The sequence below is a fragment of the Lygodium microphyllum genome, chromosome 15 (assembly GCF_053477565.2).
Source record: "Lygodium microphyllum isolate KBCC chromosome 15, Lygodium_microphyllum_v1.1.10, whole genome shotgun sequence".
NCBI lineage: Eukaryota > Viridiplantae > Streptophyta > Polypodiopsida > Schizaeales > Lygodiaceae > Lygodium > Lygodium microphyllum.
Genome location: NC_141149.1, coordinates 108,693,273 through 108,825,843, shown reverse-complemented (window position 1 = coordinate 108,825,843; position 132,571 = coordinate 108,693,273). Strand labels below are relative to the sequence as shown.

Sequence of the window (132,571 nt, the reverse complement as noted above, 5' to 3'; positions counted from 1 at the left end):
AACCTTGGCAAAGGGGAAAGTGGAGAAAAGAGAGAGTTTGGGATAACAAAGTATGGTTTAGGGCAACAAAGGAGTGAGTTTGTGGTTCATATGAGTTGTGGGAAACAAGGCAAAACAAGATATTGGGATTGCACAGTGCTATCCTAAATTTTCAGCATCCATCTTTACTCTTTGGGATCAAGTCTTGTTGCATATGCTTCGTTTTACAATTGGTAGAAGCTTGAAGAATTTGAAGAACCCTCTTTAGGGTGCTTTTGGGGCTACATAAAGGAGTTATTTTGGTATTGTAATACATAGGACAAAATAGGGTTGAAGTGTTGTAAGCAAATAATTCATGTTTGTGTCTTGATACAGTTACTTTTTTCCCAAAAGGCTTGCTTGTGCAAAGACAATTTTAGGACAGATTTGTACTCTTGAATACCTACCACTAGAGGTGAAACTCGATAGTGAAAAGAAAGGTTTTCATTAGGGAATTCAAAAGTTTTTGGGCTAAATAGTATCTAGATGGGTGTATGCATCATCTAGGCTATTTACAGTGGTCCAAAAACACTGTTTTTAACAAAGTACTTGGTATTACTAGTATAAGAGTCTGAGCTATTGTCTCAAGAAGAGTTTTGTCTAAGCCATCAACTTGGATGCAAAGTTTCTTGGCTTGATCGAGTTTGCTCACTTGTACATATAAGATTTTATTAATAGTTATAATGTATTGCATGAAATTCTTGTTAAGAGAACTTGCTAGAGTTTTCTTTAATTTGATTCACATAATTTCTTAACTCTCTTTCTCTCTTTACTCTCTGCATCCCTTTTTTCTTAAAACCTTGTGGTTAGGCCTTCAACCCTACATGCTCTGACAACGACAAAATCACATCCTTAATTGAGTTACATTGAGAAGAAAAACACTCGGTACAATGGAAAAAGAGTTTTGCTAGTCATTTGATGTGAGTTGATGCCATCATACACAATATTAGTAAAAAGAATGTAATGAGAAATAGATCTTCTGGCCAACAAGATGATGGATCCCCCCTCCCCCCACCCATTTTCTCTCTCTAGCCTTCTAGCCAATGTGATGGAAGATGCTTATCAAGGAGGCTTGAGGATCCCTAGTATAGCTAGTGATGTCTTTGCTTTCTAAACCTTGAAAAAGCTTGTAACATAAGCATAATATGTGACTATAATGGATTTTAAATTAATAATGATCTTAATCTTAGAATAGACGCATCCTTAATAAATATATGTCATTCATTAGCATAAAATATATATGATATATTAAGATAAATACATATATGTTGCACCAGTCATTCACATGCAATGATCAACTTACATCAATGCAAGATTATTGTCGACAAGGGTTACATTTCTTGGAAAGAGTGGGTGGAAAAAATAGAAAAGAAAACCTCCCTAGCCAAGCTTAGTAGTAGTAGGTAGCTTCTCATTTGGGGTCTTCAAAATAGATATATCCTTACAATGTTAGAGACTTGACTTCATTTGGGGTCTTCAAAATAGATATATCCTTACATTGTCAGAGACTCGACTTCATTGGGTAAAAGCAAACATTGTGAAGAGGAGATAGTTTTCATATATAAACATCTTGCACTCCTTGTTTTTCTCCTTAAAGTAGTTTCTTGATGGATTGCATGAGCTTTAGTAGTAGGGGGATTGGGCAAGTCACCATGCAGGCTCCCACAAGGAGTAGGGTAATAGCAACTCAAGATGGTTGCTATAGCCATATCTTGATATAAATGCCACATGTACAAGTAGAACTTCTACAATATGGAAGATTGCCATTATTATTGATAGGGAAAGTAGCAAGGCACAACACCTTTGCCTCTTTGAGTAGTAATGAGAGGAGTAGGCTAGAGAGGTGAAAGGGTGGTTGCATGGCTAAAGGTGGAGGATGCTAGAGGATAGTGGGGCAAAGTCACAATTTGCCTACAGGCAATGTTTGTTGGATGACAATGGTATCCCTAAGGAGAGATTGCAATGTTTGCGAGGAGAGGGGTGGAAGTGGACCATTATAGTTAGACATCTTCCTCAAAGTACCGCAACATAAGGAAAGATGGAAATGTTTTAAAGGGAAAGGGATGCAAATGTATCATTGTAGTTAGAAATCTCCCTTGAAGTACTCTTCTCGTGCTGTAGACATCACTATCACCATTGAAAACCCTTTTTCCATTGTGTATCTTGATCATCTAGATTGGGATTTGAATGGGTTAAAAGTTCATTCTTCTTCTCATTTTCACATCTTGCTTTCTTTGCTTCCTCCATTCTCACACCCCCAACCTCTGTCTCTTCTCCATCTTGCCGTGCTCAAGCTTGCATGGCATGCACCAAGCAAGCATGTTGCCATTTCGAAGGCCTCACGCTAAGGCCCGCCGTTTCTTGGAGCACAAGGTGGAGCCTCCTCTAGTGTAGCAGCAGGTGCTCCTCATAGAGCACAACGACCCCCACTACATAATAAGAGGAGATGGAAATCGGGCACTGTCACCCTTCGGGAGATATGGAGAATACAACGCACATATGAGCTTCTCATCCTAAAAAGATCTTTTCATAAGGTTGTTCGGGAAGTCATACAAGACTTGGACCTGAAAGGGATGGGAAGATTTTGGGTGCGAGTGCGGGATGGCCCACCAGCAGGAAGGTAGACTGCTGCAGCTATGGAGGCCTTGCAAACGGCTACAGAGGGGTTTCTCATCGACTTGTTCGATGATACACAACTAGCGGCCATCCATGCAAAGCGCGTCATAATCACAGATAAAGACATAAACTTTATCGTTTGGCTTTGACATGGCAAGGGGACTCCTCCATAGGTTTAGGGTTTAGGGTTGCAAGGTTTTGTAATGAGTGTTATAGCACCATAGCATATTAAAAGGCCAAAAAATTTTATATACTCTATCACATTGGAAAAAATAAAAAATATAAATATAAATATAAATATAAATAAATAAATAAATAAATAAATATATACATGCATAATATCTCATGCGATGTGTACTGAATTCAAATAATTAAGTAAAGTTGTTTTGTTTTGTTTCTTGAAACACACAACTCTTAATTTTTATTTAACGTACGCACGCATCAAAAGTAGTAATGCGTACGAATACGAGTTACATTATTTCTTATGCACAATTGCAAGTGCAGTACTACGCGTTGACATAATTAAATTGGATTATGTTAACGTATGCGAATGCGTCATTCACGTATCACACATTATTGCCACACTTATACGAATCACACATTTATTCAATAAATATTTATTTATAGGGACAAAGTAAAATATCTTATATTCATTAAGAAAAATACATGCGATGGTTGATAGTGATGGCATATACAAAAAGTCGATAACCAACAAGAACTCTCATTCGTTCCTTGGCTTTTTCATCGGTGGAGAGGAGGGGCCAGCTTTCGATGAAAATAGAAGTTTATTCTTTACTTCAAAAATGACATGCTCTCCCTTCAGCTCTTTCTCTAGGAGAAGCGGATCTGACACTTCAGAAAGGTCACCTAATGTAGCAAGCACACACATTTCTCCACCACGCGTTTGATCAAACAAGTAAAGAAGCTTTGACCACTTGATTAGGACCACCTTCTCTAAGCTAGACATCACATATATCGCTAGAAAAGGTCTAAACTTGGTCAAAGCTCGAATTTTCACGATTGTTTCTTGCCCTCGTGGTGAGCACTTCTTATGAAAGACCACCAAGTCTGCAATAAGGTTGCCAATGTACTTCAGAGCTGAATCCTTCCATCGATTTGCATGCCGAGCTCCTCCTTGCCTTGATGCAAACTCGTCTATATACAATATATCTTGAATGACAAAGTCAAATCAAATAATATATTTAGCAACTAACCTAGAGTTATTAGAAAGTGACGAAACTTGACGGTATGGTGCATCAGGTCCCCAGGAGTCCACTGATGGCCCCAGATGCCAGACTTTGGATAGGGCAGTTGCAGGCATCATTTTTGGCAAAGATTTTGCCAGTGGACTCCGATGCATCCTACCATCAAGTTTCATTGCATACAAATATATGGTAGTTAGAAATCTCACATTTTCCAGATCATCTTGTATCTTCATTTCCTTGTGTGTTAGCAAGGCACCTCTTTGGACAGAGGGATCTACAAACTCCTTGGTCCAAATAGATCATGCTGTAGTGCTTCAAATTCAGCATTTGGCACAAGGTTATCTTCTTCAACCGAGGTAATATGCTCCTGTGCTGCTATGATGGCACTCATTGTATCTAAGCTTGTGCCATCATATCTTCCAATCTCTGCCATTGTAGGATGCACATCCATGTAATCATAATCGATCAGGTTTTCCATCGAATCCTTGACTAGGATGGAAACCAACTCTTCTTCCTTCATTTCCAACTATTCCAACACATCTGATAGAAGCAAGTATTGTACACCATCTACTTCAATGGGCATCAAGGAGGCAAGGCTGGTTTTATTGGCTTGTAGCTATTCTGAAGAAGATGGCACCATGAGAGCCAACCCTTGCTCTGCCACCATCCGATGTTCCTCTTCAGCATTTATGAGCTCTTCAATTGGTTCTTCTCCCGTATATGTGATAGCAACAACCTGTGGAGTTGTATCTTTATCGCTCTCCTCCTCTAGGGGTGTATTCAATGCAAGGAGGTAAATTGCCAATGTGCAATCACACTCCATGAGATCCAAAGGTGCTGTACCTGGTGCACTGCCCATGGGAACAGTGCATACTCTGTGCAAAGGATCCATGTGGGCCAGACACCTATTCACCACTTTTTGGTAATTCTTCCGTCCCTGAAATACCATGAGCTGTTCCAGAGGCACCCAAGTCATGTCGAATCCCTCGATGGAGTATGTTCAGGTAGTAGAAACGATGCTCACAAAGTCTTCCAAAACCTGAAGGGGGGGATCGAGTGATTAGAGCATGCTTTTAAGGTTGAAGTTCTTAGAGAAAATCTGAAATATCTCTTCACCCTAGCTGGCAAAGATAGTCTCATGGATCCACTCATCAAAGTGTGTGCGAGCATCCATCGTAGCAGGTAGTAGGGATGTGGTGGATATAAAAAGATAAAGAGAGAAAGTGTGAAATGAAATAATGAAACAAGATCTAAACTAGTTCTACCTTAAAAATCTTAAGTTTTAAACCATGAAGCGCTGTTCGTATACGATATTTAGTTAAGGCTTTACTTACGTCTTTGTAAAGTTTACATGCATATGTAAAAGTGTTAATGTGGAAAGTGTATAGCAAGTGTATGATTTTGCATAAGTACCACAATTTTTAAATATTGCAAGTTTGCAAGAGACTATTTTCTATTGGCAAAAAAAATTCGAAAATTTAGAAGTGTTGGATATTACAACTTGTGGTGTTGGGATCTTTAGGAAGATTCTACAATTTCTAAAAATATGTGGAGCTACACACTTTCCACTGGTAACAATATCCTCAGCTTGGCTTCGAATTTTCCTACCATCTAGTTTAAAATAGAAGCCAACAGGTGGATTTTGCATTAACATTGTAATTTCCTGGCGCATTATACTCAAGGGCAATCATCCTCCATTTGCAACACTTGGGGCTCGCGGCCCTCACAAATGACAGTAACATCCATAGCTGCACTTTCACGCATGTCTTTATCAAGGCACAACCATTTACCCTTGAGTATCCTCCATCTACGATACTTGAACACTAGGCATAAAGTTTGTCGTGTGACAAAGTACATGTAATTGGAAAGGAAAGTTAGTCGATCCATCCCAAAGTAAGATAATAGTCAACTAAGAGAGAAAATTTTTACTTGAAAGCCATGTCCCTTGTTGTTGTGACTTGACACTCCACTGTGTCAGGATTGTGAGTCATTTTTTATGTCCACCAAGTTTTGGCTAGAATCCTTGTTACATAATCCTTCGATGCACTTTTTATGATGTACATGCTTTTGGTATGTCTCAAACCCTTACATTCCTTGAACATATGTGCAAAAGTTGCAATTGGTATGAACCGCCTTAGATGTACATTCTTTGAGCCGGTGCTTGGATTCATAGAGTTCAATACGTATGCTGAAATTTTTGTGCTATAAATGTGCAAAATGTCACTACTACACAATGGCCATTCTATGCTATTGAGATTCGATATGTGGATAGACTCAAGGGTTCCATATTCTCTACCCCCCTTAGGCAATATCTACTTGGAGTCATAGAAAAAAACAAGGTCCTCTGCGAGTTGCTTAGGACCATACGCCCCTCAAAGAGCAATCTACCAATTTCGAGGTCGTAACACTTAAAAGAATATGTGAAACTCTCAACATTTTGCAACTCATAACAGTCCGAAGGGTATACTTCTATAAATACGAGACAAGTAGTTATATAGATATCATGAAATTTCTCATTCTCAATGAGTTACAAATACTTACTCTTTGTAATGTTTCATTGAAAGGGCACAACAGGCGCAATATATATTTGTTTTTGCATGAATACATGTTGTACAAACACCTCTGTTACAAGGTGAGAATCAACATTCCCTTGTCTGAGAGCTAAAATTTTACCCTTCCAATGCTTTGATACGTCTGCAATTGTAGATGCTTTCACCTTGAAAGCTCCCTTCATACTTGGATGCATATGTACCCAAGATGAGCAATGATATGTATCCATGATCCAATTCCCTTCTTCATCTTTTTTGTTACATACTTCTATCGAGGGAATACTTGTTCTTCTCTCAGGCATTATAACCTAGGCATTAAATGTAAAGAAGTATATATTAACCCCTAAATAATAAGCATTTTAAGTCTATCTAATAATCACCAGTATGCCATACAAATCAACATGGCATTAAGAGATGTTTACACTTTTGTAAATAGACACAAACATCGATATTGAAATGCATATGGATATGTACATTGACACAAAGTATAGATTCAATTTCTGTCAAGAATCGCGTGGTGGGGAGACTTGCTTGAGCTGTTGCGCCAAACACACACTGTATACACAAGAGGAAGCTCACTTAAGAACCCAAGAAGAGAGATGGAGGCCAAAACGTTTTCTTGCTGGTTTTTTCTTATTCTTCCACACACTATACAATGCATACAAAGTATAGATAAGATACAACATAAAGGAAAGTGGCCTACTAAGTCAAACAGTGCATAACTGACTACACTAATTGACTGTCGCTATGTCTTTGCCAGCTGTAGGTAGGTGTAAGAAACTAAATATAATAAGTGATAAGTCAGTGGCCATGTGAGTATCATAATGACCACCAACGTGCTAAGTGTAGACATGCGGACCCATCTAGCTAGGCGGTCCATCATCAATGTCCGCACGTGTTGAGCTTGCCATCTCAACACTTCCCCTCAAGCTCAACTCTATCTCTGCAACTCTAAGTAAGCTTCGAAACTTCCGAAGCTTCTCTGCACCCAATGCATTTGTGAAAATGTCAGCTATTTGATCCTGTGTGCTGACATATATCAAGTCAATCTCTCCTGGAAGTACCTTCTCTCTCACAAAGTGGTAGTGCACCTCAATGTATTTTATCCTAGCATGGAACATTGGATTCCTAGCTAACTGTATGCTGCTCATGTTGTCACAATGAATGACAATTGGACCATCTCCCTGCACATCCAAATCACCTAATAACTTTTGCAACCATACCACCTCACATGCTGCCATAGCACCACCTCTGTACTCAGCCTCTGTACTCGATAAACCAACTGTAGGCTGCTTTTTGCTTCTCCATGTAACTGCTGCACTACCAAGGGAAAACATGAATCCGCTTGTAGATCTTCTGTCTGACATGCTACCAGCCCAATCTGCATCTGTGTATCCAAAGACCTATATGTCCTTACCTGCCTCATAAAAAAGTCCATAATGTAAAGTGGACTTCACATATCTCAATATACGTCTAACTGCATCCAAACGAGGCTTTCTAGGCATCTGCATAAACTGACTAACAAGGCCAACAACATAGCCCAAGTCTGGCCTTGTGATAGTCATGTAAATCAAACTCCTTACTATCCTCCTGAATATAGTAGGATCTTCTATCTCATCCCCAACATCAGCACTCAACTTCACATTTTGCTCCAATGGTACTGAAAGAGGCTTACATGTTGTCATACCATACTTGGATAACATATCCAAGCCATACTGCCTTTGGGACAGCCATATACCATCATCACATTTGATCACCTCAATACCAAGAAAGTATCTTAGCTCACCCAAATCTTTCATTTCAAACTTCTTCTTCAAGAAGTCCTTAACTTTAGCAATCCCATTGTCATTGTCATCTGTAATAATCAAGTTATCCACATAGATGACTATGATAACCAAACCTGCATCTCCCTTTCTCACATAAAGTGAGTGATCAGCATTAGAAATACAAAATCCAATATTGAAAAGATACTCTCCAATCTTGTCAGACCATGCTCTAGGTGCTTGCTTGAGCCCGTAGAGCGCCTTCTTTAACTTGCACACATATGTAGGATGCTCTAAATCCTCATAACCTGTTGGTTGCTCCATATACACTTCTTCTTGCAATTCACCATGCAAGAAGGCATTCTTAACATCCATTTGCTGCAAACTCCAACCTTTGGCTGCTGCCAAGGCAATCACACACCTAACAGTTGCCATCCTAGCAACTGGACTGAATGTCTCTTCATAATCTATGCAATGTGTTTGAGCATAGCCTTTTGCAACCAGTCTAGCCTTATACCTTATGAGTATGACTCCTAAATCCAATATGTACATTGATAAAGTCTTACAACAATCTATATTTAGTCTTTATTTTTATTTTTTCTTTATCTTCTCCTACATTTGGTGATTATTTAGAATAATGTTTCATTGTTACATTGCAATCTAAAATCAAGATGAATCATGATGTGTGGGATTTCAATCCCATGATGGAAACATGCTAGCATGCTTCTGGGACTACTGGGCCCAACACATGTGTATCTTCTCTCTCCATGTCTTTATACCATGAAATATTAATTAGTGTTTTGGAGTTGAGGGGTTTAATAGGAATTAGGATGAGGGTTTACAAGCAAAATGTATGAGGGGGAAGGATTAGGGATTGGGAAAAAGATGGCATACACATGTATATACACATGCATTATAATATATACATTAGAAACCTAGGTTTCCCAAGGGAACAGAGCATCAAGTTTTGGAGGTAGGGGAGTTTATAATTCCTAAGTCAAAGGTTAGATAGTTTCTACATCAAAAAAATGCATATAAAACATATATTCATATACCACTACTAATATTTACAATCTCTTGTGTATCATCATTATGGAATCACTAGTATAGGATGTTGGATTTATAGATTTTTGGGTGAGAGGGTTAGATTTTGAGGATAAGATATAAAGATTAGGGTTGGGGAAGGATTTTAGGGTGGAGGATTGAGAATTGGGCTTAATGACTTTGGATGGAGGACAAAAGCCATTGTTTGCTTGGTGACTTATCTGGTCTTGTAAGGGGGAATCTATCCCTTGAGAAATTGTTGCCCAAAGGTCTCCAATCATACAAAAGCAAGGACCCTTAATCTTAGCTTTTTCTTGCACCCAACAATAGAGTTTCAAAATGCCTTTGGGAGGGGGATATGATGTTTGGGTGGCTTGGGATGACACATTAGTTTAGGGTTTTGGATAAGATAGGTTCTTAGGATAGTGTAGCTAGATTAAGATTAGGGAAAGATTTTAGGGTGATATGGTTAGGTTATAGGATAGGGTAGGTAGATTAAGGCTACAACAAGATTTTAGGGTTGGGGAAAGATTGGAGAAGAATGTGTGAAGGTGAAGGTCGCTCATCTATGTGTCAACCACTCATTTACTAGAATGGAGGGTTCATAGTTTTTAAATTAAAGGTAGATAATTTCTACATTATCAAATGCATGGAAATCATATATTTGCATTCTCCTAGCATTCTTAAACTTGGAAGGATTTATGTTAATTATTTTACTAGCATTCTTAAATTCTAATTATCTCAATAATATGATGATAGAGCAATGTATTCTTTAGTCTTACCTAGGTCAAATTTCAATCTTGCTAGCAGAGGAAATGGATCATAATGTCAAGAAACATGTGGGGAGAGTGATAGTGGCTAAAAGTTGCGACCACATCAAGATAGGTGAGTGCCAAACTATATTTTATCACTTATAATATTAATTATCTTAGTCTCCATGGTCAAAGAATTGGAAAGAGGTAGCATAGCCTTACCCATGTTTTTGTAGTTTGTATTATTGCATAGCGTTTAGTAGCATGGGTTTAGACTACGTGCCATCTTCTCATATTGACAATAAAAGTAATGCCTATGTTAGATCTCATGGAATATCTTAAAGAATGGTTATGCATAAAACCATTTGCTTCGAAAACCAATTATTTAAGCACTATAGAACCCACTTTTGGCACTTCATGTTATAACTTTAGAGTAATACAATGAGACATTGCAAGAATCTATTGCCCTATGGTAGATTGTACGAGAGAATTCTAAACCATAAACCACCATAGCTTACATTCTAAATGCTAAACCTTAGATTGTAAACCCTATACCCTAGGCCCTAAACCCTATAGTTTAAACCCCAAACCCCAAACCCTAAAACCTATAGTTTAAGCATTGATATTTCACATGGGCCACAACCACATCCTTGGACGATATCATCTACACCTTGCCAAGATCTATGCAACTATTCTTGAGAGCTTTATAACATTCATATAATTTCTTTATTTCATCCATACTAGCTAGATATGGAGACATGAAACTCTAATAGCTTCAATATCAATTGATACAATGTAAGTAGGTTTGAGACACACAACTTGATGAGAGACTACAAGAGCGTGAGCATAATTACTAGACAAAGGTGTTGCATGCAGTGTAAGTTGGAGCGGAAGTGGAAGCATGAGTAGAAGCAACAAGGAAGTAAGAGCTATGGAGATTCAAGCAAGAAGAGAGAGACTAGTGTTTGGGATTTCCAATAGTCATAATGTGTGACTTTCCTTCCCTTATCTTGTTATCATAGTAAGAATAAATAATAAAGTGACAGTGATGGATCATTGCTAGCTGTAGTGTACATGTATGCTAGTGGCAAGTATAAGTAAATGTAGGTGGCTAGGCATAGGAGGCCTTTAACCCCAAACAACCTCCCACCTAGAGGAAAATGTGCTCAACTATGGAGAAAACAAGGAAAAAGTGACAAAGTACAAATTGCACATTGAAGTACAACAAGATGAGGAATAGATGTCATCTCATCTTATGCCCATCATCTTCCTAAGGAAGTCATAATGTTCCATTGGGAGACCTTTTGTGAGCAGATCTACAAGATTCTCATCATTCAAGATCTTGCCAAGCTCTATCTACTTGTCCTCTCAATGTGCTTGGTCTGCTCATGAAAAACCAAATTATGTGCCAACTAAATGCCACTCATAGATTCCAAATGCAATGTAGGAGTCATAGTCACATACCAAGGTTTGCATAGCCTCTAACCATAGGGCATCCTTGTAAGCCTTAGTGGCTTCAATATACTTATCCTCAATAGTAGACAAGGCCATGCATTTCTATGCCCTCGACATATAAGAAATAGCACCTCCAACAAAGGTCAAGATATAGCCAGAGGTAGGCTTCCTACTATCTACATGTCTTGTATAATCAAAGTTCGTGTAGCCCAAGACTCCAATATCTTGGCCAACCTAACAAATATAGATATATGTAGTGCTTTAAGGTATCTCATGATACCCTTCATTGCATCCCAATGTCACTTGCCAAGTGTTACCATATAAAGAGTCACAACTCCCACTACAAATTCTATGTTAGGCTAGCATGTCATACATTAAGCTACCTATCATGGATGAATATGGGAGTTTAGCCATCTTGGCCTTCTCATCATCTAATTGAGGAATATCTACCTGACTAACCTTCACATGAAAGGGTAATGGGTAACCAATAGACTTAACATCCTATATATGGAACCACTCAAGGACCTTATGAATGTACTCCTTCTGTGACAAGTAGAGGAGTCCCTTAGAGTGATTGTGTATAATCTACATACCTAATAATGAGAGGCATACCCCATGTCCTTCATCTCAAAGATATTCTTGAGCTGAGTCTTCAAAGCATGGAGCTCATCATGAGCACTCCCAGATAGCATATTATCAACATATAACGCCAAAATGATAAGGCTACCATCATCTATCTTTTTCATGTAAAGACACACATCCATATCCCTTCAAGAGTAACCCTACGAATATATAAAGGCATCAAAATTATGATACCATTCCCTAGGTGCATGCTTAAGTCCATAAAGACTCTTCCTCAACTTGCACACTAGGTGTTCTTTGCTCTTTTTCTCAAATCCCTTAGGTTGCTACATATAAATATCCTTATGTAAGTCCCCATGAAAAAAATCCATTTTCACATCCATTTGGTATAAGTCTAGATCCATTTACACAACCAAGGAAAATATACAACAAGCATAGGGTAGTCATTTTGACCATAAGAGAGAAGATCTCATCAAAATCAACTCTATTTTCTTGCTTAAAACCCTTAGCAACCAATCGAGCTTATATGATGGCTTAGGGCAACTGAGGGTACTCTTCAACTTATACACCTACTTGTATGGCGATACATGCTTTCCATCAGGTAAGGAAACTAAGTCCCATGTATGGTTCTTCTATAACAGTAAATCAAAGTTAGACTGCATAACCCTCTCCCAAGTATGAGATCACCTCTGCATGTAGCCTCCTCATAGATAAGTAGCTCAACAAAGTCTATCACCATGATATAATCCATGGAGGGCTCATAGTGATCATGATATAATCCATGGAGGGCTCATAGTGATCAGGAGGACATGAGGCTCTAGTGGAGCATCTCAAAACTGGTTGTGGATCATGCATGATGGCATGTCCTCACTGTCCAACATCATGATCCTACACAACAAGGGATCTTAGGCCACGACATCATCATCAACTACAGTAGGATATCCTGCTACGGCTAGCTATCTATAATAGGAGGTTCCTATTGAAAGATCACCTTGCATACCCCAATCACATGCTCTAGTCTCATATGCATCTTTTATTCATGGAAAATAACATCATGGCTTCGAATAACCTTTCAAGCATGCGGATCCCAAATTGCATTTAAAACCATCCTTAAGAGAGGATTAGCAGTCAACAATATGAAATGTATCCCATGATTCTGGTACTATGACAAGAAATAACAACGACTTTATGTTATCCTCAAATTTGATGTCCTATGAGATAAGTTGGCTGAAAATAGAGTGGAACTCATTCAAATGAGTAGACATAGGGGTACCGTTCCTCATGCGAAGGTCGAGAAGCTTCTTCAACCAATACAATTGAGAGAGAGGACTCTCTTATCATAAAGATCATATATCTTCTTCCATAAATCATATGCACCACCAACAATAGAGATAACATTGAAATACATCTGTTTAGACAAAGAGAGTATGATAGTTGTCTTACATAACTCATCAAGTTCATCCTAATAACCTCTATCCCAAATTTTTACTTTTATGCCCTTGATTTTCAATGGCCTAATCTGATTCTTCTGCACCAAGAAGACCTGCATATTGCATCTTTCAATATTGGAAGTTATTACAATTCAGCTTTTCAATGTTGATTGATGCATTGGAAGTACCTGCCATTATGTCTGCAAATGAGTACGAAGTACAAGAGTATGGGATGCTGTAATTATAACAAAAGAACCTCAAACTAAGCCAAAAAGGGGAGGGAAAGAGGTGGGGAAAAAAATAATATATAATTGTCCACAAATAGTAGGTAATAGAGTGCTCAAAGAAACCACTTGTAAACAATATTTAGCATTGCTTTCCATAAAGTTGTAGCATATAATTGTCCACCAACTTCCATTGCTAGGAATATCTAGGTAGCAATAGGGATATATAAAATGCAACTAGTAGTGTAGTCAGTATCTACACAAACAATGTGGGGGCTAGGGCTTTCCATGCCCAAGCAACCTTCTTGAAGTCTTGGAACAAGACTTGATAGCCATGGAGCAAGCTGAACAAGCTGAGACTCAATAAGTGCCTCGAATGAATGAACAGATGGCTGCCATGAGAGCTTGAAGTGAAGCTCTTCTTCCCAAGGTGAAGCAAGTGATGATGAAGCTCCTTGAATGCCCACTCTAATACCAGTTGAAAGGTGCAGCGGAAGTGGAAGCATGAGCGAAAGTGAGGGAGTAAGAGCTAAGGAGATTCACGTAAGAAGAGAGAGACTGGTGTGTGGGAACGACAATCACAATGTGTGACTTGCCTTCCCTTATTCTATTGTCATAGTAAGAAAAAAGAATAAAGTGATAGTGACGGGTGGCCACCACACTTGTAGTGCTGCATAGGTATGTGGGTGATAAGTACAAGTAAATGTAGGAAGCTAGGCATAAACGGCCTTTAACCCTCAACATATAGATATCTCATACGATTGAGTAGAGCACTACCTATGATTGTCTACCCATGTTGCACATGATCCCTCTTGCCATCACATAGACCTTAGTGTGGCCCTCTATCCCACTCCTTTAGACATATCTACAAGATGAGCACTAGAGGGTAGTATAGTGGAAACCCTTTGTGATCTCGCATGTACTTTGTGTCAAACCAATTTTGATATACAGTAGGGTGGTTTGGCATGCCATGTGGTCACATCTTCCATTTGTATCACTTCTCTAGACACATGGCTAAGCACAACATTTTCCCATTATGCAAATCTAATATCCGTGTTGCCAATGTGAGGGCTTGGGAATGGATGATATTTACTCAAATTTTTGAGAACATATTGGTCCATTCTACCTTATTATATTAGCTAAGCATGTATAGATTAGAGAGACCTTGGAGACACTTTAGAATGAGGGCTATGAGGATATGGATCTTGTTGGCATTGTGCCATGCACATGGTGCTAGGCAAATTGGGTGGCATATGATGAGACACATCCAAATGTGGTTTTGATGTGTGGAGTGTGAGGCACATGTTAATAGATCCTTGAGATAGAGGGTGGATGATTAGATTAGAAATTTGGAATAGGATGAGCAACTACAGTGGGTGGAGGAGATCACTCGAGAGGCCTTTGAGGTGGCATAGAGGGTGGATGAGTAGATTAGAGGTTTGGAATAGAATGAATAACTATATCGTGGGTGGAGCAGATCACATAGGAGACCTTTTAGGCATGAGCCTTATTAGATGCATGTTTGTGGGACCTCTAAGATCATATGTGGAGGTGCAAAGAGAGGTCTAGATGCATGAAACCTTATAGTATGCCTAAGCCCCTAATGGAGGTGATGGAGCAGAATCCTCTTCACAGTGCATAGTAGGAAAATGTGTCATTTAGCCACCACGATAGAGATTAAAGAGAGGCGCGCATAGAGAGGTGCCTAGTGATGATGATGATGATCGAGACTATTACACCCCCCCACACACCCACACCCACACCCTTCACACACTATATTGTTGTACACTTGGATCTTATTTTCTAAATATATATGATCTATGCATTCAAGTATGTTTAAAACATTTATTATGATGAATCGATAATATGTGAGATAAATCACATGGAAATAATAATATTTGTATTCAAGCACAGATAGTGATCCCAAAAATTCTTCAACTCTCTCTCTCTCTCCCTCCCTCTCTCTCTCTCTCTCTCATGTTTTGTGATAAAAAAAGTCTCATACTCTACTCCATTTGATGTTGATGAATTACTTAACAAAAATATCATAAGAAATTTGTAGAACTATTATTTAATTTGGATATGATGATACATAGGATTGATGTGTTCAAGCATGCTTAAAAATACCAAGTATGATTCATCGATAGTAGTAACATGAAATAAACCATATGGAAACATACATTATGTGATTAAAAAAGTCCCATATTGTGATCTATTCAATGCTAATGGATTATTTAAAAGAAATTGAATCATGCATTGTAGCCTTCATAACAGTGCCCATGTTTGATATACATGATCCTTTGTTTGAATATAAATATCATCAAAAGTTAAATACCAAAGTAATGAAGGCCAATGATCAATGATGGACTGCACAAAGTGTGTATCATGGTGGCCTTCATCACTAATGTAGAAGTGGTAGTCTTGTATGATGACATGCTCCTCAAGTGTGTTTTGTAGTCTATCAAGCTTAGCATGTGCATGTCAATAGGTAATGTGTACTATTGTAACAACTTAAGTTGCTATTAATAAAATAAACAGCATATGATGTGCAAAGAGAAACATTCAATAAAAATGCTTCAATAGAATTAGGTTACTTACTCAAAGGAGTAGTGCAAATGTGTAGTTCTTTGAGAAGTCCACAATGGACACCACCACTCTAAAAGGAAAACTCTCAAGTAATGATTGAAATTGACAATCTTGCCACTTGGCTGTATCACAATGTGCTCTATGTAGGATGTCAACCCTCTTTAAAAGCCAAATGTGAAAGCAATTTGAGGAGTGTCTTTGGTAGCAAGTTTTAGTCTTCTACTCACACCTCTAGAAGCACTTGGCACCATGCAATACTCATAGCTTTGCTATTATACAATCTCCATATTTGAGTTGTCCTCCGTGGACCAAGGTGCTTTTCACAATGACCCATAATGTTTGCCAGTCCCCAAAATACAACTAAATGCATGGTATTGGTCATTGGAAGACCAAGGGCACAAGACTGTGTGAATAAAGTAAGATGGTCTTGATTAGTAGGACACCATCATGGCTCGAGAGCTTACACAATACATTTTATGAGCTTAAATTGCATATGGTACCTACAACACCATGTACCTTGGCCTCTACAGTTCGAGACAAACCAAAGCTTACATTTTTCAAAGGATTTTTTCTAGTTCCTTCTTGAATTTAGGAGATGCTTTGCAGTGCACTCCATTAAGGCCTTAGTTTCACTAGTCGGTCTCATATTAGTCTCATATTTATCCTAGGTGCATGCCCACTAAATGCTTACAACGTACCAGTTTCATTGGTATTCAAGATCTCTCTCCTACTCATCCCATGTCCTAATGTGTGACACTCAATATTCAAGATATGTGTAGTGACATAGATATCCCCTGCCATTTCTAGCCTATTAATGGAAGTCACAAGTGCTTGATGCATAGTAAGATGGTCACATGTACCTCTATGCTTCATTTACATATATGATGCCCTTAAATTCTTAATCAAAGAAAAGATTTCAGGTTGCTTGGAACCTTAAGAGATTTTCTAGCTTTTACTAGTGAATCATGATCAATCAACAAGGAAAGGAGACTTGCCTTGTAAGAAGTCAACAAGTCATCAAAGTGTCTCTTGATTATTGTATTACAATATCAATGTAATGTGGACTTTCCAATGGTCCTCTCTCCTATGTAGTCACATTGCATGTTGGGCATGATCTCTGAAGTAGGTTTTGCTAAGGGCATTGATACCACTCTAAGATATTGAGAAAGTGGGGATGATTGATGCTCCACATGGGCACAAATGAGTGAGCCATGCGGAGACCAAAACGGTGATGAAAATGGAAGTTGATCATCATGTAGTGTGGTTGTAGTAGGGATCAAACATCCTCTAGTGTGGTTGTAGAAGGCTCATCCAAAGGTGCATGTCATACTTTCACATTAGCAATGGTAGTAGCACATTGCCAAGCCCTCCACTCCCATTTATACGGTCATATTATTATTATTATTTCCTTTAGTAAGTAAATGATTGGGGGGACCTCCTTTTTCTATCACTCTTTTATTGGCATTGGTTTTGAGAGTTCATGGTTGTGTGCTAAAATTGTGAAGTTTAGTGAGTGTGTAAAGAATGGAGACACTTTATTGCTCAATGATAGAATAGGATGCCATGAGACCATTAATGTATTAAAATGCAAGTTGATCCTATCCAAACTCCAAGATGGTGTGGACACCATTCTTTAAGAGTCAATCTGTTCTAATCACTTCTAATCTAGATAGAAAGATAAAATAACAAGATTAAGTTGCTATATCTTTGGTGGATCCTCATCACAAATGATCTACTCTTCTTTTTAAATTACAAAAAAAATGAGAATGTGATATATCCTCCTATGTTCATATAAGGTTTGACCTTAGGATATTGAAGCATGATTGATGGATTTTCATCCACCAATATTCAATCTCCTCAGTTGGATGGCTACCCTATACATATGCATGCATATATATTAAATATGATACATACATACCTTGCTTCTTTGCATGCTATCATGGATGCATGCAAGATTTCATGGTTATGATTCATGAATGCATGCATGGCCACTAGGCATACATGATGCATGCACGATGTGATGACCCACCATGCATGGCATGCCTATGTGGCTTGATGACATGTCACCCTCTTATGCCACATCATTACCATGCCACCATTGTAACAAGACTTTTTGAGGACATGGCAAAATCATGACAAGTGATGACATGGCAAGGGTCAAAAGGATGCCATCTAATTGGTGACTTAGATGGTGGGGTGGCATGGTTAGTTGGTAAAGTGACATGGCATGTGATGGTGTGGCATGGATGAAAAATCATATTTTCGATATCAAAATCGATCCAATTTTTTTTCTATAAGTAGAGCATAACAAAGAATATTTCCTCACCTTTGAGTTTCATGTAATTTGATATTCAACTATTTCTTTATATTTAAGTATAATTATAGTTTACCCTCTCTAACATTAGAAGAATAATTTTGGAGGATATATATCTCAAAATCTAATAGTCAAAAATTGGATCAAGTTTGTGTCCCACAAGGAACCAAACTTTACCTATTGGACCATATAATTTGCAAAGTAAACTATGTGCATTATAGAGTTATTGGCTGTATATTCAAATGGGTCATTCATGCTTTAAAAAATTCCCCAAAAAATTATTTTTAATTAGTAAAAATATTTTTAAAAATTATAATAAATCAATTCAAGTACTTTGGAATGTCAACACATGTACAAAGTTTGAGGCCCATTGGTCATACTATCATTGGGGAAACAATAGCTACAATGTGTGCCTATGATTTGGTCTAGTTTTGAGACACGATAGCAAATACATTTGTCTACCATGACCTTTAAAGAGAAGTTGTGAAAAAATTTGATTAGAACATATAGTAATGTGACACACATTGCAAATGTTTTTTGAAAGACACAATCTCCAAATTCTTTGTGGATCTAGGTGATATTGGCTATTTTATGTTAAAAAAGTTGTTAGAAAAAAAAATGTTCAAATTGGAGACCCTTATCTTGCTACCACCCATTGCTTCAATTGGCATTATTACACTTGCATAAATGCAAAATGTGGCATGCATGGATATAGGTTGCAAATAAATTTGTTTAGGATGTTGGAATCAATGTAGTGACCAAGATGTATATTTTTGTTCATGTAGGGGGTGGGTCACCATACACAACATGTTATGTTACAAGAATGTTATTGCTAGGATTGCTAAGTAACATCTTGGCTATACAAGTCCTCTTATAACAAGTAGTTAGATCATCACAATACAATTAAGACTCATGATAGTGGGGAAAATTGCACTTTCCAACATGCTAGGATGCATTTTTAGTGCTTGAGTGGGCTAGACTTAAGAAGGGAATACAAAGGTTGTTTGTTAACTACTTTGCATGGTAAGGAGGAAAGAGATTGTAAAGAAGTAAAGTTCTTGGAAGGTCGTGATGTCATAAAGTAAATAACACTAAAGTGTAAGAGGGAATGGAGCCAAGGAAGCCTAAAAAGAGAAAGCTAGAGATAAATAATGAGAACTAAAGTGGAGAATAAAAAATTTCGAAACTCATTTTGTAATATCTTTAAGTCTTGCAAAATAATTGAAGAAATTCTTGGTAAAATTTGAGCACCAAATTTTATTCCTTACAAAGTTGCTAAAATAGTGTGAGATCTTCTCCCTTTGCTTGCTTGAACATTCTCTCCTCTTTCTTTCTCTCCCTTATTTGTAGGAGTATAGTGTTGTGGATCAAGTGGGAATGGATAGAGAGGATACTTTGGGGTTTGTTGCACCAATTGCAACAGCCCATTGGAGCTCTCCCCATCAATATTCACTACAACGATAAAGATGGAAGCATAAGTAATATCCTGCAACTATTCTTCAGCTTGCTTAGAGCATTGTCATTTTTGTTGGATAAGAGTAACACATGTAATGAGTGAGTGAGAGAATCAAATGGTGAAGTAGCATAGATGAGAAGTAAGTTGAACATGTTAAAGCCCTTGAAATAGTACAAGCCTTGTCTTAGTTGAGTTGCCTCAATATTTTGACTCCATTCTAGAACCCAATGGTACTAGATATGCTTTGATGGTGTACCCATCATCATCACCATATTGGTACAATAGGGTGGGCCAAGAAAGTGAGTCTTGGGTGATTTCCATGTCCAATATGGTGGGCATAATACTCTCAAATTCATCATGCTTAGTTTAGGATAATACAAAATTTGATGAAAAGTACTAAAATTTTGAATGAATCCCTATAAAAGAGAAAACCAAATTTGGATACATTCATTTTTTGGTGAATCTTGTAATTGGTAGATCATAAAAATCTTACTTATAGCATGGAAAAAAAATCATTCCATCTACAAAACACGTAAAAATTAGTTGGGTAAAGGACCCTAATTTTCACCTTGATATTGGGGTAAAAATTGTAACAAACCAACATCAAGGTTAAAATTTACAACACTTGGTGTCTCTCAAAACCAGACCTTCACATCAACCATATGTAGGATGAGTCATTGTAAAAGGGCCATAACTAGCACCTCTAGCCTAGAATGAGGGAGCCTTAACGTGGTTTTTGGTGAAGTAATTAGAGTGCATGACCTTCACAAGGAATGGACCAGAGATAAGTAAAGCACTTCAACCTAGAGTAAGAGGTGTACTAACTAAGAGCTAGGACTTTCATGAAAGATAGCAACATTGAAACAACAAAACTAAGAGTTGTTTAAGCTAGTAGTGAGGATGAGGCCTAGGCTTATGCATAAGCCAAATATTGAGTGTATCCATTGTGGTGGAAATCACTTGCTTTTTGGATTCTTAGAGCCTTAATAATGCAAGAATGTGCACTTATTGTAGTAGATATGAATGTGAGATGCTTGCAACTCGTTGTGTTTTCTATAGGACTACATTAACCCAAATGTTATGTAGCTAATTACCTTATCAATATAGATGCAATTTATGGAAGAGGAATTGCATTGGTGCTAGTTGCACCACTAGAGAAATCTAGTTCCAATTCCTCTAGAGTAGAAGTAAATCCATTTGCTATATCCGTACATCTAGGACCCTTAGTTACTCTATCATGCTAATGCATTATGAGGAAAATCAAACAAAGAAGATTTGTACATGAATTGCACCATTAGAGAAATATGCATCCAATTCTTCTAAAGTAGAAATAAATCCGTATGGTTTATCAGTACATCTAGGACCCTTAGTTACTCTATCATGTTAATGCATTATGAGGAAAACCAAACAAAGAAGATTTGTACATGAATTCCTACATGACTTAATGCAATCATTATGGATTATAAGCTTATCTCAATGATGGTGCTATGTAGAGTAAGGGGAAGAGGATTAAGACAACCTAGAAAAGAGATTGCATGGTAGGCATTGCCCCAACACCAACAAACAAGATCCTTCTACTAGGAAGGAAATCATGCATCTTTTTTGTTTGTAGAGCTAACTTTAGGGGAGATAAAGTTAAAAAAGACTACATTTGACCACTATAGGCCCTTCCAACAAGTGCCCCCTAGAATACAAGCATTGTCAATCATATACCTCAATACAATGCCCCAAGGTAATCAATGTCCATTTCTTGGGCCAAGTCAAAGACATCCTAAGAGCCTTTTGTTGAATTCCTAAACCACCTTGGGAATAGGGAAATGTAACAGTGAGCCAATAAATTCTTGCTCAATCGCATCACCCATTAAATGTCTAAAATGAAAGCCTTACACAACTTGTTTCTTTGTTCCCAATAAGGACTCCTTGAGAAGGTGAAGGCACTAGCTGTAGACACAATAGTGGAAGATAGAATTTTTGACAAGCACCATCTTCCTATCAAGGAAGAGGGGAAGGCACTAGCTATAGAAACAAAAGTGGAAGAGAGAATTTCTTTGACAACCACCATCTTTGTAGCGAGGAAGAGGGGAAGAGAGCTAAACTTCTCTTATTTCTTCCCAAGTTTGTCCAAGAGCCATTCAAACATAGTGACTACCAAGGGAAAGAGGGCATCCAAGCTACTTTAATACTTCACCAACATCAAATAGCTTAAAAACTTGTCACATTTAACCATGGTAAGTTCCTTGCACAATAGTTAAAACATAACAACTCTCTCTTAGTTTCAGTTGTCTTAGAACTAGATCCAATACCTAGTGGTGGACTAGAAGACTAGAAATGGACTCCTTGTCCTCACCTCCCCTAGTGAATCTAGACCTCTATGGAGGAAAGTAGCATAGTGCAATGTATGTGTATCATCATGGTGATAACTCCACTTGAACCCACATGTCTATGGTCTTGCCATAAACATGTGGCCTATGAGATCTCATAGATCAAGGGTCCCTAGTCTATGGCCTTCCCTTCAATGATGACTTGACCATTTTTCTAATTCACCTTCTGATGCTCTTGTCCCTACAAGGACATAGGTAGAACATATCAAAGTCATTTTAGAGATTACAAAGAAAATGCAATAGTCTAATCTTCAATACTTTAAAAAAATATCAGTGGCACCTTATAAAGTAAAGTTATTGGGCTTTGGGATTTCATAGCAAGGAATCTAAATTGGTCCAAATAAATTATTATTTATCTAAGATTTTCCAAAATTAAACAACTTGAAGCATTTAAAAAAATTTCATAGATTGGGAATACTCAAATAAAGTTCTTAAGCACCAAATGAGCTTTGAGAAGTTAAAAGGATTTGGTTAGAATCTCCTTGGAGTATAAGTGTTTAGATTTCAAAAAACTATTTGTCTCATAATGGATGCATCTGACATTGGCATTGGGTTTGTATAATTACACCCGCATAGCAAGGAGCGGTAGCTCACTTGGTTTGTAAGTTGATGTTGAAGTCTCTCCAAATTTGACGTGAAATACTCCACCCTTAAAAAATTTGTTGAATACAGTGTATGCAATGCAAAAGTTATATCATTTTATGCATTATACTAGTCACAAGCACATCTACTTCAATTGATTGGTTTGATGGGTGTGTGCTTTGCAAGACTACCAATTTAGCTTGGCATACTTCTCTAAGAAATAAATGAGATTGCAAAAAGTTATTATTCATAGGATTTGGGGTCCATTTGAGAGATTCAAAATCACCAAATACATAATATGATTTAATTATTTATGAATATTGTATAGCCTTTCTTCAATAATGTGACCTAGAGGTTCAAGAGCTAGAATTTTTTTTTATAGAACATTATGTTATACCTTTGCATTGAGGAAGAACCAAAGCTATTTGTGATCAAACCTTTGATAATTTGTTATATATGATACTTTCATGAGCATCCATTGTCTGATCATTTGGGCTTCAATTAGTGGCTTGGGGTATATTAGGTCCTTTTTTGAAGTCTCTATTAGGGAATAAGAGTATCATTTTATTTATGTTGTACTTAACATGATGGTGTGAGGCCCAGGCAGTTACCAATGTCATTACATGTAAAGTAGCACAATTATAGATATATGTCATGGTTAGACATGAGAGGCTATTTTATTGGATCAAGTATCAAAATTTAACTCTAAAATGATGGAAATCTTCAATTGCTCTTTGGGAGGAAACTTCACTAGACCATCCCCAAAGGAATGGATTGATAGAGGCTAAAAAGGGTAATTAAGCATATGTAACTATGTATATCATGTACATGGATGCAATAGGATGAGATTGAGATTCTTACTTACCTATGCTAAATGTACCCATGTTGGACATGGACACATTATGAAAATATTGGGATTCTTACCATGTTTTTCATACATATAGGTGTTACTTGTAATTCTTAAAGTAGGCAAGTTTCTTCAAGCTATTGATCTTGATTTCAATATAATGTACCATGCTTGACAAACAAACTGTAGATGCAATGTCACAATATTACACATATAACACCAATAATCAATGCTTAAACAAGGTGTACTCTGCAAATTAAAGATATCCCAATCAATACAAAAATCATTATAAGGATGGCTAGAAATTGATTAAGGACAAAGGTAAATAGAAGACATGTATTATCCACACTACAAATAGAACAAAAGCCAAAAATTGGCTATACTCCTGCCACATGTATGCACATATACAAATAAAGAATGGAGAACATCATTTGAGAAAGTATTAAGACCCTTCAAAATTGAGAAATAAAGAGACACAATATGAGAAAGGAAAACGAAAAGGTACTAAAATGCATTAAATGTAAATAAACAAGAATAAAAACTATCACCTCACATCTAAGGTCTTTCAATGCTTTAATAGTAAGACTTATATATAACAATCCAATAAAAAAGCCACAAATTATTGTAAATAATTGATTTAAAAAACTTTGAAATGAAAAGGAGTTGAATTAGACAATTATACAAGTGAAGACTTTCTTAGATCATTCAATTGTAAAGGCTTAGATCTAAGAGAAATCATTACCATTCTACTTAATATTCAATTAAAGATTTGAAAATTTAAACAAAAACCCACAAAGGAACAAAAAATGACAAAAAATATTCATATTCACCTTACAACCAACCAAATGTTGCACTATGCACATTTTATATTAACTTTATTATTGTTCATGCCTTTGGCTCATTTACAAGCATGGTGTGCCTATGTCTTGTCTTTTTTGTAGGAAACATACACAAAAGCATTAATGCACAAATGGATTGTGCCTTACACATGTAAAATGACAAGATGTCTTCATCGGGGGAGTTGTGTGATAGGAGTGCTACACAAATGTTATACAACAATAAAAATAGTATAAAGAGAGAGAGAGAGAGAGAGAGAGAGAGAGAGAGAGAGAGAGAGAGAGAGAGAGAGAGAGAGAGAGAGAGAGAGAGAGAGAGAGAGAGAGAGAGAGAGAGAGCATTCATAGTTTGGGTAAAAGGAAGGTGCTCTACCTACTTTTGAGTAGCAATTGCAATTTTGCACATCAATAGGAAGATATCAACATTTATATGTCATCTATATTTCGAAGTGTCATTGTCTTTGGTTGTTCTATATCACTTTGGATATAAAGTTTCATATTTTGATTTTGGGACTAATGCATGATATTTTTCACTTGTAGCACAAAGATTGTGAGCTTGATGATTCCAAGCATACACTTCCTTGACTAGTTTTTGGGGTATAATGAAATGGATTAAGATGAGGTTGTTGGAACAACCCTCAAGTCCATTTTGAAACATGGTGAATATATAGATTATGTTTTGATGCATGTGTCGACCATGCCAACATCACAAATGCCTCAAGTGTTGTCTTATGCTCAAGTCACAAGTCAGTCTAATGTTTCCAAGGAACAAGATTGGGAGCATGTATTGGAATTTGCCAACACCCCACTTGGGAAATATATGGAGCATAATATAATACCATGCAGGGTTTTCATGAAGAGGATGTTTTGAATATCCATGTGGACACCAAGAAGGTGTCAAAATCCTTTGCCTCTTTTCATGAAAAGTGTACCTTGTTTTTCACTATTCATATTTGTTTTTTCTTATGGATGAAGTAATGGTTGCATACTATCTTTGAGGGTCATTGTGGTTTCTACGAGGTACTATTGAAGATAATTGAACAACATAAATTGCTCCTAAGAAAACTCCCATTTTTCTTTGACCACTGCTTGGTTCATGTGGTGCCATGGAGATTTATGGGTGCTTTCTAAAAGTTGCTTAGGATGGATGTTGAAGGATGCCCAACAATGTATTGGCCACTTTTGGTAAATGCGATGGCTTCCATTGGGAAGGTTTTGGTTCCCCCTAGTGTGCTTATAGCAAATAGGAATTGACTTTACATGCTTTAGGATACTATCAACATGTATCCCGGTTGGTTGTGGATTAATCCCATGGATATGCATCCTTTAAGGTTGAAAGAGGCATGTTTGCTAGTCACTCTTATGTGCAATTGGGACATGTATAGTAGAATGCTATCCAAATAAGCATAGACACCTTGGTTTGATGAATAATATTAGGGTGCATGATGGTGGTGTTCTTGAATGTGCACCTAGAACTACTCCACTTGTAGAGCATGACAAGCATAAGAGAAAACAACTGGTTCAATGCTTGCTGTCGATTTTGAATGGAAAGAAGTAGATAACAAAAGGGGAAAAAAGAGACGTACACCTTACTTGTAGCCAAGTAGATAATAATGAAGTACTTTGCACTTATGTGAGGAAGGAGGGAAACACACTTGGGAGCCTATGATAAAAGAGAAGGGGTTCTTAGATACTATGCCCAGTAATAATTTGTGGCCTTGAGTGGTTAGGTCATGTGATCCACCAGCTTGTCTTGCCTTTGACAAAGGAAGGAAAGTGATTATGGCTTAAGACTGTAAATTCTTACATTAGGTTTCTGAGAATATAAATCAACCATCTACTTGAAAGAGAGTGTCACATTGTTGGCTAAGTTTTTGGATGAAAAGTTGCTAGCTACATTGGAAATAATGGCAAAGAAAAGGTAGTCACAATCTTATATCTAAATTTGTCTCTTTGTTTTTCTTATGAAAATCACCTCTTTGTAGATCCTCATAGTCTTAGAAGGCATTGTTGAAGATAGCTAAATAACACAAATTATTCCTAAGAAAACTTCCATTGTTCTTTGACTATTACTTGATTCAACTAGTGCTTTGTAGATCTCTAAGTGATTTCAAAAAGTTGCTTGAACAAGAATGTCCTATTTGGATGGAGGTTGAAGAATGCCCACAATGTTATTGGCCACTTTTGTCAAATGGTATTGTTTCCCTTGGGAAGGTTTTGATTTTCCCCCTTGTGTGTAGGCATTGAATTTGCATGCTTTGGGATGCATCACACATGTATTCCATGGGTATGCATCCTTTTAGGTTGAACTAGGGTATGTTTGCTAGTCACTATTTCTCTTTTGTGTAGTTGAGACACTTTATGGCAGAGTACCCTTCTCAAAAGGATGTACATCTTGTTTTGATTAATATTATTGGGATGCACCCATAGCTACTTTGCTTATAGAGCATGACAGGGATAAGGGAAAACCAACTAGTTCAGCACTCATTCGCTCTATCGATTCTAAATAGCAAGAGGTACATAACAGAAATAGCAAAAACTCAATGACGGTACATCTTGCTAGTAGCTAGGTAGATCATAATGACATGCTTCATGCTCATGTGAGGAGGAAGAACTAACCCATTGAGGAGTCTATGATAAAAGACAAGGGGTCATCAAATACTATGACCGATAATAATTTGCAGCCTTAAGTGGTTAGATAGCATGTTCTACTTGCTCTCTTTCCTTAGAGAAGGGAGGAAACGTGATTATGCATTGATAACACAAATTCTCACATTACAATGCTAAGAGTATGAATTGGGATCCACTTCAAACAGAGATGACCATAGGCAAAATGCATTCATATTGTTGGTTGATTTTTAGATGAAGAGTTGCTAGCTATGTTCAAAAAAAAGGCAACAAGAGGGCAATATAGTCTTATATCTAAATTTCTCTCTATTCATTATTAAATCAACACTTGCAATAATTGGGGCATTTACTCTAGAAACAAACATGACATGTGGAGACTATTGCATGCAAATGCTCGGGATGTCTTATGTGCAATGGAACAAAAAAGTCATAAAGAAAGAAGAATATTATGCTGTCATGACTTTGAATTATTCTATGTTGAACTATCCAAGTGTGTTGATGATTGTTGCACATGAGAAATTGTGAAAAGTCTTAGTCAAATAGGATGCCTTTGGTAGATTTCTTGTAATTGAGATTGCACCACCCATCAAGGAAATAGTTGGCTAATCTTCAAGAGGGGAAGGTGATGGCACCTTAGTGAGGAATTTGAAAAGAATTTTGCATTATCCCCATTTCCTTAACTTCTTGATAAAGAGAATTCAAAGGTGGTACAATAACATCTACATACATACTTTGCAAAGAATTCATTCATTAGGCTATCCCAACCAAGGCTTTTGTCCCTGGATATATGAATAGAACTACATCCACCTCAGCCTCACTCTAATATATGCTTTGAGAATGTAACTATCTGGGGCAGAACTTTACATCATTAAATGCAAAATGAGAAGTCACAAACCCTCTCAAAGTTGTGCAACTAGGTGCCACACAAATGCATAAGTAATCTCTACATATATACACAATTTTGTATGGATATGTAGTCATCTAATCCAAGGAGTCTTGCAGCCACACAACATTTTCCCTAGCATTAGAAGCATGAAGGTTGTGGTAAAACTTATACATTTGACTATTATTGTCATGCAAACTCTTGGTAAAAGTTGCAATCTTAATCTTGGGTTCACCAAAGGATGGAATATTTTACATAAAATTCTCAATGTATAGATGGCGATTATGCACAAGTGTGTGATATTGTTCAATTGGACTTGGAGAAAAGCCTTTGATTATTTTGATTGGTCTTTTATGGCCAAACTCATGCAAGAGATGAGTTTTAGACCCAATATCTCAATTTTTTTCTACACTCACTTAGGGCTCATTTGTACAGATGATGCTCAATGGAGGTATTAGGGAGCAATTCTCATTTTCTAGATTTGATAGATAAGGGTGTCCTTTGAGGTTATTGTTCTTTATTGTTGCAAACCCATCCTATTTTGACAATGTTATCCCGTTCAGCAAAAAATGGTGAGGTGGTGGGCTTATCTTTGCCTTCACAACAACAATCGGTCAAACCGACCTTGGCAAATGACAAATTTGTGTTGTTGAATGTCAACAAGGAAAATATTCACAAAGCCATAGATATATGGGAATTATTTACTTCATCTTCATGGCACAAATTAGTATGCACAAATCCTCTCTCCTAAGTTCCATACTAACATTGGGTTGGTATTGAAAGATAGTAATGCAACATAGCATGATGGGACACTTGTCAAAGATTTCCTTTCAAGAAGTCATGCAATCCATTTGCTTCATGTTGTAAAAAAGACCCTAAAGATTATGGCAATACTTTGAATTTTTTGGATCACACATGTATGAATGAATAGGGAGCAGATACAACTTCATACATGGAGATATACATGGCAACACTCCAATGGACTTATTTCCATGCCATATGTGTTGGGCAAATAGCCTTTCCTTTACCATTGCTAGATTTTTTCTTAAAAACTATTTTGCATGGCAACACTAGACTTCAAGCCTCATGGTGGCATGTGCTTAATGTTGATCAACCCATACAATTGAAGTCCTCATTGTCGACTCACCTTGTGTGTTCTTGTCCTCCCCAACAAGTTCTCAACATCCCCCAAATTTCCAAAAAATTGATGATTGCCAATTCCTTTTAGGTAAAAATTTGGCTACTTAATTGTTTCTTGGGATGCAAAACAAGAAGCTTGCCTCCAATTGAATATGATGGCTAGACTTAGCCTAGTCTCAACTGCTAATATTTTGAGCCCCTCTAGCAGTACTTTGTGGTCGTTCCATTTCGTGCAAAGGAACTTTCATGTGCCTACAAGATATTGTGATATTTCAACAATAGCTTCAAATTCTTTGCTTGTTTAACAATCCTTTTCTCTTCAGTAAACTTGAAACACCCCTAGCAAGACTGAAAATTAATAATAAACTAATGTTAAGAGTGCACATCTACAGATTAGATAGATCATTTGCTTATCAAGGATAAGAACAATTCTTAAAGGTATCTTTGTAAGTGTAGGGCTTGGTGTAAATCTACAATGATGGTGAGATGGCTTAGTACAACCCCTCTAAAATACAAACTCTTCATTTGGAGGATATAGGTGGATGCTCTCATTCACTATGGCCCTCTTGAGATGCACCATTTCAAATGGGTCTTTCTTTCCTTGTACAACTAAGGAGGCATGTTGTCATAGGTTTCCAACTTAGGTACGGTCTCTCATCTTAAGTTTGACATTCAAGCATTCATTTTTTATTCCCATTTTGGCATTCATCTTAAGGAGGCCCGTTGTCATAGGTTTCCAACTTAAGTCGCTGGATGCGTACCATCTCTCATCTTGTGTTTGACATTCAAGCATTCATTTTTTATTCCCATTTTGGCATGCAAGTCACGTGCCATGTCTCCTTCAATGGCAATCGAGCACCATCAAATATGTAGATCTTACTAGGGATAGTCTAGCTCCTTATCATGCTGCCATCTCTTTATTTACATTGTGTGATGGTAGTGTGACTCTATATAATATATTCTTTATAATTAGTCCTCTCTCTCTCTCTCTCACGGAATTTTTCAATACATAAAATGTTCAATCTTGCCAACTTGTTTTACCAGATTCTCTTAACTGCTTTGTTGTTTTGTATGCACCATAGCATGCAATGTTTCTCAAGTATGTGATCAATTGCTGCAATACGCATTTGCTTCTAGAATACATGCTCCAAATGAGGAAATAGCATTTTGCCTACATGAGGGAGTCAAAAGTCTTTATTGCAACGAGATAACAACTTGTACACAAATTACCTAAGACAAACTCACAGCCAACATCAATGTGAAGCACTAAGGGGCAGTCTTACATTGCAAGCATATAAATCGGGCATTTAAGATTTGTGGTGATGGCGAATTGGCTCATCAAAACGAGCATATGATTATTGTGAAATGCTGAAAAGGCGTACACAAATTGTATTTTATTGTACTAGACAATCTCACCTTTACTCTAATGCTTTTCTAAGGGCATGAATGTTCAGAACACCCAAAAGGTCTAATTTACAAACAGGATTAAGCAGATGCATTGTGGCCACAGCTGAAAAAGATCATGCATCTAGTTCTCACAGCTGTTACAGAAGATCGCAGATGCTGAGGTTTGAACATAATTGAGCTTGTGAATACAAGGGACAATCAATCCTGCAAGGGATCAGGTTCTGGTAGCTTGATCTCCTCCGGATCCAATGACAATGCGAAGTCTGGCAGCTCCAATATCCTCTCTGGAGAACTATCCACACACACCCCCACACACATTCAGCATATGCAGCTGCACTGGAGTAGGATCTCTCTCTCTCTCTCTCTCTCTCTCTCTCTCTCTCTCTCTCTCTCTCTCTCTCTCTCTCTCTCTCTACGTGTGCATGCATGCTCGAGACTTAAGATTCCAACTTACTTTTCTTGACTATAGCTCTGTCTGCAGATTCTTGCCTTGCTTGCATAATCTTGTGGTATCTTCTCAGACAACTGTTTCATCGCACCCCATGGTGGCCTCGGTCTTCAAAAACAAAATTTCAACAAAAAGTCAGAAAAAAGAACGGAAACATCTCTCAAGAACCCATGTGTAAGAGAGAACAGTCCTACTAGTATAAACAGCAACCTTGTAAGTGGAGTTTCCGAGCAGAAAGTAGCACAAAGTTTCTGGCTCTCCTTCAAGCAAGCCTCTGCTCTTTGTAGACAGGCTACAGCTTTAGCATGCGTGTCTGCCTCACTCCCTTCATCCAGAACCAGCCCATGAAAGTAATATGCAGCAGCCTGTACATAGGGGGCAAGTTGCATCACTTCAGGTTAGTGGGCCAGTTTTCACAAAGAATCCAGTTTTCACAAAGAATGACAAACAATGCACCAGAGGACTCTCTCTCTCTCTCTCTCTCTCTCTCTCTCTCTCCCCCCCCGAGAGCTAACTAATACTAGTATATGAGTTACTTGAGTTAATGGAGATAATCAAGGGAGTCCATCACTTGTGAGATCAGCCACATTCTTCAGCAGAATTAATCAAATAAAAGCATAAACCCAAGAAACCTCAATATGATTCCATGGTTTTGAGCCCATCACAAAAGCACAGTTTACAGTTTAGTACAGTACACACTCGAAGCAGTGTTCATGAGCTGAAATTCAGTGTCTAAGTGATTAGCAAAGTTTAGACAAAACCAACACAAACATCAAGGATAACTACTAAAATCTCCACAATTCAGCACAAAATAGTAACCAGAAACAAAAAGGGCTGATGAAACCAATGTTCATAGCGACCACTTTCAATTTCAGAATGCTCAGGACACCCACATATTGGGGACACAGCCTACAGAACAAGCAATGGGAGCCCTTAGAAGCTTTTCTCTAAACACGGACTCTGAAAGGACTCTTATAGAGGTGAATTATCAAATCTTATGAAATTGTGATTGATCTGAAGCAAAACAAAACTGTTTTGTTGTGGTTCCTGCACTTACTTGCATGTGTGTCAAGTGTTTACTGCATAGTGGCAAATTTACTAAATCCATATCAGTCACATTTACCATAATGGGGGCAATTAAATCTCCATTTTACAACATGACAGAATATAGCTGAATTTTAGTGTCAATTGCAAACTTATAAACACATTCATTTGGCTTGCGTAATGATGTACAAATAAGATGCATTAACGTGGTACTTAAAATCAATCACATAATTGCACCCAACAATTGGTCTCCTTGTGTGATTAAATTGGTTCACGTCTTCAACTTTTTCCTGAGCTCCATGTTTAAACAACAGACCAACGTGCCTGAAAATTTCAACTGTCACAAAATGTGGGAGGTGGTTGGGGAAATCATCAGGAACAAGGAGAAATACTTGTGAAAGAGCACCCAAGAACTTTCAGAACTTCTGCCAAGTGGTAATAGCCATACAGTTGGAGAGGTGCTTGCCAAGGAAGGTGTGAGCAACCTTAGCTATTACAGGTTGCTTCATCCTCAAAATGCCCAATGAGAGTGAAATAACTGGTCACAAGGCTGCTAGCTCCTGAGGATGGCATCCACATGCTCCAATGCAGTCATCTATGGTGAGGAGGTAACAAGCAGAGCTCATACATGTAAAACCTCTGAGATGGGAGAGGAAACATCCCCACAAAAGGGCTCAGTCAGGAACTTTGAGTTGTGGGTACTTCTGCAAATGTGTTCGACCCATATACACTAGAAGGTTAAGGTGTAGAAAAGGGTACCAGTCAACTACCCACCTTATCCGAAGAAGAAAAGGAAGAAAATTATATTAACGCTTGCACAAGGCCACAATGCTCTGAGAGACCTAAACAAGTACAACAAAACATGAGTAACAAATAAATCAAACTATAAAAGTATTATGACTAGAGAAGTAAAAGTAGAAAGAAAGCTTGAGTGTAGTATCCCAACCTCTCTCTCATGGGTGTTGCAGCAAGTGATCCAGTGAGCATCTCCTATGGTAGGTGATGATGGTTCTGATCTCTCAATGAAAGAGGGGATTCTGGGTGTGGCCTTGGTGGGTGTGGTTGTCTCACCAAACACAATGCTATTGCTCTATCCAAGGAAACTCCCCCAGACGATGGCCCGCAACATGATGGGTTTGTAGCAGTCTGCCTAGGTGGATCTAGGTGTGATGTTATCTCCTTAAGAGTCTCTCCTTGTGTTACCTGGCTCAAGTAAAAAGAGACCCAAAGACCTCTAATCCTCTAACTCATCCGTGATACAATGTAGAGGTGTCCAAAGCCTTTGCAAAGAAGGTAATGGTATCTCCCAAGGATCTCATAATCTACTGCAATATCATATATTATGCTCCTCTGGCTCAGCCTTGTCACTCATGCCAGCATAACTAGCATATGCAGTCCTCCCCGGGCTATCAAATATCCCATCATATATGTATATCTCTGCTTTCCACTGGTGTGAGTGATGTTTATCTATCTGAGCTTAGGGAAAGATGCAGGAAATGACTTTGGTTATGTGTCATCTTTGTGCCTAGAGGCTATGGGAGTCTGATCCATGACCTTTTTGCATCCAACTTCACAATCTCCATTGTGATCACTCTATTCACCTCGGAGTGGTTGAGACCAATGTTGGGGCAATGACACGTGTAGTCAAAGGGCTGGAAAGCATCAATCCACCAAGCACACAACTGGGCTTACCAATATTGGGTGTCTCACTCAGCTTGACTGGCTTACTACGGGAGTGGCATCATCTCAGCTGTGACTATTACACATGGCACAGATGGCTTACTTTGGATCATAGGTGCTACCATCATGATCAGCAGTCTTTCCATAGGCTGATAAAAAGTCTCTCTTTGTTCCATTATGTCCCACAAGTGGCTCCCTCCTTGTGTATTAAATGCTAGGACCCAAAATGGAAGCACTATATGAGAATGTTATTGTAACGAATGTATTGAAAAGCCATAACTTGGTGCATGGTTCCTGAAACTACGTGTGTACACTCTCTCAAGTGTCCCCACAGCAGCAAATCCATGTGCTAACCTAGCATTACTTGCCTCCTCCATGGAAAAATTTTGAACCTCAAAGGTGACTTTGAGGTATATATGCTCTAAAGGTTCTGAGTTCTAACAATCTCTGACAACTCTCTTATAAACATGAACGAGTGGTTGGATCAAGTCACCCATGCCTTTGTTGTATTGACCAACATTATCTTGGTTTTCCTGAAATTCACTGTAAGCTCCCTATCTGCACGAAAGGATTGTAAAGCATTTAATCGCATTGTAAACCCCAAAGGAATCATAGTTGAGCACACTATCACTTGAATACAATAGAATGGTTATTATGACCCTGGCAAGCCTGCTTAATCTGTCTATGCAATCTGAAACCTCATCAATATACAGCCCAAATAGTGTCAGTGAGAGGGGGCATCCATGCATCACACCAATGGTGCTGGTCACCATGTTTGATAGACCATGTAGAGCACCTACTCTCTTTCTTATTGTTATACACAGCAGCTTATAACCCTCATTGCATGTCATTTGGAACTCCAATTTCATTCAAACTCCTCATAAGCCTAACCCATGGTTCTATGTCAAAGGCCTCTCAGAAGTCTACAAAACAACAATATATTCTTGTCCCACATGTTCAGCCCTCCTCAATAAGAGCCTTGAGGGTTAGTATGTGATCCAATGGGGTGTATCCTCTCTTGAATCTTGCCTGTGCCACACTCTATTTCCAAGCATTTTCACTCATCCCTTCAGCTCATCTTGGCCAAGGAGTGATCAATCATGATGGTTCACTTGTTGATATGCATAGGGTCTCCGCCATTTTTTTTTTTTTTGGGGGGCATTGAGCGAAAACAACCATTACATACTGAATTAGACTCTTGAACAGCCCCAAAAATGCTTACTTTATGCAAAACCCTAAAGCGGTTTGAGAGAGTTACAATGGGGAGAGGTTCAAGGTCTCCAACCTTTCTATAAATAGGCACCATCCAGCACCTATTTCCAGCCTTCTCCATGTAGTCTACACCCTCCATCTGCTGTGAACAGACAGGCTGACCTGTCGGTCTGCTACATTTGCTGCAGCCAGCTGCCACCCTGCTGCCCACAATCATCTAAAGGCTACATTTGCTGTAGACCAGGCCGTTGCCTACCTTTTGCCTATCCTAGCATCAATGTTTGCTGCATTTGCTGCTTGCCAACATCTTAAGAGGTTGGCTTGCTGCATTTCGAGATCCATTAGGAGTAAAACACACTCTCCAGTTCATTACCTTTGCCTCGGTCCTTGAGGCACAAGAGTTTGGTGACAATTTTCATTCCCTACACGGTTTGTTTGCTCCATGAGCATCGTATTATATTCATTAGGTCATTCATTCAAGTCTCCATTGTGTTCATTGTCTTTGAGTTACTCTAACCCTGATTGTGTTCTATTGAGTTTATGCTTTGTTGTACGCTTTTATTTATGTTTCTGTGTTAGGGTATTTCTTTACATGGTATCACAGCAAGGTACATCAGCCTTTGATCTAAAAGCCCTTCGCAACAAGTAGGAACAATAGGAGGCAAGATGACTTTGAACACATCTTCACCACATCATGATACACTTGGGCCTAGCACATTGAGACATGAGACAGAGTGGGCCTCACAGCTCGCTCCTCCAATTTCTGATATGGCCGGAGAGACTTCCAAAAGACTACCATGGAGTCCATGGACCATACGAGATCTCATGAGCTAAATACGATCTCATTCTCATCTATCGAGCTCACTAATAGATTGAAGGTAATCTTAAGTTTTCCCCTTTAGATTTGGTGCACCAGTCTCTACCACAGGGGCTCCTAAGTCCTTGGACAATTAGGTTGCATTGTTTCTTAACAAATTTCCAAGGAAATACTTTCATTTTCTGCAACAAGTGATCTCACAACCCACTATGCCCACAATCATTGAATTTGAGTATCAACTATTGCATCACGCTTGGCTATTCGATCAATTTCATAGTATGATCTCTACAAAGGAGACTCTAGTTGCTTCTTCTTAGAAGGGGTAGCAAGGGAAGAGTAAAAAAAATCAAAACTCCAATCAAAATCAAATTCCCAATTATCTCTGAAACCCATGTGGCAAAATTTACTGAAGAAAATCAGTATTATCAACATTGTTAGAAGATTGGCCACTTTGACGACGAGTGTTGATCAAAGGCAAGAAGCACAACACCAAAAGCTAAGACTTGGATCTCTACCCCTCAATCAAACAACCCCCAACAGGGGAGACAAGGTGGTGGCAACCCTCAGCGGGGGCAACGATGAGGCCAAACCCACGTTGCCACCAATCAGCCATCGCAATCAGCAGTGCCAGAGGGCTCGTCTGACTGGTCTGCCGAGGCCCACATTGTCTTCATAGAGACATTTGAGGATACGAGTCTTGTGTATATTTATGAGTTGCCTCTTGACGAGATGAATGCAAAGACTCACTCATCACAGCCGAGTACTTGAGCTACTCCTTGGATTATGGACAATGGATCTAATCATCATATGAACCCCCTCAAGAACATTTTCATTTCCTAAGCCCTTGCAACTAGGAGATTTTCGGAGTTGGGAACAACTCCTCGGTCAAGATTGAGGCTCATGGTCGCATTAGTTTCGCCACGGACCAAGGCCCAAATCGTGCTACGTTGGATGATGTATACTATGTCCCCCAATTCGGGGTGAACTTGTTATCCATTCAGCACCTTTGCTGGTTGGGATGAGCAATCTTCTTCACAGCGACCATAGTCGAGATCCTTGACTCTCACGCTAGTTTAGTGATTGCTCGCAGTAAGGCACAACCTAATGGCCTGTACCACATGACACGGTTTCTTTCCAAGCCGGTGGCCAAGGGCTCTAAGTTTCACTACTTCCAAGCTTTAGCAACTACACAGAAACCTACGAGCATTGAGCTTATTTAGCGTTTTGCTTAGGACATCTCGAATATGACCCTCTTTATGTGAGTTTTCACATCGACAAATGATTGATGGCCTTCTATGCCTGAAGCTATTGCAGGATATCTAAAAAGCTTGTCGACTTGGGAAAGCAGCACCATACCCCATTTCCTTAGCAATCTTTACATAGAATTGAGATGCCTCTTAGATTGATTCGTGTTGGTATTTGTGGGCCGATATCCACCGCCACCTTAAACAGCACACTATATTTCTTTTTAATTGTGGATGATCATTCTAGATACATATGGGTGTACTTTCTCAAGCATAAGTCCATTGCCTAGACATATTTCTTTGCTTGGGTTTAGTTGGTGTATAAGCAGACCGGTCATCATGTAAGATGCATGAGGAGTGATAGTGGAGGTGAGTTCATCTTCCACGAGTACTTTAAGTTTCTACAAGAGCATGGCATTTCACACCAACTTACCTCTACTAACTCTCCTTCACAGCATGGAGTCGTAGAGCATCACTTTTAACAGTCTCGATCCAAAGGTGCTAAGGGAGCTCTATTGCAAACAACAGAAAATGTGCCATGTTCATGATGGTCCGCTACAAAGAAAGGGCATCTCATCCTTAGCTTACTCGTCCCCAGCCGCTACAAAGTCATAAATATGGATGTGTATCTTCGTCCATTAGTCGATGAGCTTAAGATTTTGTGGGAGGAGGGGGTCACCATGCAAGATATGAGCAGGTGCGATGGTCGGCGGTCAGCCAGCTTCCTGTGCAGCCAATCGTCTAGCAAAGTGCCCTCCACAAGTGGAGTCATGACACCCTTCCAAGATAAATGGAACCTCATTAGGCATAACACATCAGTGATAAACATCATCGATCCCTTACCAATATCGTGTTCCTACAACCAAGGTAAATTATTGTATGTCTTTTTACTTGTGGTGTATCTATTCTTATGGCATGACTTATGATTCTAGTTTATGTTTACAAGGGTACATTGACTTAAATTGGACAGGAGATCCTAACACCCAATGTTCCCATGGCACCTATCTCTTTACCTTGGGCATGGCACCCATCTTTTAGACCAACTGTAAGTAGGAGATGGTGGTGGCTTCCACAGCCAAGGCTAAGCATAGAGCTTTCTTTGATGGTACCACAGAGGCTATCTGCTTGAGCAGCTTATTAGCGGTACTTTAGTTTCCATGTATTGCACCTAGTATCCTCTACTGCAACAACTAGAGTGTGATTACACTAGCCGGTAACCCCATCATTAACCCTTGGACGCGGCATATTGGAGTTCATTTCCACTTCACCAGAGAGCAAGTTGAGCTAGATACCATCCACCTAGAGTTTCTACCTTCATCAGATAAGCTTATAAAGTCAAGGCTATTGTAGAATGGTCAAAATTGACTAGTGTTCATAAAATTTGAAGTTTCTTAATATTATACTCATATTACGAGAGATTCATTAAATGGTTTGCAGTGGTTGTTGAACCATTGCATGATTTAACCAAGAAAGCAGTGACATTCTAATGGACCATACTAGAGAAGAAAGCTTTTGAAGCTCCAAATTTTTAATATATCTAATTTTTCGAGACTTTTCTTTGTGGAATGTGATTCTTTAGGAGATTACATTGGTGCAGTCTTAAACCACGAAGGAAATGTAGTTGCTTATACAAGTAGAAGGTTGCAAAATGCAAAAAAAAACACTATTATCTATGAAAAGGAGTTTAATCGCTATCATTTAAGCTTTAAAAGATTAGAGACACTATCTTTTAGGTGGAGAATTTCTCTGCAAGATGAACCATGATAGTCTAAGACATTTTCTTAATCAACCAAAGATTTTTGAGAAGTAGATTCGATGGGCCAATTATTTAGCTTAGTTTAACTTCCAAATACTACGTATTCCTTGAAAGCAAAACAAGGTAGTTGATACTCTGTCAAGAAAACCTCAAATTCATGTAGTATCCATGATTTATCGTAAGATTTCACTAGTAAAGGGACATATATGCTTTTGATAAAGAAATCATCTAAGAGAGTTTACAACTTGGTAAAAGGATCAACTCTCATATTATCAAAGATGGATTTTTTTAAATGAAAAATAAGCTATGAGTTACTAAAGATTTTAGGCCTAAAATAATGGAAGAATGTCATGCGGCTCCTTACATGGCTCATCATGATATTTTGGCCAACGAAGGCACTTGAAACATAATTCTTTTGGCGAAGTCTTCGACGAGCCATTGAACAATTTGTCAAAGAATGATTTGTGTGCCAAAAGATTAAGTTTGATCGCCAAAAGCCTGCAGAGCTTTTGCAACCATTACCAATTCTGAGCCAACCTTCGAAAAACATTGCTATGGATTTTATTTTTGGCTTGCCAAAATCAACAAACGGCAATGATCACATGTAGACTATTATTTATAGGTTTAGCAAACAAGCTCATTTCATCCCAATCAAGAAGGCTATCAAGTCTCCACATATGGCTAAAATACTAACTCAACAAATCTTTAAGTATCATGGGTTACCACAATCCATCGTGGGTAATAGAGATCCATAAATCACTAGTCTCTTTAGATAAGCTCTTTTTGAAAATTTGGATATAAAGTTTATTTTTTCTTCTTATTATCATCCTCAAATACATGATCAAAGTGAGAGAACCAATCTCATAAAATTGGATATACTAAAGTGCTATTACCATAAGTATTTATCTTTAATAGAATGTGCCTATAACAATACAATTCATAATTCTACAAATAAAGCACAATTTGAGATCATATATTTAATAATCACTCTTACTATCTATTCTCAAAACATAGGAGGAGATATTTCATGCTGTTCATGCGTAATTTAAATATAGCTTTTGACCAAGTTAAATGAGCTATCCAACATATAAGCATAGGAGGCACATGATTTCACAAAAATGAGATTCGGTATGGCTGAAATTTGATAAAGCTCGTCTAAGAAAATCTAAGAAGTCTTCATCCCAAGTCACTAAGCTCGCAATAAAAAATTATGTGTCATTTCTTTCAAGTACTAAAAATATTAATGATATTTGTTACAGGTTACAACTTCCAAAACATTGAAGAATTCACGCCGCTTTTTATATCCATCTTTTGAAGCCTTATGAAAGTTCTTCACCATCAGAACCTATAATAGAGAATCTATACAAAATAGATAAACATGAAGATATACTTCAACCAAAGCAAATAGTCTTTCATATGATCGAGAAACGAGAAAAACATTTCTAGAAAATTTCTTCTAAAATTTAAAAATTACTCTCATTCAGATTCTAAATGGATATCAAAAAAGTATTTTAAAGATTATCCAAAAATACTTGCAACTTATAAAGAAGTTGTAGAATCAAAATACTTCAAGCAACGTCTTGAGGACAAGATAGATTTCAAGGGGGAGAGATGAAACAAACTTTTTAATATCAAATGTTACCAAGACATATTGGCTCAATGTTTCCAAATTAATTTGATGCTCATGTACTTAGAGAGACAATTTGTATTATTTAAGTGTTTCAAAATATGATTAAATGTTTATATTTTTATTTAAGTGTAGTCAATGGCCAAAATTCCCTATAATTATAGTCGAGTCATGATTGACAAGATGCCCAAGAGAAATTAAAAGTTTAGTCGAATAGTCAGATTGACTAGAAAGCTTAGATGACTAAGACTTTCACACTTAAATAGTCACATTTACTAGAAGCCCATATAAAGGGTGGTTTTTTCAAAAGCTAATTTTGGCAATTCCAAAAATAGAGAATGTACTATTTTTAGAAGTTACTTAAATGAAAATTTTGTTCATGTCAAAGACTCCGGAATTTCGCAAGGATAAATTTTGTCTTCAATAACTATCTCAAATTCTTAATCATTTGAGAAATTTTTAGAGTAGAAGGTTTGAAAGCTTTTTTCTCTAGAAAAGTGACATGTAACAAAATAGGACATGAGTCATTTTGAAGAGAAAAGTGTCCCTACACTTATCATTTGTAACCTCTACTTTTCACTTTTGAGCACCAAGTCCCACACTTATATATTGAAGGTCTCTCTTTTCATTTGAAATAAGCTCTCATGCTGAAATTTCAGTAACATGCTTTGTACTCTCCTATCTATCTCTCATCCAAGAAGCACTTTCTACTTAGCTTAATCTAATCCAAGCACTAAAAAAGAAAATCAACATGCTACTTGGAGTTTGTAAAAATTAGGATTTTTAAACTCTAATTTTCAAAATTACAACAGGGCTATGTGGAGCAATTTCCTTCTCAATGTGGTATCAACCCTTTTCTCTCTCTCTCTATCTATTTTCTAATTTTCATAGTGATAATGGATCAAGTTTGTTAAGTTCAAAGTATTGTCATTCTTACATTCTTCCCCACGCTTACACATGTGAGAAGCAACTGAGATTAGTGCAAATTAAGGAGTCCAACACCCGAGAGAATCAACGAATGTCAAAAGATAAAAGTTACAATTAATTATATCGCACAAATACTAGGCAATATCTGGTGCCAGTTATTAGCCTGAGTTATTTATTTGGCCATAAGTGTCAATTGGTGACACTAGAGATGTGGTCTTTAATGGTACTTAGCCCCGATCTAATGGTCAAAAAATGACACATAGACACTCCGGAGATAAAGTGGCCTAGCCAATTTAATTATTTGCTGGTCTAACTTTTTTTTAAATACTAAAATAATTATTATATTAATTTTTAATAATTTTAGACTAAAAATTAATATAATAATGTGGATAATGCTAGAAATTTATTTAGAAAGATTGCTACTTATTAAATTTCATAAGGGAAGCCAAGAAAAATATGGAGAAGGTTGGGAGAGCAAGAAACGAAGGCTTAGAGAGAGAAAGGACCATTCATTCCTGCTGAAAACACATCGTGAGAAACATTGATGACTCCGAAACTTGAATTATTCAGGGCTGAAGGTGATTTTCAGCTGAAATCAAGTAGATGACTAGCAACCATCAAATTTGAGGCATTTCCATCCTCTCGAAGTAGGTGAAGGCTAATTGATTGCCCAAATCAAGAGGCAAATCAGATTGAAGATTTGTTGGACAATTTGGACAGCAAGGGGAGTTTAGATTGTGAAGGGAGGTTGGAAGAATCCCATTGTAAAACAACTCTACTTCAATAAAGCTGAAGAAATACCAAAAGAGGCACTAGTGGTTTTGGGCCAACCGGGTGTCCATTGTCCAAAGATTAGTAGGTAAATTTGTATTTTCAGTTTTGCAATAAATGCTTAGTGTTGTAATTAAGTTGTAATAACGGGATTACCATCCATTCATTGAAGGAAGACTGGTTACATCATGCATGAGACACATGGATGGTATGCAATGTATAATTGCATAAGTTATAGGTGGTTTATAGCTGAGTATCATGTGATACATCATTGCAATGAGACATTGATTATGCATAGTTTATGCATTACTTTGTCTTGGTGGTTAGAACAGTGTTGGGTTTTGGCATGTAGATGCATCCCTTATGGTTCGAATAGTGGTTATGATGCATGTGTGGGGATTGCAAGGAATAGGTGAACATGTTGTTTGACTATGATGCTAGGATGTACTTCCAATAATGGACACAGATACTTTTGACAAATTATTGTGCAATCGAGGGCTTTTGCAAGGATTTCAAGGGAGAGGTCTGTCACGACAATGTGATAATTTGATGCTTTGCTTATTGTTGTTCAATCAAGGGCTTTTGCAAGGATTTCAAGGGAGAGGTCTCTGTCAAAACCATGTCAAATTTGATACTTTGCTTAGCATTTGATTAAGTGTTAATCAAATGTGCAAATGTGAGGTACACATGTAATGTGCAAGTTGATTATTTCACAATGATGGGCCAAGCACCTTGAGAAATCAGTGGGTATCGAAGAAAAAACTTATAATAAGTTATCCTTCATAGGTACTAGGTGATACCGTGTGTCAAATTTTAGCTTAGAAGATTTTATTAGCCATTAATGTTAGTGGTAACATTAGAAACTAGGTATTAATTAATTAATTAATGCCAGTTCAAGGCTAATAAATGTTGACCATTGCTTGGATGACAAATTGGCAGAGCCAATTTAATTCCTGGTTAGTATAGTTATGTTTTTGAGTAAGAATTAATGCTTAAATTAACTTTCAAATTTAGTATTTTAAAAATTAATTTAAGAAATTAATTTAATTGGGCTGAAAATTGCTGAAAATGCAATTAGAAGGTTGCCACTTGGCAAAACCTTTCCATACAAGTGAGGGAAAGACTATATAAGGACGGTGGAGTCTCATTCTAGCATTGTAGAGGTTGAAAGAGAAAAAGAGAGAGTTGTTGCTGCAATTTTTCGGCCATTGGTGATCAGCCTAGCCATTAAAGTATGTCAAAGAGCTGCCTCTTGCTGATCAAGAGGCCAGTGAAGGCAAGTGACAACCCCTATAGATTGTCACAGACAGATGACACCAAGTTTGGGGCCCACAAGGGCAAATGACTGCATGTGGGGCTCCTATTGATGCTAGGCTATGGTCAATTAGCCATTCACAACAAGGCAACATTAAAGTTCAAACAATTTTAGTGATGAAACTCTGAAATTTCTCTCCAACTTCCTCTCCATTCTTTCAACCAATTCACAGCTTCTCTCAAGAGATCTCAATCAAATTCAATCCCAAGTGGGTGCAATGAAAGAATTTCTACTGCTAAACCCTAATTTACAGCAGAAAACTAGGTTTACCAACTATCCTAGGAAGAGTGCTTAGAATGTAGGGGCTAGTACTTGAAATTCAGCAGCTGAAATATGGGGATTTCAAAGAAGTTCAAGAGGGCAACTAGCTAACATTAAGTTTGAGGCAGAATTTGTCATCCAAGGAGTACATTGAAGGCCAGTCCCCAAGTAAACCAAGGGGTAAATTGGTTTGAAAGTTTGTTCATTGCTATGGATAACAAGGGAGTCATGCCAATGCTTTGCTGGTATGAGGCATTATAGGCGAATTCCACCAAGGAAAGATATTGGATCCACTTCTTAGGCTCTCTACTATAGTAAGCCCTTAAAATGTCCTCCAGTACTTGATTGACCCGTTTAGTTTGCCCATCTGTTTGTGGATGATAGGCAGTATTGAAGCACAATTGGGTTCCAATAGCCTAAAAGAGACGAGTCCAAAATTTGGACATGAACAGTGAGTCTCTATCAATGACTATCCTCTTTGGCAGTCCATGCAGTCGGAAGATCTCCTTGACAAATAACCTAGCAATGTCAGATGCTTTGAAGGTAGTCTTTACTGGGATGATATGAGCAACCTTTGTTGGCAAATCCACAACTACTAGGATAGAATCATAACCTCCCTGCATTGTAGGAAAGCCAACCACAAAGTCCATGCTAATACATTCCCATTTCATTTGTGGAATATCAAGTGGCTGTAACTCCCCATGAAGTTTGATCCTTTCTACCTTGACTCGCTGGTAACTCAAGCATTGAGTCATGTACCTCAGAACATCAGCTTTCATTCTTGGCCAGTGATAGCTTTTCCTAACAGCGTTGACAGCCTTAGCATAGCCGGGGTGTCCAGCTACGGGACTGTCATGGGCCTCCCAGAGAATCTCATTTTTGAGGTCCCAATTGTTAGGCACACATAGCCTATGCTGATAGTACAACAGCTCTCCTTCAAGGTGATAATGTTTGTATCTAGGTTCTAATTTTGAACCGTCACCTCCTACTTTGATGGTCTCTCTTAACTCCAGATAATCTGTGTCATTGGGAATCTCTATAGCCATTGCTTCCAAGATGGGATTGCTTGGCATGGAAATTAGGCTAGCAAGAAATCCTTTGTTGCTAGGATATTCTAAGAATAAAACATTGATGAATGATTTCTTGCTCAAGGCATCAACTACCACGTTTTCCTTTCCAAGGCGAAACTTGATCTCAAAATCAAATTCCTAAAGCACTTCAATCCATCTCCTCTGTCTCATGTTCAAATCTGGATGTGTGAAGATCCATTTAAGACTTTTGTGATCAGTCACAAGTGTGAACTTTCTGCCCAACAGATACTGACGCCAACGTTTCAAGGCATAGATGACTGTTAAAAGATCTAAGTCATGCGTAGCATAATTTTTCTCATAAGGTTTCAGCTTTCGAGAAGAATATGCGACTGGACGACCTTCTTGAGTAAGGACACATCTCAATGCCATGATACTTGCATCTGTGATGAAGATTGAAGGAGATCAGGTTGGATCTCAGTGTAATTCAACCCTTAGCAATACAAGACAAAGTGCTAGTTACTTTAGGGTATTTCCCCCCTCAAGAACGAGCTAGATTCCCTTAACCATTACAATAGCATGCCCTTGCATGCAAGACTAACAAATTGTAAAGATGATAAATGTATGTCGGTATGTATGCACACACACACACCCCCCCCCCCAACAAATGCACACACGTTTCCAAATAATACAACCTTACAGGAATCCACACATTCCCCAAGCACAAAATCTAATACTTCCCACATAGACAACTTGCAAGGATCTCTTCCAATGTTACCACTACTTTGTGCTTAATCATGCCAATCATGATTAGCATGCATGACATCCCAAGCACTCAATCTGCTAAGAGGTCCTACCATGTCCATTAAAGTCAGGTCTTGAACACATCAATCAAGTCATCAATATAGTACAACTATGACAGTGTCCTTGCTCAAAACAATTTCTGGAAGAAACCATCACTCCATATTTGCAGGGCCTGTCGTGATCGTATAGTGCATTCTTAAGCTTGCAATCTTTGTTTCCTTAGGGTCAACTTGATGCCCACTTACTCTACCATATATACCTCCTCGATGTATCCATCATACACTGATCTGGCACCCATCTCATACACTGACCACTATGAGCAGCCAGGATTACTCTCGCCCCAATCATGGTCATCCTTCATGACTTCGCTTCATCACTTGGTTCCCAAAACAAAGCTGAAGAGGGGTGGTTGGAATGTCAGGTCTACATTTCCTAGATTTTTTTTGCTTAATCATTTTGCGCCCGAGATAAAGCTGAAGAGAGATTTTCGTGACGTCAGTTCCAATTGGTCTACCTCATGTGTGCACTATGTTTTGTAGCATTCAGCCTTGCAATCTTTATTGCATAATGGTATAGAGGCCTTCTTCCTCGGAAACTCAGTCCGAGGAGTTTCACAAGGTAATGAAAGTCCCATTTTCCCTTGGTCCCTTCCATTTGAAATTATTATTTTTTGAATGCATTACATAAGTCTCAAAATTCTAAGTCAATTGATGACATTTAACTTGCTCGTGACCTCGTGTGTCTGCTTAGCATGTAGCCAATCATGTTGAGAATTAAACGATCATGTGTCTAATTTTCCCAGTAATGTCTGTTTTACAGTTCACACACTTCACCCAAAAGACCGAGCAGCATCTTGTCAACATATTTGATACCCTGTATAGGGTCCAGGGAACCACTGTAACCAGTTCATTTTCTTTTAGGGGCCAAAAGATAATGGTTGGTTTATTAAAATTCTATATGACAAGATTCCAGGAGAGGATGGATCTGCCTAATGAATATTAGAATAGGTACTAACAGATTGACTTCCAGTGTCCCCATGACAGCTCCTTAAAGCCTGGGTACCTCCACAGCTCTTTTCAGATCCAAAAGTTCTTGCCTTAGTAGAAATCTGGCAGATATGAGTTGGTGTGGAGACTGGTTTAGCAGTTTTCTCAGTAGGCAACTGTCTATAAAGTCACATAAGCATTTTCTATAGACCCTCCTAAACACATATAGTTCACAAGATTGCTAATGGGAGCAACCACAAACATATGCCACACCTTGTTTGCTGTCTGAGCTGCTTCAAGCTGTTCAACATCTTAAAGGTTTCCTGACAGGGCTGGAAGCGTACTGCCCTGTGCTTGCAGTCTGTGCAGCTTGTTTGATGTTTAAAATGAGCATAAGAATCCAAATATACAAAATGTTTGTGCCATATAGCTTATAAGAAACTCAGAACCATAACAAAAAAACGACGAGCATGGCCTTTTTAAAATGCATGTGCGCCTTCTTTCAGGGCGAAAACAATCAATAATAAATATCAGTAAGGACTACTTAGCACCTTTGCCTCTGAAAGTTTCCAATGGGTGAAGGATTGATGCTTGATTCCCCAAACACCACCCAGATTGATGCTGCTGATATTGTCATAGGCCTGGTCACAGAGGTTACAGTGAGGATTTTTCAAAAAAAAAAACATATTTCAAAAGTAGCCCATTCATAACTCGCACCTCCTATTTTGTGCAATCAAAAGATGCAACTAAGACCTGCTGCCAGTATTTCACTTGTTCGCACGCTAAACGGCGTTTCACAGCCAAGGTAGCCTTCAAGTTATTAATAGCCATCCCTAGCTGTATCTCTACACACTGCCACACAGAAAAAGAAAATTATAAAAAATAATCAGAATGAAACAGCTTATTGTACCATGATGAAATGGTGAACACAAGCATTAGGCAGACAGACCTACTTCCCGAAGTCAATAGACTAGTTTCAAAACGCACAGACCCCACCACCACCACATGCATATTTTATTCATTTTGAGCCCGCTAGTAAAGAGGAGTGTTTGTGAGAAAATTAGGAATACAAATTATGGTACACCGCTCTCTTCCTCTTCCTCTTCCTCCCCCTCTCCGTCCCTCTGTATACATGTCACAAATTTTTGATGGTTAGCACTGAGTATTGTCTTCCTAATTTTAGGTGAGGTTGCTTTGAAAACATCTGCAATGGCAGTGTATCCTCAATCAGTTTCCACACAGGAAGCATCTGAACAAATCTGTGTTCATGATCATTGTGACAAGCCCAAGCATGCATGAATCACCTATTTTGGATTTCCTCCTCACCTTTTGCTAGCACATGGACCTTCTTGTTTGCATGCACGTTCCATAGAATTTAGAATCGGCTGAATTTTGAATCATGTTTTTGAACTAGACATACCATGTTTTTATATGTAATGTTTATAACTGGAAATCTAAGCAAGAGCAGAACCCATTACTTATGCAAGGCATAAACATCAAACTAGTGCACCACATATGACATGGTCCGTTAGAGGTAGGGTTTGACAAACCAACACTGCATGAGGACACATTTAATTATGGATTAAGCATGTCCCATCCATTAAAAAATAGAAGTATCTCATCGTCCCTCTCAAAAACGGTGTGAAGTTGTCACAAACCTTCCCATAGGAAACATCAATTTAAACACTATTGACAAGTTTGATGTTTTTCTCGAACATTGTACATTCATAGGCAATATCACTTTACCTCACCACCTACAATTTAGTGCGTCAACTCAAAGTCACTAGTTCCTTAGTGTCAACAAAATGAGAAATGAACTTAATGATTTAATTAAACTTCACCAAGGTTTTTAATGAAAAGAACTTTAATTCTGGTACCCCTAGCTCTTGGCATGGTGAACATTGCATAAGTAGTGAAGAATTTGACACTAGGCAATTACAAGCTACGTGGTACATTGTAAAAGGGAAAGGCAAAAGGAGAAAAGGTGTAATGTGAAACTTTCATTGAATTAAAAGTTGGCATACATAGGATAAGATCTTTGAGGCTGATAAGTATGTCAAGAGTATTGATTAAAGCTTATGTCAAAATAAAGATAGCTCTCCAAAAGACTGGACCAAAGCACAATACAGCAGCTGACAAACACCACAAAGCTTTGGCATTCATAAAGGGTGAATAAGTATTGTTACACTTTGAAAAGGTTAGGTTAAAGAGAAAGAAGGGTAAAGAGTATCTTTTACCCTGACTCAGCATGAGATATAGGCTTTTCCAAGTGTTGCAAAGGATAAATGAGATGGCTTATAGTTGAAGATACTTGATCATGGAAAAATTCACAATGCTTTTCACCTAAGTCTTCTTAGGCCTTCCCACGGTGAGAAGCTGTCCGATCAAGAAAACTTCACAATGCTTTTCATTTGAATCTTCTTAGGCCTTTCCATAGTTGAAGCTACCTAACCATGGAAAAATTCACAATGTTTTTCATCTAAGTCTTCTTAGGCCTTTCCGTGGTGATATGCCTAAGGATATTGATGATGAGATGCAGCCTAAGGATGAGGAACTTAATGAAATCTCAATTCTTGAGTAGATGTTGACACATAAGGAAAGGACGGTCAACTTAAGGAATTTCTATAAATAATACAACTTGATGCGAAATGGATGGAGGAGGATGACTTGATAGAATTGCCTCATTTGTTACAACTTTAACTTGATGCTTTTTAGTTGGAACCAACTTCAATTGATTTGGGCCTCACTTGAACTCATCAAAGCATGATTTGATAGAATCACCTCATTTGTTAGAACTTTAACTCGATGCTTTTCAATTGGAGCCTGGGCTTAACCAAGCTCATCAAAGCATAGATCCGGGGCATTGCACGATACTCAAGAGAGAGATGATGCATCTATTACACTTTACTCTCCCACTCGTTATGGCCTTAACACCTAGTATTAATGGTTGATGGGGAATGTAGTCGCATGTTCTTGTTTTCTTACATATATTGGGCATGTGATTTGAAAAGTATTGTTTTGGAAGCAACTTCAATTTGCATGTCTAGGCTTAACTCACTTAATATTGGTGGACTTGCTTGATTTGATTTAAAAAATCCGAAAAGATGTCCGAGATATTAAGCAATGTCTTAAAGCATGTTATAAGACTCACATCCAAATATGGGTGCCTAAATAATTAGACACCTAATCCATAAGTTCAATGATCCACTTGCAAGGATGGCGCTCTGTCAACAACTGAGCGATATCCCCTGTGCTTCAGCCAAGAGAAGAATACGGGAACAAATTTCTAGTGCAAACACTCCCTTATCCATAGGTACTTTTTAGTTTCTAGTTGGAGGAGTTTTTTCCTCTGTGAACATCCACCTTGGGTGTGATACTATGGTGCCTTAGGGGTTGTATTTTCTATCATTCATTCTCACATAGTGGATGTGACATTCCAACACTCTTCTCATGTTGTTACCTAAAACTACGAGTGCATATGTGTGGTTGAGCTTCGGTTGTGATGATCCAACAAATCCAACAATGGTATCAAAGCTTGCCATTGAATCTTGCACTCAGCCTCCAGACTATAGCCTACTTAGCAACCCCCATACCGTCATCTTCAAACGCACCACTTCTACGTCTATGCGCGCTGCAGCCTTATCTTTACATGAACAACCACCATACACCCATGCACATTGCCACCTTTACCCATCTCCCGACACTACCTCTACCTAGCTCTTGCCTCAACCCATACTATCTATTCACTACTAGCACCGCCAACCTTGGTTCCCACTAGAAATTTGGGACTTTCAACCAAAATCACAAAATTTCCCACCAAAATTTGGCGGTTTTTTTAATTGGCTTCAATTTCCTTCACAATTCCCACTTGCTTGCCAAAGGAAATGCCAGTAGATATATATTTGATGAGTTGGTATCACTCCTAATGCAAGAGGAGTAGTCATGGATCAATCAATCCAATATGACCATGGATAATCATGCATCTGCAACAACTAGCCATAAAAAGAAGAGAGAATCATGGCAACAAACAAACTCTAAGGGCAAAGGCAAATCAACCTCTTCTTCAAACTTTCAAAGCACTAAAGATGAGGATATCAAAAAGAAAATGTGCAACTATTGCAGAAAAATGGGCTATTTCATTGAGGAATGAAGAAAAAGGATAGCTAATGCAAAGAAAAAGCAAGCGAATATGATGGTTGCTAAAAATTCAGCCAATGTGAAGGATGCAGAAGCACGTTTAGTCTATTTGGACATTAGACAATATTATGCCTTTGTTGTGCGTTGTTCTTATGATTCATCATCTCATGCACTGTGTTCAGCAGTGGCTAAAAATAAGAATACATTGTATTTTGATAGTAGTGCTTCAAAGCACATTACCTCTTTTCATGATTTGTTTGTACCATATGCAGATGTACAAAAGGAAAGATCCATCATATGTCCTAACAATACTTTATATGCAATCAGGGGTATTGGCCAAACTCTAGTTGTTGTGGTAAATGGGGGTATTGTCATGCTTCAAAAGTTCTTATATATGCAAGGCATAAGAAAAATTTGCTTCCAATTCAGCCCTTGCACGTGTTGGTATGGTTAAATTCCATATGGATTGATGGAGTATCTATGATTGTTGTGATAGGGATGACTTTGTTGTCCCAAGCACATTGTACAATGCCCTATATCAACTTGATTTGTATAAGAGGAGAGTATCAAAGAATGCATTATGGGTTAATGTCATGATTATTGATGACACTGAGTTGTGGCATGTTCGGTTTGGTAATCTCAATTATGGCTATTTGCTTCGCTTGAGAAGCAAAAATATGGTGCTTGATCTTCCCCATTGAAAACACCTATTCGTAATATATGTGAGAATTCTATACTTGGCAGAATGCATCATGCCTTTTTTTCCAAAATCGGATCTATGCATGCTGATTAAAGATTACAGCTTGTGCATAGTGATGTTTATGGACCCATGCGTATCAAATCCATTGAGGGATGTTTGTATTTCGTGACCTACATTAATAACATAACCTATTGTTATTAGTTATATGTACTGAAGCACAAATCATATGTGTTCGCATATTTTAAGACCTTCCTTGCCTTGGCTGAAAATAATAGTGGTTGCAAGTTGATTACTCTCCGTACTAATCAAGGCCGAGATTCACATGAATATTTACTTTTTTGGCTAAAAGGGGCATTATACATCAGTGTACTATGCCTTATACACCACAACAAAAGGATGTAGCTAAAAGAAACAATCGGACTCTTATATAGATGGCATGTTGCATGATTTCACAAAATAAGCTGCCCCCAAATTTTTTGCTTGATGATATTATTTGTGCAATACACATGCTAAATCAAAGCCCCACCAAAGCAATGAGTGAATTGTACTCCTTATAAGGCTTAGCGTGGCCATAAACCACTCGTGACCTATATATGTCTTTGATTGTTTAGCATATGCTTTGGTATAACAACCAAAAAGACAAAGCTTCAAGATAAAGCTATCAAGTGCATTTTCATTGGTAATAGTGCAAAGAGCAAAAGGTACCATTTGTATCAACCCTCTACAAGCAAAAAAATTTGTGAGTATAAATGCGATGTTTGCAAAAAATGCAAGTCACCCTTTCTTGACTACAAAAATCAACCACTTACAAGTCCAATGGATATCTTGACAACCTATTGCCTCTACTTTAGTAAGGTCACATGAAAATGGTCTATTCTAGCTAGCTAAAATGGCAAAATTAGTCATCTTTGCGTGAAAATCAACAACTTGATATTCTGCCCATTGATCAAGAAATTGTTGACGATGATATTCATCATGAAAGGGCTACCACTCGAGCGGCTAAACATGTTCCTAGATGGCAACTGAATACCTTGCAAAATAACAAACAATCCATTCCTCTACTTGGCAAAACTTAAGCAACCACTAGACATGCTTAGGGTCATTTTATTGCACAAGCTCTTATTATTATTGCTTGTAATGAAGAGCCCATTTCTTTTGATAATGTTTCTCACAATGAACATTGGATTACAATAATACAATCAAGAGTTACATTCTATACAAAAAAATGGTGCATGAGTTATGTGACTTGCCTCCTAGCAAGTGTGCTATAGACACAAAATGGGTTTACAAAGTAAAATGCAAATATGATAGTAGCATTGATCACTACATCTTGTCACCAAAGGGCATACCTAATAGCACGAGATTAATAATGATCGAAAGTTTGCACCCATTTCACCTATGACCACCATACATTGTGTTATTGCTATAGCTGCCCATTTTGATTGGCATGTGCATTCATTGGATGTGAAGCCTCCCATTCTAAATGTTGATGGTTTGAAACAAGATCCTAGAGCATGGTACAAGAAGATACGTACGGACTTGATTGCTCTTGGTTTCAATATTCACACATTGAGAGCATGTTATATCTACAAGAAAAAAGATTCTCTCTTCATTCTCATTCTCTATGTCAATGATACGCTATTTACTAGAACCTGTGAGATGAATACTGCAACGTTAAAGATTGCATTACAGTGTTCATTCAATACTACAAATCTTTGCCATTTGTACTATTATCTTGGCATACAATTCACTACAGTTGAGATGGACATTCTTTTGAAACACTAAGTAGATTGGGTAGCTCCATGAGTATTTTCAGATGCAAGATTAATAGCCTATTTGTACTCCATGTTAGGTTAGGATTTAGCAGCATTTACACACAGACTGAACAAGCAAGCAACAAGAGAGAAGAGTTGCTGAAACATCCTATTAGGTTAGGCTTCAACAGCACAAGCATATACACACATACTCACATTGAACAAATGAATATTAAGAGAGAAGAGAGATGCTAGAATATCACATCCACTAATGTTAGAATGATAATGACAATACTATACCTAAGCTATTAAAGTTTTGTATCCATTGATAGGTGTGCATACTGGGGAGAATCCTTCTCTAGCTAGAAGGTAGAAAGCATGCATAGATTTGTGGTTTTTTTTTTTTTTTTTTTTTTGGGGGGGGGGGGGGGGGGAGAGAGGGGGAGAGAGAGAAGGCAAAAGCTCACACCAAAGCTACAAAGGAATGTAACAAAGCCCCCTCGAGTGAACAATGTGAACATACATAGGGAATTAGGTAATCAATCCCAAATGGTAGTAAGCCTAAAGCCTTGTGAAAGGCCTTAAACTTCTCACTAGAGAGAGCTTTTGTAAACACATTTGCCAAGTTGTCCTATATAGGGATATAAACCAATCAATCTCCCCTACATGGAGCCTCTCTTTGACATAATGATACTGCATCTCAATGTGCTTAATGTCAGTATGAAAAATTGGATCTCTCACAACTGCCATGGCACTCTCACAATCAATATATATAGGAGTGGATGACTGCTTTCTCATACTAGCATTCACCAAAAGGTGTTCGATCCTTGTACAAATTCCAATGTAATTACAAATGTTGCCTTGTATTCAGCTTCACAGCTAGATGAGGCCACTATAGACTATTTCTTGTCCAACCAAGGGATACATGAATCACCAAGTATGAAACAATACTAGTGGACACTCGTGCATCAAACAAAACATCTAGCCTAATCATTATCTATGAATGCATGCAATCTAAGAGGATAGAAAAGGCTCAATGAGTGCCCTTAACATAGCAAAAGACATGTTTGACCGTTTGCCGATACATAGTACCAAGGTTGTGTATGAATCACAACAAGTGAGAAATCCTAAACTGAATATATAGCCATGTATTACACAAATACAATAGACATCCAATAGCCTGTTGATAAAGAGAACCATCAAATGAATCTCTTGCATCCTCAAGTGTAAAGATGTAGCCTATCTCAACCCGAGTAGAGATAGCCTTATAGTCTTGCATCTAAAAACGCTCAAGGAGCTGCCCAATGTATGTAGACTGTCACAAAACAATGCCCCTCTCAATTGCAATAAACTATATGTCAACATAGTAGTACAAGTGGCCAAGATCCATGACATCAAATGCATGCTGCAATTCAAGCTACAATCTGTGTCTCATGAGGTCCAATCAACAACATTTCATCCACACCAAGAATGAAAATCAAGAGATTATCCTCACCTTTGCATATATAAAGTGTGCTTATTAGTGTGTGAATTACTGAAGCCAAGAGCAATCAAACATGCATGTATCTTTAGATGCTTGTTTCAAAACCATAGAGAGCCTTATGCAACCGGCACACTTTGCTCTCTAAGTCTTTTTAAACAAAGCCAAGAGGTTGAGTGGCATAAACCTCCTCATGAAGATCACCATTCAAAAAAGAAGTTTTCACATATTACTAATGCACATGCCAATCAAAATGGGCAGTCAAAGCAATGATATTGCAAATGGTAGTCATATATGAAGTGGGTGCAAACGTCTCATCATAGTCAATCCCATGTTATTAGGCATATCATTTGGCAATAAGACATACCTTGTAGAAATCAACGCTGCCATCAGATTTGTGTTTCAATTGTAAAACTACTTTGTGCCTATGGCACGTTTACCAAAAAGGGAAGTCATATAACTCCCATGTGTCAAACATACCTTGTAGAAATCAACACTACCATCAGATTTGTGTTTCAATTGTAAAACTACTTTGTGCCTATGGCACGTTTACCAAAAAGGGAAGTCATATAACTCCCATGTGTCAATTTTGTGTATAGAATCCAACTCTCACTGCATGGTTGTCATCCAATCCTCATTCTAAGAAGCATCATCAAAAGAAATAGACTCTCCATTACATGCTATAGCAACAAGAGCCTGTGCAACAAGATGAGATTGAGCATTTCTAGTTGCTCGAGTTTTGCTAGGAAGAGGAACATGCTATTTACAGACCCACAAAGTATCTAATAGCTATCTAGAAACATATTTTACCTTTCGAATGGCAGCACTAAGCACATTGAGGTGCATTATCATTATGTCAATGAGAGACTCTGTGTAGAAGAGATTGACTTGGTTTATGTCCTTACACAAAACAATTTGGCAGATTTATTTACTAAATCTCTTTCAAGAGGCCTTCCACAAGGCTTTAGGCTAACTACCATTGGGGAATTGAGCTCCCACTCCTTGTACATGTTCATATCATTCACTCCAAGGAGGTTTGGTGCACTCAACATGCTCCTACATTGTTTTGGTGTAAATTTTCCATTAACCACGTGCACTTCTTACCTTCTAGCTGGAAAAGGGGTTTTTCCCTATGTGAACACTGAACACCCACCTAGGATGTGGTACTATAGTACCTTCAGGATTGTACAACTTCTGCTTCCTTGGTACAAATATGCTCACATAACTAGAGGTGGCTTGAAGATCTTTTAGATTCCATATGGATACTTCTATGATCAACCTACTATACACGTTGTATTTTTGTAGTTATGCTCAATAATTTACTAGTGCAATGAGTACAATTTTTATAGTTGTGGATTTGTACAGTTGTGATTGGTTGTATACTAGTGCAATGACCGCTATCTTTAACAAATGTACATTGTTAATACATGGAATAACATCAATGCGGTTGGTTACTTCGAAACATGTATGGATAATTGTACATTGGAATTACATGGACTAACAACAATGTGCTTAGCTACTTGAAAACATGTCTGAATAGTTGTGCATCGACAATACATGCAATCATATGACTATATGCATGTTTATAGAAAACCATATATTGGTCATTTTGTATATTGTGTTGGATCTTAATTGTGCGTAATCATGGCCACTTGAGATCTTCTCCCATGAGATCTCCAACCTTCTGCACTTTATGGACAATTTTATTTTGAAGAAAGTGATGTTTATAATTTTGTGAAAAATCCCTCTGCTTATGAGAGGAACAATGTGGGATTGCATGGAAACTCTGCATGACAATTTACAAGATAATTGCTCCAAAAACTTTGGTCAAAATGCTAGCTATCATGGAAGTATTCTTATGTGTTTTTGAACATTCTACAATTGGTTGGAGGCCAACATTAAAGGTGTCAAGGCCATTATGCACCCATGGATTAGTTGTGCCGTGAGAAATTGTAGAAAGTTCAACCATTTGTAACTAATTTTAAGCATATATCAGTTAACGAAGTTGGCATTGAAAAAGTCAACGTTGCTTGCATTTGCCATTGACTTAGTGCTAGTGCGATAAGGTCACACAACAAGCATCACCTGATGTGCACAACTCCTACTACCTTGCTACACACAACTATCCCTTCCATTAGCCTACTCATCACCCTGTTGAATGACCTCCCCAATTGATTGATGCTTCCACCTCTACCTACCTAATGTCCTCCATCTCCATATCTTCTTGCCTTCTGCCAACCTCCGCATGTGTTGACTTGGTGCTAACACAACACAACCACCATCACACCTCCACTTCTTCTGCCTCCACTTTTGCTTGCCTTCTATCCACCTCCATGCCTTCCTCTCTTTTTCCGACCTCCAATTCTACCTGCCACTACTACCCATCTTTTCTGCCCACCTCCTACCTTAAGTGTTCACACCCCCTATCATTTGTATGTTTACTCCCCCTTCTGCCCCACCTTTATCTGCCACCTATTTGCCCACCTCCTACCTTAAGTGTCCACACCCCCCTATCATTTGTATGTTTACTCCTCCTTCTGCCCCACCTTTATCTGCCACCTATCTGCCCACCGAACCCACTTCTTCATGTCCCCGCCCGCCATTCAACTTGCTTATGTCCCCTTTTCCAAATCTACACGCTACGTCATTTACATGCCACCTATCTACCTGCCTCAATCCACTCAAAAGCCCCACACAACCCCCTTCTCACCAATGCCATCATAGGTGCTCCCTTCTATCCAAGAATCTCTCAACATGGACAGGTCCTAGACCTCCTTCTCCACCCTAGCAATCTTTGTCTAATTCCTCGCCCAAGCTACTACCATCAACTCTATTCCTAGACAACCCTCATAGGAATTGGAATCACCACCACCAAGCTCCACACCAATCAAGCAAGAAGCACTTTACCACAAACACTTGGAGCTAGTGAGATGTCCGCGGTTGCATCTAGTCCACCCTCACCAAGGGGCTCCAGTGCAACCCCCCACACACCATCCATCTGCTTTGCTCCAAACACAAAGCTTACACTAAGAGACAGAGTAACACTCCATTGAGGCATCTTCTTATATCCATAAACTAGTTGGATGTCACCCATCCATTCATGCCCTTAAGGACTCCAATATAGCAGCTCTCACCAGCACCCTAGCTAAGATCACATGAATGGTACCCTTGGAAAAGAGATGGTTTAGGCTTTAGTGCAGCTCACTCGAGCAAATGGAGATAGTGCTTGCCACTAATCCACTTGGCGTTAAGACTTCACCAACGTACTTTAATAGATGGATCAAGGGGGAAAACTACTCGTCACTAGGAGATAACACCACCATCACCATCTCTTTTCCTGACCTCAATGAGTACCTCACCCCATAACTATCCAAGCATGGTCACAAGTAACGGGCAGGACACACCCTTGGGCCACCCTGACATCATCCCCATGATGGTTGCATAACAAGGCACATCACATCCAAAAGTGATATATCGTAAAGTAATGTCACAATGTGACAAGATGGGACGTATTACAGAATGAGATATCTTGTTTGTGACAAGACCGGAATGGGACAAGATGTGACATGGTCAAATTTGGCACCAACACCCCTACCTACGTAACACCCCCCTAAATGCCTTGCCTTCGATAAATGTAGTAAAGTGATTACTCCATGGGATCGTAGATACTGCATCATATTACTGTCGATGCAAATCAACCCTCAACTTCTAAATTGCACAATAATGGAACAAATGCTTTTGTTGTTTCAGCTAACTTTTTCAATGAGGATGTTCTCACTATTTTGGAAAATAAAGCCGTAGAGAAGTAGCTTCAGCCTCAAAACTTTGATTTCCTTACCATTTATCATGAAGTTGGCTACATGGAATGTTCGCAACATTTGCTCTCATAGCAAACAACGTGCTCTATGGCAGACTTTACATTCTAATGGTTGGGATGTTTGGTGTGCAATGGACCAAAAGAGTCATAAAGAAGTAAGGAGAATCCTACATTGTCATGGCATTAAGCATTTCTATGATGGTGTTCCTACATGAACCCATTCAAGTGCATTGTTAATTGTCTACTAGAAATTCCAGCCAATCTTGAGTAAGAGAGATGTGTTGGGAAGATTTATATTCGTTGAGATTATCTATGATGGGTAAGTACTATGGCTAGAGGGCCTATATGCTCCCAATGATGACTTTGGTCGTCATGAATTATGGTGGAAGCTGCAATCATGTCTTTATTTTGGAAGATTGGAAGACCTGGACTTATTGTGGGTGGTTTCAATATGCATGTCAATCCATTTCATTCAAGCTCTAGAAATGGATTGATGGATGGGCATGAATGCCAAGATTGGAATGCTTTTGTATCAGTCCTATTGAAACAAGATCTATGGTCTTGATTATCCCCTCTTGACCATGGCTATACTTTTCATTCAACACGGTACTTGGAAACTTGGAGCCATTTGGATCGGATCTATGTCATGTATGATGATTCTTTCTTACCAAAAGTTTGGAAATTCAAGTTTCGCAACGCTATGTTCTTTCCAATCACTTCCCTTTGGTGTTTGAGATGCATAAGCATCTCTCTCTCTCTCTCATTCTAAACGAAGTTAATATTTAAAATTTGTTAAATTTTAAGTATATTTTGAATTTTTTTAGTGTCGGCCTGGTCCTCCACCCCTATTTTTGGTCATCCCCCGTCACTTATGACATTGTATCTGAGATTGGTAGTGTGTTCAACCACATCATAAAAAGAGATGAATTCTACCAACACAGCCTTAAAAGGCCCACATAGATATCCATCTATCAAAGTCATCATACGCACAAAATCCTTACATACCCTTTCCCAAGCTATCGGGTTTCCCTCCATCCACAAGAGCTCTCTGATCTAGCCACTCTTATATACAGGACTAGTGCCTCACTTGGAAGATGATTGGACATCTAGCAATGAAATTCCCCACGACAAGCCATCGGCAAACCTTAAGGATGAGGGATGCGGTCGACCAAGGCTATGAAGAAGTAAGGCAAAGTGCCAAAGATGGCGTAATGCCAGATAGTGGAGGAGACAATGCCAACAACACCAAGAGCACACAAATGAGGGACAAGGGCAAGACTAGGGTAGCCCAAAGCCGTGGAGACAAGTAGAGAGACAATGAAAAGTGGTCAAAGTCCTCACATTGATAGTTCGTCCAAACCACCTCATCCTCCTACGACCTTCATTAACACTTCCTAGTCACCCAAGAGCTAGAGATTTCACAATCTCAAAGTGCAAAAGCTCCTCAAATAGGGATGTCACAGCCCAACAATTAAGAGGCAATGACACCGCCAGCCCCTCAAGAGATGCGGCAAGCTACAAAGGCACCATTGTCTCCTATACCCTTTAGTCATTAAGTGGAGGCTGTAGAGTTGATCCAATCACAAGTCTCCATCCAACAAGTGGGGGAAGTTGATCCAATCACAAGTCTCCATCCAACAGGTGGGGGAAGTTGAGAAGACCCAAGAGAGTGGGTAAGAGACAAGGGAGTTGGATGCATACTCTAAGGACTTCCCCCCCATTGCACGCTGCAACAAAACTAGTTGAAAGGATACTTCAAGGGCTTTATACTAGTAGCCACAAATAGGCGTGAGGTGCAAGGTAGACCCAATCTTAGAGGCTTAGATGCAACAACTAAGGCTCCTCTCATGGAATGTGCGGGACTTCAAGCAAGACTGGAGCCTCATGAGACATGATCTGCACAGAGCATTAGTGGGAGGATCAATCAATTTTCTCATGTTGCAAGAGCACCACCTCTCAGCAAATAGGATATCCTGATGCAGCATACCCTAAGACAAAGGACTCATCTTTCATGGGGGAGATTCTCCATGCACATTGCCTTCACACTAGAAGAGTGGTTTGCTCCACAAGACTTACTGCAAAAGACCCCGAGGCAGAGATTGCAAGGCCTTTAAAAGCATTAGCCTTGTCATAGATGAAAGTGGGAATTGATTGTTGCAATAATCCAGAACCTGAAATGGCTGCTACCATCTGCCTCAAGCAATTGATTGTTGACCAACTAACAGATAAACTGCCTCAATCAATTCAGGTTCCCCCACTTGTAGAAAACCAATTGATTGTTGACCAACTAACAGATTGAAGAAATCAATGTAGAAAGCCAATCAATGCTACCATCTGCCTCAAGCAAACAGCATGTGCAGAAAATGCAGCTCTATACTCTACCTTTGTAGAAGAAAGAGTGATAGCATATCATCACTTGCTACTCCAAGCTATAGGACCTGATCCCAAGCGCAAAGCCTCCAATGAATCTCCAATTGTCTCTGTCACCTGCCCAACCTGCCAAAGTGACCCCTCTGTACACAATCATGTGGATCCCGCTACCTGCACAGCCTACATTAACAGCCAGTAACCTGTTCTCCCAGATCAGTGTTGGGAATAAAGGGCCATCGTGCTCTTTTATATGTGCACGGGTGTGAACACATCCTTAGCACATTGTACTTTCATATATATATATATATATATATATATATATATATATATATATATATATATATATATATATATATAAACCTAAAGAGGTACACTCGTCATTGTCCCCACAAGTCATGCTCACTCTCACTCTCTACTCTGCACTCTCTCACTGTCTCTCTACTGCTAGCAAGCACTGTGTGTCTCGATCCTCGAACCACTGAGCTCAACAAACCAGTATCAGAGCGGTTTACGGGCATGAGGTAACTAGCGTCAAGCAAGCGTCAAATGACGGTGGTCAGTTGGACAAGACGGTGGTCAATTGCAAAGGCCAAGTGGCGTGACCAGCATCTGAGGTCAAAGGCAGCTCGTGACCTTTGGCAGACAGGAGACGAGTAGCAGTCGGGCACCACCAAGCACCAGCTAAATCAGCTGTCACAAGTCAGCAGACAGGTTGACCATAGGGTTCCTACGTCACACTGCCAGACATGATAGCCGAGCGCCAGTGCGACCATCATGGGCGTGTGTGGCAGGCGACAAGACTGCATGGCGTGCATGGTAGGCGATAGGGCTGCGACAGCGCGCTGACGGCGCAACCAGCTAGCGACGGCCAGCGGGGCAGTTGACGACAAACGCGGTAGCTGACAGGACCCGCGCGGCACGAACGGGTGCTGTCAGCCCTGACGGGTCAACGGACCCATCATCCAACACATTTTTTTTCTCTTCAATTTTTTTAAAAACTCCTCCCTCTAACAGGGATTCGCACACATAACACATAGAGTGCAAGTTTGTGCAATCTTGGCTCGAAAATTTGGGGCTTTTCTTGGATTTGGGGATTCTGATACAGGACAAGACAATTTATCTCAAAAATTGCAGGAATCTGTGACATTTTGCCTTCGACATTTGGGGTTTTTTCGTGTACATGCAAAAATTGGGCTGAAATTTACCCAATTTCTCGACATTGATGCACATTGGACCCTGTGCAATTTGGGGCTTTTGCTGTTTGGGCAAAATTTGCGCACCATTTGGTCATTTTATGTACATGCTGGTTTAATTCCATGCAATTTGGACACCTAGCACTTGGAAAATTTTGGGGGTTTTGCCGAAATTGCTCTATTTTGGCTAAATTGGCATGTTCTATGCATGTCAGAGACAGTGCAAATCTATGGTTGATACTTTGAGCACAAAAATTTTGGGGATTTTGACCGTGTGTTTCAAATTTTGTGCCCGTAGGTACATGTACAACAAAAATTGCAGCTAAAATTTGGGACTTCTCATGTAATGTGATGTATTTGCCCTTGGAACAACTGTAATCAGTTGTGGACTGCTGTAGCACAAATGATTTGGTGCTTCTGAAAATTTACTTACAGATCTGACATTTCTGCTTCTACATGGTTATTTATTGGTGCTTGGTACTTGTTTGTACCTTGGTCACTTGTGTGACAGTTTGGGCCTGCACTTGCTGAATTTTTTGGTCACATTTGGCCTGAAAATCATGGCTGGCAACAATGACAGTAGTAATCTCATGCACATTAAGAAGCTTGAAGGAGCACATAACTTTGCAGTCTGGTAAAAACAATGCTACAATATCCTATTGCAGAAGAAGTAGGCAAAGCCGATTAAGACCAAAGGGACAAAGCTTGCAGATATGGAACATGAAGATTGGGATGAGTTAAATGAGCTTACACGCTCAACCATTGAGCTATCGATTTCTAATGCCTAGCTGTTTAACATTGAAGGTTTGGATTCTACATATGCTATTTGGACTCGGCTAGAAGAACTGTATGCACAAAAGAGTGCCGCAAGCAAAGTGTATTGGCTGAAAAAGCTTATGGATTTGCGTATGAAAGAGGGTACAGCAATGTCTACTCAGTTGAGTGAGTTTAACTCCATTTTCAACCAGCTGGTTGCCTTGAAGTTCTTGATTGATGAAGAATTTAAGGCTATGTTCTTGCTTTGCACTCTGCCAAAGAGTTGGGATACATTCAAGACTGCTATGAGCAATTCTAATGCAATCCTTTTGTATGCTGATGTAGAGAGTACTCTACTCATGGAAGAAATGAATTGGTTGAACAAAGCATCCAGTAAGTCTTCCAGTGCTTTGCATACTAGAGGCAAATCACAACAGAAAGGCAAATCTAATAGCAAGGGACGCAGTAAATCACGTGGCAAGGATATTGAATGCCATCATTGTAGCAAGAAAGGTCACTTTAAACGTCACTGCTACAAATGGAAGAAAGAAAAAGGAAAGGGCAAGAAGACAAATGATAGCAAGGAAGAGAAGAAAGAGAGTCAGCCTAAGAAGAGTAGTGTCAAAATTGAAGAGGTGAATGTAGTTACTCATGACAATGACAGTGGGAATGACATACTCTTGGTCTCTTCACACTTTGGTACACATGCTTTACTTGTAGATACAGATGATGACATGCATACTTGGATTCTAGATTCAAGTGCTTCCTTTCATGTCACCCCTCATCGTGAGTGGTTCTTTGACTATACAGGGGGTCAACATGGTGTTGTCCATCTTGGGGACAACTATCCATGTGACATTGCAGGTATTGGCAGTGTGCAGTTGTAGTTTCGGCATGGTTCTGTCTTCACACTTCAGTATGTATAGCATGTACCTCAACTCAAGAAGAGCTTGATTAGCACAGGGCAACTAGATGACAATGGATTTCATACCGCCTTTGGTGATGGAAAGTGGAAGATCTGTAAGGGATCTAGAGTTATTGCCAGAGGTTGTAAAAGGGATACCTTGTATCCTCTCCATGTATCTAGTATGAGTGATCATGTTGTTGCCATGACCAAGCAGCCAAGTGTTTCTTTGTGGCATGGTCAGTTGGGACACATGAGTCAAACTGGAATGAAAGTGCTTTCTCGGTTGGGTTACTTGCCTTATCTTCGTTATGCTGATTTTGAGCATTGTGATCATTGTGTTTATGCCTTATCTTCTCCTCTAAAGTTAGTACATTCCGATGTATGTCAGATGCTAGGATTATCTTTAGGGGGAAAGAAATATTTTGTCACCTTTGTCGATGATTCTACATGGAAGGTATGGGTTTATCCTATTCGTAGCAAGGATGAAGTGCTTGACAAGTTTAAAAAATTCTTGGTATTGGTTGAAAATCAGACTGATAAGACACTTAAGTGTCTACGCTCTAACAATGGTGGGGAATATGTGTCCAAGGGATAAAGAGGAAGCTCACCACCCCTCATAATCCACCCCAAAATGGAGTTGCAGAGCATATGAATCGGACCATACAGGATAAGGTCTGTACGATGATGTCTCACGCTGCATTACCCCATGGTTTTTGGGCAAAGGATGTTATGACAGTTGTACACTTGATTAATCGGTCACCAGACAGGTCTCTGGGGAGGGGGGATTCCCCAAGAAGCGTAGTCGGGCAAGCCACCTTCATATGCTCACCTGAAAGTGTTTGGCTACGAGGCTTTTGTGCACATTCGTAAAGAAAAACGCAACAAACTTGAGCCAAAGTCTTGTAAATGTATATTCCTAGGATATGGTGACGAGGGTGAAATGGGATATAGATTATGGGATCCCGAGAAAAGGAAAGTAGTACGCAGCAATGATGTTATCTTCCGGGAAGATAGCATGCATCAACAGCCCGAAAAGACTGAGGAGGTCCGTAGGGTTGTATTTCGGGAAGAAATACCTTTTGGACAGCAAAATGTGCCCGCTGTACAACAGCAAATACCTGCTGTAAATGAACCTGTAAATGCAGTAAATAATGCGGGAAATGATCAGCCAGCTTTTGCCCATAATAATGAGCCATTACATGTGCAAGAATAGCCAAGACAGCAAGCTGTTAATGCTGATTCACAGGCTGAAATGCTAGGACAGCAAGCTAAAAATGCTCAACAGCCAGCAAACAATGATCATTGGGCTAGGAGATCATCTAGGGCTACTAGACAACCTGATAGATTCATTCCTGGTGCAAACAATGTGGCTGATTATGTCTTGGTGACAGACTGTGCTGAACCGTCTTGCTTCAAGGAAGCAACGGACAGACAACAGCAAGAAATGGTATAAAGCCATGTTGTCAAAGATGGAATCTCTTGAGAAAAATGGCACTTGGGACTTAGTGCAGTTGCCTAAAGGGCAGAAAACCCTTCCATGTAAATGGGTTTACAAGATGAAGGTCACTTCTGGTTCCTCGCCAAAGTACAAAGCAAGTTTGGTTGTGAAGGGGTACAAGTAGAAACATGCAGTTGACTTCAATGAGATCTTCTCTCTTGTAGTCAAGATGACTACATTGAGAACCATTTTGGGCTTGGTTGTAGCTGAAGATATGGAGCTCATACAGATGGATGTAAAAACTGCATTCTTACATGGTAATCTACATAAAGACATATATATGCAACAGCCTGAAGGGTTTGTGGAAAAAGGGAAAGAGAAGATGGTATGTAAACTCAAAAGGAGTTTGTATGGGCTGAAACAAGCACCAAGAGAATGGTATCATAAGTTTGATACATTTATGCAGTCTCAAGGTTTCCATAGAAGTCAAGTGGATCACTGCTTGTACACCAAGAAGGCAGCAAATGGCAGCCTGATTATCTTGGTTCTGTATGTTGATGACATGCTGATTGCTGGCAGGGATACTCATGCCTTGGACTCACTAAAGCAAAGTCTTCATGGCAGCTTTGACATGAAGGATCTTGGTGATGCAAATCACATTCTTGGCATACGAATACTCAAAGATAGGTCAAAAGGATTACTCTATCTATCTCAGCGTGAGTATATCTCCAAGGCTGTGCAGCGTTTCAATAAGAAAGGGGTCCATTGCCTCCATATGTGAAACTCAGTGCAGAGGACAGCCCTGCATCTGATGATGAGAAGGCTGAAATGACCAAGATACCATATGCTTCAGCTGTTGTTTAATTTGATGTATGTTATGGTTGCTACATGTCCTGACATTGCCTTTCCAATGGGAGTGGTTAGCAAATACATGGCAAACCCTGGTAAAAAGCATTGGAAAGCAGTGAAAGGTATTATGAAATACCTCAAAGGCACAAAGGAGTTGTGCCTCTGCTTTGGAAAGCAGAAGGCATCTATTTTTGGCTTTACGGATACAAACTATGCTAATCATGTGGATTGCAAAAAGTTCGATTCTGGGTATGTGTTTACCTTCACAGGAGGAGCAGTCTATTGGATCTCCAGGCTACAAAAGTGTGTTGCATTGTCCACTACAGAGACAGATTATGTGGCTGCCACTGAGGCATGCAAGGAGGCTTTATGGCTTTCACATCTGGTGGGAGAGCTTGGCATTACAGAGTTACTTGTTCTCCATTATGATAGTCAGAGTACTATCATGCTAGCGCGGAATCCCATCTTTCATGCAAAGGCAAAGCACATATAGGTGAAGTACCACTTCATTAGAGATGTACTTGACAGCAAGAGCATTGAGCTTGTCAAAGTGCATACAGATGATAATCCTGCAGACCTTCTCACGAAGGATCTTCCAGCAAAGCGGTTTGCTCATTGCCGACAGATGATGGGAGTTGGATAGATATATGTATTTCAGCTAAGAGCTTTGTACATATCTAGACTTAGCTGATTCTTTTCTCCTCTTAAGGCACATTGTGGGAGGTTGTTGGGAATAAAGGGCCATCGTGCTCTTTTATACGTACACGGGTGTGAACACACCCTTAGCCCATTGTACTTTCATATATATATATATATATATCTATCTAAAAACCTAAAGAGGTACACTCGTCATTGTACCCACAAGTCGTGCTCACTCTCACTCTCTACTCTGCACTCTCTCTCTCTCTGTCTCTCTGCTGCTAGCAAGCACTGTGTGTCTCGATCCTCGCGCCACTGAGCTCAACAATCAGCTGTGTCAAATAAACACTACAACTAAAACAACCACAGTGCCTCACACTTGTCTTTTTCTTAGATTACACACCAGCAAAATCACTTACTGTACCTCCAAATTTCATCAATTGTAGTAGAACCATCTCCACTTATTAAAGTAGCCAGCAAAACTTAATTTGCAAAAAAATGAGAGCAGGAGAAATCTCTCAGCCTAAACTTTGATATTGGACCATAGAGCCTTAGCCCTGTTACCATATAGGAAAATCAGAGCCTGCTTTGATACTGGATCTTTGTACTCAGACAACGTGCACTTGCAACAGAAATGAGTCCAAAGAAGCTTGCTACATTGATTCTAAGAGAGGAAACATGGACTGCTCAAAATTATAGGGTCAAAATGTATGGCCTGCTCAAAACTTTATGCCCAAAATGCATTGCATGCTCATAGGGCCAGAATGCATGAGCCGCTACCACTAGTGAGGCACGTGACCAAAGCCCTTAGATGTCACACATGGTACACATAAGCGTAGCATAACCTATTTTCCCCACAAAATGCCACAAGGATGTCTTACTATCAAAACACTTTTATACTAGGGGTTTTAAAAGCAAAAGAACAAATAGCTTACAACTACATTCACCATCCCTCTAAGTGAGGCTCATAGGTAAAAACTTAAACCCCCATATTGCTAGCAGCACCTTCGGAACAGATCTCAAGCTCACTTGATAGGCAGTATTCTTCATTACCTAACATCCTGATGGATATCAGAGTTATCTATCTATGTGGTGATGATGCAACATCGTGACAGATGATTTGGAAGTACTAGCTAATTGTGAGAAAAATCCGGTCACCTGCCTGCTGCACAAAAGCAGTCACACCAGTTTAACCAAATGTCATAGAGCCTTTGACATTGAATTCAGACCTATTTAGATGCCCTTCTTCCAGGTTAATGTGCATTCATGTAATGTGTAGCATAGTAATACCTTTGCACCTACAAAGAGAGAGAATCAAAGCCAAGCTCTACCTGTAGGATGTTAACAGGCTCCCTTCTAGTATTTACTACAAGCTTCGGCATGGCTCCCTTCTTCCTGGGAACTAATTGTTCTAAAACTAAAATTACATTGATTTCTCTTTACTAAAAACTAGAACAGGACTAAGGGGGCTTCTAAAAAGCATTTCTAACAAATTTGACGTTATCTGCAACTCACTTGACCGAAAGCTTGCAGTGACAAAGCTGAGAGCACATTCTCCGTTAAATCAATTGGTAACTTTTCCCTGAAAATCAGAACGAGGACAGAAACTTATCAACTTTACCCACAGCCTTTCAACACCCTACTATGACAAAATAAATAAACACTATCCCTTGAGTTGTGTGAACTGCCTTTAGAACAGAGGAATGATATGTCTAGCGATTTCTGCATCAGTTAACTTGATGGGAAAGAACTACATAAGATACTGGGGAAGAATACAAAAAATACTGCAAAAAAAACCTAGAAAAGAAAGATGTACTTTTACACAGAGTATATATGTTTGCAGATAAGTATGTTTTAAGTTTGTAAGCATGTATTAACACACTACACATGGTTACACAATGAGGTAATGATTTTGCCTACAGAACATAGTTCATGTTTTATACATGCAATCATTTCATACATAGAATAGACAGGCTACATGGGGCACCTTATGAAAACATTCAATAACATTGAAGTGTTCGCATGCATTCAAATCAATATTGGTTTCTACATAGCACTTACTGTCTACATGCAAAAATGTGTGTGTGTGGTTTTCCTTTTAGCTAGGCATTCTTTTGTTTTACGTTTAGCCTCCCAACTGTACTATGTACAAATATTCTGTTGTTGCCTAAGCCTTTTTTGACTGTCTGTATCAGACTCCAGCACATAATCCTGTTTTGGTCAACACACATGTATGACATTTTATGATTACATTCAAAATTATGTTGAGTAATATCGACCGGGGATGGAATTGCATGAGTTTATGGATTGAACAAGACTCGAGCAGAAGAAATGGAAGATTTTTTCAGCGGTGTCAAAGTAATGGCTTTAAATTCTGAATCTGTGTGGATGACCAACTCAGAAGGGAATATACAATGAACAACACAGCAGCCAAAAAAGCTCCACACAGTTCTTAAGGTGGATATCACTTTGGTTCCACCAAGTCCCAAATAGATGCATCGCTCAACATAAACACACACTACATTGAACTTAGCCTTTGAATGGATGGCTTAATTGTGCCCCTTCTCTTCTTTGTGTTTCAGAGAACGTAGAACATGGTGGGGGTACTTTCAGTTTTGATTGTCACCATAATCTTGCATCTCCCTAATAAAAGGAGTAGGCCTTGCCTCCACAAGAATGGAATTTGAGGCACAAAATGATAAGATGTAACTAGCATCAATGCTTCCCAAGACTTCTTATCGTAGTTTTCCAAGTTAGCACACTGTGAAGCATCCAATTTGTGCCAAATGGTCATAACATCCACCCCAAATGTGCTTGTCAACCAAGCTGAAGCAAACATTTGCTTAAATTGAACCCAAGTGAATGGTGCTCTACCCTGCATCAAGAGAGAAGGCCCTCCGACGAACCGTTTGGCGATGCCTATGGGATAGCTAGAGGCCGCGGAGGGTGTCATACTTCTTGTGGCTACTAGGGCATAGATACTTGGTTGTTGGAAGCTGGTTGGTCCAGATGCAACATGCTGGAGTTTGCAAACGCAGCCCAATGGAACGCCTAGAAACTCCAAAGCATTGCCTCTAATCATGTGAGGTAGAACAATTGGTGTGGAGAAGAGCCTGTCGTATTTTATGCCAAGTGTTGCCTAGACTAGGCTATATATCTTGGGGGCCCATCTGCTAGTAGGCAATTAGCTAGGGTCACCAATTACTATATGAGACTAAGATGCATGACACTATTTTTCTCATTGAGGCAAGTTTTTGTGCTATGGTCGGCTTGGAGACACTACCCATCCGTCATACTAGAGCCTACAATAGAGTGATTAGAGACATGGGAGATTATTGGGAGCTTCACACTGTGGCACATCTGGAAGGTAGGCTTTCAGTTGGTTCTGAGCAACAAGTGCCTATCCACTTATGCAACATTGATAGATCTCTGGACCTCAATCATCCACTCCCTCCACGACTGTTGGGATCACGATGCACGTGCAAGGTCACTCTCGAGCTCATGAGGAGCTCCGATACCACTTCTTACACATGTGGAGTGGCAATGATATGTTCTTCACAATGCAAGCAAGCAAGCCCAAGTGGCGATACTCTACTCCTTTGTGGCTTTTATCCCCCATTCCCCTCAACCTCCTTGAGAGCCTTGTATATATGATTCTAGTATGACTTTGTATCAGCTCCAACCAGTTTATTGAGCACATGTATTTAATTGTAAAATCTTTGAAGTAATATAACTAGCCACATTTCTCTTGGGGAATAAAAGAAGTGTGGAGCCCTCTCCCGAGATTGAGACCTAGGCTTGTCTACGCCACTTGGTCAATATAGAAGTCCTATCACGAGATCAGGTACAAATACGTTCCACATACTAGATGGATGATTCTCCTTTGGCTCTTCCAACTAAGGGGGATGGAGTCTACCTTCATTATTAAATTCCATCATTTCATCTTGGTTCTCAACACCATGCAAAGAGCAATATCAAATTCTAATCCTTTGACATCAACATCCATGGTTAAGAGGGGATTTCTACCCTTTCATTGGTATTTACAAGTTTCGGCATTGTCATCAATCTTCGGACCCTATTGTACCCACCCTTTGCATTGCATGATCATCATCATCTTTGTGAAAGGATGCTTAGGGACGCTAACAATTTCTCCATGAGGGGCATTGTCCTACTGGCACCTTATTGCATGAATATTCTCATCATGTAGCATTTCCCCGCACATTCTCCACTAGTTTTTCCTTCATCGTTGATATCCTTGATGGATGGTTGGGATAATCTTTTGTTTAGTGATCTTCGATATGACCATCCCATTATTTTCCCCCATGGGAACAATACCCCTACAAAAAACAAAAAAAAGTTCAAAGTGGTTACATCACCTTTGCATCACCTCTATAGTCTTTGTAGGTCCTTGTAACCCAACATGCACCCCATCTCCCCCATCCCACTCCCATGAGAGTCATTAGTTGTTGGACAGCTCTGCCTCTAAGCATCTTCTACATGTTTTCATTCATTTACAGCATTCATTCATTCACTTCACGGTTCTCCTTCTTCTTTGTTTGTATTTTGTGTTTGAGCTCTTTGTGTTTCATTCATAGTCATACACTCAATGTTTACTTTTGCAAACCCTCGCATGTCTCCACAAATGGTACACCAACAAACAAACCACTGTATAGGGTTGGTGCACACTACAGTCCAATAGCAAGAAATCATGAGTCAAGTGGATAATTTGTTAGAGAAGGGGCTGATTCAGCCTAGTTCATCACCCTTTCAATCATACATGCTTTTGATTTGGAAAAATGATGGTTCATGGCAAATGTGTATAAATTACCATGCCTTCAATAAGGATACCATCAAGAATTCTTTCTCTATACCGAGGATTAATGATATCCTTGATCGCTTAGAGGGATCTACAGTTTTGAGTGGCATAGACTTCAATAGTGGGTGCTGAGCTAAAAATGCATTATAAACTAATTAGCTCTTTAAGACAGTCCCAAAACATGTAAATTACCTAAATTTTGATTAAACAGTGCACCGTCCTAGAAATGAGTCAACAACAAACTGAAAGTTCACTAGGTAGAGAACTTTAATTCTCCTTTCTTTTATGGCAAGATGTGTTTAGAAACCATGATCTCATCAAGTTTTTCAACCTCTACATGTACCTTACTAATAATATGCTCTAGCACATCTCCAAGAAAAGTCTAAGAAGATTTACATGAAATGCATTAACGCAAAAGCTAGCAAAAGTCATAACACCTTGACACATCTATTTCATACACATTGTTCTACAGCCACATCATGTAGATTCTTACAAATAAACAAAATCTAGATTCTACAACGTCTTCTAGATTTCATGCACCATAATTTCTCAAGTAAAGAAAAATCAATCTTAAAAAAGCTTTCCAAGAATTTACGTTTCCTGTCTTGGCATTGTTCGAATTATTGTGTTCAAAGCATACTCCAAGATCCCAGATACCTTCAAGCAAGTAGCAATAGCCTCCTTTCTCCTATCTGCAATGAAAGAACTTAACTAGTTAAGATACTTTTGGAATACTCATGTACGCAACAAATGCCATGGGTTTATACAAATTATAAAATCCAAGATTCTTTACATACGGAAAGTAATTAATGTTGACACACGGAAAGTAAGTGATCATGAAATAATAAATAAAGATCAAGCTAAAACTACATGAACCACCAATCAAATACTTAGGAAACACCATTAGTTGATCAAGCAAGTATGCAAGTAACAAAATCCACAATGAATTTTTCTGGATTTTCTAGCAGAAACATCATCTTCTTCTTCTTTTTTATGCTATTGCAGGAGTTGTCAAGGGATCACACTACAAGGAAAGCCTGTTGGCATCATGTGAGATTTTGAGCACCTCAAATCATGACAAACTCAAAACACATATATCCTAATATTAAAACAGTCTATGGCATCATCCTTGGCTTCCCTATGTCTCATACCACTAGAAGGTGCTCCAAAGAGCTTGAGGATGATTATTGATAACCTCAATTGCACAACAACCAGTGTACTTCTACATTAGATTGTAGGACTCTTAACTAGGCAGCAGTTACTAACTCATTGTTGCCATCATATGGGATTCCAAGCATCTCCCCTTGTAGCAACAGCTAGAAGCATGTCCCGCCCCCCCACCCCCCAAATGCGCTAACAATTGCAACCTAGCATGTAGCAACTAACATGCAGTCTGCCACCGTTCTCCCATTCACTAGTGCCACCACATCTCCTTCCCTCTAAAAATACCTTCTTCTCCATCATGCTCCTCCTCTTCCCTATACTACATCCCCCTACAGTGTTGTTCATAGGCAGCACATTGCCTAGAGCACCATTCACAAGCAGCAAACCCACTCCCTACCCCAGACACATGCACCTCCCTTTTGCATGTCACCCATCCCATTGTCTTTTTCCTCTACTACACCACCCTTCTCATTACTATTGAGCTAAAAATGCACTATAAACTGACTAGCTCTTTATTACAGCCCTAAAACTTAATTATTACCAAAGTGCGCATTCCTAAAGTGTCTGTGTCCCATAAGCCAAACCCTAATTAGGGAAGATCCACACTTCTACAAATAGACAAGCTACCCACAACTCAGCCCCAATCCTGTTTTACAGATTGCTAGCGCCTATCTCTGTTGTCCACAACCGATTCATAGAAGATATCTCAATTCAATCTGTTGTCTATACCTAGCACTTGTTGTCCAACCTCTTCCTAACTACTGGTGACCACCAAGAACGTTTCAAGCAGTTTCATGTTTTGAGGCTTCGATTTGCATTTCATTTTGCTCGCCACCTCAAGGTTTTGAGGTTTCAAAAATAATGTATTATAAAAATTTATTTTAGACACTAGAGTTAAAAGTTCAAAGCCTAGAATACGAATATCCATTTCATCTAGATTCTCGATTCTCCTCATTTAGAAATTACAAATTAGCATTCATCATTCACAAATCACATACTACAATGTACATACTACACCATGATTCGTGGATCATTATATACAATATTACATGTATAACACATTTAACATAATGCAAACTTCAATGCAAAACTGAAAGATTAAACTGATGTTAATGGATCATGATAACATCTTGATTTATGATTATATTTGCATACATAATAGATGATAGAAAATAACATAAACATAGAAAATGTGAGAAAAGAGTCAAAGACTTAAGAGTTTAAACTTAAAGCTCCTGGCTAGTCCAAACTATAGCCAAAATCTGGTCACAATACACATCAATCATGAAGTGACAAGTATGTAGCTAGTAACTACCCTTGGCTATCAAAAGAGCCACTACCATCCCACAAGTAGATGAACTAGCTCGATTCGTCGTACTTGAAGACTCTAATGATGTTAACGTCTCCTACTCTATGTATGAAGTTGCATGGCCACGACCACAACCATGTCAAGGAACCTCCTTGCCTCTACAAGCAATGGTAGTGGAGCCTAGCACATCATTTGCTACACGAGGAGAGGAGATTTGTCCAATGTCATGAAGTGTCACTCCTCTATCATAGCAGCCATAGCACATCTGTACACGAGTCACACGCTAGAAGCACAACTCATCCTCTCAAAGGAAATCATATGCAATATCCTCATCAGTGCACCTCCAAATGAAAGCAAGGTCAACTATCTCTTCTTGTTGTAAGACCTCGCTATCCACCTCTTTCACCTTCCACTGAAGCACTCATCCTCCCTCAAGATCCTGGCCTTGTAGCTTCTCCAACAAGTGTAAATTGGTGTTCACATACACCAACTTCTCTATTTGTCTTGCACTCAATCTATAAGAGAGAGTTGGTGTTAAATTAGTATCTACAAGCACAAAACATTCAAAATTACCAATGCACATATAAGAGATTGTAAAACAAAAATATTACTTATTTATTTTCTTAGTATGAATATCCACGCAAAAATTAGTTTGTGTACATCGATCGCCAATGATCAAACACACACAATGATAAATTCTAACTCATAAGCTAGAGAGAGAGCTCATCGATCTCTTTGCTCTAACTCAAAGACCCGATCAAGGTATTGACTCCACTCTAACATAAGCTTTCTATTCCTCTAGTACTTCATATCCTTGTACAATGGATGGAGTATATACAAAACAACATGGATTTGTTATAAAACCAATCCCATCTCTCGTTTCATATACAAGTGAGATCACAAACTCTACAAGTTGCATGGTTTCTCTTATTAGTAGTTTACCATTAGCAATTTTAAAAAGTGAATGTATAAATTAACATTTCGTATTCATTTCTCCATGGACAATGCACGGCATGATGGCACGGTCTTATGGAGCTCATGCATATAATGACAAAGTAAGCTCATGGTACACCCCTTGTGATTAAAGACCCACAAAATAAAATAGAGAGGTATCTTTGATAGTCTCCAACTCTTTCTAAAATCCATCACTCAACTTGCAAGTTATTCTCTCTCGTGCTTCGACTATCTGACTCCCACTCCATGCATTCCACTCCTCACTACATATGAGCCAACAAAGAGAATCTTCTTAGTTTAGAAGAATGTCTGGAAATAACTCCTCCCCTAAGTCATCAAGGTGCATGAACTGGTAAGACATCTTCAATCCTGCAATCAACTAGAAAGCTCGATTTGTCAAAGAAAGGATGTCCCCTGCTACCAGAAAGGGGTCTCCTACACCAAGAAGCTGTTGGTTATGTCAGAAAGCTATCACTTGCTCTAGAAAGATGTCGTCTATAAAACACAAATTTTTGTTTGCCGCAAAATGCAAAAAATAGGTGATAGGTGCTAATGACAAACTCCTCTCGTTGACTATAATTGCGATAATCAAGTCTTAGCTTAGAAGAATGTTGTTCCATCCTAGACAAGATTCAAGACAAAAGACTCCATAATAGAAATCATAAATGATCAATTACCAATGAAACACAAGAAACAAATAGCCAAAGCACATCTTTGCCAGCTTTACAAGGTCATAGTAGCATACACCTTTGAATAGAGCCAAAGCCAAGGACTTGGAAATGATGAAGTTGAGTATGCCCAAGGCTTTCTCTAAGATTGGCTCCACCCATGGAAATGATGCCACATCCTCCATCATGAGATCAAGTGAGTGTGAGATACATAGAGTCCACACAATAGTGAATAGTCTCTCTTAACATTGTCACCCATCTTGGCACAATTTGAATCATTATCTATTATGACTAGCACCACATGTTGTGTCCTGATATCATCTATGGCCCTCTTGATATGGGAGTAAATCCACTCCCAGTAATGCTTAAGGCAAGAACCAAAGCATCCACCATATGCAACAATATGGTACCAGCACAACATAACACCAAGATATTGATCGTGTGGCAATATTTGTGAGTATTAATAGTCAATAATTTTCAACAGTAACTACTAATTATCGACTTTATGTACTTAAAAATTAAGAATAGAACAAGCAACATGTAAATTATTAGAAAAAAGCCTTGAGTAAGTACAATTTACCTCTTACCCTATCACTCCATCCATTGGATACAATATTGCAACCATATCAATGCCAGCATGACTTTAATACAATCACCTCATTTTGAATGTAAGTCACTTGAGCATTCAAGTGAATGGTCTTTGGAGACTCTAAGCTAACCGGATATAAGCCAACAGCTCTTGTTGTAGCTGTGGCAACAAATGCATTCTAGAACTTGACGTAAGCTAGCACTCCAACAATGTTGATTGCAAGGTTGCATCGGTAGAAAAACATATGCTCAACCAACTAAGCCTCTTGCTTGAGTCTTGGAGCAAAGCATGCTTGTAAGGTGCTTTGGTTGCCTTCTCTACCCCTCTTTCTTGTTCAGCTTGCCAGGCCTTATAAGGGCCTAGTGAGTAGAGATATGCCGTCACCAACAAGAGGAGTACCCTCACATACAAGAGAAGAACTAGTAACAATGAGTGTATGTGCTACCTTGTGATCCACCACAATGGAATCTACTAATGAATGCACACCAATTGTACATCAAATGGTCATGATGCTTGTGTACTTGTTGGCACACTGGAAGCACTTGAAGCATCTTTCTCATAGTTACCAGGAACGGGAAACGGGAACTGGAATGGGGGGAACGCCCAAAGTGAGGGAACGGTGTGTGTGTGTGTGTGTATAATATATATATATATATATATATATATATATATATATATATATATATATATATATATATATATATAGAGAGAGAGAGAGAGAGAGAGAGTCAACACTTGTCTTAGAATCTAGAGAGAGAGATCATATCAACCATAATTCATGAAATTAGACTCTAGAGACATAATAATCAAGTTTCAACAATAATAAAGATTCAAAACATTGTAACCAGCAATGGATTGTCGCATTCATAATTCAACATTGTAATCAACAATGTTGCATAAGTCCAACTGGCAACAAGTGTGCATTGCAAAAACACAAAATATGCACTAAACTTTAAAGCCTAAATAGTAAAGATCCGAGTTACAAGAGCTCCAATTTCCAAGTCAATACTCTAAAGTTCCAAAAGGCTAGCTACTAAGTGCTCTGATTCATGGAAGATGGCTCCACTGTGCCTGAATGCTCATCCTGCTGAACAACATCCTGCCCATCACCATCACCATCATCATCATCGTCATCTTTTTCCCAACATATAAAAGAATCAACCTTTGCAACTGATGTACGAGCTAGCAAGTGAAGATTGGAGCTCACATAAACTAGGTCATTCATCTTCATTGTACTAAGACGATTTCTCTTCTTTGAGTGAATGTGATTGAATGAGCTCCACAGTTGCTCTAAACAAGAAGAGCTAATTGTTTGGCTAAGAATACGAATAGCCAAACTCTGCAACTCTGGAGCTTCTGCCCCGTAGTCCTCCCACCATAAAGCAGCCCCAATATTTGTCATGTCCTCTAGTGCATCCTCTGTACTAAACATCCCTAATGTTTGCCGATATACAGAGAGCTGATTTTTAATTTTGCGTTGCATTTCACGGCTGGGATAAAGCCTTGCAAGCAATGTGTTCCAAGCCTTGACCACCTCAAGGTCTCTTTCTTTCCTTGAAACTCAGGATCAAGCACATATGCTGCAGCATGCATAGGAGAGTCATACTCATTCCATCTGCTGATGCATAACTCCTTGATCTGCTCATACCTATCTGCATTTGGTTCCAAACTCTCCAACCTCTCAATCATGCGATCCATACCTTCATAGATCTTCCCAATGCATGGATCCATGCCATCTGCAAGCCTCAACATGTGCATAATAGGATCAACCATTTGGTTGGTGCGATTAACCTCATCCCAAAAATCTCTATCAGAAACATATGCATTACATAACACAGCAGTAGCAGTGGCAGCCCCAATCCAATTTTCATACTCATCACTAGCAAATAGCTCCCTAATTGCACCTTTGCAATAGTGCAATCGACCAAGCATAAGAAAGTTATATGCAAATCGTGTATCCGAGTATTTAAGAAGTTCTTTGTCACTTCTCTTGCGAAACTCAGCATGCAAGTACTGATGATTACATATAAATGTGATAATCTTATTGCCTTTCGCAACAAGAGATGCAATCCATGGCAAGTCCCCAATATCCTTCAACAAGTTATTCAAGCAATGCGCCATGCATGGACTAAAGGTGATATGTGGATACATTGCCATTAAAATGTTTCCTACTGCCCTGTTTGTAGGTTCACCGTCTGCCACAAACTGCACTACATTTTCTGCCCCAACAGCCTGCACTGCCTCGCACCACTCGGATGCCAATACATCTGCACTCTTTCCAGTCTCTAAAGCATCATGACTACCAATGAAGTATACATCTCCACGAGAATATGCAACAACACCATGTATAGACCTATGGCGTGTGTCACTTCATCCATCTGCTATCAATGTCACTCCATTTCTTGCCCATTGATTGCGAATATTTGTTGTTGCAATCTCTATGGCTACTTTCTCCTTTTGAAGCAAGGTAGTCCTGACAGTTTCTGATGAAGGGGGCTTATATGTGGATCCATACTCTGCAATCTTTGTTACCATATTTAAAAAATAAGGTGACCTGGCTGATTTGAATGCAATATGGTCATGGTAAAAAAAGCATGTCACTACTGCATCTGTTTCCTCTTTTTTCTTTGGTTCCCATGAAGTGTGCAATGAACTCTGTTTAACACCACAACCTGTTGCCATTAAAGGCCCACGAGAAGGCTGCGTAGCCACTAATCATGGTGGTCTTCTGCATGAAGTACCATGCCCTGCTGGCCTTGGAGTCCATGTTGTTGGATCCACTGCTATATTTGGCGTCCTGCTGGCATGTGAATTCCCCATAGAAGTGGCTATGCGGTCAAGTAACTCCTGCCTTTTCTCAATTGATACATTGGTGCAAAAGTTGCAACAATTGCTAGTAGGGGCATGGTCATTCAAAGCTCTCCGAGATCAACAAGGGGTGGTTCGAGTGGTTTGCAAACATATGTGAGGCAGGGCTCTAGTAGCTCTCATCCCATGCTTGATGATGACATTCTCCCCTTGCCTACAATTACAGAGCCATTGCCTAGGGAGCCATCATTTGATGAGGATAGTAACCTCATCAATGAGGATGAGTATGAGAGTGTCTCATCATCCGACGCCAAGGGGTCATCTTCAGACTCTCTTAATGAGTCCTCAGATGATGATGCTGATGATGATTATGTCTAGGTTAGAGGATTCCACTCCTAACTCTTAAGTCCGTCGTGACTTGTTCGACTCTAAACTCCTATGACAATTGTATCATGTATGATCATTGATCTTATTTTCTAATGGCATTGCTATAGCCTACTTTCACTCTAAACATGTCTTATCATTTATAGCTTTTTAAAATATTAAGTTTTTTTTTTCGTATTAATATATACCTCATAAAATCATAAGGTATCATTTAGTACCGTATTTTATCATATCATACCACAACACACCTGACAACCATGAAGAGTTGAAATGTTGCCTTTAAGTTATCTTTGAATGAAGTCATCAAAATTGGTCAATTATGGGTAGCATCCAATGTTTTAGCGTGTGGTGTGGACACAACAAAGTTCATAAGCTGTGTCACTACTTCTACAGTTAGTTTAACTCTAATTGAGTTAGGAATAGGTCTACCTTACTTTAGACCTATTTTACTTTCATTCTATCATTCTAATACTTGCATCTTTTGAGTATGCGATTGCTGCCCACTCTTGCTCACTATCTTGTATTCACCCACACCCACACCCACCCACCCACACACACTCTCTCTCTCTCTCTCTCTCTCTCTCTCTCTCTCTCTCTCTCTCTCTCTCTCTTTGATTATGTGGACAGACTTAGTTCTCCTCTCTAGCACGCCGAAGGGACTGCAGCGCTACCTAAATGCATTACGAACCTTCTGCCAAGACAGAGACCTCACAATCAACCTGGGGAAAACCAAGATCATGGTACTCAACACATCCACCCAATGGATCCGCCGATCAGTGCCCCACTTCAAATACGGAGAGGATATAGTCGAGGTGGTCCAAAAATATGTTTACCTGGGGATCACATTCTCAGGGCCGAGATTCACCCTGAGGAAGGCCGTAGCAGGCAAACTGACTGACATGCGGCTACGCTGCCCTGGGATCCATGGAAAGCCTATGTGCACGTCTACAATTTCAGGAACCTCGGACGAAGCTATGGCTCTTTGATACCTTGGTCACACGAACACTTCTATATGGGGTCCCGATATGGGGGTCTAGCCTCTACCATACACGGCGAGCCACACAAGATCAGCCATTGCCCGAAGGGGAGGAGAGATACGAAGGATGGGAGCAAATGGAACGCCCCTTGGTGATGATGATCTGTCGACTGATCAGGAGTAAACCATTAGTACCACACGAGACCATGAGGGCAGAATTGGGAGCACCACCTATAGTGGCAGAGGCCCTATCCTAGACAGCGACTTTCCAGCACAGTCTTTGGAGCCTACCGCGACACAGATACTCCTACCTCACACTAGAATCATCCAAACAACTCGCATCGCAAGGGAACGCCAAATGTTGGTACGCCCGTACTCAGGCCTGTGGCTGCAGCTGCATGGGCTACACATGGACCGCCTCCCGCCCCTACAATATAGTCTGGACTGCCCCCACCTAAAGATTAGCCGAGAGGAGCTGAACCGCGTCATCAGGATGGATATTATTCAGCTACACACAGCCAGGACATGGGTGTTACCAGCCAAGGATCTGGGGAAGAAGATGGCCTTCTACCGAGAGCACCTTCTACGCCTCACAACTAACAGCTTCATTATACGCCCGAGATACATGGATGTACACCTGTCCCATGGGGTCCGAAGTGCCATCGGACAACTCCGTACGTCATCACACCAGCTACGGATCGAGATAGGTAGATACAGAGCGGACTCTCTCCCCCAAAGAGGACAAGATTTGCCAACTCTGTCAGCTGGAACCAGAAACAGAAAAACATTACATATGTAGATGCCCAGTGTACTACAAGATCAGAGGCCACTTCCACTATCTCTTCAAGGAGGGATTCGGAGCACTCTCCCAAACACTAGACTTTCCCAACCAGAAATGCCTCGGGCTCTTCCTCCTGGAGCTATGCCGACATAGAGACCACCTTCTACGGGTCCGAGACCAAACAGCCGGGAACACACAACAATGCACCCTCCAAGAGTTCTACAGACCCTCGGCCACCCCCTCTACAATGAGGACTGCAGCCAACTGACCAGTGGCCCCACCCCGAGGAGTCACCTTGGATAGAGCTACAGAGAGAGGCATGGCAAATCAAATCATCAGCATCTCCTTGCTCTCTAACAACCTCCTATTCTCTCACAATGGTTGGAATAGACTTTGATCAACTCCTAAAAAAATTTATCCCACTTGCATAGGCAAGTTGGGCCAAGAAGTAGCCTTTTAATCCCATTTTCCAGCGTTACCCAGCTTATTAAATTAATTTCCAAAATATTAATTCTAAAAATTAATATAATAATTATTCTAGTACCCAAAAAAATAATAATTCTACCAATCAATAATTAAATCGGCTAGGCCAATTTATCTTCTAAGTATCCTTGAGCAGATATTGACCCTTAGATTGACATTAATTAATTAATTAATGCCTAGTCTCTAATATCACCACCACTAACATTAGTGGCCAATAAATTGATCTAGGCTAAAATCTGACATCAGGTACTACCTGGTACCTATCAAGCATAGCTTATTGCAACTTTTGCCTTTGGCATCTCAACTGATATCTCGGGGTCCTAGGTCCCACATTGTGAAATAATTAACTTACACCTCACATGTGTAAGTCACATTAGCACATTTGATTAACTTTTAATCAAATGTAAGCAAAACAATAAAATTTCACAGTCGCATGACAGCAACAGTTGGAAACTCTGCCGGAGCAATCGCAAAGGGGGCTGGCGATGGTGGCAGCACTTGGAACCAAACGTAGGTGTGGGCAGCCTTCAAATGGTCATGGCAACAGCTAATTATTATAGGCAAACTGGATGTCACAATGGATGCAAGTGACCTAGCACACACTAATTTTAGAGATGGAACCGACCAAAGTTGAGATGTTAATGCACCTTATTTAGCTTAACGAGACCTTGAACTTGTTTGACTCAGCTCTGCTACTGCTCCAGTCATGCTTTGTGAGTTTTTCCTCACGAATAAATAAGCCACACTTTTATTGCACCCACCAAAACAAAGGAAAAACAAATTGTGGCCAATGTGCATAGGTATCATAGGTGTGCATAAGTGTTGGGGCAGGAGTGCCGCCTGACTCAAAAAAGAAAAACCTTCTTAAAAACACCTTCAGGTGTACAGACCAGCAATTTTAGCACAATGTTTGAGGGATAACAAAGAGATGAGCATAAACAGCTAGCTAGAAAAAGGAATCCTGAAATCCTAAATATAATGTGTAAAGAAAGGAGGACATATCCAACATTTTGATTTAATGTACACTCATCTGTTGGGTTAAAGTTGAAACATAAACAGATATATACACAACAACGAAAGAAGCCATACCTTCATTGGTTTTCAAATGTGGATAATCTTCCAGTGAAGGTTTTGATGACAGCAGAGCATTGGCCTGCATCAATCCAAGCACTGCCATCAAATGCACTACAGAAAGAAGCTCATAAGAAGCACTCGAAATTGCAGTTTCCTGGAGCCAAACATGGAAGCACACACACCCGTCACCAGCTCATTCCAGTAGCATTGATGAACTTAGCTCGAGTATTATGGTAAGTGCTTAATAATGAATTACCAATTGAAAACTGCAAAAGATAGAGCTATTAGTTCTATGAGATTCATATGTACCTATTAGACAAAACTGAACAATTGTGACTAATACTTCATTAAACCCACCTGTATGGGATCTTCTTGATTTGTCCAGCCAAAACACACTGCATTTGCACATTCATTTCCTGAACACATGGTACCAAGACAGGTAACCAGGCAAAAACCATGTTATATACACTACCGACTTCAAAGCTACAGATACAACAAAAAATGTGATCACAAGCAGCATACTCTTCACCAATCCAAGTAGCAAGGGTAGATAATCTTCTAATGCCATCTGAATGTCAAGTTTAGCAGTCCCACCTGCACATTCGCAAAAGGAGATGAGTCGAGCATGTTTTAGCTTTAATAAGCCTGAGATTCGAATAGCACAACCAAGAACCATAACCCTACTTAATTTGCTTGAGCAACATTTTAACAGTTCATAAGAGCAGTTTACAGCCATCAGTGACTATGTGGATAAGAGGTTCCATGGTACATAGGAAAGCCTTTAACAGATTCCCATAGCAAGGCTGAAAAGGCATCCTAGAAACTTCGATGAAAGTATCTATTGCAGTAGCAAGAGGAGGAAAGACAACAAGCTAATGTAATGACCACAAATCTGAAACCCAACAATCATCAGTATAAAATACAAGCCATAAAGAATTCGTTTCAAATACCACCGCTGCAACCACCTTGGTTATATTTCCTGCAGACTAGGTCAGACATAGCCAAATGATCAGTCTGATTTGGGACATCCTGCCCAATTAAGTGAAGCCCTCCAATTTTGCAAGGTATACACAATTGCATGGACTTGCCAGGAGTTCCTACTACTGCAAAATAGCTCCAATACCATTTCCACAAGTGTTTGAAGTAACAAGAACAGACTGATGAAGATTTGAACAGTCAAGAATTAAAGAAAGGCGATAGAATGGCCTGCATGGTGAGTATGGTGGACAACCAGGACTGAGCTTCATGGATGCAATATTCTGCAGGTGTAGATTATGGCTACACATCAGAAGTACTAGTATTAATCTCTTTTCTTTCTATTGTAAGTAATTGTCTTGGCCATATAGGACATTCTCCAGCTTGTAGCTCCCTAGAGATGCCTATCACTGTATATAGGAATACCTGTATGCTCACCAGGTTTGGGTTCAAATTTTCCTTAACATCATTGTGTCACACTCTAACTTGGGGTACTATACCTTGGCTTACAAATTTCCATTGCAATTGGCAACAAGCACACATCACTAGCCTAGCATGCAAGGCTACTCATCCCACATCACCAAATCCCAACAACACAACCTAATGCCACACAATTCCCACTCTAAATTGGAAATGGCAGCTTTCAACCTCCTGCTGTGATAAGTGACTGATCATCTACACACATCTCTAGTTTATACAATTTATTGACTAGATGGATCTCATCCACACACTTAGGAGCTATTGGGACACCATACAAAGCACAACATGTTATGCATGTCACATGTGGAAGCTTGAAAGGCAATCAGGGCCACCCTATTGACCTCAATTAACTTGCTTGCAATCACACTCAAAAGTTTAGGATAACCAAATTGAAATCGCAGAGTATGGTTGAGAGAGTAAACATTGCATGGTGACCCAATATCCACCAGAAGCGTCCCCCCCAAAAAAAGTAATTGATGGAACTCGAAGAGAGACACTCCAATAAGAAATGATGAAGGTAATGCGGAGAGAAATCAGCTGAACATTAGATAAAAGCTGAATAAAATGATCAGCCCCTCCACATGCTACCGTGCATAGCTGCAATGAGGGCGTTAGTCTACTAGAAATGAGAAGGCAGAAAGTGATAACTGTGAGAATGAGCACTCGAAGGCAAAGAAGCACAACTACTAAAGACTGAGAAGAACACAAAGTGAAAGAAGGAACACAAGAATGCAAACAATGAATGAAAGGGAAATGGAATCCATAACACAATACAAGAGACATATCATACAAACCACACAGGTGAATGGCACCTGTGGTGACCAAAAGTACCTCCAAACTCCCTCCCTCCATATGGACATGATCGAATACAACAAGAGTGTATAGGCCCTAGGGCGAGACCCAAGACAAATGAAATAGCCCTAAATGGGCTGCCCAACTGCCCATAAGGACACCCAATACAAAGCCTAACACCCAAGAAATGTACACCATTAACACCCTCTCTTACATAATGTATGGTCAATACAATAAAATATACAATGATGGGGAGTAACAAGCGCCTAGAAACCATCACCATGTCCCATAACACAACAATTATCTGCCAAAAACAAGTACCACCAGTACAACAGCAATGACAAGGGATGCTCGAAGAAGACGCTCGAAGTACCTGAATGCACCATCAGACATATCCCAAGACTAACTTTGGGTTACGACTTGTAGTCCAAGAGACATCTAACAAAGAAGCACGAAGTCAATGTTGATCATACTCAAACCCTACTCATAGAAAGTGGAAATAGTTGAATCTCTATGTTTGTAAGATTGTAACTAATGACCTACATAAGCACATCATGACCATGGTCAGCCAAACTGGGAACAGACTATGAGCAAAACATCTCTCTGTCCCAACATCCCACCATGGAACTATCTCTAAGATTTAAATTGCCTACCTATGCCAATGCATATAGAAACTCTCCCTCGGGACCTACCGCATCCTATGAATGTAAAGCACGCATGAAAATGCCCAACTATCATCCTCTCACAATCATCCCTCTCTGGACCAAGGATACATGAGGACCTTCAATCCACTACTACAAAGCAAGGGTATCCATGCTCCATGCCGAGCCATGCACCAAATGAGAATAGTGCAGAAAGATTGGATCAATCTTTGGATGGAGTTTGAGAAATGCTCATTATAATTTGTTTTTTTAGTCCATTGATTCATTGACCAATTTTGATCTGTCAATCAGTCAAGCTGTCCAATCGTGATATCTTTTCTAAACATTTAACAGCTCTAATTGTTATATAGAAAGTTAGGTGTCGTAGTACAGGAGATCAAGAAATGCCAAAACCCACAAAGGCAGACCCACCAAGGACTAGTCCAACCGAGCCATACCATAGGAGAAGTCAGCTTCCCTCCTTGATACAAAACCACCATCCAAGTTAGTCCAAGGGATGGAGCAGCCATTTGTCCAGTAGCCAAACAAAATCAACCAAGCCACTGAAGACACGACATCGCCACAAAAGAAGCATGACACCATCTCATTTGGACAACATAAAGATAAGGCCACGAAAACTATCAAAAAGCAGTCACCAAGAGAACTCAATGAAGCATGCCGAAAATCACCATCCTTCAAAGACAAATCTAGGAGCATCAAAAGCCCAGAGTAAATCCACGAGTCTCAATACCTCGTGGAAGTGGAAGGTGAAGAACCTATAGTTGCAAACCAATGACCAAGCATCCTCCAAGCTCAAAAAGAAAGCCTCAAATATCAAGGTTACGCCATGGTGAAGAAATCTCAAGCTATGAAAATAGAAAAGCCATAAAAAAGACCAATGATATGAAAGATGAGTAGTAGTAGCTCAAAAAGAAGCCTTATGTCCAAAAGGATCTCGATGCTACTTGCCTCATATGCAACTAAGACAAGGTGCTGACAAGTGTGTCCCAATATTTGATGAGCCCTCAACCACATGTAACAAAGCTAATGCAAGGTCACATGCATGCCAAAGAAGACCCAACTAGAAGGAAGATCTCACTCTAAGCCCTGTGGATGTATACAAGCCACTCTCCTAAGGACTAATCCAAAGAGCCTCAGCAATAGCCTCATCCCCAACCCAAACACCAAGGCTACTAAAGACGACCATGGTGCTTAGCTATGCAATAGCATAAACAAAAAGAAGATTAAACCCTAGATTTGAAAGATAAAAGGCCTTGGAAATTTATCTCTGGCCCTAACGGTCTATTAAGAGGTATGGTGCCCACACCACAAACTGGCATTAAAGACTTGTTACCAACAATGACCATTCCCCCTCACCCCCGATGAGGTGCCATACAGCTACTAGCACCACTATCCACCAACCAAGGCTTTGGCTTTGAAAATATCAAAGTAAATCCCCTCTTTGAACCAATGAGAATGACAAACACAAACTCTAAAACTCTTCCTTCTCTTTCTTCTCTTTGCCCTACACATCTTTCTTAACCTTCTCTTTTACTTTTTCTCCCACATCGTAACCTGCAATGATAGCCTCAAAGATCAGTCCTAAAGGTCTCAAAATCCTAAGCCTATTGCTCAGGCACTAATGGAACCAGCTCCTCCCAAGTCAAAGTCTCATGTGTTGAGCTACGAATCATTACATGCTAATCAGCCACTTAAAACAACAAGCTTAATTAATCAATTTACAAAAAATTTCATTAAAAGAAATGCATTCCTAGAGTGTCGTCCCATAAACCAAACCCTAATCAGGGAGAACCCAACCATCTATAAATAGACAACCTGCCCTCTTTGTTGCCACACCCCATTCACCGAGGATATCTCAGCCAGAGCTGTTGTCCATTGCTTTCTACCATTTGGTGCCCGTCTTCCAACTTTCTATTGCTGTATCAAAGCCTTCTACCAGTTGACGACTGCTGTCCAAGCTGGAGCAGCCGGCGTTTACTGTTTCCTGACCTCCTGGAGCTGCCATACAGCCTGTCAGCCTGCCGTCCTGCTGCCACCTCAGCCCTACTGCTTTATTTTCCAGTTTTATGCATTCACCCAGCCTGCCATGTCAAGAAAATCTGTATTTTGCAATCTACTGCTTCCATACAGCTCCATGTCATCACAATTGCCTGTGTTTTCAGATTTCAGCACCTAACTGCCCATCTGCACTAATACAACATCCTATTGCTGCATTCGCTGCTGCCAAACACTCACAAAGGCTGCCTGCTGCGTTCCAGGATCCGTCAGAGTACAACACACTCTTCCGCTCATACTCTCTACCCCGGTCCTTGAGATGAGTTCAGGGGTTAGTTTTCACCTTCCATAGTGAATTTGTTGCATTGAGCATTGTATCTATTCACTCATCATTCAAATTTCATCATCTTCTGTCTTCATTGTCTCTGTGTTAACCCTAATCCTAACTGTGTTTCTTTATTGATCAGTGCGTTTATTGTACAATTGTGTTTGTATTCTATAGACGAGCATTTCTTTACATGGTATCAAAGCTATATATTCATAGAAGATACTTAGGCCATTGATCAGAAAGCCGGTCTTCAGAAACAAGAACTACAAAGGGAAGATGACATCAAACACTTCCAAATCAACTCAATCTCCAAAGCAGCCTATGTCGAGAACGGAGCAGGACTGGGTAACGGAGCCAACTCTGCAAGGTGCTAACTACATTGAAGAGACACATCCTTATTCTATCAAAGATCAAGAGCTGGAGCTAATCATGGCTCGAGGAGCCAAGAAGGCCGAAGAGCTTGACAAAAAGATAGTAATTTGACAACAACTACTCAATGAGGTGTATATGGCTTTTTCCCATCAAATTTTGTGCATAAATCTAATGATGTTGCAGGGCCATTGAGACCTCCATTAAGGATGGGCCCCCCTCTTAGAGAAAGAGATCTATAGTATGTCCCTTACTTTCCACCACTTTCATCTACCACGGTGCAAGGTACACATGTTCCTTCTTTCTCTTTTATATCTATGTCTCGAAAAATGCTAGAAAAAATAGGGAGGCCCCGAAATAATCTGAGATTACAATGACAATGTCCGACAGGTGTAGGCAAGCTATGGAAAGTAAAAACTGGCCTAGGAATGCACACAGGAAGCCGACAATTGAAGAAAATGCACCTAAATTGCCAAAGCTCCTACATCTCTGTCAAACTCTGACAAGAGCTCACAACTAGGTGATGACAAACTAGCATAACCAACATAAGCAGGCTAACACCCCCTCTCAAATCCTAGGAGTTTGAAGACCCAACCTCATGTGATGAAGCATAGAAGCCTTAGACAAAGGCTTCATGAAGAGATCTGCTGCATTGTCCTCTGTGGAACAATAGGCCACCACTAACTCGGAATGTATGCTCCGCTCTCAAACATAGTGATATTGAACATTGATGTACTTCATGTGATCATGAAACACAAGGTTTCTTCACTGGAGCTAAAGCACTCTAGTTGTCCACATACAACTCCATAGGTCCAAGCTGAGGAAAGCCAATCTCCACCACCATGCGATGAAGCCACAAACCACCTCCATAGCTATAGAGCATAAGGCACGATACTCTGCCTCTGTAGAAGAAAGAGCCACAGTAGACTGCTTCTTGCTACTCCATGAGATAACTTCCTATCCAAAGGAAAAAGGCATGACTTGTGGTGAACCATATCGAATCCACATCACCTGCCCAATCAAAATCACTCCAACCAAAGAGAGTAACCCCCTCTCCATACATAATAAGCCATGGGGTATCATGTATGGGACAAGAAATAGACAGACAATCAGCCATACCAAACTCTGAGAGAAGCTCGGAAATGTGCATATGCTGCAAAATAAAAAAGCCCTATGCCAATTGATAAATCTCCAATCCAAGGAAGAAGTGAAGGATCCCTAAATCCATGATGTCAAACTTTTGTCTCAAAATCTCTAAAGTAGGATAACCTCCTGTGTCATGAGGATATGTATTTTTGAAACCTCACTTAACATGTGGATTATTTTTTAATCACATGATTAAGTAAATGTTGCACATGTGAGGTGTAACTACGATTAGAGTAAATTTACAAGCTCGGGACCCAAGAAAGTCATGGAATATCAAAGGCAAAAGTTGCTATAAGTTATACCACACATGTACTTGGTGGTATCTAGTGTCAGTTGTTGCCCTAGGTCATTCATTTGGCCATAAGTGTCAGTCGATGACACTAGGGAAGTGGTGTTTAATGGTACCTAATGCCAATCTGATGGTCAAAGATGGTGCAAAGATACTCAGGAATGGAAGTTGCCTAGCCAATTTAATTATTGGCCAGTTAGATTATTTTTCAAGGCACCGAAATAATTATTAGATTAATTTTTAATATTTAAATATTGAAAATTAATATTTAATTATGGATAATGTTGGGAAAACTATTTGGGAAGGTTGCCATAGTATATTCAGCCTACAAGAGAGAGGGAGGAGATGCTACTAGTCTGATTTGCAACCATTGGAGGACCTTTTGAAGCAGCCAAGGGCAAGAGGAGACCAATCAACAACAAGCGACAGCATCTACAGGCTGTTAAGATAGAGCAACAGTAGTACATGGCTGATTTTCTTCAGCTCTTTGCATCCACAAGCTGTTGAGACAGGGCAGCAGCAGTGAATGACAGATTTTCTTCAGTTCTTTGCATAGAAAGTCTGAATTTTCTCTCTCTTCAACATTCTCTCTCATCTCCCAGCCTTGCTCCGAAGATTACAGCATTGAGATCACCAAGGGCTGAGAAATTTCAGATTTCTCCGCTGTAAACCCTAATCTGCAAAAAAAATTATGGATTACCAGCACCCTTGGGAAGCGTGCCAAAAATTGGAAGCTCCAAGACTTGGATTCAACAGGGCTGAAGCTGTTTTTAGTCAAATTCAAATGGAGGGACCAGCAAATCAATGAATTTGGGGCATTTTCCATCTCCATCAAAGCAGGTGAAGGCCAATTGATTGCCCGAATCAAAGGGCAAATCAGATTGAAGACTTGCTTGTCATTTTGGACAACAAGGGGAGTTGGAATACCAAGAGGGATTGGAAGAATCCAATGTCCAAGATTATATGGTAAAGTGTGCATTTCAGTTCTGTGAATTTGTTAATTGCTGCAAATAGTGCTTAATCAGGTTATTTACCACCCTATCCGAGGAGGAAGGCCGGTTGCATCTTGAGTATAACTCCCTGTAATAATAAGATCATCTACATACAAGATGAGAAAGCACACCTCACCCTCAACCTTAAAATATACATTGGGGTCATGAGCCGATCGATGGAAGTCACTCTATAGAAAGAATCAATTGATCCTCTCGTACCAAGCTCGAGGAGCCTACTTCAAGCCATAGAGGGCCTTCTGCAATCTACAGACATGGTCCTCCTTCCCTTGCACAAGAAAACCTAGAGGCTATGAAACAGGAATCTCCTCCTCAAGGACACCATTCAAGAAGACAAACTTTAAGTCCATCTGATAAAGAGCCCAGCGGTGGTGGGCTATAAGAGCCAAGATAGCTGAATAGTAGACATCCGAGCCATAGGTGCAGGTCTCTCAAAATAGTCCAAGCATGCCCTCTAAGCAAAACCCTTGGCAACAAGCCTAGCTTTGTGCTTGTTGAAACCGGTCTATGACTCACATAAAGCGGTAGTTCCTTCAATTAACACCTGGTCTTTACACACACACATAAGCAGATACCTCACTCCCTCGCTCAACACCAGATTGGGCCCGAAGACCGGCGCCTCTCTCGGTATTTCTTTATCAATTAAAAGATGGAAATTTACAAAAATGATAATGTTCCAAAATACATAACCTGTGAACAGTTGGTATTCATCTCTTCTGAGTAAATCCCAGCTGCATAAGAACAGTACAACATGTCCAGATCAACATCCCTTTTAGGAAAGCATTTTCTGTGACCAAAACTCAATGATTCCTGTACAGAATTGCAGTCTGCAGATCTCTGAATTCACTGTCTTTACTGTCCAGCATGTCCAGAGTTCATTGTTCTTACTATCCAGCACACTGTTCTTACTGTTCAGCATGTGACTAAAACTCAATGATTCATGTGCAGAATTTCAGAGAAAACACAGAATTGTACCTTCGATGGAATCAGCCCATCATGGAAGCATTTCCTCTAAGAATAGAAAGAGAGTTTATCAGAGGAAGCAAGCTCTACCTCCGTACTTGAGTCAAAGACATAGAAGTACTCTCCATGGCTGATTTTCTTGCAACAATCACTACAACTCCTCAAAACTTCATTCTCCCATCTGCCCCTTATGCCTATTACGTTTTTTTTTAATGCTCTCTCTCACTCTCTTTTGGAAATTTGTGCCATATGGCATACATGTAACAATTTTTCCGTTTAAACATTCTGGTCTAAAATTCTCCATGATCGGTGCAAAATTTGACCTCGGCACAAACCAGACAATTAATCCTCGTGCAAAAACGAAGATAATGACGCGAACAGATTTTGGGGTCCAAAAATAGTAACTCCCTAAATTTTAGGGATGGTGACCCCTACATTCCTCGGGTTGTTCTGAGCAACTTTTATCATTGTGACCACATCAAAAAGTGTAATGTGGCTTAGTTACGGTGACTTTTATTCCGTGAGCATTCTCAAATGTGTATCTTCTGTCTTGGCCAAGCTCATTGTCCTGCACCATCTCCAGTGGCTAAGCACACAGTCCCAAACCACTGGCATTCTATTCTTCGGTGCCCATTCAATATGGAACCGGTCCTAAGGCTCAAACAAACCATTAGTCCAATTCATCCCAATGGCTGCCTCTTCTGGCCATGGAAAGATCCCGGCTTATTCCAAGAGAACTCTGGGAGTAAGAAGCAACAGCAACAAAAGAAAAGAAAAATAAAATATTTATATAAGTAAATAAGAAAAGCAACTGTAAAAAGTATCACCATCTGGTGACACTTGTCCAAGGAACCATCTGCAAGGTGCTTGGTCTTATAGACCCACTTCACGCCTATTACCTTCTGGTTCAGGGGACGCGGAACCAACCCCCAAGTCTGATTACACTTGATAGAATTGAGCTCCTCTTGCATGGCTTGACGCCAAATATCCTATGCAAGAGCCTCCTCAACTATAGCATGGTCCGATTCGCATGCTCCACCACTCCATTCTCTGAAAGTGTGTTCGCATACGAACTTTGGAAATAGTTTGTCTCCACAAAAACCTTCCACTCATAAAAATGAGAGTACACTCGCTCTTGTACTCCAAAAAATAAGGCTACACATAAAGACTGAAGTTATCTATAATTAGCATCAACGACTTGGCCTTTCCAACAGAGGCCGTGCCCATAGGTTCACAAAGGTTAGTTTGAACCAACTCGAGCAAGGTAGAAGGCCTCCTAGTGGAAATCTAGGGATGTGGCTGCCTTTGTTGCTTGCCGCTCAAACAGCTAGGACACAAAGTGTGAATAGGAGGAAAATCAAGAAGTTCCTCCACCATCTTCTTCCAAGAAGCCCATCAAATAGCATCAAAGTTAACATGACCATAACAAGCATTCCAAAGCAGCCCAATCTTGTGGAAAGACCTTGCACCTAAGGCTATGAGCGTGTAAAGCCCACCCTCCTAAGATCCTATCCAAAAAACGGCACCTATAGACTCGTCCTCCACTATCACCGCATCCTATGTAAAGATCACACGAGTATCAAGCCGTGTAAGACCATGAACAAACAAGAGGTTAAAACCTAAATCTAGTACATAGAGAACTTTGGCTAAAGAAGACTGCCTGTCCAGCAATAAAGGAATAATGGTAGAATTCTCACCAATGGTGATTGTGCCCCCTCTGGCACTCAAGTCCTAAAGCCAATCTTGTCTGTAGGTAATGTGAGAAGAGACCCCACTGTCAACAAGCCAAGGCTTCTCCTGATCAGAAGAAACAAGAGTTGTATCCTCCTAAACAAATACATCCACAAAGGCAGATTATGTCGTCGTAAGGGCAACCTTTGTATCCTTCGAATCCTTTTCCTTTGGCTTCAAATGGGGGTACCTTTGCCAACACTTCTCCTTGGGATGAGTGCCCTTTCCACAATGTGGGCACTTGGGCTTCTTCTCGTTCTTCTCATCCTTCTTGTCCTCTTGCTTCTTGTCCTTGGCCTCCACCTTCTTTTTCCCTTCACTTATACCTATAGTAAATGCTTTGGTAAAGCCAAAACCATTGGCCCCAACCTCTAAGTTGCTCATCATGCTCCAAGACAAGCAATGAAAGCTCCTCCCATAAGAGTGTCTCGCGGGTCCTAAATGTGATAAGGCTAGTGTAGAAGTCATCAAACCGAGGAGATGGCAACTAAGCCAACAAGATCATATAGCCACGTCTTCAAAGAATATCATCCAACCAAGAGAGGCAAGCTCACCCCTCATGTCCTCCCATCTTTGTGATATGCTCCTTCATAGAGGAGAAATCATCAAGAATGAGCATCCACAACTTCTTCTCAAGGGAAATCTAGTGGGCAAATATCTTATGCTGATAGAAAGACGCAAGCTTCTTCCACACTTCCGCCGCAATCTTCAACCTGCGAATATGCACAATGACAATCTTGCAAATTCATAAAGAGAGAGGATTGGGCTCGAGAGTTCAGCTGATCCCACAAAACTGCTCAGTCCATAGAAGTCCCATTTGCTTGATCCTTAGTAGGACGAGGGATAAAATTGGGAACAAGAGCCCAAAGATCAAAGGTATTGAGTATGCACTCCACCTTACACGACCACAACGAATAGTTCAAACCGTCGAGTTTATCTTCTTTGGGTAATGAAGGTAAGATAGGCACCTACACTAAGGATATCAAGGACATCTTCACTTCAGATGGAGTGATAGAGATGAATAGAAGAGAGACAGGTGCAAACGGGGGACTCCTCTCACCGACTATAAATGCAATAATCACGTCTCTACTCAAAAGAGCATCTGAAAAGAAGCTCCTCCTCTAAGTCATCAAAGCTCATGAACTGGTGAGACGCCTTCAATCTTATAATCACCTAGAAAGCTGCATTTGAATGGAGACAGCATGGAAGACAGAAGGCAATCAACTACACAGACTATAGATGTGTCACCTATCAAGGAAATGCTATCGCCCACCACCAAGAAGGGAGCTGTCTGCACCATGAAGCTGCCACCTGTGCCAAAAAGCTATTGCCTAAGTCAAAAAGCTATTGCCTGCAAAACACAAATTTGTGTTTGCTGCAAAACACAAAAAATTAAAGCTGCCTGATGACTAGACAAGGTCGCTTGGTCCTAGATGATGTTGTCTGGTCTCTCCAGAAGGGTTGACTGGGCATTGAACCACTTGTACGAGCACTAAATGCAGCAAACGCAAGCTGAAAATCTATGTTTAATAAATCTAGGCTACTCCTCTACAGTGAAAACTTGCTCTACTGCAAGAAACCTCCAAACCGTGTCCTCACTTAGGTGATGATACCATGTGAGAGTGCACAACAGAAGAGAAACTAATCAGTCCCTACACATAGCCCAAAGCATCAAGGAGGGCACCAGATCAAGGTAATGATAATGGCAGCACCAAGCACTGTGTCGGTGTGTTAGAGTGTCAAAGTGTGCACCTACAAATGGAAGACTGAAGACTGAAGAGTGTGACTGCCAAATGGGGGGGTGTGGCTATAAATAGCCAAAAGATCAAAACACTATCGGACCTGCACCTGAAGGGGCCATAAATGCTAGCCAACCAACAATAAATGTCGGTTACTCTCCAAAAAATGCTAGAAAGATAGGGAGGCCCGAAAAAATCCTAGATGACAATGATAATGTCCGATAGGTGTAGACAAGCTGTGGAAAGTAAAATTTGGCCTAGAAATGCACACAGGAAGCCGACAACCGAAGAAAATGCACCTAAATTGCCAAAGCTCCTATGTCTCTATCAGACTCTAACAAGACCTCACAACCAAGAGATGACAGACTGACATAACTGATATAGGCAGGCTAACAAGTTTCACCTTGCATAGTGCATTTGTTGCATTGAACATTGTATCTATTCATTCATTATCCAAATTTCATTATCATTTGTGTTCATTCTCTATGTTAACTCTAACCCTAACTATGTTTCTTTATCGGTCTGTGTTTGTATTCTGTAGATGAGCATTTCTTTACATCATAAGCCTATGAGATAAGCAAACTGATATAAAGGAAATGAGTTTCTTATGTAAGTGACATCCGATAGGTTTCTTATTTTCACAAGTGTATTTCTTATGTAGGCAACATCGAGTAGGTTTTCTATTTTAGAAAACAAGTTTCCACACAACTATGCATATCAAATATTGGATGGAGCTATTCATCATACAATCAATGCAAGGAATGGCTGAAATGTAGCAATGTTGAACATGGGTTGAGAGCCAAACATTAGCAATCAAGCTAGCAAAGACTTGGAAACACAATCATACAATAGCCACATCCCTTGGAATGAGATGCACATTTGGAGCAAAATAATACAAAGATGCAATCACATACCACCAAACAATCATATACTCAACTCATCCATGGTTGGACAAGGGACTATTTATAGGCTTTATAGGTTAACCGAACTCTCGCGACTTTACGTAGGGCTTGCTTATTCTTCACTTTCATGATGATTTAAAATACACTTTAAAGTAAGGTTAGATCTAAATGACCTATTAGACTATTGACAAATAGAATGTAAAATGCCCAACTCCAATCTCACCCAAACTCCAAGTAGGTAATAAGGGAGGACTAATTGGCTGGTCTACAACAGCTCCTAGCAACACCTAGCCTAGCCCAAGTAAACAGCAAACACAATTAGATCTAAATGTTTCTAGTCTAACAAGACCTATGAGCCATTTGGTGCTTCTCACCTTTCTAAGCACATCCATGTGCCTTGAGGATCTTTGGACGCACATAATAATGCCATGGAGTGTCTCAAGGCTTTTGGTAGCACCTAGACACCTAGCATAGTTTAGTTAGAAATAGACTATGGTTTACAGAAGAAGGAATGTCCCCACTCCCCCCCTCAAGAGGCCAATGGTTTTTCCCTCCCCACATGTAATAGGCTAATAGCCTTCAAGCTCTTGTACATATCCTGGTAATCCCGTCTAAGAGGTTATAGTATGCATTAGAATGTTATTGTTTTGTTCTTATATTGTTCATGATTCATCATATCATTCACTCTAAAATGTTTTTGAGTAAGAAAAAAGATTAACATGACCCTCAAAGTTTTGAAGGCAGCCCCCATATCCTTCAACCCACTACCAACTAGAACCCTCGAGTCTAAGTGGATGCATTGTGTGATGCTCCACATACCGTCAATCACAAAATATTCACCAAGAAGGCCTACACATCTTGCGGACAAGGAAACCTGATTTGATGAGGCCTGACTTCAAGACAAACCTCCTGCAAATCATCACACATTGCATCAAGTCCAACAACTCATCAATGAATTACACTTTGTTTCATGATGACTAAGCAATCAAATCCTCATCATTGTTTAGAAAATGTTGTCCATGTGATTTGTTAGTCCCAATGCCACCAATGAGAATTTGACCAACCCAAGAGGTGGTCGATACATAATCTTGTGGACAATGGAACCTAATCTAATGAGACCGAAAATAGAAAGATCATGGTCATAACCTCCCCTACACCGGCCACTTCTAGGGCTATTCAAAATTTTTATTGGCCACATTTGGACTAATGATAATGAATTCACAGCATCTTCTAGAACAATGATGAGGATTTGGTTGATAAATCATCATGAAACAAAGAGTCAAATTCCATAACAACAACGTGCTACATGATGTGGTTGAAAAACAGATACAACCTCTTGGTAGCTATCTTTGCAGGTTCGTGTCATCTGTAAGACAAGGGGAGTGAAAGCGAGCTTTGAAGGTTACAGTGCTGATCCCATGTTTCCTTGGTCCTTTTTCTATTGATCTCACCCCGCAACCCAAAATACGCCCCAAGGGAAGAGGGATTTTTTTTTTTTTTTTTTTTTGCCCGGGGGGCGGGGGGGGGGCGGGTTTAAAGCCCGTGAGAGAGAGGTTGTGGAGTGCATCAAAAGGCTTCCCTTGCCGATTGCACAGGAACACAACTTAGGTGTTATGTTCACTGCCTGATTGCTCACACATTCCGCTGGAGGATACTAAACTAAAATATGGCATGGAATAGATCAAGGAAAAAAGGAATGCCTTGTCTGGCACACTGGAAACACAGTGCCTGGGATTTTGGATCTGGACCTGCTGCAGCTCATGGTGAAATAGAGCTGCGAATAAAGACCTGCTGGAATGGAGGTTGCTTCACAGGAAACCTATCTGAACAATACAGAAAAGTGCAAAGAGAAGCTGACGATCGATACTATACCGTGCTGCATAAGCATGCTGGAGGTCGGCTTCGACTTGGACGATTTGGAAGGCTGTTTATCGGAATGAACATGGGGCTGATCTGCAGAAGCTAACACTGCGATGAGCCGCGAGCGCAGAGAGCAGAGCCGGTCGAGCGCAGGGCCGGGCAAGAGGCCCTGGGAAGCTAGCTGGCTGAAGTCTGCATTCTTGGGGGCTCTCATCCCAGGCGCAAACACCACGATCTCCGCTGCCGCGGCGGCGGGCGACCTGACGTCGGCGTCTCTTCCTGATCGTGCAAGAGACGGTATGCACCCCATGTCTGGACCCACCGCGTCTCACTGATCCCTCATTATTTGCAGAGACAACCCACGATCCAATAGCACCATGATCATGTATTCCCCTGCTCAGATCGGAAGAAGCACACAGCCCAAGTAGCTAGCTAGAGCGCGCGCTCTCTCTCTCTCTCTCTCTCTCTCTCTCTCTCAAGCCGGCAGCAAAACCCATCATGACGTTGGATCCGAGTACTCTACTGCAGTCTCTCTGTGCCGCCGTTCTCTACTACCACGTGCCCCTTCGCTGGCACGCGTCCTCCTTGCATGAAACCAAATGAATTCTTTGTCCAGCCACAGCCCAAAAATTATAAGCCTTCCCAATATATATATTTGTATTTATTTATTGTCATTCATGAAAATCATTAACACTAATAGAGATCACCTTTTGTTGTCATTGGTATCAAATTAATTCGCCTTCTAGCCAAAAAGGTAAAAAATAAGCATTATAATATCATTAACAATAGCATACAAGACATTAGCATTATAAATATTAATATTTATTTATTTATTGTCATTGATAAAAATCATTAACGCTAATAGAGATCAGCTTTTGTTGCCATCGATATCAAATGAATTCGCCTTCTAACCAAAATGGCAAAAAATAAGCATTATAATATCGTTAACAGTAGCACACAAGACATTAGCATTACAAATATTTTTATTTATTTATTTATTGTCATTGATGAAAATCATTAACGCTAATAGAGATCAACTTTTGTTGCCATCAGTATCAAATGAATTCGCCTTCTAACCAAAAAGGTAAAAAATAAGCATTATAATATCGTTAATAGTAGCACACAAGACATTAGCATTACAAATATTTATATTTATTTATTTATTGTTATTGATGAAAATCATTAACGCTAATAGAGATTAGCTTCTGTTGTCATTGGTATCAAATGAATTCACCTTCTAGCCAAAAAGGTAAAAAATAAGCGTTATGATATCATTAGCAATAGTACACAAGTCATAAGCATTATAAAATCGTTAACACCAACATAGGACCTAAGCATTAGAAAATTATCATCCCATACAATACTTGTAAAATAATTTAAAAATCCAATCATAACCAAGAATGAAAGGAGAAAATTAGTTTAAAACATTTAAGTGAACAAGAACTCAAATCTAAGACTCCTACTTGTAAGAGCATGCAGTGATGAAACTTTACATGTAAGAGCCCTCATTATCATTCTATAGAATATTTAGTAAGATAATTAAAAATACAAGTAAAAGCACACAAAATGACTTTAAAATGTTTGAAATATGAGTATTTACAGTACAACCAATTGAATATTGATTAGTGTTAATAATTTTCTAATGCTTAGGTCCTATGTTGGTGTTAACGATTTTATAATGCTTATGACTTGTGTACTATTGCTCATGCTATCATAACGCTTATTTTTTACCTTTTTGCCTAGAAGGTGAATTCATTTGATACCAATGACAACAGAAGCTAATCTCTATTAGCGTTAATGATTTTCATCAATAACAGTAAAAAAATAAATATAAATATTTGTAATGCTAATGTCTTGTGTACTACTATTAACGATATTATAATGCTTATTTTTTGCCTTTTTGGTTAGAAGGCGAATTCATTTGATACCGATGGCAACAAAAGTTGATCTCTATTAGCGTTAATGATTTTCATCAATGACAATAAATAAATAAATATAAATATTTGTAATGCTAATGTCTTGTGTGCTACTATTAACAATATTATAATGCTTATTTTTTGCCTTTTTGGTTAGAAGGCGAATTCATTTGATACTAATGGCAACAAAAGCTGATCTCTATTAGCGTTAATGATTTTTATCAAATGAATTCGCCTTCTAGCCAAAAAGGTAAAAAATCAGCATTATAATATCATTAACAATAGTACACAAGTCATAAGCATTATAAAATTATTGACACCAACATAGGACCTAAGCATTAGAAAATTATTAACACTAATCAATATTCAATCGGTTGTACTGTAAATACTCATATTTCAAACATTTTTAAGTCATTTTGTGTGCTTTTACTTGTATTTTTTATTATCTTACTAAATATTCTATAGAATGATAATGAGCGCTCTTACATGTAAAGTTTCATCACTGCGTGCTCTTACAAGTGGAGTCTTAGATTTGAGTTCTTGTTCACTTAAATGTTTTAAACTAATTTTCTCCTTTCATTCTTGGTTATGATTGAATTTTTAAATTATTTTACAAGTATTGTATGGGATGATAATTATTCCTCTTGACATTGAACACTCATGCTTATACTGGCTCTTGCATGTAAAGTTTCATCATTGCATGCTCTTACAAGTAGTGGTCTTAATTTGAGTTCTTGTTCACTTAAGTGTTTTAAACTAATTTTATCCATTCACTTTTGGTTATGCTTGGATTATTTGGTTACTTTAGAAGTATTTAATGGGATGACAATCATTCCTCTTGACATTGAATGCTCTTGCATGTAAAGTTTCAACATTGCATGCGTTAACAAGTAACGGTCTTAAATTGAGTTCTTGTTCACTTAAATGTTTTAAACTATTTTTTTCCATTCACTTGAGGGTTATGGCGCCTAGGTTTTTTAGTTATTTTTATAGTATTTAATGGGATGATAATCATTCCTCTTGACATTGAATGCTCTTCCAAATAGTTATCTTTTACTTTCCACTCACATTTTACTTTTTGCTTCTCGATTTTGAAGGATTGTAATGTGTTTGTATCCACCACCAGACAACCAATGCATTCTTTCTTCAAGTGACACGAGGTTAATAAGAAGCATAAGGCTCATAAGCACCAAAGGATGTATTTATCTATTGTCATTGATGAAAATCATTAACACTAATAGAGATCACCTTTTGTTGTCATTGGTATCAAACGAATTCGCCTTCTAGTCAAAAAGGCAAAAAATAAGCATTATAATATCATTAATAAATAGCATACAAGACATTAGCATTATAAATATTTATATTTATTTATTTATTGTCATTGATAAAAATCATTAATGCTAATAGAGATCAGCTTTTGTTGCCATTGGTATCAAATGAATTCACCTTCTAGCCAAAAAGGCAAAAAATAAGCATTATGATATCGTTAATAGTAGCACACAAGACATTAGCATTACAAATATTTATATTTATTGATTTATTATCATTGATGAAAATCATTAACACTAATAGAGATCAGCTTTTGTTGTCATTGGTATAAAATAAATTCGCCTTCTAGCCAAAAAGGTAAAAAAATAAGCATTATAATATCATTAACAATAGTACACAAGTCATAAGCATTATAAAATCACTAGCGTTCTATGCGCGTAGGCCGCTTCGCGGCAGCTTCGCTGCTTCGAAGCGGCAAGCGAACTTTGCTCAACAATCCATTTCTCATCTTTCTCTCTCCTCTTTTTCCTCTCTCTCTCTCTCTCTCCCCCAAATTCCCTATGTCTATTCTCTCTCTCTCTCTCTCTCTCTCTCTCTCTCTCTCTCTCTCTCTCTCTTTGCCTTCTACTTTAGTTTATTTTTTATTTTCTCCTGGTTCTCTCTCTCTCTCTCTCTCTCTCTCTCTCTCTCTCTTTCCTCTCCTCGCTTTTCTTCTCTCTCTCTCTCTCCTTTTATTCTCCCCCCTCTATCCTCTCTTTTCCTTCTCTCTCCCTCTCCTCTTTTTTCCTTTTTTTTATTATTCTTCTCTCTCTCTCTCTTCATTATTTTTTTAATTTTTCTTCTCTCTCTCTCCCCCCTTTTCTTCTCTTTGCGCTTTTCTTCTCTCTCTCTCTCTCTCTTTTTCTCCTCTATTTTTTATTCTCTCTCTCTTTTTAAATTTTATCTTTTCTCTCTCTATATATTCTCTCTCTCTCTCTTCTTTTTCTTCTTCTTCTTTCACTTTCTTTCCCCCCTAATCTCTCTTAAAGTATGTAAATTTTATATTTTTCCTATATATAATTCTCTCTTCTTCTCCTCTCTCTCTCTCTCTCCGCCCCCTTTTCTTCTTCTCCCTTTTCTCCTAATTTTTCGTTTTTTCTTTTCTCCCTCTCTCCCTTTTAAATTTTATCTTTTTCTTTTCTCATTCTCTCTCTTTTAAATTTTATATTCTCTCTCTCTCTTCCCCCTCTCTCCTCTCTCCTTTCCTCTCTCTCTCAAAAAGTATTTAAATTTTAAGTTTTTTTTTCTATTTTCTCTTTTTCCCCATCTCTCTTTCTCTTTTCCTCTTTCTTCTTCTTATTCTTCTTCTTCTCTCTCTCTCTCTCTCACCTCTCCTCTCATTTCCTTCTCTCTTCTCTTCTTTCCTTTTTTTATTCTCTCTTTAAATTTTTTTCTCTTTCTTTTAAATTTTATATTTCCTCTCTCTATAATTCTCTCTGTGTTCAAATTCTCTCACTTCTTCTTATTTTCTCTCTCTCATTTTTTTCTCTCTGTCTCTGTCCCCCCTCTCTTATCTCTCTCTCTCTCTCTCAAGTTTTATATTTTCTCTCTCTATAATTCTTTCTCTCTGTTCCCCCTCTCTCTCCCTCCCTCTTCTCTTCTTTCTTTTTTGCTCTTTGTATATTTCTCTCTCTCTCTCTCTCTCTCTCTCTCTCTCTCTCTCTTAATTAAAAAGAAAGTTTCTCTTTTTTTCTTTTCTCTTTCTTTTAAATGTTATATATTTTTTCTCTATAATTCTCTCTTTATGTTCAAATTCTTTCTCTATAATTCTCTCTCTCATTTTCTTCTCTCTGTCTCTCTCCCCTCTTTTCCTTTTTTCTTTTCTTCACTCTCACTCTCTCTTAAATTTTATATTTCCTCTCTCTATAATTCTCTTTCTTTCTTTTAAATTTTATCTTTCCTCTCTATAATTCTCTCATTGTGTTCAAATTCTTTCTCTTCTTCTTCTTATTTTCTCTCTCTAATTTTCTTCTCTCTGATTCTCCCGCTCTCTCCTCTCTTTTCCTTTTTTCTTTTCCTCTCTCTATAATTCTCTTTCTCTCTGTTCCCTCTCTCTCTCCTCTCTTTTTTACTATTTCTCTCTCTCTCTCTCTCCTTATTTTAATTAAACAAAACGTTTACTTTAAAAAGTTTAATCTAACAAAGAGAGAGAGAGAGAGAGAGAGAGAACCTAAGCCCTACGCATGAGAGAGAGGGGGAGGGGGAGAAGAAAAATGTTTAATTAAAAAAGACTATTCTCTTTCCTCTTTCTCCCCCTTCTCTCTCCGTCTTCTTTTTTTTATCCTTTTTCTTCTTCTTCTTCTTCTCTCTCTCTCTCTTTCTCTTTTATTCTATCTCCTCAAAATGTGTGAAAAACTATATTCGAAAAACTTTAAATTTAAAAAATATTTTAAAATATTTAATTAAAAAGTTTAAATTAAAAAGTCTAACTCTGCGTGTGTGTGTGTGTGAAAGAAAGTTTAATCTAATTGTGTGTGTGTGTGTGAGAGAGAGAGAGAGAGAGAGAGAGAGAGAGAGAAACTTTTGATTTAAAAAGAAGTTTGATTTAATTAAAGGAGAGAGAGAGAGAGAGAGAGAGAGAGAGAGAGAGAGAGAACATAGGCCCTACACATGAGAGAGAGAAGGGGGAGAGGGGAAGAATTTAATTAAAAAAGGGATGGGGAAAAGAAAGAGAGAGATTATAAGTGAGAGAGAGGGAAAGGGGTTTTAATTTAAAAAAGGGAGGGCAGGGGGGGAGGGGGAGGGGGTGGGGGTGGGGGCGGAAGGCTATAATAAAAAAGGGAAGGGGAAGAGAAAATAAGATATTGCACGTGAGAAAGAGAAGAGGGGAGGGGGTTTTGATTGAAAAAGAGAGGTTTGGAAAAAGGGGTTCGTTCGGGAAGTCCTCTAAAGGTTCGGGGCTTTCCGAACCTATAGCTAAAATAAAGTAGTAGTTTAAATTTTATCTTTCCTCTCTCTATAATTCTCTTTGTGTTCAAATTCTCTCACTTCTTCTTATTTTCTCTCTCTCATTTGATTCTCTCTATCTCGGTCCCCCCTCTTTCATCTCTTTTCCTTTTCTCTTTCTCTCTCTCTTAAGTTTTATATTTTCTCTCTCTATAATTCTCTTTCTCTCTGTTCCCCCTCTCCTCTTCTTTCTTTTTTGCTCTTTGTATATTTCTCTCTCTCTCTCTCTCTCTCCTAATTTTAATTAAAAAGAAAGTTTTTTTATTTTTTAATATTTATTTTAAATTTTATATTTTATTTCTCTATAATTCTCTCTCTATGTTCAAATTCTTTCTCTATAATTCTTCTTCTTATTTTCTCTCTCTCATTTTCTTCTCTTTGTCTCTCTCCCCTCTCTTTTCCTTTTTTCTTTTCTTCACTCTCACTCTCTCTCTTAAATTTTATATTTCCTCTCTTTATAATTCTCTTTCTTTCTTTTAAATTTTATCTTTCCTCTCTCTATAATTCTTTCATTGTATTCAAATTCTTTCTCTTCTTCTTCTTATTTTCTCTCTCTAATTTTCTTCTCTCTGACTCTCTCCCGCTCTCCCGCTCTCTCCTCTCTTTTCCTTTTTTCTTTTCCTCTCTCTATAATTCTCTTTCTCTTTGTTCCCCCTCTCTCTCCTCTTTTTTTTGCTATTTATCTCTCTTTCTCCTTATTTTAATTAAACAAAACCTTTACATTAAAAAGTTTAATCTAAACAAAGAGAGAGAGAGAGAGAGAGAGAACCTAAGCCCTACGCATGAGAGAGAGAGGGAAGGGGGAGAAGAAAAATGTTTAATTAAAAAAGACTATTCTCTTTCCTCCTTCTCCCCCTTCTCTCTCCGTCTTCTTTTTTTATCCTTCTTCTTCTTCTCTCTCTCTTTCTCTTTCTCTCTCTCTCTCTTTCTCTTTTAATTTAAAAAAGGGAGGTGGGGGGGGCGAGAGAAGGCTATAATAAAAAAGGGAAGGGGAAGAGAAAATGAGATATTGCACGTGAGAAAGAGAAGAGGGGAGGGGGTTTTGATTGAAAAAGAGAGGTTTGGAAAAAGGAGTTTGTTCGGGAAGTCCTCTAAAGGTTCGGGGCTTTTCGAACCTATAGCTAAAATAATATAGTAGTAAGATTAACACCAACATAGGACCTAAGCATTAGAAAATTATTAACACTAATCAATATTCAATTGGTTGTACTAAGTCATTTTGTGTACTTTTACTTGTATTTTTAATTATCTTACTAAATATTCTATAGAATGATAATGAGCGCTCTTACATGTAAAGTTTCATCACTGCATGCTCTTACAAGTAGGAGTCTTAGATTTGAGTTCTTGTGCACTTAAATGTTTTTAACTAATTTTCTCCTTTCATTCTTGGTTATGATTGGATTTTTAAATTATTTTACAAGTATTGTATGGGATGATAATTATTCCTTTTGACATTGAACACTCATGCTTATAATGGCTATTGCATATAAAGTTTCATCATTGCATGCTCTTACAAGTAGTGGTCTTAATTTGAGTTCTTGTTCACTTAAGTGTTTTAAACTAATTTTATCCATTCACTTTTGGTTATGCTTGGATTATTTGGTTACTTTAGAAGTATTTAATGGGATGACAATCATTCCTCTTGACATTGAATGCTCTTGCATGTAAAGTTTCAACATTGCATGAGTTAACAAGTAACGGTCTTAATTTGAGTTCTTGTTCACTTAAATGTTTTAAACTATTTTTTTCCATTCACTTGAGGGTTATGGCGCTTAGGTTTTTTAGTTATTTTTATAGTATTTAATGGGATGATAATCATTCCTCTTGACATTGAATGCTCTTCTAAATAGTTATCTTTTACTTTCCACTCACATTTTACTTTTTGCTTCTCGATTTTGAAGGATCGTAATGTGTTTGTATCCACCACCAGACAACCAATGCATTCTTTCTTCAAGTGACACGAGATTAATAAGAAGCATAAGGCTCATAAGCACCAAAGGTTGTTCTCAATGAAGCCAAGATGAAGCATTTAGTGGAGGTAGACATTTGCAAAATGTGTGTGTATTGCCATGTGGCACCTACACGAGGGGATGAGCACCTTCAATAGTTCTCCCTTATGTGCATGTTAACGAGATGAGCACTTTTCGTTTTGGGCAGAAGGTTGATGGGGATGCCTATCCTTTCCAAGCGTGAGACTTGCAGGTGTAAACATAGGTGAAGCCGTACGTGGGTGATGCCACAATATTCATATCTCAAGTGTTAACATCAACATGATTTGATTATTTAATAGAATTCCAATAATTAGTAAATTTATTATGGCTAGATTTATTTATTTAGTTAATTATTTTTTTGATATGATTTTTAAAATTTTTGATTGTTGATGTGTCGAGTAAGATGAATATATACGACAATCATAATTTATTCCAAATAATTTTTTATTAAAATATTTAAATAAATATACAGTCATTTATTCTAACGTATGCATACATCCTCTTTGTAAATATTTATTGATACTTGAGATTCTAGGAGATATATTGAAGATATTTTAGAAATATTTTATGGGTCTCAACTTTTGTGAGTTATGCAACTGATTGTAACCATTGATTCAGTTAACTCAAACTTTTTTGCAAAAAGAGTGATTATAAAGGGCCTATTTTTGGGCAAAGCAAGATTCACTTTAATATTATAAATACGACATGGAAGAGATGCCCACTCCATGTATGGGGTGAAATCGCACCCAATAGTGTGTTACTCAACTTTGCTTTACTCTTCTTTAAGTCTATTTTGAGTTTTATGAGTTGGAAGCACTCGCACACCACCACACTTTACAAGTGACAAACAGTGTGCCATGTGCAAAATATTGTTATGTAAAACCAGTATCTCGAGGGAACAAGCTATACTTTTACAATGACCAATTGATTCCTTTTCAAAAACATATCTTAATGCCAAAGATCATGCTTCCAAAACGATTCATAATGTTCTTTGTGAAAGAAATGGACATAAGGCGACCTAATCAAATCAAAATGTCAAAACAAAAGGTTGCACTAAAAAAGTAATCTGTGTGTTTGATATAATTTAATCCAAAGGATTTATGATGTGTCTTTATGAAATAAGTGCAAATAAGCCAACATAATCAAATTGAAATTGTTTAAAGCAAAATTTCTAAACAAAAAAGGTTCAATGGAATAAATAGGCATCCTTTAAAAACAAAATAAAAGATACTTAAGTATTACATCAAATTCTCTAGATTTGCACATATAATGCGTTTCTAAATCAACCTGAGTGCATGCATGTATATATTGAAATGGATCATGACTAAAAGACTTGCTATCCTCTAAAATAGACTCATATATCCTCCATACATATACCTCTTGACCCCTCTTAGACTTACATGATTGGTGTCATTAGTGTAAGGATATTTGTTCAATTGTATTAGCTTCTGCTTTATGCATACTTTTAGCTCTGTGTGTATGTGTGCGTGCGCGTGCACGTGTGTGCATGTGCACATCCATATAGTCTCTCTAAAAGTGAATGCAAAATCCTAGCTTCAAGAGTTTTCTCCAAATATGTAAATGTAATGAAAGGTTTTTGTGGAAGCTATAATACTTTAGAATGCATTAGGAAAAAAATGAACTCACAAATGGGCCTTTTAGGCCCCCCTCTCTCTCCTCCTTAAAACAAGGAAAGGAGGAGAGAAAAATAGTAAAATAATCCTCTTCTCTCTCCACTCTTGCAATCTCATTTTGCCTTTTTTATATTATCTACAAAGATATACTCATATTCCTTCTCTCTCCTCATTCAAGAAGTATTTTTCAACTAAATTTTATATTAAAAAAAGAGTTAGTTACGGGAGTCTAGTGCTTCGTTTTCAATGCAAAATGATTGGTAGATACGAGGTAATTGATTTTTTAATTGAGAACAAGGAAAATGAAATTTTAAAAGTTCATTTTAAGATATTTTGGAGAATTTTTATATTCTAGCTTTAAAAAAAAAAACCAATTGGTCAAAGTTCGTGTTTTTTAGAAATGCTTTTGGAGGTAAAATAGAATTTTCTAAAATACGAAAAGTCTTGGACATCCCTATTCTCTGAGCTATTTTTCCCCATATCTATACTCTCTCATGGCTCTATTGTGACCTCTTCTCTATGTTTATGCAACCTTCATTTTAACAAAGTGAATTACTTACACCCTCCTTTCCCTTGGTACCTTTGTGTGCCTCTCTGTACATCTCCACTTTACCTCCTATGACAACCAAGTAGGCTCTCCGTTTCTATTAATAAGTAAAATGAATACAGGAAAGAAGGAGCTGCATATTGAGGTAGAGATTGAATATGCCCCATTATTCAAAAGAACCCAGCGTAAACCAGTGTCAACCCTCAAGTCCTATAGAGTTACAAGCAAATGGGATTGAAACATGTAGACTTGTGGGTTCATGGGGAAATCTACCCAATTGATCCCTTAAACAATAGACCTCCAACTTTCTTAGGAATCACAAATTTGTTGAAGTATGTGTGGAAAATGGGTTGCTCGGTTACACTAGTAGGTGGCTCGATGATTAGGCGTTCAAAGTATTTACAACTTGCCAAGAAACCATTAAAAATTATCATGATGTGATCACTGCATATCAACTTTATATACAACAGCTCATAGGACAAGTAGTACAACTGAATGACAATATAATTCAACAAAACAATCAAATTATTACTATGCAGAACACTATCCGTGACATTGGTATCTCATATGAGGAGGCAAAGGCACAATTGGACGACTTGAGAAAGATCAGCAGGCAAGCTAACACAGGAGTGCAAACAAAACAAGAAGACAATCAATGAGTTAATTGTGAATAGCGGCCAGTGGGAAGTGACGTATCAAAGCATGCAAGGTAGCTCAAAATGAGAACCTAGGTGGGGGTGAGCTTGGATCATGTATTAATAGATTGTTGAAGGCAAGTACATTGGAAAAAACTTTGAGCAATCCTAAGTTTAAGGCTGTGAAGGAAAAGGTAATTGAGTGCACATTATAAGATGTGTCAAATGGATTCTCAACTGTGGATGCACAATCCATTTGTGACAGGACTGGTATTAGCACAGTGCTCGAGACTTGTTCGTGATATTATGCAAGACCTCTACCACATAGAAAGTAGTAGGTGGTTTTTGGCATCAGGTCAAGATAAACATAATTGCTTCACAAAGGAATGTCTTTATGCTCTACAGTGTGCTGCAGAGGCGCGAAGCACATCACTGTAACTCCCAAGGACTTCCAACTTCTTGTAAGAAATCTTCAAGCAGTGAAGGATGGGTTCATTCCAATGGAATGAACACAGTTTGTAATGTTATCTTTTTTAGCATAGTGTTCTCCTCGTGCATTGGATATATGACTATGTCCCAATGCAAAACTGTTGTATATGCCCTTAAATATGAATTAAATTTTTACTATTGTCATTCGCTCTCAACTTTGATTGTGCATCTTTGTTGTATTTTTAACTCTTACTTACAATTTTTGCTAGCACTATCAATTTTAATAGGAAAAACATGCAAAATTTTGCAATTTCTTGTTGCAAACTTTACTCATGATGCATCTATATAGTTTATGTGGTGTGAAGTTTCTAAGGACCAATAGTCGCGATGTTGATTTCTCGATTATCGATCTATCCATAATTTTGGTGTGGGATAAATTTTAAAATACCAAATTGTATTGGAATGCGACGAAACTTCATATATGCACTTGTTAGGTGGCCAAGAGCCCTTTTTTTTTGGGAAAAAAAGGGTTCTTGGCCACCTAACAATGTGCATGTAAAGTTTCATGGCATTCCGATAAAAGGTTATGGATTTACGATCACATGATGAATAGTGCATATGAAGCTACATTAACCCAATTTTTAGGTTTAAATGGGTGAAAAGTTCATTCTTCTTCTTATTTTCACATCTTGCTTTCTTTGCTTCCTCCATTCTCACACTCCCAACCTCTGTCTCTCCTCCATCTTGCCCTCCTTGAGCTTGCATGGCATGCACCAAGCAAGCATGTTGTCGTTTTGGCCAGGGGAAGATCTCACGCCAAGGCCCGCCACCTAGAGCACAAGGTGGAGCCTCCTCTGGTGCAGCAGCAGCAAGTGCTCCCCATAGAGCATAACGACCACCACAGAAGAAGAGGAGATGGAAACCAAGCACTGTCGCCCTCCTTCAAGAGATGAGGAGAATCCAAAGCGGCTACGAGCTTCTCATCTCGAAAAGATATTTTCATAAGGTTGTTCAGGAAGTTATGGAAGACTTAGAGTTGAAAGGGCTGGGAAGATTTTGGGCGTGAGTGTGCGATGGCCCACAGGTAGGAAAGTGGACTACTATAGCTATGGAGGCCTTACAAATGGCTGCAAAGGGGTTTCTCATCGACTTGTTCGATGATACATAGCTAGCGATCATCCATACAAAGCACATCACAATCACAGATAAAGACATGAACTTTATCGTTCGGCTTCGACATGGCAAGGGGACACCTGTATAGGTTATGAGATTAATGATGCAAGGTTTTGTAATGAGTGTTATGGCACCATAGCATCTTGGAAAGCCAAAACATTTTGTATACTCTGTCACATATATATATATAATCTCTCATGCGATGTGTACTGAATTCAATTAATTGAGTAAAGTTGTTTTGTTTTGTTTCTTGAAATGCACAACTCTTAATTTTTGTTAAACGTATGCATGCATTGAAAGTAGTAATACATACGGATACGAGTTATGTTATCGCCTATGTATAATCGCAAGTGCAGTACTACACATTGACATATTTAAATTGAATTATGTTAACATATGCGAATGAGTCATTCACATACCACACATTATCATCACGCTTACATAAATCACACATTTATTCAATAAATATTTATTTATAATATCTTATATTCATTAAGAAAAATACATGCAATGGCTGATAGTGATGGGACAGATACAAAAAGCTGATCGGCAACAAGAAGTCTCATTCATTCCTTGGATTTTTCATCGACGACGAAGAGGAGGGGCTAGCTTTCGATGAAAATAGAAGTTTCTTATTTCCTTAAAAAATAACATGCTTTCCCTTCAGCTTTTTCTCCAAGAGAAGCGGATTTGACACTTTAGCAAGGTCACCTAATGTAGTAAGCACACACATTGCTCTACCATGCGTTTGGTCAAACAAGTAAAGAAGCTTTGACCGCTTGACTAGTATCACCTTCTCCAAGCTAAATGTCACATGTATCACTCGAAAAGGTCCAAACTTGGTCAAAGCCCGAATTTTCATGATTGTTTCCTTCCCTCATGGTGAGCATTTCTTATGGAAGACCACGAAGTCTGCAACAAGGTTGCCAATGTACTTCTTCAGAGCTAAATCCTTCCATCGATTAGCATGCCAAGCTTCTCCTTGCTTTGATGCAAATTCATCTATATACAGTATGCCCTGAATGATAAAGTCACAATCAAACAATATAATTAGCAACTAACCTAGAGTTATCAAAAAGTGACGAAACTTGACCTAGGGTGTATCGGGTCACCAGGAGTCCACCGACGAAATCTTAGCAAAAAATGATGCATGCAGTTGTCCTGTTTGAAGTCTAGCATCTAGGGCCACTTTCCTTCATCGGTGGACTCCGGGGGACCCAATGCATCCTATGGTCAAGTTTCGTTGCATATAAATATATGGTAGTTAGAAATCTCACCTTCTCCAAATCATCTTATATCTTCATGGAAAGTGGCTTGAGACGTTAGACTTCAAATAGGACAGCTGTCTGCAAGCATCATTTTTTGCCAAGATTTCACCGGTGGACTCCTAAAGACTCAATGTACCCTACAGTCAAGTTTTGTTTCATAAAAATATATGGTAGTTAGAAATCTCACATTCTCCAGATCATCTTGTATCTTCATTTCCTCGTGTGTCAACGAAGCACCTCTTTGTGCAAAGGGATCTACAAACTCCTTAGTAGAAAGTTGGGGCCTTGGACCGAATAGATCATGCTGTAGTACTTCAGATTTAGTATCTGGCACAATGTAATCTTCTTCAACCGATATAATCTGCTCATGTGCTGCTATGATGGCACTCACTGTATCTAAGCTTCTATCATTGTATCTTCTAATCTCTGCCATTGTCGGATGCACATCCATGTAATCATAATCAATTAGGTCTTCCTTTGAATCCATGACTAGGATAGAAAACAACTCTTCTTCCTTCATTTCCAAGTATTGCAACACATCTGACAGAAGTAAGTACCGCACACCATCTACTTCAATGGGCGTCAAGGAGACGAGGTTGGGTTTGTTGACTTGTGGTTGTTCTGAAGAAGATGACACCATGAGAGCCAACCCTTGCTTTGCCACCACCTAATGTTCCTCTTCAATATTTATGAGCTCTTCAATCGGCTCTTCTTCCGTGTACGTGATAGCAACAACCTGTGGAGTTGTGTCTTCATCGCTCTCCTCCTCTAGGGATGTATCCAATGCAAGGAGGTAAATTGCTAATGTGCAATTACACTCCACCGTATCCAAAGGTGTTATACCTGGTGCATTGCCCATGGGAACAATGCATACTTTGTGCGAAGGATCCACATGGGCCAGGGGATCCTTCATGGGCAAGACGCCTATTCACCACTTTTTGGTGATTCTTCCCTGCTCGAAATACCATGAGATGTTCCAGAGGCACCCAAGTCGTGTTGGATCCCTTGATGGTGGAGTATGTGCAGGTAGCAATGGTGCTCACAAAGTCTTCCAAAACTTGAAAGGGGGGGGGGGGATCCAGCGATGAGAGCATACTTTCAAGATTGAAGTTCTTAGAGAAAACCTGAAATATCTCGTCACTCTGGTTGGCAAAGATAGTCTTGTGGATCCACTCGTCAAAGTGTGCATAAACATCCATCGTAGCAAGTAGGAGGGATGTGGTGGATGTAAAGAGATGAAGAGAGAAAGTGTGAAATGAAACAAGAACTAAACTAGTTCTACTTTAAAAACCTTAAGTTTTAAACCATTAAGGGTTATTCGCATACGATGTTTAGTTATGGCTTTACTTAACATCTTTGCAAAGTTCACATGCATATGTAAATGTGTCAATGTGGAAAGTGTATAGCAAGTGTATGATTTTGCATAAATACCATAATTTTTAAATATTGCAAGTTTGCAAGCAACAATATTCCATTGGCAAAAAAAATCTAAAAATTTAAAAGTGTTGGATATTACAACTTATGGTGTTGGGATTTTTAGGGAGACTCTACAATTTCTAAAATATGTGTAGCCACACACTTTTCACTGGTAACAGTATCTTCAGCTTGGCTTCGAATTTTTCTACCATCTAGTTTAAAACAAAAGCTAGCAGGAGGATTCTACATTAACATTGAAATTTCTTGGCACATTATACTCAAGGGCCAATCATCCTCCATTTGCAACACGGGGCTCGCAGCTCTCACAAATGACAATAGCATCCACAACTGCACTTTCACGCATGTCTTGATCAAGGCACAACCATTCACCCTTGAGCATCTTCCATCTACGATACGTGAACACGAGGCATAAAGTCTATCATGTGACAAAGTACCTGTAATTGGAAATGAAAGTTAGTTTATCCATCCCAAAGTAAGATAATAGTCAATTAAGAGAGAAATTTTTTACGTGAAAGCCATGTCCCTTGTTGTGACTTGACACTCCACTGTCAGGACTGTGAGTCATTTTTTATGTCCAAGTTTTGCCTAGAATCCTTGTTACATAATCCTCCAATGCACTTTTTATGACAATATGTGCTTTTGGTACATCTCAAACCCTTACATTCCTTGAACATATGTGTAAAAATTGCAGTTTGTATGAACCAGCTTAGATGTACATTCTTTGAGCCAGTGCTTGGCTTCATAGAGTTCAAAAAGCCTACTGAAATTTGCTACATATGTGCAAAATGTTGCTACTACACAATGGCCATTCTATGCTATTGAGATTTGGTATGTGCATAGACTCAATAGTTCCATATTCTCAACCCCCCTTGGGCAATATGTACTTGGAGTCATAGAAAAAAATAAGGTCCTCTGCGAGTTGCTTAGTTGTATGCCCCTCAAAGAGCAATCTAATAATTTTGAGATGGTAACACTTAAAAGAACCTGTGAAACTCTTGACATTTTGCCACTCACAGCAATCTAAAGGGTATACTTCTGTAAATATGAGACAAGTAGTTACATAGATATCATGAAATTTCTCATTCTCAATGAGTTGCAAATACTTACTGTTTGTTTGCAATGTTTCATTGAAAGGGCACAGTGGCGCAATATGTATTTATTTTTGCATGAATACATGTTGTACCAACGTCTCTGTTACAAGGTGAGAATCAACATTCATTTGTCTGAGAGCTAAAATTTTACCCTTCCAATGCTTTGATACATCTGTAATTGTAGATGCTTTCACCCTGAAAGCTCCCTTCATACTTGGACGTGTTGAGAAGTAAGCATGGGAACTCTCCTTATACTGGAGAGGATAAGGGTAGCTAGGTGTAAATGGATTGGAGGACAGGGGAGCAAGGGAAAACCCTAACCCTAACCTCTCCAGAGGATATATAAACAACCTAAAGTACACGCTGACATTTGAGGAGAGTGTACTAGTTGTACCTAAGCAAGATCTTCTTCTTATACTTAAGCTCTCTCTCTCTCCCTCTTGTGCACACTCTCTCATGCTTCCAACTTTGATTTGCAACATGGTGTTAGAGCCATCTCTGATCCTTCAGCTTCCCTACATCATTAAGTGCACATGAGCTTTCATCTTCTACCTCTTACATCTTGACCACCATGTCCACCCAGCTTGACCCACCTTTGATGGAGGACTTGGGGAGAACAAAGGAGGGGGTTTCAGCTCAAGGCTTCTTCCATGGAACACATCCCCAACTTAAGCCACAGCAGCCTAGCACCACAAACCCCCACATAGGCCACGTAGCATGACTACATTACGAAAAAACACAAGCATACACAAATATGGGCAGCGTGCAAATTCGTACAGCTGCGTGCTCAGCTGAGGGCAAATCAATGGTGGCCATCTTAGGGCTTTGGTAGCCCCCCAGTGAGCCATCTCCCTCTAAGAGGGTTTGGAGAAATTCCTCCTGTGCTGGTTGCTATGAGCCAAACCCTAACTGTGGGTTTCTGGCAGCCATGGCCAGGAAGCTTCAAGCTCACTCATTTTCATCTTTTTTCAATCTGGATATTATCAACAGTGATTTTAATCACTGAAAAACCCTTGTTAAGATTTGTTACTACCTTGTGGAGCTTAAATGTAGAGTGCTTCTCATTCCATGGGCTTGAGGTACATATAGGACATCAACATTGAATCTGGGACTACCGAATCCTCAAACACCATCCTGACCACTTCAAACAACATATCTGCATACTAGGTTCCACTCCAACCATCCTCTGGAGGAGGAGATAGATCCATGGTTGAAATTTTAACATAGAAGGCTAACTTCTGTTGTTGATAATGAACAAAGAAAGAGTGGGTGGGAGAAATAATCTGGTAAATTAGAGAAATGAGTGTTATTGTATTCTCCTTTGATTCATCCCATAGCATAAATTTGATTGATAAGTTGTGCTCCACCAAGAACTCCTCTAATAGGCCACATTATCAGGAGGAGCCTGAAGTCCAGTCAAAGCTCACCTCATTGAAACCTAGGAAAACAATAAAACTTAAGTCAAGGGTTGTTCGAAGAACAGGACCTCCAAAATCCTATCTTGAGATATTATATATGTATGATTTCCAACCTTTTTCATCTCTACAACTTTAAAGTTGGTTATCACTTGTAGGGCTATCAGTTCTGCTATTTGGTTTGTACTTGGCCACTCGTAAAGGACTAGACATTGCCATTACTTAAGGCAATATGTAAGACCTTCCTATAATGGCCATGGCCTATGCAGATGTAAGGCCTCAAATTCGCAAGTTCAATGGAAAATATTTCCATCTCTGGCAAGTCCTGGTAAAATATAAAATAATAGAACGAGGCTACTAGCCTTTCATAAAAGGGACCAAAGTTATTGACCCATCCAATCCCCTTGATGTAGAAGATGATGAAAGAGCTCAAGCTATCATCATGGTTCATTTAGATGAATCTTTAATTCATCATATTGACCGACTCTCCACTGCCAAGGAGAAGTGGGATGAACTTGAAAGGTTCTACAACACTACAGGGAAGAACTCCAAGATCTTTCTAAAGATTGAGTTTTTTAGCTTGGAGTATAAACATGGAGAATATCTAAGCAAGTTTATTTCACATATGAAAGGGCTCATGGCACAGTTGACCTCTGTTCAAGCACCAATTCATGATGAAGATGCCATTGCCATCCTTTTGAAGTTTGTGAAGAAGGTCTTTCCAACCTTGTGACTACCCTAACTAATATCCCCAACCCAATCTTGGCAAGTAACATCCAGTCACGCCTGGAGGAAGAGAAGAGGAATGATAATGAAGGAAATTCACTATTTACTTCCCGTGAGCAAGCGTTAGTCCATACAGCTTCTACAAAGTGCTCCTTCTGTCATAAAAAAAGGGTATATTGTAAGCAATTGCTAGAAGAAATATCCTGACAAAATGAAGTGTAATAAATGCAAAAGCACTAGGCATATCACCAGTAAGTGTCCCAGTTTCCTGAAGTACCTAAGGAATTAGAGGCCAACTTTGCCTCCCAATCCACAGATGATTGACTCTTTTGAGTCTTGTAACACTCTCTACCTATAACCTTCTTTTGTAGCTTGATTTATAAAGGCTTCTCATTGTAGATTAAGGGGAGCATCCTATCATGCTTTATCCAATGCCACCTGGCATTGAGGGGGGGTATTAATAAGTAAGTATGGAAACTCTCCTTATATTGGAGAGGATAAGGGTAGCTAGTGTAAATGGACTGGAGGACAGGGGAGCAAGGGGAAACCCTAACCCTAACCTCTCCAAAGGCTATATAAATAGTCTAAAGTACACACTCACAGTTGAGGAGAGTGTACTAGTTGTACCTTGAATAACTAACTAAGCAAGATCTTCTTCTTGTACTTGAGCTCTCTCTCTCCCTATTGTGCACGCTCTCTCATGCTTCCAACTCTGATTTGCAATAGGGCGCATATGTACCCAAGACGAGCAATGATACGTATCAGTGATCCAATTCCCTTCTTCATCTTTTTTGTTACGTACTTCTATTGAGAGAGTGCTTGTTCTTCTCTCAGGCATTATAACCTAGACATTAGATGTAAAGAAGTATATATTAATCCCTAAACAATAAGCATTTTAAGCATGTCTAGTAATCATCAATATGTCATACAAATCAACATGGCATTAAGAGATGTTTACACTTTTGTAAACAGACACAAACATCGATATCAAAAGGCATGTGGATATGTAGATCGACACAAAGTATAGATTCCATTTCAAGGCATCACTTTAATCATACCATTTACATGAAATACAATGGAAAGAACATCACAAGAATACTCAGAGAATTTTGCCAAAACAAATTTCATTATAATGAATAGGATTTTGATTTGACTCAATACATTATATGAAACATAGGTATTACAGAGTAGTTGTTACAAGGATAGCAGCCACATGGAATATAAATCTTAATAGGCACATTGGATTAACACCTGAGATAGTCTGTGACTCAACACATTGTGCGTTATATGGATGATATGATACAAGACTTTCATGGATCATTGCCAATTGGCATGGAGATCCGAATGGACACACAGTACCAATAAAGCAGAGGATTTTTGGACCATTGACTTCCAGTAGATCCATATCATCCAATACAAAGGAATCACTCATTGCAGCAAAATAGTCGATCGAGAATTATGTGCTTCACCTAAACCTTATACAATACCTGCATGTACAAAAAAATACACGCATGAATCCCTTTTAACAAAAAATATGTAGATAACTACATGAATAGAAGCAACACAAAATAGGGCCCTATAAGCTGATTTGCTGAAGATAAGCTTGAATCGTTGCTGATCAAAACCCATTGCAAATAATGGACAAAAGAAAACATTAATCCCATCAAACATAAAAGTCACTAATGAAATGAATAAATTTTGGCACCACAAAATATGGCAGATCTACCCATAAATTGAGCTACAAAATCTCTGCTTTACCTTGTGTTAAGTGTTGCAACAACAATTGATCCTTAAGTTAGAACTAGCATCAAACCCTATAGTAAAGATAGTAGAAAAGGGAAAACATAGAGAGGAAGAAAGAGAGTGTGTGTGAGCACGTGGGAGAGAGAAAGAAATGAGCACCTACCCAATCTTGCCCAAATTGATCTCTACAAAATACAATAGCAAGAGTTAGTACTTACGTGAAGGTATACTAAAAAAACAATAGAAAAGAGGAAACATAGAGAGAGAAAGAGGGAGGGAGAGAGAGATGAGCACTTATGCAATGTCACCCAAAATGACCTCTGCAATAAAACAACAATAAGATTTAGAACTGACATCATGCTGTGTTGAAAAGATAGTAGCAAAAGAAAAAACCAAAGAGAAAGAGAGAGAGAGAGAGAGAGAGAGAGAGAGAGAGAGAGAGAGAGAGAGAGAGAGAGAGAGAGAGAGAGAGAGACCTTTGCCTCTTACTCCAAATAAACTCTGCAAGAAAACAACAGTTAGAACCAATATCAAATTTCTATTGAAAACACAACATAAAAGAGAAACAACATAGAGAGAGAGAGAGAGAGAGAGAGAGAGAGAGAGAGAGAGAGAGAGAGAGAGAGAGAGAGAGATGAGCACTTGTGTCTCCTGCCCAAAACAACCTCTGCAATAAAACAACAATAACAATAAGAAATGACATCAAACCCTATTGAAAAAATAACAAACAAGAGAAAATGCAAAGAGAGATGGGCACATGTGTTTTGCCCAGAATCTGGAGTTGCACGGAGAAGAAAGTGCAGAGGTAAGCAAAATACTCAAAACCCTAATTACTTTCACAAGGGAGCTTCAATGGAGACGAAAATTCACTAATATAGAGAAGAGAGGGAAAGTGGTATGCTGCTCAACTTTTGGATCAAACTAATTTCATGAGAGGGAAAAAAAACAAAATTGAAAATTCTCCAAAAAAGGGAGGATATACGAGGTGAGAGAAACTCAAAATTTTTGTACTATTAATTCTTCCTTTTTTTAAATCCCCCACTACCTCTTTTTTAAATAAAAAACCCAAGATTTGGAGAGAGAAGATTTACCCTCTATGGATGTCAACATCTAGCCTTCCTATTGGATAATCCAAAAGGCCCACATCTTAAACTGTATTATTTTAAAGGGCCCATTTGTGAGTTTATTTTTTTCCTAATGCATATCTGTGTATAGAGTCCCATAAACTTATTAATAAGCGTTTCCTTTTTTGCTGAGCAATTAGGTTAAACACCTTCTATGTATAATGTTTCAAATGGCTTAATGTAAACAAAGTTGCACAAAATTTGGGAAGACGTGTGCCTACATAAGTTTAGGAGTATGTATTGTGAATGATCTTAAGAAATCATACATTTTAAAATGTATATCATGTCAAAGCAAAAAATACACTCAACTTTCCTTCCATAGAGTATGAAATTTGTGAACTCTCCCTGGAATCATGATGTGCATCATAGCAATGCCAATTCAATGAGAAACCCATGCAAAATGTTACCAATTTTTCATAGTTGCATTTCTAACTTTAATGAAAGTACATTGAAACAACCATGTGAGCTTAAGGTGCATCTATAACATTAGTAAAAGTACATGAGTAAAAGCACATTGAAACAACCATGTGAGCTTAAGGTGAAAGCACATTGAAACAGCCATGTGAGCTTAATTGCATTTGTATATATTTTTTGTTACATACCACTCCCTTAAATGACCAGTCATCCACATGCTCTTTTTCTCATATTCCCTTACACCAAGAAATCTAGATCATCATTACCCACCATAGAAGGCACCCATCGAGATACCTCAACCTTCACATTGTGGGACACATATTACAATAGCCCATGAGATGGACATCAGAGGATAGGCTAGTCTTGTGATGCCACAATTTTAGCCCTTTGAGTTTTTGATAGAGGATTACATCATGTTGTTTTACTCATCGATCATTACTTTACTTCAAAGCTTTGATTTTTATTTTCTTATTGTACCCTTTAGATATGAAAAGTTTTAAACTTTTATATGTCTTACTATGAGATCTCATCACACTTGTATTACATGCTTGGGTCTTATAGGGTATCTTTGCCTTTTGTGGATGTTAATATAATACACACACACAAACACACATGCCCCTTCACTAACACTTGTCCTTCGTGCATGAAATCAAATGAATTCTTTTTCTAGCCCAAAACCCAAAAATATAAGCATTTCCAAAATAATATAAGTATTATAAGAGGGATTCCACACATAAACTATGTCATGTCCCTTCTATATTTATGGTAGACAATTTTCATGTTCTCACTATAATGTGTGCCCCATTTCTCTAACTATTCCTTTTTTGGGTACAATAGGCACAATGAGATATTGTTTTTAAAAATGCACTTAATTGATTAACTCTCTCCTATACAAAATGCCTCTAAAATCATTAATAGCAATAGGGGACATAAGTATTATTAAATCATCAACACCAACACAAGATGTAACCATTAGAAAATCATTGACACTAGTAGAGATTAACTAAAAATCATTAATAGTAATAGAGATTAGCCTTTACTATCTTATATGACAAGATTTAGTTGGTGTCAAATGAATTTTTGTCTAGCCAAAAGGCTAAAAATAAGCATTACAAAATCATTAACACCAACATAAGTATTAGAAAGTTATTAGCACTAATCAAGATTATTGTTTGCTCTCTTATATTACAATATTCTATTGGTTGTATGGTAATACTCATATTTTTAACATTTTTAAGTCATTTGTGTGCTTGTACTTGTGTTTTTAATTATCTTATTGTATATTCTATAAAGTGATAATGATGGCTCTTACATGTAAAGTTTCATTATTGCATGCTCTTACAAGTAACTTTCTTAATTTGAGTTCTTGTTTACTTAAAAGTTTTAAACTAATTTTCTCCATTTACTTGTGGTTATGGTTAGATTTTTTAGTTATTTTAAAAGAATCTAATAGCATGATAATCATTACTCTTAACATTGAATGCTCTTTCATGTAATGACTCTTACATATAAAGTTTTATCATTCCATGCTCTTACAATGGTCTTAATTTGAGTTCTTGTCAACTTAAATGTTTTAAACTAAATGTTTCCATTCATTTATGGGTTATGCTTAGATTTTTTTACTTTTTAAAATGTATTTAATGGGATGATAATCATTCCTCTTGATATTGAATGCTCTTGTGTATAATGGCTCTTACATGTAAGATTGCATGATTGCATTCTTTTACAAGTAATGGTCTTAGTTTGAGTTCTTGTTCACTTAAATGTTTTAAACTAATTTTATCCATTCATTGTTGGTTATGATTGGATTGTTTAGTTGTCTGAAAAGTATTTAATGGGATAAGAATCACTCCTCGTGACATTGAATGCTCTTGCATCAAGTTGCCTTTTACTTTTTGCATCTCTATTTTGAAGGATTGTAATATATATGTATCCACCTCTTGACAACCAATACATTATTTCTTCATGTCACATGACATTAATAAGAAGCATAAGGCTCACAGCAAGGACCAAAGTTTGATGGCAATGAAGTCAAGATGAAGCATGGAGTGAGGCAACGACATCTGTGGAGAGAGAGAGAGAGAGAGAGAGAGAGAGAGAGAGAGAGAGAGAGAGAGAGAGAGAGAGAGAGAGAGAGAGAGAGAGAGAGAGAGAGAGAGAGAGAGCGAGAATGCTACCTTGCAGTCTTGGGAAGCTCATAAGGCTTCACTTCACATTTTTGTGAGCAAAGGGAAGCGCTCACATACCAACAAACTTTATAAGTGACAACTAGTGTGTTATGTGCACAATGTTATGTAAAACCATCAATCTCAAAGCAATAATATATATTTTTACAATTACCATTTGACATTTTGAAAAATCATATTTTAATGCCAAAAAACCATGCTTTCTAAAGGATTCATACTGTTTTTTGTAAAAGAAATGTAGATAAGGCAACCTAAGCAAATCCAAATCCTTCAAACTCTCAAAATAAAAAAGTTGCACTAAAAAAGTAAGGTACATGTTTGATATAATTTAATCCAAAGGATTTGTTATGTACCTTTGTGAAAGAAGTATAAATAAGCCAATATAATCAAATCAAAATAATTTAAAGGAAAATGTAAGAACAAAAAAATATCAATGGAATAACTAGGCATGCATTTTTATCTCATGTGAATTTAAGTATTACATCAAATGGTCTAGATCGGCACATGTAATGTCTTGCTAAACCCATCCAGATGCATGCTTCTATATATTCAAACGAAGCATAATTGAAGGACTTGTTATCCTCCCAAGTAGACTTGTGTATCCTCCATAGATGTACCTCATGTCCACTCTTGGCCCCTTTTAGAGTTTGCTACATGATTGGTCACATTAGTGTAAGGATATATGTCAATTGTATTGGCTTATACTTTATACATGCTTTAAGCTATGTCTATCTCTCTCAACAAACACAAAATCCTAGCTTGGAGAGATCTCTCCAAATATGTAAATGTAATGAAAAGTTCATGTGGGAGCTATAGTAATTTAGAATGCATATCTAAGTATACAACCCCATAAAGTTATTGCTAAGGTTTTCTTTTTTTGCTTGGCAATTAACTTAAACACCTTCTACGTATATTCTTTCAAGTGGCTTAATGTAAATGAAGTTGTATAAAATCTAGGAACACGTGTTCATAAGTTTAGGAGTAAGTATTGTGAATGATCTTAAGCAATGATAAATTTAAAAATTCATATAATTTCAAACCCACAAAATACACTCAACTATCCTTCCATAGAGCATGAAATTTATGAACCCTCCCTTCCAAGGAATGATATTGTGCGTTGTGGCAATGTCAATTCCAACAAGAAACCCATGCAAAATGCTCTAATTTTTCCATAGTTGCACATACAACCTTATTGAAAGCATGTTGAAACCATCGTGTGAGCTTTGGGTGCATCTATAACCTTAGTGAAAGTACATTGAAACAATCATGCCAACTTAATTGTGCTCATACTTTTTTTTGTTAAATACCACTCCTTTAAATGATCCATCATCCGTGTGCTCTTTTATCTCATATTCCTTTACCACTATCAAATCTAGGTCATCACCACCTATGATAGAAGGCACCCATTGAGACACATCAGGCTTCACACTCTAGGGCAAATACTACAACAACCCATGAGATGGATATTGGAGGATAGACTAGCCTTATGATACCATAGCTTTAACTCATTGAATTAATGAGAAAGGATCATATCATATCCTTTTACTCATCAATGGTTACTTTCCTTTAGAGCTTTGGGTTTCGTTTTCCTATCATCATGCATGCACATTTGTCTCTCACCCTTAAACCACAAGGCATCAATGTGACCTCTAAATTGATTAAGAGAAAATACAACTCCAAATTTAAACATACATTTGTCTATTTCCAAAAGAGCATGAAGGCCTAAGACAATACGAGTTAGATCTCTTACTTTTAATCCCCCATTATTAATAGTCTACCTTGGTTCGTTTTCTTCCATCTCTTCTAGCACACACTCAAATTATAGCTCACTTGTATCTCTTTTCTACCCTTGTAAACACACACATGCTTGCACAATCAACCACAATATCTCATCGTCGAGCGAGTCTTTGAATAATGCAATCACCACTTAGAAGAAGGATTCATGCTTGTAGCATATTATGATAGCATCGTAGTATGTTGTGACCTCTATCCATGGTTCTCCTTGCCTGATCTTAACTCCATTCATCCTTCCAAATTCGCGGATGGTAACTAGCTATTGTGATTCCTTTAGAAGTAATGGTCTTAATTTTAGTTCTTGTTCACTTAAATGTTTTAAACTAATTTTATTCGTTGATTATTAGTTATGACTAGATTTTCTAGTAATTTTAAAAGTATTTAATTGGATGATAGTTAATCCTCTTGACATTGAACACTCTTGCATATAATGGCTCTTGCATGTAAAGTTTCATCATTGCATGCTCTTACAAGTAGCGGTCTTAATTTGAGTTCTTATTCATTCAATTATTTTAAACTAAATTTCTCCATTCACTTGTTGGTTATGCTTGTATTTTTTAGTTACTTTACAAGTCTTTAATGGGATGATAATCATTCCTCTTAACATTGAATGCTCTTGTGTATAATGTCTCTTGTGCATGTAAAGTTTCATCATTGCATGCTCTTACAAGTAATAGTCTGAATTCGAGTTCTTGTTCACTTAAATATTTTAAATTGACTTTCTACATTCACTCAAGGATTATACTTAGATTTTTTAGTTGTTTTAAAAGTATTTAATGGGATGATAATCATTCCTCTTGACATTGAATGCTCTTTTGTATAGTTGCCTTTTACTTTCCACTCTTGCTTTACTTTTTGCTTCTCGAATTTGAAGGGTCACTAATATGTTTGTATCCACCTCCAAGCAATTGGTACATTCCTTTTTTCACGTGGCATGAGGTTAATAAGAAGCACAAGGCTCATAAAGACCAAAGTTTGTTGGCAACTAAGCCAAGACAAAGCATGTAGTGGAGGTAGAGACATTTGCAAAATCACACACACACACACACACACACACACACACACACACACACACACACACACACACACACACACACACACACACACACACACACACACACACACACACACACACACACACACACACACACACACACACACACACACACACACACACACACACACACACACACGCATGCACGCACGCACGCACGCACGCACGCAAAGAGGAGGGGAGGGGGAGGCAATGGCATTATGGCATTTAAGTATTGAGTATTCACCCAACACAATCCCCTCATAATAGAATGTTGCCTTTGGCTTCTTTCAAATATTATGAATATTTTGTGTTTTTGCCTCTAACATTTACCTTTAAATTTTATGAATTTATATGAATGACAATAAGGTTCGATAACAATCTCAATTAGTTAGCTTGGTTGTTGTTAGCCAAGCCCACTAACTACATGTTGCCTGACTATGAGCTTCACATTTTTCATGATGAAAGGGAAGCGCGTGCACACCACCACACTTTACAAGTGACAAACAATGCACCCTATGCACAATGTTATGTAAAACCAATATCTTGAGGCAATAAGCTATACTTTACAATGACCAATTGATTATGTTTAAAAATCATATTTTAATGCTAAAAGATTGTGCTTTCTAAAGGATTTATAATGTTCTTTGTAAAAGAAATGGACACAAGAAAACCTAATCAAATCAAAATCCGTTAAAGCAAAGTGTCAAAACAAAAAAAGTTGTACTAAAAAAGTAAGTTGCGTGTTTGAGATAATTTAATCCAAAGGATTCATGATGTGTGTTTATTAAATAAGTGTAAATAAGCCAACATAATCAAATTGAAATTGTTTAAAGCAAAATGTCAGAACAAAAAAGTCTCAATGGAATACATAGGCATGCACTTTTATATAATTGAAAATGCTTAGGTATCAAATCCTTTAAATTGGCACATACAATGTCTTCCTAAACCAAGCTACATGCATGCATGGGTACATTGAAATCAATCATGACTAAAGGACTTGTTATCCCCTTAAAATAGGCTCATATATCCTCCATAGACATACCACATGTCCACTCTTGGCCCTTCTTAGACTTTCTTACACAATTGGTCACATTAGTGTAAGGATATTTGTTCATTTGTATCAACTTATGCTTTATGCATGCTTTTAGCTGTGTGTGTGTGTGTGTGTGCGTGCATGCACACGCACGTCCATATAGTCTCTCTCATAAAAACAAACGCAAAATCCTAGCTTTGAGAGATTTCTCCAAATATGTGAATGTAATGAAAGGTTCTTGTGGGAGCTACAATACTTCAGAATACATATATTTATAATACTTTATATCAAAGGATTTGAAGAACCGAACAATTTAAAATTTTATAGCATGTCAAGCAAAATTACACTCAACTATCCTTCCATAGAGCATGAAACTTGTGAGCTCTCCCTTAGAGGCAATCATGTTGCTCATCATAGCCATGTCAATTCGAATGAGAAACCAATGCAAAATGCTCCCGATATTTCATAGTTGTATTTATAACCTTAGTGTGACCTTAAGGTGCATTTATAACCTAAGTGAGAGTACATTGAAACAACCATGTGAGCTTAACTACACTCATATATTTTTTGTTAAATACCATTCCTTTAAATGACCCATCATCCACATGGTCTTTTTCTTGTATTCCCTTACCACCAACAAATCTAGGTCATCATTACCCACCATAGAAGGCACCCATCGAGATACCTCGCTCTTCACATTGTGGGGCAGATACTACAATAGCCCATGAGATAAACACTTGAGGATGAGCTGGCATTGTGATACCATAGTCTTAGCCCTTTGAGTACTTGAGAGAGGATTACATCATATCCTTTTACTCATCAATCATTACTTTGCTTCAAAGCTTTGAGTTTATTTTCTTCTCATATTCTTTAGATATGAAATGTTTTAAATTTTTGTATGCCTTATGATGCTATACCATTACACTTGTATTATATGATTGGGTCTTATAGGCTATCCTTGCCTTTTGTAGATGTTAATATAGTACACATGCACATACCCCTTCGTTGATACATGTCCTCCTTTCATGAAATCAAAATTTCTTTTCTAGCTCAAAACCCAAAAATATAAGCATTATAAGAGGGATTTTGCAAATACATTGTGTTGTGTCCCCTTTGTATTCAATGCTAAACATTTTTCATGTCCTCTCTATAACATGTGCTCCATTTCTTTGATTATTTCTCTTTTGGGTACAATAAGCACAATGAGATACCATTTCTGAAAATACACTTAATCGAATAACTCTCTCTTATACGAAACGCCTCTAAAATCATTGATAGTAATAAAGGACATCAAAACTATAAAATCATTAACACCAACACATGGCATAACCATTAGAAATCATAAATCACTAACAGTAATAGAGATTAGCCTTTGCTATCTTATATGACAAGATTTAGTTGGTATCCAATGAATTATTGTTCTAGCCAAAATGACAAAAAATATAAGCATTATAAAATCATTAACATAAACATAGGACATAAACATTAGATATTTATTAACACTAATTGAGATTAGTTTTTTCTCTCTTATATTACAATATTCAATCGATTAATTGGAAAATACTCATATTTCTAACATTCTTAAGTCATTTTGTGTGCTTTCATTTGTTTTTTTTTTTTGTTAACCTACTAAATATTTTATAGAATCATAATGATGGCTCTTACATGTGAACTTTCATCATTGCATGCGCTTACTAGTAATAGCCTTAATTTGAGTTCTTATTCACTTAAACATTTTAAACTAATTTTCTCCATTCACCTGTGGATGCACTTAGTTTATTATTATTATTTTAAGACTATTTAATGGGATGATAATCATTACTCTTTACGCTAAATGCTAGTGTATAATGACTCTTGCATGTAAAGTTTCATCATTCATGCTTTTACTAGTAGCTGTCTTAATTTGAGTTCTTGTTCACTTAGATGTTTTAAACTAATTCTCTCCATTCACTTATGGGTTATGCTTAGATTTTTTGGTTGTTTTAAATGTATTTAATGGGATGATAATCATTCATATTGACATTGAATGTTCTTGTGTATAATGGCTCTAGCGTGTAAAGTTTCGTCATTGCATAATCTTACAAGTAACGATCTTAGTTTGAGTTCTTGTTCACTTAAACGCTTTAAACTAATTTTCTCCATTCACATGTGAGTTCACTAAAAAGCTTCAAAATGTCAAAACAAAAAACCTTCACTAAAAAAGTAAGCCTTATGTTTGAGATAATTTAATCCAAAGCATTTGTTATGTGCCTTTGTGAAAGAAGTATATATAATCTGACGTAATCAAATCAAAATAATTTAAAAGAAATTGTCAAAAAGAAAGTTTCAATGGAATAAGTACCCATGCATTTTTATATCATTTAAATTTATTATGTATTACATCAAATGGTCTATTGGCAAAAATGCATCTATATGTATACAACCCCATAAAGTTATCGCTAAGGGTTTCTTTTTTTGCTAAGCGATTAACTTAACACCTTCTACATATAATGTTTCAAATGGTTAATGTAAATGAAGTTGCAAAAAATTTGGGAACATGTATGCCTACATAAATTTAGGAGTAAGTATTGTGAATGATCTTAAGCAATTATAAATTTACAAATGCATCAATGCCACAAAATACACTCAACTACCTTCCATCAATCATGAAACTTATGAACTCTCCCTTAGAACGAATGATACTGTGTATCATAGCAATGTCAATTCCAATGAGAAACCCATGCAAAATGTTGCCATTTTTTTCATAGTTGCATATGTAACCTTAGTGAAAGCACAATGAAACTATCATGAAGCTTTGGTTGCATCTATAACCTTAGTGAAAGTACATTAAAACAATCATGCGAGGTTAACTATGCTTGTATATTTTTTTGTTAGATATCACTCCTTTAAATGACCCATCATCCATATGCCCTTTTTCTCATATTCCCTTATCACTAACAAATCTAGGTCATCACCACTCGCCATATAAGGCACACATTGAGACACCTGAGCCTTCACATGTAGGGGCAAATACTACAACGACCCATGATTGGAGGACAAGCCAACCTTGTAATACCATAACTTTAATTGTTTGAGTTCTTGAGAGAGGATCATATCATATCCTTTTACTCATCAACAATTACTTTGCTTTAAAGCTTTCCATTTCGGTTTACTGTCATCCCTTTAGATACAAAATGTTTTAAATTTTGGTATGCCTTATGATGTTATGATGAGATCTCATCACACTCTTGGGTCTCATAGGCTATGATGGCACACACACACACACACACACACACACACACACACACACACACACACACACACACACACACACACACACACACACACACACACACACACACACACACACACACACACACACACACACACACACACACACACACACACACACACACACACACACACACACACACACACACACACACACACATGCTTGCATAAGATCTTATCCTTGAATAAGTCTTCAAGTAATGTAACCATCATCTAGAAGAATTTGTGCTTGTAGTGTGTCTAAATGCATGGTGAAGCTTCTAATCAACTAGTACCATGTTACCTACTACCCACAGTTCTCCTTACCTAATCTTGACTCCATGCATCCTTCCAAATTTGTGGATGGCAACTAGCTACAATGATGAAAATGGTTGCACCATTAAAATAGGTCATCTTGATCATCATTATTACCACATTCACTCCTAGCACCAATGGCATGAAAGCTAAATGAGGCCCCAAAATTTAGTTATTACTAGATTCCTCAAATGCCTCTTAATTGGTCTAACATTTGGCTCCTCAAAATTTTTGCCCTTCCTACCAAGCTTATTGCCTAGTTGTCACCCTTTGCTCTTCATCCATGACATGGTGCCTCTACAATTAGTTGATCTAATCTCAACATTGTTGACACCTTTAGCTCTTTTTCTTGGCATGGTGTCTTTGAGGTTCATTGATCTATTCTAAGCAATGTTGCAGGTGTACCATTTTCCCCATGGTTAGATCCTATAGCTTGATGAGCACATCGACCATGAGTGGCACTTCAACCATGCTATTTAATCACCTAGCTAAAGAAGAAGTACCCACTTGACGTCAAGTTGGTGCAAAGTATTGACTATAAAGGCTTTCTAGGATCTCTCTAAAAATAAGAGCCACATACACACATGCACACACAAATGTGTAACTTCAAGAATAGCATTCAGTCATGATTCGAGGAATAAAATTCGAAGCCACCGTTTGGCCTCTTGGGCCTCTTACAACCTATGGATTTTGGTCTTTAATAAGACTCCATCAATGGCTTCCTTATTAACTTCGTGTTTTTGTAATAAGTAAGCCATGATTGATATACATGTCAACAATAGTTGTCCCACCTATAATATTCATCTATAGCATCCCTTTCCTAGAAACATGATAATAAATCTTCATACCCTTAGTTGTAGTCTATGTGTGCTAGAAGCGCTCAAAAGGAAAAGAAATGTGATTGTATTTGTAGAGATGCCTTCAAGATGGATATGTCCATAATAGTTCAATGCTTTCACACCATGGCCATGTTGGTTGTATCTTTAAATCAACACATTCCATAGGATTGCATTTCCCAACTTTAAACTCATCAAATATATGTTGTGTTTTTATTTAGCATACATAGTTTCCACATTGTGACCACAACATTCCTGTCATTGTTGGTTATCTCATTCTAACTTTGTGCTAGTGCTTCATCATCTCGATAGGATATAGATACATATTGATTTCATTAATTCATCCTTTCCTTCTACCTATTGTGATAGAAAAATGCATATACCAAAGACAAAAATATTCACTGTAGAGAAAGAGTTTATTTTAGACCAATATGCATGTATTGTCCTACAAGAGGATACTATGAGCAAGATTATTAGGTCCAACAAGAAAGAAAAGCATGGAAACTTCATGGACTGAGGAATTTGTTATGTGCCTGTCAAATGTCCCCTTGACAACACAATTTAGTAGACTATCAAGAGGTCATTTTAAGCAACACCATCTGAAACTCCCTTGGAATGTCATAGACTTTGCTACCTAAGATCACTTTGAGCCTACCTTTAGGAAGGTTTGTCAATTCCCATGAGGGCTCGACTTGAATTTAAGGATTCTAAGGTGTAGTGGCAAGCACAAGCTCTACCTCCAAGACCCATGGACCACTTATTATTCAAGTGTTTCAAGCGAGTACTAATGGCTACCTCTCACATAGTCAATGCGCGATCCCTCTCTACGAGTGTAGTGAGCTTATCTTTATGCCCGATCGAATTGCTTCCTTTCTCAAGTACTCCGATAGCTCCACGATTCTTAATGCAAGCTTAAGCATCCTCAAACCTCCACCTCCAAGCTCCATCCTCCATAGCCGCACGTGAGAGAAGAGAAGAGAAGAGAAGAGAAGAGAAGAGAAGAGAAGAGAAGAGAAGAGAAGAGAAGAGAAGAGAAGAGAAGAGAAGAGAAGAGAAGAGAAGAGAAGAGAAGAGAAGAGAAGAGAAGAGAAGAGAAGAGAAGAGAAGAGAAGAGAAGAGAAGAGAAGAGAAGAGAAGAGAAGAGAAGAGAAGAAGAAGAAGAAGAAGAAGAAGAAGATAGGAGATGGTGGAGAGCTTCACCTCCTCAATCCCTCACCCTCATACACTCACTCCCTCATACTCTCACACTCCCTCCCTCAAGCACACACAAGCAAGCAAAGAGAAGAGAAGGAGAGAAGAAGAATAGCCCACTTTGCCACACACCAAAGAATGAGCTCTCATTCATCTTTTGAACTTTATATACAAAGCCCTAAATCCCATTTGGGCGGTCATCCCCCTTTTTTCATGGCGGGCCATAGCCTAGGCCCTTTTTTCCATTGTTCTCCTCTCTACCTAGCTTCATTCCTACCACCCATCTACATTTACAATTTTGCATAGGTCAGAGCCTGACGCTCTTAACATAAATCATGGTGTGCCTTGTGCTCTTTTACAAAAGTATTGACTTGTACTTTTTCTTGAGCACCTCTCCTTGATTTAGGACTTATTCACACTTCTTTTGTTTTCCGATTTTTCTTGGCGTGCCTTAGTTCTCCATTCCACTTTTGCCTTGGCTTTGTCTTCAGCTTTAGATTTTTTTTGGATTTTCCACCTTGCTCGTTTGAGGGCTAACATTACCCCCCTCCTAGTTGAGTGCAAGTCCCATGTCACTTGTTGGGTGCTGAGTCGGACTGTGCTACTAGAGTAGCCAAGTGGCTTTTTGAGTTTGTGTACAAGCTGTGTTGGGAGGTGTGTTGGAGGGATTTATGGAACTTGAAGGCCCTTGAGTTGGATATGATCCCTAGTGTTGGAGGGATTTATGGACCTGTTGGAGGGATTTATGGAACTGAAAGGCTCGTGCATTGGATATAATCCTTGGTGCTAGAGGGATTTATGGACCTATTGGAGGGATTTTTGGAACTAAAAGGCCCTTGCGTTGGATATGATCCCTGGTGTTAGAGGGAGGTTGAGGGGCAGGTCCATCTTTGAAACTGAAAATGATGCTAGATGGATCCATCATTTGACTCTCCATGGCTGAGTTCACTTGTGCTACTCCTCATGAGCTCTTTCATTCACTTTTTGATTGTGGCTGTTGCATCCGCCCCTTGGTTGGTTGTGCTTTGCCTGATGGCACATGGCGTAGAATGGGGAGGGCATTGCATGGATGATGGGGTCGCTAAAGCTAGTGGTGGGGCCTTTGATTGTACCTAGAAAGAAAAGAAAGGTGCATTATGTGTGGGTGTGTGCTAGTATCGTGTAGTGCATTGTGTGCATGCTAGTGGGATGGAGCTTAGGGTGACATGTCTAACCACAGAGTGTTACCT

At 38.6% G+C, this 132,571-nt stretch overlaps 1 protein-coding gene across 3 annotated transcripts; it reads right to left on the bottom strand.

Moving 5' to 3' along the window:
* Positions 1–30,758: 30,758 nt before the first annotated feature.
* On the bottom strand, positions 30,759–98,516 carry LOC148024892 (uncharacterized). 3 transcript variants are annotated; one of them, XM_087694561.1, is made up of 11 exons: positions 97,918–98,516; positions 83,187–83,258; positions 83,022–83,080; positions 82,680–82,818; positions 72,070–72,166; positions 68,174–68,240; positions 47,372–47,470; positions 47,170–47,259; positions 31,357–31,511; positions 31,153–31,254; positions 30,759–30,990 (listed from the first exon to the last, which is right to left on the bottom strand). In XM_087694561.1, exons 1-11 carry the CDS (start codon positions 98,213–98,215, stop codon positions 30,897–30,899), a joined length of 1,272 nt encoding a protein of 423 aa, XP_087550687.1. In that variant the 5' UTR covers positions 98,216–98,516; the 3' UTR covers positions 30,759–30,896. The 3 variants fall into 3 exon arrangements, with proteins under 3 accessions (XP_087550687.1, XP_087550688.1, XP_087550689.1); XM_087694562.1 differs by having other exon boundaries at positions 82,680–82,743; XM_087694563.1 differs by lacking the exons at positions 30,759–30,990; positions 31,153–31,254; positions 31,357–31,511 and adding exons at positions 46,124–46,740; positions 46,892–46,979.
* Between the last annotated feature and the right edge of the window lie 34,055 nt (positions 98,517–132,571).

Bases quoted from the DNA above. Each gene is read 5' to 3' on its own strand.
- LOC148024892 (XM_087694561.1), bottom strand. From the start codon at position 98,215: ATGGGGTGCATACCGTCTCTTGCACGATCAGGAAGAGACGCCGACGTC. The intron at 47,260-47,371 runs GTCTTAGTTGCA...CTCTGTGACCAG, and splicing joins AAGTGAAATACTGGCAGCAG to GCCTATGACAATATCAGCAG. The intron at 30,991-31,152 runs GTAAGTTGGAAT...GTGTGTGGATAG, and splicing joins CAGAGCTATAGTCAAGAAAA to TTCTCCAGAGAGGATATTGG.